The 144179-nt window shown below is 32.2% G+C and overlaps 1 pseudogene; it reads left to right on the top strand.

Moving 5' to 3' along the window:
- The first annotated feature begins 43703 nt into the window (after positions 1-43703).
- Positions 43704-102358, top strand: LOC113183421 (adiponectin receptor protein 1 pseudogene; annotated as a pseudogene).
- Positions 102359-144179: the final 41821 nt, after the last annotated feature.

Here is a 144179-nt window from a genome sequence, read left to right as displayed (position 1 = left end):
CTTCAGTAGTAGAGCTACATTTACAGTTTGGTAGAAAATTTTTACAGAGCTATTACACACACATGCAAATCACAAATATCTACAAAGGTGGCAAAATAATTCCATAAACAAAGGATTTTAAGAGAGGTCATCAAAAAACTGTATCTTTTCATTTTGAGTAATTATATATAACATGAATCAAGAGTGCTTTTTTTTAAGGTAATTATACATGATGGTCAAAAAAGTTGGTTAAGAGTAGGTAATAAAAGTAGTTTTATATCACCACTACTTTATCTAAGATGTTTCACTTATTTATGTCACTCTTAAAATATATTTACTGTGATATAATTGATATACAAGAACAGTACATATTTAATGAGTCCAATTTGATGGGTTTGGAAATATACTAACACCTATATCATGCCATCAACATGATCAAGGTTATGGATAAATCTAGCACCACAGAAAATTTCCTTGTACCTCCTCCCTCTTCACTTATCTAGTAAGGAAACTTTATACTGAGATAGGGAATAGAGCAAATAGCTAAAAGCTGAGCTCACGGAGAAGCTGTTACATCTTAACCACAGACATTGGTCTAGGCAGATCCCAGGTGGCCACACTCCCAAGCCTTCTCCAATGGGTCTCTCTAGCAGCATCAACAAAAAACCCGCCTGACTTAACTTTACCTTTTTGCTCATTAAGGTTGATTACCATATGCACTCATACACTTTATCTTCATAATTAAATGCTAATGAAGCTAAGCACAGTTCTTGAAGGAAGCTCCCAGCTCCAGAGAACTTCATTTATATTCAAATCCTACTTATGAATATTAATTCACTTGAATAATATTAGCCACAACCCACCAGTTTGTGAGGCAGCAACCCTTTGAACATGCCTTCACTCTGCCCTTGAGTTTGTACTGTATTGTAGTTTTTCAATAAATCTCTTCCTGTTACTGATATTCTAATAGACCTTCTTCTTCTTCCTATTATTATTATTATTATTATTTGCAATGTGGTCAATAATCTGGATAGAATCCTCTATCCAGAGTCCTCTTCTTTCTCTAGAAACCTAAACCAAAATCAGTAAAAATATTGCATCCCTCCTAATGCATTTTGAATGAGCCATGCCATTTGTTAAATATAGGCCCTTAGCTGTACAGCAAACCTCTAGACTTTATTCATGTAGCATAACTGAAACAACTCCGCACTTCCCCATTCCTATCCCCTAACACCCACTATTGTTTTCTCTGCTTCTGTGTTTTGGATTATTATAGATGTGACATGTAAAAAGAATCATGTAGTATTTGTTCTTCTGTCATCAAATTACTATAAAATTAGAAAGCAATGAAAGAAGGCAAATTGGAAAATGCAAAACACGAAAATCAAACATAGACCTAAACTAGTCAAAGAAGAAATAAAAAAAAAATCAGTACATATCTGTGACAAATGAACATACCAAAATTTATAGCATGAAGCAAAACAGTACCAACAGAAAAGATTATACTGATAAATATCTACATTTAAAAGAAGAAAAATCTCAAATCAACCTTTATTTATATCTTTCAAAATACAAAGCAGCAACTCTGAACAAACAGGAAGTGATGGGGTGGAAGGTCATTTGTCTTCCCATCCATGCTGGGTCTAAGTAGTTCAGCTTTTTCAAGAATCCTGCTAAATCAGTTTATCAAGAACCCCCCACCCTAGATATAAGACCACTAAAGCCTGCTTTCAGCAAGAATCATCTTAAGATAATGAACTAAGAGCTTTCTTAGGCTTGATGTCTCTTTTCAGTAATTTTCTACCCACCAACCTCTCTGGCTCTGCTTCTTCTTTAAGGATACCTGCCTGTCTTCACTGTATTCATAATTGAGCCTGATCTCTCTACTATTGTAATTGTCTTAACCCCAAAGGCTGTACTCCTGAATAAAGTCTTATGTTAGAGTTATAAATTTGTTCTTTATCATTGATTGTATACAAAGTAACATAAGGCATTACTTAGTTGATTATATAAGTTATATACAAGTTATTGTTCTCCGTATCAGTATATTCTAGACTTTTTAGTGTTTTTCAAAATATGTTTATAATTGGTAGTACAACAGCTGTTTATCTCTTTTGAGTAAGGTAGTCCATATGTATAGTCATAAGGAGGAAAATATGTTTCCAGATTTAACAGCTTTTGAGAAAAACATTTTTACAAGGAAAGAAACATATTTGTTACAGTACCTTATTTAAGTATAGCAAACAATTTTTTATACATTCCTCTTAAAATATAGTATAAGATATTTTAAAAATCATTTCACTCATCACTCTATGTATTGTGTTTTTATTATTATTTTTGTTACTAGAAGATAATGATTCAATTGGTCTAAGAAACAGTAGAATAAGTACTTCAGAACCTCTTCAGATAACAATTTTAACCATTAAATATCTTAAATTTTGAAATTGAGAATTCAAAAATTTAACAAAATGCAGTATCAGACATACCAGGACAGAGGTCCTAGGTTACATTAAATTCTGCAAACATGACCACATTATATTCGTATTATTCAAAATCACAAGGAAGTTCTAAAAATATTATTGCTATATAACTAGCATTTTAGCAGTCTTTACATTTGCTAATTAAATCCTTTCAGGATCTCAAAAATACTTAAAAAAAATTGACAATGTTAGAACTGAAAATTTTAAAAAACCTTTGAAAATATAGAAAACTTCCATGTTGCTACAAGCCTATTTAATTATAGTAAAAATTTAAAAATTTATTTTTGCTTTATTTATTATACTAGGTAATAAATGTATATGATATATTATAAAAGTCAATAAAGCATAAAGAATGTAATTATCTTTTATTCCTCTTCCTCTCCTTCCATTGACCAAGTCCCTCCTCCAGAGATGCCCACTGCTCTTAGGTTATTATGAACACTTTCAGATAGGCAGGCAGACACAATATGTAGATAAACAATATGTGGAATAACAATAGGTGAGCTTTGACAAATTAGGTAATCTTCCCATAACTTAGTCTCCAAAGTTACAAAGTAGGGGGAAGAATCTATAACTAAGAATATATTCTTTTTGAAAAATAAATGTTTTTTTTTTTGTCATTACACTGTACCTTGTTTTATTACCCATATTGTGTAACTTGAAAATAACCTTTATGTTTATGTTTCAGGTCTCCATATTATTAATAACTTCACTGTATTTCCTGGTATGGTCAAACTGTAAGTTATTTCACATACTTTTTTAAAGATATATAACTATTGATCAATTATATTGTATGAACCTCTGTTGTATTAATGATTGATACTGTTAACTATCTTTGAAATAGAAGATTTTCATATGTTAATATTTACATTATCTTTCCTTCCATAATTTTTTATATCTTCAAATTTAATTGATTAGGAGTTTCATTAATAAACAGAAAATGAAGTTTAAATGTTCATACACTCAATTTTTTTTCAGTTATTTATGTGTGCATTTAACAAGATTTATTCAACAGGCACTAGTCTAGTTGATAAAGCAATAGTAATAGACATAAATAACATATATAGTATTGCTGAGCTTGAATATTAGCAAGGGAATAAGACAATTATAAAAATAATTTTAAAGTAATACTTCAAGAGACATTCTTTGATTTTAAATTAAAAAAAAATAATAATAATACTTGGGAAATTAGAACTATACCAGAGCTTTCTTAATCTGACAAGAGCATATCTATGAAAACCTAAAGCAAACATCACTCTTAATGGACTATACTTAATAACTTTCCCTTGACATCAAAAAGAAATCTTCCCTTCTACTTCACCAATTTAATTCAATTGTACCAAAGGCTCTAGTAACTTCAAGATTAATCAATTCTCTGTGAATTATTAAGATTAGAATATTTGAAATAAAAGTCATTATAGGTGAATGGCTGTATATTTAGGAAATCACATGTATATTAATACTATGAAAATATATGTACAGAAAAAAAAGTGTTAATAAGTGATGTTAGTAATGTTAGAGACTACAAAAACTATCTTATTTCTATATATTATTGTTCTATTATATGCTGCTTCCCAAAACTTGGAGGCTTATAGCAATAACCATTTTCTTACATCTCAAGATATGAGTCAGGGATGCCTAGAACTTGTCCAGAAAATTCTTCTGTGCAGCATATAACACATAAGTCTCCATGTTATTTTGTTGGTAGATGGCTAAACTAGAATAGTTGATACCACTTCTTGGACATATCTTTTGGCTTGGCAGAAATGACTGGACAGCTGTGATCCAGATAGCCTACACATGACCTCTCCAATAAGGCATTCTCAGGGTGAGTCAGAAAACTTCCATGTCAACTCAGAATTCCCAGACATAGCTCTCAGGAAATGCAAATTGAATAGGCTAAGAAATTAGTTCAGAATAATTTCTGTTTGCAAAAATCATCCCACAATCCATCCAGATTCAGACATGACAATGAATGACCTCATCTCTCCATGAGTTACCTGCTACAGCTGTTATAAAAGAGAAGTTGAGTTGTGTGCTAAACACCATACACAAATTATTATATTCTGCAGAGGTCCAGCCCCGGCAGGGGAGAGTGGGGTTCCAGGGGTCCTGAAGGAGGAGTGGCGTTGGTGAAAGAAGAAGAGTTGGGACAACAGGTTGCAAGTTACGAGCAGCCTCCAGAAAAAAATATCTACTGCCCTTGGAGGGACCTTTATTTGTATACCTTTTTTTAACAAATGTTTTTTTCATGTAGTTAATGGATAGCTTCAAAGCCTGAAACTTTTTTGATTTACATAATTTTCAAGAGTTACAATCTTTTCTGACATACATTGATTACCTAAGATATTGAGTACATCGTTCAAAATATTTTTTCTATGACCTTAGTCAATCATGATTAAGCTTTTAGGTTTTTACCTCAATCACTAGTTACGAGGCAACTCAACTAGACTACATGACTCCTGACCTATTATTCACTTCTAAGTTTAAAGCATACCTATAATTATTTCATTAACCTTTAACTTTAAAGCATACTTATGATTATTGGTAAGCTTTCTTACTTCTAAACTAAAATCCCAGTAAAACATACTTAAAGTAGTGAAAGTCTATTATTTAAAAGCCTACTACTCTGAAAGTCCTCTAAAATATACCTATGTTATTTTTACATTATTCTATTTTTAATTTCCAAGGTAATTTTCTTTTTCCATATGACCTATTCAACTGCTTTCTTAAGGAACTTCCTTGATCCTTGGTCAAAGCACACCAATTCTTATGTCTTTGTAATCTTTAACTAAAGGGCAGGCTTTACACCTCAACCCATTTGTCATTTATATTAACTATGTGTTTTCCATTTTCATCATAAGTTTCTGTGTAAGGCAAAGGAGGATCTATTGGTTGGGAGATTGTATTTTTGTTAGCCTTTTGTCCTCAAATGGGATACTATAAGCTACATATGGTGGTACTTGTACTGTTGGCACAGCAATTGTTTCTCTGTAACTAGGCTGTTGTACAGGTTTTGGCTTTAGGATGGTGTTGGGGGGGGCTAGTGTAAATTGTTAATCATGGGATAAATATTTCTTGTTGTTCAGGCTTGAGGAATAACACCATTGTTTGTATCCTGAGAGATATTGAAATGCACCTCATGCTATGTCTCAATTGTATCCTTAGTCTCATTCTGGGAATGTTCCTGCAATCTCAGACAATACGTACTTTTATTATAGATTGACATATGCCCTGTTATCCATATCATGTGTATCATAAACAAAACACTTAACATTCCTTATGGTTCCGGTTTCCAGATGGTGCAGCCCTGCTACAGCATCCCCCATGCTGTGACCCTGTCAGACAGCAGGTGCAGGAACACCTTCATCAATATGCAATATACCTATATAGTGCATTTTATAGATGAAAAATCATGATACTTCATTAAAAGCAAAAGAATGTGAATAAGCCAATGCATGTCTAAAATACGTGTATTTGTATGTATTAATCTTCTACAAACCTAGAGAATGAATTTCACTACTAAAATAACAGCTCATAATGGTCATGTATAGTAAAATTCCAGTGTATTTAAAGTAAAATTAAGTAACAACATGCAAATGTAGATGAAAAAATAATCAAGTAATAAAATGTCATAAAATACAGCACTCATTTACTCTAATGGCCAGTGTGTGTAAATGTGTGTATGTGTGTGTGTGTGTGTGTGTGTGTGTGTGTGTGCCCGAACGCACATGCGTGCGTGTGCTTTTCAGTCTTTGTAACTGTATGTCATATTTACTTAATGCAAAGGATGGGAAAGAAATATGCAGTTTTCAACCAGGGAAAGTAATCAAGAAACATGACCATCAATAGTGTTCTAAAGACAAGCACCCTGTTTTGAATGTGATTTATATGTTTAGCTCCTGGCATGAAAATGAAAATCAGCAGTGGATTTGCAAAATCTGTTGAATTTTTCTTAGATCCACCACTATAAGAAACTGTTTAATAAAAACTTTATTCTCAAGAAGCCATAGGTCTGGCTTGTAATTTTATGCAACTTTTGTACCTGATAAACTAAGCATGAAGAAAAGGAAACAGAGAAGAAAGAAGGTTTAATTTACTGGGATGTATAACTCATGGTTAATAAATTGTATCAAGTAAGGAAACAGTAGCTTAAGGAGAACAGAGGCATAGGAGCATTACTTTTGCCCATTAAATGCAGTTAATTAGCATAACTCATCCTCCTGGGGCCAAGAAATAATGAGACTGTGAGAATCCTTGACTGTGAAAGCTGTTAAATCTGTTCAAAAAAAAAAAAAAAATCCCTTGCGGAAAAAAATCACTTGAAATACCATTTACAAATGATAAATATATCATTTATAATATATAAGAATTTATAGCTAAAAATTAAATAGTATATTTCTATAACAATATGATTTGTAATTTTGTATCCACAGATATATATATACATATACAAACATTCACTAATTATGCTATAATGTTACCTTTCAAAGTAGGTTGAAATTTTTAAGCATACAATGGACAGATTAAGAATGTTATTTGCAATTGGTACCCACAGTAAAAAAGAAAATTTCAAGACCTGTAACATTTCATAAGATGTAAGTATATTTTGCAGGTAAAAGTAGATAATAAAACAATTTTTTGAGGGCCCACCCTAAGTTGGCTTCCTCCAAAAATTATAAGACAGGTATACATGTGAATACTTACATTCAAAAGTTAAGAAACTAACCAAGGTCTTTACTGGTATATATCTGAAATATCGCTTTGATCTGCTCAAGATTGAAATCTGTTCTTTTCCTTTTACAACTACTCTTTTGGAACAAGAGGACAATTCTTAGATCTACATTACATAAATTAAATTTGAGTCTTGATTGTTGAGTACTGATCAACAATCATGTTTGGACATGACACATCTGTAATGGGTTTTCAGTATACAAGTAAAGATGTGTGTATTCAATATACAGGTAGGAAGTTTAGTTCAAGATAAAACATTCATTAGCATAGTGAGGCATTTAAAGCATGAAACTGGATAAAATCTCATAGGTTAACTCTAATCAATAAAATGCTAATGCATGGTATGTAGTAATTATTAATAAGCAGAGAATGATCAAGAGAAGTAAAGAAGAGACCAAGGTCAAGGGCACTTCAGGTATTATTATATGTAACAAGTAGGAAATCATAAATAATTCTCCACATAACTAATTTTTAAGGAAAGTTATATTCCTTATGAAATAGATTTATTTGAAATTCAAGATCCCAAAATTCTAGATGTCTTCTATATAAAGTCTCAATTAATGCTTTCAAATTGGGTTGTAGATTTCCAGGTGAATGTGCTGTATTTCTTTCAGTCTAATACTGTCCCACTTTGTCACAACAAAGTGCAAATAGAAAGCATCATTTGAATTCCCACTTTAATTAACCATAGCATGTGGTGACTAACGTACTTCTTCCCAAACTACATGGAGCCTTGAATCTTCTTGTTCTTCAGTGGACATTTATGTGTGCAGCTCACTTCACTACCCTTCCAACTCCTAATCCACTAACTTGCTTTTGGGAAACTGATCACTCTCTTGATTATACCAAGCTAGTACCCTTTCCAAATGTCTCAGACTGATAATTGTATTGCAAGCTTTTTTCATCTTCTCTGTCTCCAGTGTCACAGCAGAGGGCCTTTCTTTCCTTCCCTTCACCGAAAAAAAATCATTTCTGTTCAGGTATACTCTGCTATTCTTTATCTCACATCTGGAATCTTCATTGCTTTGTGAGAGTTTATTTTCTGCCTCTTTTTATTAGAAGAAATGTTGCTGGATGGTTGCAGGGAACCTGACCATGTTGTCCATTGTTTCTAGTCAGCTTGTGAGTATACTTAGCAAGCAATAGGCACTTAAATATTTTTGAATAAATGAATGAAAAATTAATCCTAATCTTGGGAATTATACCTCGGCAATTTTTTAAGAAAACTCATTTTAATCCTTTTAGTACTTTATTAATGCATTTTACAGTTATGCTGTCCTTATTCATGGTCTAATTTTCATGATAAGTAGTATAAATTTGTTGAGGTCTTACTGTGTTAGGCCTTTTAATTCTCATAGACAATGTATAGAATATATGAAGTCCATGCTCCCGCTTCACAGGAAGGAAATTGACATTAAGAGAAGCTGAGAAGCTTACTCGTGACCTTAAACAAAAATGACAAAGTTGGGATTTAAAGATTTTTTTTTTTCACATTAAATCTCAAGCTTTTTCTAACTTATTGAATTGTGTATCTTACAAGAATAAATGAGTACTGACTAAAAAAGAAGAAGAAAAGGAAAACAAAACAAACTCTTCAGACTATATATGTAAAAGCCAAGAGGAAAACAGTTACATTGTACAGGGAATGAGTAATGATTACATATTTAATTAAAAGTGAGGGACAGGCAAATTCATTTCCTATAAGAGATGAGGTTCTGAAATTCCTCATGGCAACAGATGGCAGATGATTATTTAAACATATATAAATATTTTAAATAACATATAACAGATGGATAATAAGTTATTCAAGGAGACCAGAGTGTCTTGAAAATATTGGCCTCAGTGGGAAAGGCTGAGATCAGGTAGTGCGGCCATACCTTCTTCTTTCATGCCCTTCATCAAGAATATTGGGCAAACTTTGCAATGTGGACAGTTGATGAGGAATTCTGATTTTCAGAACAGTGTGTTTTGCTCATACACTTAAATTATTCTATTCAAATCAGTGGGTGCTAGATCTTGCTTAATAATGTTTTATAATGTATTTATACATTGTTAGAACTGGAAGAGACTTTAGAAATGATAGAATCTAATTTTCACATCTTACAAATAAATAAATTAAAACTGAGATGATTAATGATCTATGATTTGGAAAGTCTTTTCACATCCATGGACTTATTATGTCCTTATAATAGCTGTGAGAAGTAGGAAATATGATTATTTTTATTTCCATTTTTACAGAGAAATCTGACAGCAAAAAGTCACATGACGTTTAAGCTGCCATCAGCAGAACTCTGCAGTAGAGGGACAAAATCGGAGGAGGAAGATGAAATGCTGAGACTTGGTATCTTCTTCTAAGAGACAGTCATAAGCCTTTTTCTATAATAAAAATAGAATTTCCTTAAATCTAGTTTATAAGAAACTTTACATAGTTTTCTGCTGGCATAGACCCTATAACCCAGTTTACTAAATAAGAAATATACATTCTATCAAAGGTATATAACAATGGAAATATCATTGACAATGAAGCCAAACTTCATAAGAAAATTAATTTGTGAAATTTTTATGAAGGATTAATTTCTAATAAAATAGGAATAAAAAGAAAAACTTCAACATGAAACTGTCTAATTATCAATTGCAAAAATCACAATGACCATAAGAATATAGTACAGATCAGAGACAAATCAATAGAGGCAATCAGGGTTATAAAACAAAAATATAAGAAAAGAACAATCATCAAAATTACAATACCTAGTGGTAAAGGAAGAGAGCTAGGGAGAAACATTACAAAGGTAGACTTTGATTCTACTGATGTTTTCAATTGGGGCAATTAATGTAGAACTTATTAAATGAAAATGACACTTTGAAGAAATGAGGAAAGCTAAGCTGAAGTAGATGGACATAGTAAAGGCCAGGAAAGTTTAGTAACATTTTATCATAAGCCTCAATTAAGTCAACAGAATGTTGCTTTTGTTTTTCTTTTTATGTTGTATATACAATGAATTTTCTTAGTGTGTTTTATTTTAAACTCAGACATGAAACAACATTATCATTTCTGTTTTCATTAGAAAAGTTGTGCTTCTGTAATAAAAATAAGTTACCGAATCCTAATATATTGTTTTAGTGTTTTAGAATTGTATATTTGTACAGTCAGATTTTATGGAAACAAGGACATCTTTGCTGTAATATGAATGCAATGAGTCAAACATTTCCTAAGGCAAAATAAATTGTTATGAGGCCCTTAAGATGTCAAACATCAGAAATACAAGATTTACTTTAGGTTCACTGTCTTGTATCATTCCATTTCTACATGTTTATGTATGCTAAGAAAGACTAGTAATTATGTGAAAATAATTAAAATGTCCTGAAATATCTTGTCACACTATCTTTCAAAATTTCTTTCTAGTCTTATCCCTTTTGGAAATTTAAGCATATTTCTAATAAATTAGAATTGTGGGTGCATTTAAAAGTAGAATAATATTAGAATCTAAATTTTTATATATCAAAACACCCTATGTCAACAAGTATATTTATTACCTATTAAATCCCCAGAAGCTTGCCAATAGTTATGAGACATTAAAAAACAAAACAAAACAAAACAAACAAAAAACAAGAGGCCAAAGATTCTGTGTCTTATTGAGATATTTTTTTCTCCAGTACACTTCCATGTAATTGATGCTGTTAGATTCCTCAAGGATGAAGTTATGTGAATGTAAAAACATACAATTTGCATTTTGTTCAAACTGTTCCCTACTGTATTCATTTTATGTGATCAAATTTGTATTTTCAATGTACATATTATAGGGCTGATTATATATATATATATATATATATATATATATATATCTCTATAAATGGTTCTAAATTTTAAAGAAGAGACAATGAACTTAAAGGTGAGCAATAAGTCAATAAGTGTGGGGTTATTGAGTACAGACAAATCACTCTAATAAGATGAGAGAAGAAAAAAAATATGGTAACCAGTCTGCTTTTCCAGAAGAAGGCAGGATTTGGGTAGTTTTGAAGGATGAATACTACATAGATACCAAGATAGAGGAATCACAGTGAGTTTATCATTAACATGGAAGACAGAGCAGAGTGGTAGAAAAATAAATTAATTATTTCTGCATTTCTTTCTTTTTAAAAAATAATTCAGTAGTAGGTGATGGACCTTTATTTATTTATATGTGGTGCTCAGGATTGAACTCAGTGCCTCACACATGCTAGGCAAGCACTCTACCACTGAGCCACAACCCCAGCTCTCTATATTTCTAATGTCCATCTGAAGTCTGTATACATTACGCTTCTGCCAAGTAAAATGCCCAAACAATATGAGTATCTCTGAAACAAGTTTTTTTTTCTTTTCAGATTTGCATTTTACTTCTTATAAGCAAACAGCTATGACAGGTGTATATCTATTCATCATCATTTAACTTCATAAATTATAAATGACCTGGGTAACTGAGATGTTTGATTAAAAATTAACTTACTTTATATTAGTTATACCTAGATATAATGCATATTTAAAATTGTGTATTAGGCTTATGAATAAATATATCTTCCTTAGCCTATGTTATAATTTTAGCCCATTTATCTTTGTGAAGTGCTTCTGAATGGATTCAAAATGTATTGCAACATTTTACATTTCATATAGTAATGTTTCACAGTTTGCTTCTAAATGTCACAATTGGGAAACACATACTACATGGCTCTTAACTATAAATTGAACTACAAGGAATATTGACTTCCAATGTTATGACTGCTATTAGAAAGCCATCAATGTTACTTACCCTTTTAGCAGATGCAAAAGTATGAATCTTTTCATATTTCCTCCTAAAGCCAAAAACGAATTCCAGGATATGCCTCAGAGAACAGGATTTGGTTGGATGTGTTTAGACAAATGAATAAGATTCTCCTAAGAGCAAGATTTTCTGTAAACGTTTATCAATTGCATGGATCACTTTACAGAAACCAAGTTCAGTCTTTGATGTATGTTCTTATTGAGACCTGATCCTGCAACAGTTGCACCTCATTTTCTGCTGTTTTTTTTAGCTCTGAAAACCTCAGGATTACTTTGCTACTCCTTCTGTGAGGGACTCCATAACAACCTTCTCCTGAGCTCTTTCACCTCTGGGGTATCACTAGAAGAGGGATATGAATATCTATCCTGTGAACACAGAATTTAAACACAACTCCTCTGTGAAGCTTGTAACAGTATAAGTTTCCACTGATATGTTTAAAAATTACAACACATTCAACACCTTAAAAGAATATTTACAATACTACAGTTTGAGAGTCCAAGTATAGATTAGCTGGGCCGTTTTCTTCCTAAAACCAGAAGAAAAACAACTCTACTGCTTCTAGTGCCTATTTCAAGGATAGCCTGGGTTGCTATGAAGTGGACCTGGAAGACATTATTTTATGTGAAATGAGCCAAGCATAGAAAGAGAGATACAACATGATCTCACATATATACAGAGTCTAGAAAAGTTGATCTCAAAGATGTTGAGAATAAAATATTATCACTAGATTCTGGAGAATGTAGTTATGAAGGGGCAAAGGAAAGAGGTTGGTCAATGGCTACTGTGTTACAGTTAGCTAAGAAAAAGTTTTAATGCTCTGACACAGTAAGGTGAATTCAGTTAACAATAATGGATTGTATATCTCAAACGATTTAAAATAGATGATTTTTAGTTTATTACCCTAAAGATATGATAAAATATTATGGTGATGGTGAAGCCAGAATTAGACAGGCAGTCATTATAGATAGGTAAATGGAGTCAGGTCAGATCAAGGAGGCCAATTTTGAGTGACTCTGGGAAGTTGGAGACTGTTCCCTGAGGGATTGAAATGTTAATTCCTTCAGAGCCCTTCCTCCACCATTATCAAGAACTTCCCCCCTGCTATAACCTGTTGTTAAGGTAACCTGTCCGGGAATTGCCCCCACCCCTATAGGGAGCTATAGAGTTTTTAATTACTGTGTCCTGGGTTGCACCATCCTGCCCTTCCCCCTTCAGCCCACCTGTTTTCCACCTTTGGGCCATCCCACAGAGCATTCCTGAGCATTTCAGGGCCTAGGCCTGTACTCAGGAAGGAGAGAGATAAGGGAAAGAGGTCAGGAAAACAAAGGAAGGCTAGGAAATATAAAAAAAAGGACAGAACACCTTGCTTCTTCTTCTTTTTTTTTTAAAGAAAGAGAGAGAGAATTTTTTAATATTTATTTTTTAGTTTTTTGGCGGACACAACATCTTTGTATGTGGTGCTGAGGATCCCTGGGCCACACGCATATCAGGGGAGCGCTACCGCTTGAGCCACATCCCCAGCCCACACCTTGCTTCTTGGGATACCAGGGTACTGGCTATGGCCCCCTTCTCCCTCCCAGGAGAAGTCTATGTTACCCCTTTTTAAATAAACCCTGCTTTATATGTTTGCCTTGGCATGCTTCTCTAATGTGAAACTTCAACATTTGAGGAAGCAGAACTCTTCACCATATCAAAGTCTGTGTTAGTTATCCTGCTTTGATCATGACCCAATGTATGCATGAATTAAACCATAAAAATGTGTCTCACAAATATATGCAAATATGGGGCTGGGGATGTGGCTCAGCGGTAGCGCGCTCGCCTGGCATGCGTGCGGCCCGGGTTAGATCCTCAGCACCACATACCAACAAAGATGTTGTGTCCGCCGAGAACTAAAAAATAAATATTAAAAAAAAAAATTCTCTCTCTCTCTCTCCCCTCTCTCACTCTCTCTTTAAAAAAAAAAACAAAAACAAATATATGCAAATATGCTCTACTAATCAAACCAATTAATTTATAAAAAGGCTCACCCAATTAAATCTCCTTTATTTTTAAACTCAGAATCAATTTATTAAGACCATCATTACATCTGCAAAATTCTTTTAATTTTGTTATGCAAGGTATCCTAGTCACAGCAAAGAAATACCAATATGTTCATTTGTCCTGCTCATACTAAAAGCCAGTGGTTTACACAAGCACTATGTCATGAGTAGTCATCTTAGAATTATTCTTACCACACCTCCCAAGCTATGTAAGATCCTGAAATAACACTGTGAAAAATGCCATTACTTCATAGTTATTGCTGTAATTACCTCTAAAATAGATTCAACATTTGAGTCACAGAAAGAATTAATGTCTTTGTCTATCACTGTATCTGTAGCAATGTTGAGCATATATTCATTGACATGGACTCTTTGTGAAAAATTAAATAAGAATCACATAATATGTTCAATAGAGTATTTTGACATTCTGTCTTATTCTAATGGTATATCTTTTATGATGTTTAATTTTAATTGCCTATACATTAGCTGTATTTTAATTCTGAACCATTCAATATTATCAAAACATAACTATTCCAACATAGAGTAGAAATGTTACCATTTTAATATCTAAATCTTTAACCAAACCCAAATATTAATCAGTTAACTGTTCTTCAATAGGTATTTATTGAATACTTTCTTTGTGCTTAGTTCTATAGCAGGACCCAATATTACCATAGAACTTGTCCTCAAGTTCTATTTTCTATAACTTTTCTTAGAGAAATAGGTCTATGATATATGAAGTAATAGCCAAGAATGAATCATAGCACACAGTGAATCCTAAGATATTTGATATTGACTAGCTATATGAGGTACAGGGTTTCAGGAGAAAGATATCAGTGGAGTTTAGAAGGTTTCAAAGGAAATCTTGTGCTTAGAGGAATCACAGAATAACTGGCAAGAGAAATATGCTGGAAATGCACCACTATTCAGAAATTTTTCCAGCACAACTGGGATCAGGGAAGCAGGAGTAAATTACTCTTGGTGAAGAAATCTAATACCAACTTTGTCTTTCAGAGTAAAGAGGAAGAGGAATTTGAGTCACAAATACCAAGTCTTCATTTTCTTCCCCAATTTATCTATGCCATGGCTTTGACTACATCTAGTATTCCAACAATGTTTAATTAAAAAAAAACACAACTTAGATTTATATCTGCTGAGCCTAAATCTGAGGATATAACCATTCACATTTACTGAGCCCATTCTTATTATATGCAGGTCATTGCTTTGACTGCAAAAGGATTATGTCACAAACAATCTTAAATACTTCAAAATGAGATCCATGATCTTCTCTTTAAAATCTGCTCCTTTTTCAGTCTTCTCATAACTTTCATGTGCCTCAAAGCTAGAATCACTCTTGACTCTTACTTCTCTCTCAAATCTGTTTATCTAAATAAACCAAGTACCTATGGTTTAGATGTGGTTTGTCCCCCAAAGTTTCATATGATAGAAATTTGGCCCCCATGTAATGGTGTGAGAAGTCATAGAACATTTAGGAGGGGAGCCTACAGGTTATTGGAATCTGTGCATTTGGAAAGGATTACTTCTTCTGCAAAACACAAGTTTATTACAAGAAGACTGACCTCCCTTTTCCACTCACTGACCTCTGGTTTCCTGTGCTGCCTTGTGATCTTGATCTCACTCTTCTCATGATGCCACACCTTCAAGGAGGCCCTTGACAGAGCCAATTCCACCGTCCTTGCACTTTCAGTCTTCAAAACTATTAAAAAAAAAAATTCTTGACTATATGTGTTACCCAGTCTCAAGTTGTTTTTTTTTTTTTCAGAGAATTTAATTTATTCAGCCATCATAAGTATTAAGCCTATGAGTATCTGCTTCATGCTTAATACTGCTGCAATGCTAGGGGCTAGGGATTGAGAGCAAAAGATGTTATGAAAGGTTTCCCTTCCCTCAGGGGCCTGAAATACAAGGAGAAAGCATTAAAGAAATATCCACAGTAAAAACAATGTTTCTAATTGCCATTAAATATTTTATAGAGGTAATATATGCTCTTAGCACTTTTAGGATCACGACATAATTATGATTCACTATGATTCTAAAGATAGTAGTGGGATTTTACTTAGTTTCAGAAGAATTGTGAAGACGTAAATGAAGAGCTACAGAGGAAATGCTATTCCATGTTGTCTTTATAGCAGTGAAATATGGACTAATATTTAAGTCCTTTCTTTTTCATATTCTAAAACTCACCTGCACTACTTCTCTTATCCAGGCAACATCACTCTCACTTGAACTACAACGGCTAATCTCATTTCAAATGCTCTCAATTTGTTCCACTTTTCTCAACACAGTAGCAAAGTGCAAATCCATTTCTCCCCAAGTGAGTAACTATCAATGTCTTACTATTAAATTTAAAACACAAATCCTTTATATTTTGCACAAGACTCTTTTGTATCCCTCTATACACAAGAACACACACACACACACACACACACACACACACACACACACATACACACACACCACTTACTAATTATATAGTGTGTATCTTACTAAGTTCTAAGCCAAGGGGTTCTAATTCAGTTCTCCAAAGGAACCAAACACCAAATCATTGTCATACACGGTTCATTTTCTCTGGGAAGATTCTCACACTCAACTTCTTTGTCTAACTTCATCATCCCTGTCTTGTATCTCTAAACCCAAATGTCCCATCTCAAAAGCCTCTCATAACTCCCTGCACGGTAAATTAAGGTGTTCCTTATATACTCTCACATTAACTTAGCTCCCTGTGTAGCATGAACCATTGATATAATGAAATATGATAACTTAATTTGTGCTATTTCTCTGCTTAACTTTTCTTTCAAATAGACTGGAAGCATTTGTAGGTACCTGTCCTGTTCACCCCATATCCTTAGTTTTTAATACAGCACTTGACCAAGGAACATATATTTAAGTTTAAAAATTGATTTTCACCACCAAGAGCAACTAAGTCTCATGGCAAGAAAAGTAGTAAAATATGTCCTTAAAAATAAATACATAAATAAATAAAATTAAAACTACAGTTTCCCCAAACTCACATTAAGACTATTATAATTTTAGGTTCTTTTTTTTAATATTTATTTTTTAGTTTTCGACAGACACAACATCTTTGTTCGTATGTGGTGCTGAGGATCAAACCCCGGCCGCGCGCATGCCAGGCAAGTGCGCTACCGCTTGAGCCACATCCCCGGCCCCATAATTTTAGGTTTTAACTCATGAAAAACTTTATCTGCATGATAAATATTTTAGGAAAAAAAATAAACATATTAAAACAGTATTCCTACTACTGATAAAATGAGCTTTTAGCAAAGTTATAAAGATATTTCCTAAATTTTCAAAAAAACTTCTTCCCAAAAAGTAACCAAAAAAAATCAAAGTTGTAAATCAATTTAATTAAATAATTACAAAACTCTTCTTAAAAACATGCTCTAAAATTGTTTATTGACTTGAGGTTTCATCATTTAAAAGGCATTAAAGAATAAAGCTGCATGAGACAAATTAGAATCAATGTTTTACATACACAGGGAAATAATTTGACTTTTACCATCAAGTGCATTTAAAGGAAAACACAATATAAAAGGAAAGGTAGATACTGTGATAAGAGGGAAGAAAGGAGAGCAAGCTTCAGTTAGAGAAAACCTCTTGGGATATAGACTACTATTTGTAAGAGAGTCTCTTATTTTTTTTAAGTCTTTTCATTATTTATATAAAATTATGGAAGGAAAAGCAAAATGTACATTTTAACTGATTATTGACAAATTCTCTTAAATAGCTTTCTGCTTTAATACGATTCCTTAAGAGCAAAGGAAAAATGCTTTAGTGTTTGAGATTAACTTCACTTCTGTTTCAGTTATTAAGTATTAGTGTTTTAGCCAGGTGTGGTAGCATATTTGTGTAATCCCAATATATCAGGAGGGTGATACAGGAGCATTACAAGTTCAAGGACAGCCTAAGCGAGTTAGCAGGAATCAGCAATTTAGTGAGACCCTGTCTCACAATATAAAATTAAACAATAAAAATTAAAACTAAGGATGCAGCTCCATGATAAAGTCCTACTACCAAAACAAAAAGTTTTTTTTTTTAATTCAGAAGTCTCTAATGCTTAAATCCATGCTTTTCCTGAATTGCTATAGATTACAAATATTGTCATATTATCATATATTTATTAACAAATAAATAAGGCTTTAATCCAACGAATCTGAGGTTCAAATGGGGTTTATAGAAAGAGCAAATATTTCTAAAATGCATCATAACAAATAAAAATCTCTAGTAGCTGGTATAAATTTTAGCACATCAAGCAACAAAAACTGTAGTTTCCTTAATAAGCCCATTTAAAATACAATTATGTTTGTAAGGGGGATTTTAAACACTTATAAGATGGTTGTCCCTCTTCCTAATGCTGAAATACTTAAAAAATAAGAAAAGACAAATACCTCAGAATGATACTAAATGGTTTCTGTTTGTTTGTTTTGATTTAAGATAAATGGTTTCAACTAAGAAAAGAAAATTACATAGCCAACTCTGGTCACTGTCTTTAACAACAACAACAACAAAAAAAGTTTCTTCATTTCTTTTAAAAGTTAGTATATATGAGAATCATTATTGAATTGAGCAAATAAATGGACACCTGAGAAAATTTTAAGACAGGCAGGACTAAGCTAAGGACTATAGTGACCCTCTCAGCGGGTTAGACTCTTAACAGTATTGGTAATGGCCTTATAATTTTTGAATCTCCTATTATGTCATACATTGCTTAATTAGTCAAACAAGTTCAATAACTGATGAACATCAGAGCACAAGAGTGTCATATGCAAATATCATCACCAAGGGACCAATTGATACCACTCTAAGAACACAGTAGTTAAATAAACAGATAAATATAGTGTCCCATTCCACCAGGAACCTTAATATGTCTTCAAGATTATTTGTAAAGGGTTTTGGGCTAGTCAGACTGAACCAATATACATATGCAAATATCTACAGCATACAAAAATTTTCAAGGTTTTTTAACCCAAAATTATCCAGGTATTTATTTTCCCTGTGTCTAAGTAAACTTACAACAGGAGAGAAAAGGCTGGCTTAATAAAATGAATGAAAGTGATAGGACCCTTCCTTTCAAATCAAGTGAAACTTGTTTTGAGAGCCATGCTGCCCCTGGGATCCCCATTTTAAGTTCTCTGGGTCTGGTTTTTGAGCAAGGGCTGGTCGTGGGGTTATGAGTGCCTGAGACTATAGCCATCACGTGCTTCCTCCTTCTCCAGGTCCATGGCCTCTGCTGCTTTCAGAAATGGCTTCGAGGTCCAGATGTAGCTCCAGGTGACAAGGTGCCCCATGCTGATTAGGCTGTCTGTGCTGCAAGGCAAAGAAACCATGCACTCAGGGGACTTTTGAGCTCACTCCAACAGGAACAACACTCCCTGGTCTCAGCCACCCATAAAACTGCCATTATCCACACACACCAAGGTAGACACCACTGTCTCCCAGCTCCTTGCCAATGAACTCCAGCCCAGAGAACCAGCCGGGACAAGAACCTCCTGCATCCACCCATCCTGCCCACCACTTGACAGCCTAGGCTTCTTCAACAAACAAAGCAAACAAACAAAAAACATGTTCTAAGAAAGACCAGAGACAAAAATACATAATTTTGAAACTTTCTTACCCCTTTAAGTGGAAGTAGCATATCTCTAGAGAGGTTTATGCGCCCAGCCACTATAGGGCTAGTATGATGAGGTTAGGGGTCCAGGAGGGGAAACAAAAAAATCTGACATGGCCAAAGATGGGCAGTGATAGGTACATGGATTTCCTGGATGATTTTGGCTTTGCAAATCACTTGAATGCTCAGAACTTGCAGAGGTGACCTGTCACCTCTTTTGTAAGAATGTAATACTTCTACTGTCCTGGAAAACACTGCAGAAGTTTTTCTTCCACAGTTGAATAAGTGTCCCCATTTGATGTTTCACCTCTCTACCCTTGGCTATAAGACCTATATTTAGAGATAAATTTCAGCATCACCTGACTCAGAGCATATATATGAATGAAATGAGATTCTTTGTGTGCTTGACCAAAGAGACCAAAATGTAAGAACAAATAAGCAAGAATTTATTGACTTTGGGAGTACTTTCTTGGGACATGAGATAAAACATCCATAGAAAGAACACAGTGGAAGAAATAGACTCTTAGAAAATGATGAGGGAAACAAAACAAATAGCTCAACCAATAAATGGACAAAAGAACTAAACAGAAATTTCTCATAAGAAGAAATACAAATGGCCAAAAAAATATGAAAAGTAAGTTTCAACATTTCTAGCAATCAGGGAAATGTGAATCAAAACTACATTGAAGTTTAATCTCACTCTACTTAGAATGGCAATCATCAAGAATGCAAATAACAATAAATCATGATAAGGATGTGAGGAAAAAAGGTACACCCATATATTTTTGGTGGGACTTCAAATTAGTAAAACCACTTTGGAGAACAGTATGGAGATTCCTCAAAAGCCAAGGCATGGAACCACCATATGATCCAGCTATCCCATCCTTTTGTATTTATCCTAAAGAATTAATATCTGCAGTGCGATTCACAAGAGAAAACTTATGGAAACTTGTCGCGACCCCTCACCGGCAAGGGAAACATGACACAGGATTCTTTTTTCAGCAGTTTACTCAGGACCTTTGAATCATGATGAGAAAACAGGAACAAGAGAAGAAAGCGCGCGCGCAAGCGGTTGGTCTGCCCTAGCTTAAGTACCCAGCCTTGCCAATGAACCAGCACCACGTGGAAGAGTCTAATAGGTGCAGCGCAGCGGAAGCAGGCCAGAGCCCAGCCCACAGCCTTACAAGGAGTTGTTTACTTCTAACTCCAACCGCTAAGTCATCAGAAGCAGGAAGCCAGCGCCATTTTCAGGGTGCTCCCAACAGAAACTGCCCAGGTGCATGTCAAAAAATGAACAGATAAAGAAATGTGGTATATATACACATTGGCGTTCTACCTAGTCATAAAGAATGAAATTATGTCCTTTGCTGGTAAATGGATAGAACTGGAGAACATGATGCCAAGTTAAATAAGCCAAGTTCAGAAGGACCTTTTTTTTTTTTTTTTTTCTGACATGCAGAAGCTAGAACAAAATAAGGGTGAAAAAGGGGAAAGTCCCATGAAAAGACAGGGAGATCAGTGAAATATAAAAAGAGGATTGAGGGGGAGGGAGAAGGGATAATAAAAGAGAGGAACTATAGAATGAAATTGACCAAAGTATGCACATACATAACTAAATGTACCACAGTAAATTTTACCTTTATGTGTATTTATAATGCACCAATTAAAATAAATAATTGGAAGGAAGATAAACAGAGTAAAAGAATTGGAACATGGGGAGGGTTGATAGAGGGGAAAAAGGAAGTACTGGGGACTAAAATGGAGCAAATTATATTCATATGCATATATGATTAGGTCAAAATAAATACTGCTATTATGTATGATTATAAGAACTAATAAAAATATTAATGTAATTAAATTATGGTTAAGGCTATATCAGATAGAAATGGTTGAGTTTCTCTAGCAGATGCTAGAGAAAAACTAAAATTTATGAAGGAAATAAGATGGCTAGAGTGAACATATTGTTGGAATGTATATTATTAAACATATACAGCCCATCATTGTTTTATGTTCCACTAAAAGGCACAGAGAACACATTATGTTATGGTTTGGATATGAACCCCCCTATCAAAAGCTCATGATTAGATTATAAACTGAATCCCGATTAGTGGATTGGTCCACTGGATAAGTTAGTAATTTGGTAGGATTAATGTTCTGGGTGGTAGGTGAAAAAAGTGGGTCATTGAAGTGTGCCCTTGGTGATTTTATTTTATCTCCCTCCAACTCCCCTTCCTGGCTACCATGAGGAATAAACCCAGTCTAATTCCATTTTAAGACTGGGAACCATCTCATCACAAAGTCATGAAAACTTAATTTCTGTTTTACTATAAATTACTACAATTTCTAAACTTGTTTGGGATTCCTGCCTAAGCCTTGAACTTGTTCATGTCTGGCTTTCCCTGACCAGGTAACATCCCTCTCTGAAACCTCAGTGGCACCTCATAAATTCTGATGTTGGGATCTGAATTTATTCCCTACCTTGGAATATCATGCCATGTGGTTCATTACCCTACTATCTGCCTTTGTATTATGTTTGTCAAAATCATGTTATCTGTAAGTTCTCAAGACATCCCCCTTTGCAACTTTTTCTGATGTAAATTGTTGTTCTTGGAGGGCTGGGGTGCTGTTCTCTGGCCCAGGATTTCAGGTGAGACAGTTGCTGGCCATCTTTTGTGTACACAAATACAAGCTTGCTTTAATTTGATTTAAAATTGTAATCGGTGGTTTTTTCTTTGTGTCGGGGTTCAACAATGAGATGAGAAAATTTCTTCTGCCATGTGCTCTACCTTACCTCAAGCCTAGAGCAATGGACTCATCCTCTGAAATCATGAGATCAAAATAAACTTTTTCTCCTCTAAGTTGTTCTGATCAGGTATTTCAGGCAAAGCAACAAAAAGTTAATTAACACACACTATTTGAAACAGACTTTCACAGGAATGTATTGAGAAGAGGGGCACTAGTTTCAGTAGGATATAGATTGATTTTTTCTTCTCCATATATCAAAGTTAAAAGCACAATAGGTGTTCCAAATCTAGGTTTATGAATATTTGTGAGGATGATGACCTGGCCCCAAGGTCACAAGGTGGCAGGTAACCACCAGTTGGCAGGAAGCTGAGATTACTATAAAGGCTCACAAAGTCAAAGGAGCAAGTCAAGAAGGATTGATACACAGAGAGTTGAGAGGGTGACTAAATAATGGTGTTAAGCTTGAGAAGAAAAAGTATCAGCTGATAATATGTGTGTTTCCTAATCCAAATGTGCTATCCATTCTTGGGAACCCATGACTTCAGAGGGAAATGTTTTCTGCTTGCTCTTAGACTCAGGTATCTGGATTCTCTGCAAATTTGGGGTGATAAACTTGGAGGGCAGGGAACGTATCTGGGGAGTAGAGAAAAACATGGTATTGTTCTAAATCATTGCAAACATCATGTCCTCTGGATTAATTAATATAAAGAAGTCCCATTAACTGAACACAACCCCTTAGCTCAGCACATTTGGTCAATTACTTCATTAATGAGACTATTATCAGCAAGCACATGGTTGAATTTCTTGCATTGCAAACGTTCAGACCATTGATGAATGATGCTACTAGGTAATGTAAAACATATCAGGAGCAGTGACAGCACTTGAAAATCATTCATTTTTTTTTACCCTAATTTTAAGAATAGAATTTTTTTAAATTTTTCCAAACTGAAAAACACATTCCCTGTTTTAAGATTTAACTTCTGAAAGAATGCACAAAATTCCTTTAAAAAATTCATGACATTTATCATCATCTGCCTTATCTGTTAAAAGAATAAATTTTACATTGAAACTTAACTTCTTGCAACATGCTACATCAATTTTGTTAAAAAAAATAAAAGATAGTAAAGAGAAAGTAGGAAGAAAAATCTGTTCAAAAACAGATAGTGTAGGCAAAATGATGTCCTCAATGTACAGTACACCAGAATTTTATAGTCTGTATTTTGTATAACTTTCTTAAAGTTTAAAATTTAGACAAGAATTCTAAGGGCTCCAAAAGCTACATTTTGCATGATTTATTTCAGCAGCATTCTGGAAAAGACAGAATATTTTCCTGTAAAGGGCCTCAAGAAATTTTTCAGAATGATGAACCTGTCCATTAAGATACTGCGTTTATTGATGCATGATCCTAGATTTGTACACTGTAAGAGTCACTTTCACTGCATTTAATTTGAAAAAAAGAAAAATACAACTCAAGATGTGGGAAACCAGAATGAGATGTTAACCATGACAAAAGGAATCTCACTCCACTGGAAATATATAAGGTAACACATTGTAATAGGAAGGGAACATTTGATCTGAAAAGCTCTAGATGAAACAAAATGGAGTTTGAACAAAATCTGTTGCATAGTTAATTTGTTCCTTAAGCAGCTACTTAGCAGCTTTGATTCTACTTTATATGTATACTACCATTGAGCTAATAGGACTAATAGGTAAACATTGCAGATAATCTCAAGATTTTTCTGTTACAATAAAATAAGTAAGAAATGGGTGCTAGAACCAATCCTGTTATTTTGAATTAGAATTAGAGATATTAGTATCAACTGGTATTCATTTTAATGCACATAGACATAGATGAGTAGATAGAAAGATATAAACATTTCAATAAATGTATATATATGGGCTAATTTACATGTAAATATTTTTTTGGTTGTCTCTACTAAGAAGTAGTAATACCCCAGTAACATAGACACATACCCAGACTTTCTTTCAACATACTATTATCCAATAAGACAAAAACACAGCTCTTTGAATAAGTAGTGCTACCAGAAGCAAAAATAAAAGATCAACCTAGGGTGTTTTGTAATGGGAATAAGCAAGCACAGTGCTGAGAAAAGAGGAAGGAAGAAATGAAGAAAGAAAAAAGAATAATTAACTTAAAAAAAAAAAAAACTATAATACCAGTAAGAACTATAAGGTGATTTCACTTTATAAAATACTATTTTTTTTAGCTTTTGAATATAAGAATGTTTTTTATACCTTCAATTTTGAAAGTGGAAGAGCTAAGGTTTAAGAGTTACAAATTGTGAAACCCATAAGTAAATACTAAATAACATTGTTTCTTCAAATTTCTTCCATTTATTTTGTCAGTGTGAAGTTTACATAGTAATACCAAGTACTAAAATGTCAGAAAAATTTTAAGTGGTACTTTTTAAATTCCCAAAGAAGACTTTTGGGAACTCAAATGTTTCTCTCTGTTTGAAAAATAAATATGCTTAATATAATTTACCTTAAGCACAATGATGGAGTTTACTTTCCTCTTTAAGTAATAAGTAGCTAGAGCAAAATGCTTAGGAATGTTAAAGTGGAAAGTTTACAAAGTGTGAAAAAAAATCAAGTGCATTTCTTTTGCATCGTAGAAATGAGTATTATATATTATACAGAAACTCTATAATGTATGTTGTTGTGTTTTATGTAAGGTAGAAATATTTCAATAGTTTGTCATTTGAAAATTGCATTGGCACTTTTTTTCACTTGAGGTTAATGATACACGACCAAGACATTTTCCTACTCATGTATTCCCAGAAATGCTCTAGTTAATGGTGCTTCACTAAATATCTCAACTTTTGTGTTCCTCTTTTAGTTTCCTACCTATTTCTCTGACCAGGAGCCACCGATTAGTTATCAGTCATCCTCTCTTTAATCTGAAAAACAATAAGCGAATACACAAAGAAATTGAAAATATGGAACAGAATGTTCCCCAGGATCAATTTTAGTGATCAGAATGATCACCCAGAAAAGATGATAATTCTAATTCCTTATTTCTATAATCCAGGTAGAACTTTGAATCTCATGGTAAAAACATATTCAACACATGTCTAAGTCATAAGGTAAATAACTTGTATAACAAACTCAAAAACATGTCAATTAAACTGAATTATAAAATTCCACAATAAAAAGAATTCTGACCCAATAAACATCTATTAAAAATAATGAAATTCAATAATGGCCAAGAAATTTTGGCATAGTGGAAAGCACATTGAAATTTTAATTAGGAGATGCTGAGAGCCAAGTAGGAATGAAGCATGGCATTTTTGGTTGAAAGGTGACCCCAACAAGCCATTGAGATGATAATGATTATGTTAAAATGTGCACTCAATTGGAGATTAGACCCCTGCTGTCAGCTTCTGCCTGGCACTTTGGAGCTCTTGCGGGATTCCTGGAGAGTTCCCATTGGTTGGGGAAGTGCAGTGCAGTAGGAGGGAATTCTGGAGGAGGTTGTTCCTTTTGGTGTAGTGTGTCAAAAATAAATAAATAAATAAATAAATAAATAAATGCCGCATGCATGGCATTTGCGGGAGTTTTGGAAATAAAGTTTGTTCCTGCTTGAGTGGCTCATGATTGATTTTGTGCCCAGCCAGACTGCGGCAAGGAGACCCTTGATGTAGTGTTTTGTTTTTCAGTGCTTCAAAATGAAGTCTTGATATCAAAAGACAGGATACTAAAATTCAGAACTTGAGGAAACAGCACATATTTGCAAAATTTTTTATAGTAGTTTATTAATAATCTACTTTAAAAAACTGAAGTAATTTCAAGGAAAATTTATTTCTACCTGTGGTGCTTGAATTTTCTGTATCCATTGTAAAGGTAAAATTTCTAAGCTGATTCTAAGCTGCAAGAGTCTGAGTTAAAGTGTAAAAGATTGGGCATTGTAAAGTTCCTAAATTGAAAGGCTTGGGCTAAAAATAATAATAATAGGCCAGGTATTGTTAAAATTCCTCTGCTATCCCCGGAACCTGTAATCTCTGTAGCTGTTAGAACAATACCTGAACTGCCCAGTAAATATTTCCATTGATTCCCTGGTTGTTTATTAGCTAAGGGCTCCAAATAGCTCAGTACGTAAGCATCTAGGCTCCAAAACCAATTACCCCTGCCCAGAATCATGTATGATTTGTTCTGATGTATGCAAAGCCCCCCGCCCTCTCCAAAAAGTGTACTTAAGCCCTGCTTGACCTCTGCTGGGGCTCTGGGCTGCTCTCCCTTCCTGAGTGAGCCTTGAGCCCCAGCATGCTGGTTCAATAAAACTTCCCCCTGCAATTGCATGAAGCTGGTCTCTTGTGTGGTCTCTCCCTCCGACGCTCTACCGGACCCTTACACATAAAGTAGGGTGATGTGTTTTAGAACTTATACATATATTTCTACCAATTCTAAGGATTTTCATAGTTTTTAAGCATACTATCATTAGGGCAACAACTGGCTCTAAAACACTCAAAATACTTCATGAAAGAAAACTCATATAAATAGAAAATATGCACAATAATAGACTGTTTATGGTAATGATATTCATTAATTGTATACTTAATTCTACATTTTAACATAAGATATCAAAATCATTTAATGTTTTGTGATTTTTCTTGCTCTAAACATTTATTTATTTATTTATTTGTTTATTTATTTATTTTTGATGCCAGTAATTGGATTCAGTAGCACTCAATCACTGAGTCACATCTGTAGCCCTATTTTATATTTTATTTAGAGACATGGTCTTACTGAGTTGCTTGGTACATTGCCTTTTCTGAGGTTGGCTTTGAACTTGCAATCCTTCTGTCTCAGCCTCCTGAGCTGCTGGGATTACAGGTGTGTGCCAAGCTTTTAATCTTGCTATCAAAAATATTTTCCATTAAAAGACATACTTGTATCTACTTTATATTCTTTGAGACACAGATGGAGGAGGATGAAAAAAAATGCTAAAAGTTAACTAATACTCAGGAAAAAAGAAAACTATAATAATTATATTCAGATATTCCTAGAGCAAGATATTCATAATGAAGAAAATCATTTTAATAATTCATTTCTAGTGTAGGAGAAAATATTTTCCATATCTACTTTAAAATTTATTAAAATAAAAAAATTGAAATCTGAAAATATAGTATCCCTTACAATAATTCAGTGTATGTTTTTACTGCTTATTTATTGACCTACAAAACAAGTATTTGAGAACACAAGTGAATTTAGAGTTGTAATAACATCAAAAGTAAAAATATAGAGGGGAAAAGCTATTCTTTTTGGAAAGAATCATGGAAAAAATGTATATATTCATAACCAATTAATTATTACATAAGAATCAACATCATCATGGTATCTCCAAACATTTTTAAGCTACTAAACAATTTATCATGGGATCTCTTTATCAGATATCCTCCTACTTTTCATAATAGTTTTAAGACATATCTCTAAGGTATAAATTGACCAAGAAAAATAAGTACAGTAAAATAATAATAGTTTACGATTTCTAATTTATTGATTGTGTAGGAAACTCATTTATATTTAAATTCTTTTTCTAAGAGTTAACTAATGATTGAATGCATGAGACTGTTGCATTACCTGATAAAATATATTACTCTTAGTAAATTTAGAATGTAGTCTGAAACAAATTTCTTTTATTATATAGTCTCAGCTGTATTGCATATAATATTAAATATTTCTTGAGAATATTTATGATAATTTCATTGTCATCATTGATTATCCTAATTCTGTTAGCCATTTGAACTTTGGTCCTAATCATAGATTAAAGTGAATTGTTTTTAATCAAAGTGATAGCCTCTCATTATTTTACTACTGAAATATTTCTTCTGTTTGACATAAACACTTTTAGTCAACTTTTATTCTTCTGTGTTCAAAAGACCTGACAAGAACAACATAGAGGAGAAAAGTTCATTTGGGGGCTCATGGTTTCAGAGGTCTCAGTGCATAGATTGCAGACCACATTCCTAGGAGCTTAAAGTGTGGAGGAACTTAGTGGTGGAGGGCTGTCTTGAAGGAAATCAGCTCAGGACTTTACCAAGAACCAGAGAGAGATAAAGCTCATCTCACAAAATATATACCAAAGGCATGCTCCCAAATGACCTTCCTAATCCAGTCACAATCTATCTGCTTATAGTCAGTAGTCACCACTCAGTTAATACCTCTCAGTGGATTAATTCACTGATTAGGTTAAGACTCTCACCTTGCGCCTCTGAACTTTCTTGCATTTTTTTCAAACAGAAACCTTTGTGGGACACCTTATATCTAAACCATAGTATAAGCCTTTTCTAAAATATTTCATCTAATAGTGTATGATTAAAATAGAACATGCTTTTTTTTTTTGGTACTGGGAATTGCACTCAGGGACACTCAACCACTGAGCCACATCCTCAAAACTATTTTGTATTTTACTTAGTTACTTAGTGCCTTGCTAAATTGCTGAGGCTGGCTTTAAACTCGTGATCATCATTGTCTCAGCCTCCCAAGCCATTGGGATTACAGGCGTGTGTCACTGCACCCAGCTAAAATAGAACATGCCCAAAATGTTTTATAGATTCTTGAATATGTCCTTCCCCTTATTTAAAGAAGAATTATGGAATTATGCAGTGACACATTGTTTCCCTCAAAATGATTCTTTGGTAATTTCTTGGTCTTTATTAACCCAGAAAATATTTTAACATGTTGTCACTGGTTTTCCATTGGCTGATGTCTAAAGACATCAATAGCTCTGCTAAAGAATTGGATGGGTTTTGTTGTGAATAGAATCTAATAATTATAGTTTTTTAAATTTCTGTTCACATGCTATTTTTAAAGAAATCTTCAAATGATGTATTCTGCTTTCAATTTTATGTTGCACATGGTTAAACATGAAATTTTCTTTTGTATATATTATGTTATATGATAAATAATAAATTTATTAATGAACTTCATGTTATGCACTTTAAAAGAAAATAGATTTTAAATATCAGTAATAATAATAATCATTAGAACAAAACATTAATACATAAATAGATCATTTGTCATTTAAATTATAAACTATACATTCTCTTGTGTTATGGGATAATCATAATCTATGATCTTATACAATAGTGAAAAAGAAAACTTAAAGTTTCTAAGAAGCAAAATAAAAAAAAATTGTGACATCACCTTTTGTATTAGAAAATATTTGCTTAAAATTTGTTCTATGAAACTTTGGAGTTTAGGGTTATGGAAATTCTTTTATTTTCTCTAATGTTTGTGTTGATATGTTGCACATTCACATTAAAGAAAGGTTTTACACTATAAATGCTGAAAATTTATTTGTTTCAAAGTATAAATAATGTATATTATATTTCTACAAAATTATATTATGATTCATATGTAAAAATGCTATGAAAATAAAATGTAAAACTGTTAAAAATAATGGAAAACATAATTAGTATGCATATGCTTGATTTTAAAGAAATTGTGTAGATATTTGATATTATTTTATAATTATGCATATTTTATATGTAAAGTATTTTATATGTAAACATGTAAAAGACAGTCTTTTGGAATTTTTTCTGGATCAATAAATTGAATTTAAATTTTATATCAGATATATACAGCAGGTACATAATTTAGTCAGCAGTAACCAATGAGTAACTATTTTATTCATTCTTAAGCTGGTAAAAGAGAAGAATGTTAAACTTGTTAAAATAGTGACATAAAATTTTTTGAAAAATTTAATTCATACAACTGAAAAAAATAAATTGTAAATAAGTAATCTTCAAATCCAAATGATAGTAGATTATTTTGTGGGAGAAATATAATATACCTATAAAATATTAATATATTCTGGAGAATTATACTTCTTAATTATTCAGAATTGATGGGAAACCAATTTCCTTAATTATGTATTCAATCAGAAATGAATAAACAAATTTATCTCAATGTTTACTTTTAAGTAATTTTATTGCTTATATAAGATCAAAATAATACTTATAACAAAACAAAATTTATCACACTATCAATACTCAATGAACACTTCCATCTAATTTATTTATATCACAACATTTTTATAATATAATTGATTTAATGTCCTCAATGACATTTGGTCATATTTGATATTTTGCCATTAAATGAATAAGGAGTCATTTTAAAAATGGCATACTCATACATGCATTTGATTTCATAGTTCTGATTACTTTCTCAATAGGGAATAATAGAAGTTCAATTGTTCCATTGAAGATAAGTGATATTTTTAAGTGTTTGAAACATAATTTTAAGTTTGCCTTTGAGGTTAGTTGTGCAAATAAATAATGTTAGTATTGAGTATAAAATAGTTTATGTTACCATTTATATTACCACCAAATGCTAAAGCTCTTAAATATGGGAAAATTATATGGATGAAAGTGTTATTTATGAGTTGTTTGTTATTGTAGATAATTCTGTGAAATTTGAGTACACTTATTTGTTTTAGTTTTTTTGGGAGATTCAACAAGTACCTAACATAATTTAAAATATCAATCAACAGTCAGGTGTGGTGGCACAGTCCTGCAATCCCAGCTGTGTTCTTAGCCTGCCTTAGCAATTTAGCGAGGCCATAAGCAATCTAGTGAGACCCAGTCTCAAAATAAAAATTAAAATGGTCTGGGAATAGCACTCAGTGGTTAAGCATCCTTGGGTTCACTGTGTGGTACAAATAAATAAAGAGATAAATAACTAAAAATATCAGTCAACATTTTGCCATATTTTACCGTGTTGATTTAATTTCAATATTGTGACTTTTATTTTTGCTATGCATATTTTAAGGAAATAGTCATTTTCTTTCTCATTTTGTATGCTTTAAATTTTCCAATCATCCCTTCTCCAAGATTCAGATATCCACTTAAAATTTATGCTAGTATGATTTTATTTACTATTTCATGTTGTCTCTTTAAATTAAATTTGATTTAATTATTGGAATATGTATTGGAAATTAATTTATTGATGAGTAATGAAATATGAGACAAAATCTTTATTTTTTTGCTGCAAAATTGACAATCATCTAGATAAAAAATCTATTCATCAACCCACTCCTATCTTATTTGCTTGTGGTATTTCCCTTACATGTTAAATATTTACACACATTAAGGTCTATTTATGATATGTCTAATTATGCATTTATGTCTATACCTCTAAGGCAGTATTTCAATTACCATGCATTACAAACTCACAAATATCAAATATGGAGAAGTACATCCATTTCATTAATTTCAAGACAACTTTCATTTATCCTTGCCTATTATTCTTCTTGGAGTGCTTCAGAATTTTTCTGTGAATGTTTTTTGTTACCCCTTAAATTGAGGTATACCCTATGTGTATATGTGTGTGTTTCCCACTTAAGTTATTGCTTTTGTAAACAAGCAGCATTTTTTGCATTTCACTGTAGTTTTAAATAGAGTTCTTAAGAATAGTTCATGATTGCATGTGCAAGGATTAATCTTCATTGTCAACTCGAATGAATTCAGAGATGCCCAGAAATTAAAACCAAGAACAGGGGCCTTTGCAGTGACTATATCTGATGGTGTGGTTCAGAGGCTTTAGATTTGATTTGTGAGAAGCAGTTGGGAAAGTGTCGATAAGTCGACTAGAGAAAGCCTACAATATAAGAAGCAGAGCTTAAGAGGTGATTTAAGTGAAGGCTCAAAAGATCAGCAGACTTCTAGAAATACAGACAGAAAAGGTTATGATCATAAGGTTTCAGATGGAATGAGGACTCTTCTGGGAATATGTGTGAAAGTCTGGCAAAAAGTTGCATTTTATCAATGCCCTGAGACTTTGTGGGAGGCTGAGTTTAAAGATGATAAACTAATTAAACTGGCAGATAAATTTTCAAGGCAGCACAACATTCTGGATGTGCATAGGGTATTGATGGCTCTTTGGGGCTAATGTTACAGTAAGAATTAGGAACAGAAAACTGAGTAGAAAGGTTTGAAAAACTCCTTTTTTTAACCAGAAAAGAAACATATTTTAGTGTTGTGGTCAAGAAGAAAGTAGAGATTAGAACCATTAAAAAGAAGCCAAGCCATTGGGCAATACAAAATTTGCTTTGATGGCATCTTAAGAATTGGCAAGACCTTACCCATTTTAAATGTCTCAAAGGAGTCACTGTTTAAGCCTTTCATTTGAGAAGAGTGCTGGGGGGTCAGGGCACTTAGGAAATTTCTTATAGGGATTTCTTTTGCTAAGTTCAGAGGGCATACCAGTTATGATTTTTGAAGGCTTCTAAAGAGCTTGCACCAGAAACAGTCCTTAGGACTGTCCAAGGGATGCAGCTTCAGAGAGCTTCCACTGATATTTCAAAAGAAAATCTGGGAGACTCTACAGAAGGGTCAGAGCCCCAGCATGCAGGTCTTGACAAGCTAAAGTATGAAGCTTTGAAAGTAAAGCCAGACATGCAATGGAGACCCCAGAATATTAGAGATGTCAGTAATTGGGAACATCTGCTGAAGGAATTTTCATGCAGTGAGCAGAGCCAGCCCTAGAGAGTGGCCATGTAAGTTGCATCCAACAAGGCTATAGGACCACAGCTGCCCAAGACACCCTTATGTTCCCCAGAAGTCTGCTAAAGAGCTACAGGATTTAATATTTGCTATGTTTAGTTTATTTTGGTCCCATATCTCCTTCTAGGCCCCCATTCCTCCCTTTGGGAAAGGAAATGTTTACTCTGTGCCTGTCTCATTATTGAAGCATGTAACTTGTTCTGATTTTTACTGTGGCTCACAGCTGAGTTTGCTTTGAGTATTAGAGACTTTGAACTTGAACTTTTAAGCAATGCTAGAATTGTTTAGGTTTGGGGGACTGTTGGAGAGGCACAAAATGTATTTTACAGTGTGTGATAGACATAAGCCTGTGGGGGTAAAGGGTGGAATGTTATGGATTGTCTCTTCATTGTTCTATAACAGCTCTTTTTCTAAAGTCTTGGTCATCAGATTATGATGCTATTGGGGAGTGATAAAACCTTTACAAAGTGGGACCCAGTGTAAGAAAGATAGGTCTTTATTATGTTACCATAAAATGACTACAATTTTTTTTCAAATATGCCAGTATATCTGATATAATGCCAAATTATAAGAAATATAAAGGAAAAAATTGTGCTACTTGCAAATTTTATAAGCCCAAATGAATGTTAAATTTTAATTTTCTTTTAAAATAGATAAAGATTTTGAATGTTGATATTCCACTTAGTGAATAGCTAATTTTTTTAATAGTTTATTAAAACAGTCTATGTAAAGAAAACTATTTCTGTTGTGTTACAGTCTAACTGAGCATACTGGATAAGCATTTAATGCTGTACAATAATCCCCCTTATCTGCTGCATATTCTAAGACACACACCTCTGAAGCCTCAGATTGTACCAAACCCAGTTTACACCATGTTTTCCCCATACATATATATATCTATGATGAAGGTTAATTATAAATTAAACAAACATAATTATTTATATTTATATAAATTAATTATATTTGAACTAATTAATTATATTTAAAACTAATGGATTATCTATTTTTGGAGTTTTTCATTTAATATTTTTAGATCACTATTGACTGCAGGTAACTGAAAGAGTGGAAAGTAAAACAGTGGATAGGAAGAAATCATGATATAGAGCATTGACAGCAGCATGTGTTTTGTGAATCTACATAATAGATATGCATAACCTATCATATCACTTAAATTTAGTTATGTTCTTTTTCACTTTCTCATTTTTCTATACATATGCACACATAGACACAGGTATATAAACTTCCTGTGACTTCTTCCTTTTTATCCCTCATACATACACTGTACATAAAGTATACATAGGTGACACATCTGTATGGGCAGGTTTATGTATGTGTATATTGCATGTAGATAGAAATATAATTCATCCATATTTTCAAAATATCTGTGGGTACTTACCATATTTTAATATATGCAATTTCAAAGTTAGTTTAAATATTTTAAAATATTTAAATATTTAAAACTTCTTTTGCAGAGGAACAGCATATTATCTAACAAAAATTACTAAATTACAGCAATGAAAAAATATTTCTAACACTGGAAAAAATATACTTTGCAAATCTCTATATATAGTCCATCTTTAAACAGTATCCAATATGAGTTTTTAGGTATTGCAGGGAATTTAGATTAGAGTTTATTACCTTTAATATCTATATAGACCAACCAATAATACAGATAAAGCTTGTGATATTCTACTTAAGACCTGTGATCAGTTAAACTAGGACCTGTGTTTCTGAGTGTGAAAGTAGCTCAATAAAACTAGGCAAGTATATTTCTTACCAAAGTTCTCATTGTTTAATGATAGATTATTATTATTTTTTCAATTAACACCATGGGCTGAGCAAATATTTGTGTCTTTTACTGTCAGTGATCTCTGGTTCTAGTTCAAATTATTTTATTTTGGAAATTATGAAGTGAAGCAGAGCTATGATCACAAAACTAATTTGTAACGGAGCTCAACTTGCACCTGAGACTCCAATTATGTTGTCCCATGTTTTCTTGTCTGCTAAAAAAGAATTGCTTATCATCACAAATTACACAACAAATTAAACTATGATGAAATATGTTTTAAGACTCTTGAACATAAATGCATACACCATATTAAGATTTTTTTTTCTTTGTTCTGAGTAGCTGATAATTCTGGAGGAAGACTTCTTTTTTAATGTAATCTCCTAAGCCTCTATTTTCTTTAAAAAATTAATTAAAAAATAAAAAGAAGTCCTTGTGTCAATATTAAAGCAAAAATTTCAATATTAAAGTTAATATGGAAACTATTTTTATTCAATAAAATTTTCAGTTTGCATGAAAATATAGAAACTTTATTATCATTGAACATCCTAGTGAAATTGTCATTTGTGACACAATTTTTCCAAACTTTTGTGCAATTAGCTTACTAGACAAATGTTGATTCCACATAGAGGAATTTTAAGAATAAGTGATTTGCAATATTATTTAAATTTCAAATTTTCCTACATAATCTCACACTAATTTTAAGGCTCTACTTTGCATTCAGAATTCATTTTCAATGTCCTCAAGTTTTAGTTTGTTTGTTTGTTTGTTTTACCAAACTTTCTATTTTCATTGTTTTTTGTCCCTAATTTTTCTAATCAACTCAATGGTACTTTCATTATGAGAAATACACTAAAAATGTAAATCTTTATTTATGTCAGTCTGGCCATCTACTCATTATACCATTTTATCAGTCTTTCCTCCCTCAATCTAATATATTTTCTAATCTTCAATAATTTTTCAAATATTGGTTTGGTTAAATAATTTTTCTGCTAAAAGTTACTTCAATAATACTCATTAGCTAGTTATTTGTCAGTTTTTATCCTAATATTCAATATTATTTAAATTCATCCCAGGTAAGCTGTAATATTAATTTAAAATACTTAGAAAAATATTTTCACTTTTAGTTCTCTTTTAGAGAATTAGATTGATCATCTCTAAATATTAAACTGAGTTATTCATTGTTTCCTAATATTATTTTCCAACCCAGTTAATCTTTTTTCACATATGGTAGGGTAAGTTGTTAAAATAATAATTTTATTTTGCTCTTCTTATAATTTCTTCTCATTAATTTTTGAATAAGAGGAAGTTTATTTTCCCAGAGGGAAAGTGGAAATTTTCATAGAACAAGTTTTCTCCACTTTATTTCAGGAAGACCAAATACCTTGAGGGACTAAAGGAAAAATAAATGGGTAGGAGAGACCCAAGAGGAAGCCCTGGAGTGAGGGGAGAGGGAGATTAGCAGATAACAAAAGCAGAGGAGAGCAGTACTGATGTGGCAGAAAGTAAGGACTGGACTTCAAGTACTCTCAAAGAGGAAATGACTGCTACCACAAGCAAGATTTTCATGGAAAATTTTTACATAGAAACAGTAATTTCCAGCATATTCAATTTGAATAAACAGCCACTTACTTTGAACATCTAATGTATAAATGTAACTGAAGATTATGAAAAATAATATTCCTACAAGAAAGCATCCAAGGGGGGGAAAAAAAAAACAGAAAGAAGGTGCAGCTTGGTAGAAGGGAAGGGAAATTAGCCAAGCATTAAACATTCCCAGTAAGTCCTTTCCCCAAAACATGGGCCCTGAAGGAAGGGGCGGGATACTGAATGATGGGTTCTGGACTTTGACCTTCCTCCCCTGCCCTTGCAAATTAGTCCTAAATGGAGCCACAGTAAATATGGAAACTGGGAAATAATGAATCCCAGGAAAAGAAAAGCAATGGGCAAGATTTGAGCCGGGTCTGGGCTCTTATCTCTCTAGGTAACAATGAGTTTCAACCTTTTTACAACTGCCCTCCTGAGTTAAAGTTTTAACCTGCACAACTAGCCCCTGACTGTCCAATTGGCAAGTCCAAAGTTTCCAATGATTAAACCATCCTCAATGTACCCTATAAAACTAAAATCCCCTCTGTAACCAAGGGCCATTTCGCATCCAGAAAATGAGCCCCTATGGAGCCCAGTCCACAAATGAATAAATGGCTTCTCTGAATCTGTTGAAATCTGCATCTGTCATTCAGCGCTTACAGTTACATCCCTAAAATCATACCTTCTGCAAAACTCAATTCAAATCACACATTCAATTCAAATGACACATTATGATAATGATTTGATACCACTGGTTATTGGTGATAAGTTCTGCTTCCTCACATGTTGAAGTATGAACATTAGAGAAACATTCCAAAGCAAGCATATGAAGCAGGGTTTATTTAAAAAGGGATAATATAGAGAATGGGGGCCATAGCTAGTATCCTGGTATCCCATGAAGTGGAGATGTTCTGCCATTTTTATATGTTCTAGGCTTTTTTTTTGTTCTCCAGCCCTCTTCCCCTTATCTTTCTCCTTCCTGAGTACAGGACTAGGCCTAGAAAATGCTAGGTGGGGTGGCCAAAAGGTGGGAAACAGGTGAGCTGAAGGGAGAAGGGCAGGATGGTGCAGCCAAGGACACGTTAACAACCTTACAGTTGCCTATAGGGAGGAAAATTCCTGGGACAGATTACTTTGGCACAGGTTGAAGCAGGGGCAGGTTCTTGATAAGGGTGGAGGAGGGGCTCTGAAGGAATTAACATTTCAATCCTTCAGGGGACAGTCTCCAACCTCCCAGACTCACTCAAAATTGGCCACCTTAATTCCACCTGACTTGATTTATCTATCTCTGCTGTCTGCGTAATTCTTTCTGCATTTTTTCCTGAAATATGTTTCGAATCTTTTCTTTTGTATAGATTTTGTGATTTTATTTGTGATTTGTCATTAATATCCCTCTTATCTTTTTATACACAAATTATTTTAATTTCTAGATTGTGTTATCATTTAGAATCACATGTACTTATGTCTTTTCTCCACTAAAGTATAATCTGTTCTAAAATGAAAGACTGCTTTATAACTCTTAAGGGCTTTCAAAATTTCTAGCACTGTGCCTTGTATCAAGAAAGAATTAAATTAATATCCATTTAATTTGGTTTATTCATTTTAAGTTTTGTTCCTTGTGTACATATTTTTCCTTATTCCTTCTTTGACATTTTTAATATATAGCTTTTAAATTCATGTTTATAAATTATTAGTTGAGCTTTATAAGAGCACATTCATTCTTCAAATAGGAATTATATTTTCAACCAGTCTATTCTGAAATAAATTGCAAGTAAAAAATTTGTTTTGTTTGCTAATTCCCTCAGTGTCTCAAGTACACTGGGAGTGTTTCCTCTTTTGCTGAGCAGTATTGCTAGCCTAGCCAACTTTGGGAGTCTCTGACTTTGACCATTTAGTTTGCTTTATTAGAAATGAGCTCCAGGTAAGTGTGAGAAGTGTTACAACCTAACATACAAATAAATCCTGTGGGACACAATTTATTATTTTACAGGGATGTTCTGCTCTACTTGCTTCCATTTCCTTGGTGTTCAATATTTTTGTTATGTTAAAACTGGAAATAATGAAACACTTAGTATAGAATAAAAACAATTTCGCCATTATGTCACAATGTAAACTCTATTATAGTTTTCCACGTTTGGACTTAGGAGCATGGTATTTTCTTCTGTTTGGACAGAATAATTTGCAGGTACAGCAAAAATAAAACTCCTGATGATAATGAAAATTTTGTTCAGTTCTACGTCATCCTATGCTCAGAGACAAGGCTCCTGGAAAATCTATAAAAGTTTGTCATTTGGCTGGTCAATCAATTTTATTTGAATTTGTTATGACCTTTGACTTGAGATAGGTCTTGCTTGTATAATCAGTGAAAGTAAAAAAATAAAATTAAACACTCAATTCTTTCTAACTATACTGACATAGAAGAGCCACTTTGAAAATTGCCTTAAATCAAGTTACAAAAATAAATTCTTACCATAGTATACATTTGATATTTCAAAAAAATATTTCATTAAGAGATTTTTTTTTAAGATCCAAATACACAACCCAGTTACAAATACAAATCAACTTCTATACCCTCAGTTGATTTCTGTGGCATAATGATTCCCTTTAATCCCTCCTTTTGATGTCCATTGGATCTCTGTCCCTAGGTTGAACATTACCCTAGACTCTGCAATAAATCAGGTACTCAGTTCAGTTACTGATGATTATTCTTCGGGCCTTACTCTGTATCACAGCAAATAGGGCTTTTCTCCTGCTTCTCCTGACACTTCTGTTTTTCCCTGCTATGTGTTCAGAAGTTCTTTCTGACTTCATATTCTACCTGTTCCTTTAGTAGTTCGTTTTGCTTTATTGTGTTTTTAATTTTCTCATAATCCCATACATTGACCATATTCATTGACATTCCCTCGTATTCACTGGTATTCCCTTCTCCCCAAACTGCTTATCCTGGAAACTTGGATCTCAGGCCAGTCACCCAATGTTCTCTGCTTCTTGTGTGCCTCCTTCATAATGATTCTTTCTTTTAAATAGTATCTCTTATTTTTAGTTATTAACATTGCCCTGCATTTCAGCTAAACTTTAGGAAGAACTTAAAAGAAATGAAATCTAAAAGAGACCCAACAAGTAAAAGCACAAAGATGAAAAAGTATGAGAGCTGACCAGATCCTGTAGACTATTTCCAGATACAGAGATTAGAGGTGGGGGTAGCAATTTCTCACACTGAAGCTATGGTGACCTGTAGGAACTGCTATTCCATGCACGGAATCTCTCCATGGCTTCCACATTGTGCACTTCTTCTTTTACATGAACAGAGACTCTGTGAGGCATAAATTCTATAGGGCCACCCTCTTTACTATGGTGTATTGAAAAAGTAAAATAAACCTGGTCATATGTGCAGCTCTCACATTTGACAGAAGCATGACACCAAGACTAGTATAATTACACATGAAACTCTCTGATCATTGTGTTTTTCAAATTGATGGTTTTTCCACAAGTGCCTTTATTATAAATGAAATTACCATTCTGGTATGAAAATCCAGAAATTTTTCTGTAACGGTATCCTTGTAGGTTTAGCCCAAGTGATTGTGCTATTATAAAATTTATCAAAAAATAGTTCGAAGAATACTCTGAAATTGAAGTACCCAACAGAGAATTGGCCATAGCTGGAATAAGTTCATAAACCAGAAGATATCAGTGCAAAGTGTCTTCATGATTTATTGAGGGCGCTACCAAGTCTACCTTTGTCTTCCAGCACTAAGATTGAATATTACTATCAGAGGCTAGCTTAGCAACCAAAGTATTGCTACTTCCTCAGGAGAGAGTCTCCCATCTGGTGTGACCTGTTATCCTATCTATCCATCCGAGTAACATGATATTATATACTTTACATATTCCCTAGTTATACATCTTGGTATGAAATTAAGTAAGATCAACTACAGGATGCAACAGAATTGACTGTAATAGATGGATAGAGTTGAAGAATGGTTTCTTTTGTAGTAAAAGTCTAGGAATGGGGAAAATAATGGTCCTATTTTATTTTATTGTGTTGAAGAGCATGTTTGGTACAAATGTAAATGATGGACTTTTAATACAACAGGTCTTTCTTATGTTCATGGACTCGAATCTCCTAAAATTGTATTGCAAGTTAGGATGCCCTGGACTATGGTCTTCCTTTTCCTTTGTTAAGGAGGAGTTGTTTTTTAAGGTAAAAATGGCAGGATGACAATATGAAGTAACTGATAAAGACAATAGTTAAAATTATGTAATATTAATATTCTACTTTTATTGGATTCAAGAAAAAATAAAACAAATTGAAACAGGGAACTGGCTGTTGTGTTGTGCCTCAAGTTCCAATTTCCCTTACCAGTTCCCTTTTTTCTCTATATTTCATTCTTCTCAGTTTCTTTATTGATTTTGTTCATGGTTCTTTATTATAAGTAGTTGAAAGAGTAAGGTGAAAAGTGTATACTTCCTCTTGTTCAGAACCAGAAATGCAACAATGATTTATGCAGGTATTTATGCTTTCTGAAATAGATCTCTGGCTCCTTGCTAAATGAAACCACCACACAGTTTTTGGTTCCCCTTTATTTCTTACAGCTCAAGGACTTGTCTCTAGACTTTAAGATGGGACAAATGTGGCCCTCAAGTCTTTGCTTTTTTCTCCTAATTTAAAACTGTTCTTTTTTGTGTGTTGATAATATAAGAAATAATTTTCTTATGTATTTCCTGTTTTTCTTTCTTGCTTTTATAGTAGAAAGGTAATTCCCTAATAATTCTTTATAGATAGAATCAGGAGAACTCTTAAACAGTCAATCTTTCTAGTCTCTCTCTCCTCTCTCTCTCTCTCTCTCTTTTATGGTTCTGGGGATTTAACCACTTAATTTTTTATGGTCTATGCAAGGCAAGCACTCTACCAACTGAGCTATATCCCCAGCCTTAAACAATGTCATTTTAATTACACATTATTTGCCCAATCACTCTCTTATAAATGCCAGCTTTTATTTTCATAGACCTCTACTTGGGTATGGGACTTTCTCTGATTCTATTATAGGAAGCATTAAGATGGGAGTTAAGAGGAGGTACAGATGTTTTCAGTCTGTACTTAAGCATTGCCAGTTGTTTGTGGGTGGCTTTTGGCAATCACAAAGTTACTATAACACATAAATTTCAACATATGCCAAGAGTTGTGCTTCTGAATGTACTTTCTTAACTTTATGATAGTTTTGAGTCAGCAAGATAGAAAACAATGACTTGCAAATCTCTATGTAGACTTTACTGCAAAGGGAACATTTTCCAGATGATAAACTTTTATAGTTCATGTTCATGGTGTATTTGTTTAAAAGAAAATAGTAAAATCTATAGAAAATTCCTTTTTCTCACTCTATTTTCTTTTATTCCAGGCTATGTAAAAACTAACAAAAACAGTCTGTCCTTCATGAAAACAGTTTCTTCCTGCTTTATTATTTATTTATTTTCTTTGTTGGGAAAATTTCAGAATATTTCTAGATTCTAAAATTACATGCTTTGATCTGGTGCTTTTTATAGTCCTATTTTTTGTAGTTGAATGGAAATAGTGATCTTTTTTTAGGTTAGAAAAATATAAATAAATTTTGTTGTGTTTATGAATACGATAGCATAGATAAGTATATATACTGGAATTTTTTTCACACTATATAACATACAAATTTTATTTAAAAAGATAATAAATTAGTTTTTATAATTTTATCAAATTTGAGACTGACTTTCCCAACTTTCCTAGCTGTAACAGAAATATTTTCTTGATGCAATGCCCTCCCTGGCATTGGCAAAGCAAAATACATGTGTGCTACATTCAATCATGTTTGAGTTCAAATTGGTGATGTTGCTTGCAGTATAGTAAAAAATATGGTATATATTTTTAAGTTAAGCAGATTAATTAAACAGTTTAATTCTTGGTTAGTAATATAGCTTATTAGTGAACCAGAATGTTAAGACACATAGAAATAGACTTTCCAACTTTCCTAGATTTAACAGAAATATTTTCTCCCTTGATGAAATTTGTTAGTGGCATAAAAGTTTGCTATTGTCTTTTGGCTACCCAACATAAGATTAAAATGTTCATAAGTAAAAACAAATGGCATTATGTAAAATATAGGTATAGATATATAGTTATAGATAGACATGAAATATCTATCTGTAGATAGTCACATAATTCATTATGAAAATAAATTGAGATATGTGCAAAGTATGGTACCTTAAGGCAGCTATTATAGTAAGCACATTGTAAATGCTTATACATAGTAGCTGATATATATATCATTTCATAAATGTGTGAAGATTTAAAATAAGTTTTTTAACGAATCAATATACTTAAAATTTTACACCTGTAATGGAGGAACTTTAGATAGGGCAAAGAGGAGGAAGGGGAAAGGTGGGGGCATGGAGGTAGGAACGGTGGTGGAATGAGATGGACATCATTACCCTGAGTACATGTATGAAGACCTGGATGGTGTGACTCTACTTTGTGTACAACCAGAGACTTGGAAAATTATTTTCTGTATGTGTAATATGAATTGAATTGCATTCTTTCATCATATATAATAAATTAGAATAATTTAAAAATTGTTTTACTCCTGTTGACCCTATACTGTCTTAATTATTGATAATTCTAAGTGTAATCAGACTTTTAATTCCATTGCTATGAATATCTGCCTTTTTTTTGTCTTCTTTTTTCATCTATTTCCAGTCATATTTACCCAGCAGTGGTGAGCTATAGAATACCCAACTCTTCATCTATTGACTTAGTCCTGCAAATATTTACTGAGCAAGATGATAAAGAATATATATTGAAACCCTGTTGAAAAGTTGGTAATTCAGGCTTCTTCTCTAATAATAAAATATGGTAGGGAAACTCATTTGTCTTAATTTTCTTCTTTATTAAGTAGTGAAATAGATGTTCTTTCCTACTTTGTATATATAAAAAACAGCTAAGAAATCAATTTACTCATTCAAGGTCACAAGACTTAACCGGATTAAAAGGCTCACCACTTATATGTAGAAGGAACATAATATTACATAGTAATCTATTACTTACCCATTCTCAAACAAAAATGTTTTAATTTTGTGACTTGGAAGCTCAAAGTCTTTTATATATATATATATATATATATATAGATAGATAGATAGATAGATATAGATATAGATATAGATATAGATATAGATAGATATGGTCAAGTGTGGATCTTTGCTTTACTCAGCAGCAAGATTCTGCTTCATAGCTTAAATAAACACTGCAGAGTCATTTCTCTCCCCCTCTTTATCACTTTAATTGCTGTATTTTTTCTCTATATGTTCTCTTCTAGTGCTCTAAAGGCTTGGTGTTTTCTATAGATAACAATTTAAAATCGAAATGTGCACAAGTGAAATAAATGGCACAGGAGGCTCATCCATTGTCCACAGGCAGCATGCAGCTGGTGTCCTGTCTCTGACTGTAAAGGTAACATGTCTAGGCAATAGCTGCCAAAGCAGCTTTAGGTGGTTAAATCTAAGTCTTTCTGCCTTTGTTGATTTTCTAACAACTTCTTATTGTCTCATTACCAGTTCTCTTTTATTTTCTGTAGCTCCACCCTGGCAGTGGCAAAGCAAAAGTGCTCATATAACATTCCTGTTGTTCAGGTGCCTTATCTTATGTTTACGTTTAAAGATGTTGATATGTTAATGAAGAAATACGAAATACCCAAAATGTGAGCCTGAAAATGTTAATGATTACACATGCCTTAGGATCTAAATTCAAATTCTTGGGTATTTTTAAACATACGAAATTTTATTGTTGTTGTCATTGTTATTTTCTAAGCAAATATTTTATTACAAATATCATCTTAGTCTGCACATTACTGTGAGTTTGTGAAGTGTAGGTAAACCCCTATAGGCTGTCTGGATGAAGACGGATTGTTAGAAACACTAAACTAAGGTTCAGATATATTAGTTCAGCAGGGGATCTATTCCAGCCCTGAAACATCATAATTCCAGATAAAGAAATGCAGATGAATCAGGACTGAGTATATTAATTTAAAGATAAAGAAGTACAAAATCACATTAACGTTAAAATGTATCTCTCACCCAATTCTTTCTTACTTTGTTTTGTCTTCTTGCCTGATTTCCATTGATAAATTGATTTATATTTATTTATATGTATCTCTCACTCAATTCTTTCTTACTTTGTTTTGTCTTCTTGCCTGATTTCCATTGATAAATTGATTTATATTTTTTTTTCCCTTCAATAGAGTTAGTTCAAGAAACTTGTAAAGGAGTAGTCAGTCTTCCTTACCAGTCTATTAAAAAAATTATATATATAATCGGACTCTCTGTTCATATGTGTACTCATAGAACCATTGTAGAACTGTGACGTTACAGACCCCCCAAAACTCTGTACCTTCAAATATCTAGTGAGTTGTCATTTCAAACTGATTCTTATGAACAACCAACTCATGATATTAAGTTTAAGGTTGATAACTTAGAAATCTGTAACAGGTTAATTTCTCACATATTAGTCATGATTATGATGGCTATTCTTTTTAGAGGCAGACAAATTCAACTGAGGGAAATGTGCTCAGAATATTAAAAATGGAATATATATATATATATATATATATATATATATATATATATATCTTATTGAAAAAATATAGATAGTTTAAAAACATGATGAGAATTCTGGATACATGACAAGGCACTTGTTAAACTACCAGCAGCAAAATTTTCCAAGCTTATTGATCTGGATCAGGCTGCCCGTTGATGGCTATAAGTAGAATGGAGGTCATTGCATATTCTGTCTATAGTGGCATGATTTCTGACTAAATTCAATTTAACAAAACTAGAATACAATATCTCTAAATATTATAAGATTTGAAAGATTTTGAGAAAATAGTATCAGAAGAAAAAATATTAAAATCTGGTACATAGAATGAATGTAGAATAGATGCCTAAGGATGCAAAGTGGAAATAGTGAAAATATATACATATACATATATTTATGTAAATATATAGATTCTTTATTCATTTTCCCTTTTACACCCAAACCAAATACTCAGATAATTTCAGAACATATTAAAAAAGCATTGATCTATTAATATTGTTGTGTCATTTCCAAATTTGCTTTATTTATTTGTTAAATCTATATTTTGTGGGATCAGTGAGAGTTTCAGTTTTGAGAATCTTATATTTCTTTAAGAATGAAAAGTTTTATTTCATTATGTCTTAGAATCTTTTCTTCTACTAGAACATATGTTGTTTAAAATATATTTTATGTCTTGTTCCTGCATTCAGAAATTCTGAAATAAGCTTTTCAACTTTCCTAGATTTAACAGAAATATTTTCTCCCTTGATAAAATTTGCTAGTGGAATTAAAGTTTGCTATTGTCTTTAGGCTATCCAACATAAGATCAAAATGTTCATAAGTAAAAACAAATAGTTTATATAAAATATAGGTATAGATATATAGTTATAGGTAGATATGAATTATATATCTGTAGATAACCACACAATTTATTATGAAAATGAATTGAGATAATGTACAAGTATGGTACCTTAAGACAGCTATTATAGTCAGCACATTGTAAATGCTTATACATAGTAGCTGATATTATGTACACCACTTCATAAATGTGTGAAGATTTAAAATAATTTTTTAGTGAAATAAAAAATTCTGAAATATTCTTGTTTTTCCTTTACATTATAAATTCAATTTTAAGTCTTTATTTCAGATCTTTTTTTTTTTTTTTTTTGTATCAGGCATTGAACCCAGGAGTGCTTTACCACTGACATCCTCATCCCTTTTTGTTTTTTATTTTGGGACAAGTTCTTATGAGGTGCTTGGGGCCTCACTAAATTGATGAGGCTGGCCTTAAACTTGCAATCCTCCTTCCTTAGCTTCCCAAGTCACTGGGATTACAGGCATGTGCCAACATATCCAACTGCCCTTTATTTCAGTGTTTACTATAACCAATGAAGCATAAAAACCAGAATTTATTTTTATACCTCCTTTTTATATTTTTGATCAACTCCAAAAAAATTAAAGGTTATCATTTAGACAAGGAATCAGATTTCACTGAAACAGTATCATATCCAAAATGATTGTTTAAAGGAAAATACAACACACACACATATGTGTAGGTAATATATGTGTATGAATATCTATCTATCTATCTCTCTCTATATATCTCTCTATATATATACACTTTATGTATTTCATATGTTTATGGAAATGATTCATATATTATACATATATACCCATGTAGAGTGTCAATTTAATAGCTCTTAGTACATTTACAAAGTTGTTCAGTAGTTGCAATTATTTTAGAATATTTTCCCAACTCCAAAATGTAATCAGGCATCTCATAGTTGAGTTGTAATGTTCTGATTCTATCCACTGTCTACAGACACAATTGATCCAATTTCTTACTGGGTACATTTATGTATTCTAGATGTTCATATAAATAGATTCATAAAATATGAGGGAAATCTTTATACTTGGTTACTTTTACCAATACTCCTATATAGATCTTATTCTCCTATAGAATTCAATACTTTCCCACTTTTGTGTCATTTTATTATATAAATATATAAATTATATTATATAATATATACAAATATATAATATGATATATAAATTATTTTATTTGAATATATAAAGGATATTTTGTATCCTTCAGTTACAATTCCAAAAATACATTGTTAAAATTTCTACTTTAAAGAATTTTATGTCTTCTAAAGAAGCTGAGAGAAGAAAGGAAAGCAAGCATATATTCAGTGTTTGTTATATTAATATTCTTCTTTACCATTTCTAATTCTCTGCATTTATCCTTATGGATTTGAGACCGTACCTGGTGCATTTCCTTGTTCAATGCAGCCTAATTCAAAAATTTTATGTTAGAAGAGTAACAGCAAAAATAGTCTTTTTAATGTTTGATTTTAATTAGCCAAAATCAGAAAGAAATATACATTTATACAGTCTTATATTCTCACCACTTTAATCTTTACCAATATTACTTTTATATTAATTTGAATGAAAGTCTTGGGATACCTGATTTCTACTTTTAAAACTTCTTTTAATAATTATTACAAAACTTAGATAGCAGTGAAACATGAATTTTAGAAATCTAGGATTATATTTTCTGTCCTTTAATTTTTTAAGACAATTTTTATTTGGAAGGCCTGTGTTTTCCTTTAGCTACTGCTTTCTGGACTTGGTTGTTTCTGATGGTAAATCAGCTGTTCAGTTTTATTGGAATTCGATTGTTTGTGTTTGATAAGTTTTTTTTTTGTTGTTGTTGTTGTTGTTTTTAGTGGTTTTAAAATGTCTTGTGTTTCAACATTTTTCTTATGTTTTCTAGGTGTGGATATCTTTTGGGGGAGGTCAGAGTAGGTACTGGGGACTGAACCCAGAGGTACTTTACCACTAAACCACTGCACCATCAATGTGGATATCTTTATACTTATCTTACTGGAACTTATTTAATTTCTTGAATATGTGTTTTCTGTTCCTTTATTTTTCTCCTCTCCTCAAATACTTATTATAAATATGCTGATATACTTAATGATGTCCTATAATTCTCTAAGAAAATTTTTATTATTTTTAACTTCCTTTTTTTTTTCTGTTATTCTGATTCTGTAATCTGTCTTCATCATTCTTTGAATTTTCTGACTAGTTCTTCTACCAGTTCAAAACTTTTGGAGTTCCTCTAGTAAATTTTTTTCAGCTACTGTATCTTCATCTTCCAGAATTCCACTTGTTTTTTATTGTTGGAATCATCACCAATTATTTTTTATTCTTTCTCTTTAACATTTTTCAGGCATTATCTGTAATGCTTTCACATATGATTCCATTGATTGTGGTATTCAAAAAACATTGTTAAGTAATAAAGAATTTTAACTTTTTTGGGGGGGTGGGGTGGGTACCCAGTGTTTAACTCAGGGGCACTGGACCACTGAGCCACATTCTCAGCCCTGTTTGTATTTTATTTACAGACAGGGTCTCACTGAGTTGCTTAGTGCCTCACTTTTGCTGAAGCTGTCTTTAAACTTGTGATCCTCCTGTCTCAGCCTCCCAAGACACTAGGATTACAGGCCTGCACTGCACCTCACAGTGTGGATGGCACATAGACCATGAGTTCTTTTTATTCATGAGCAACTTGGATCAGAACTGAGTATACTAATGAGTTTACTTAAGTGATGAGTTCCTAGATAGCTACTGGGTGGGAATGGGGCTCCTGTGCATGTAAATCATATGATATTAAGGGCTGAGATTTTGAATCAAGCTATGCTCTGAGGAAGGGAAGGAGATAGGAAATTCACTTCCAGTCATGTGATAAATAATCAATCATGCCTATATAATGAAAACCCAATTAAAAATTCTGGATATTGACACTCAATAACACTTTCTTATTGGTAAACACATTGATGTGCCCAAAAAATAATGCACCGTGGTTCCAAAAAGAGGGGGCAGAGAAGCCCTGTGTCTGAGATCCTCCTAGTTCTTGCCCTATGTGGCTCTTCATGTACCTGTTTCTGAGTTGTATTCTTTATAGTAAAAATGTAATCAATAGCATGGTGCTGGGGCTGGGGTTGTGGCTCAGCGGTAGAGTGCTCACCTAGCATGTGCGAGGTGCTGGGTTAGATCCTCAGCATCACATTAAAAATAAATAAATAAATAAATAAAGGTATTGTGTCCATCTACAACTCTCTCTCTCTCTCTCCCTCTCTCTCTCTCTCTCTCTCTCTCTCTCTCTCTATATATATATATATATATATATATATATATATATATATATATAATAGCATGGTGCTTCCTGAGGTCTGTTAGTTATTAAGTGATTGATTGAATCTTCCTAGGATATGGAAACCACAAACTTGTACCTGTTAGAAATGCAGATGACCTGATGATCCTAACTGCAACTGGTGTCCAAAATGAAGACAGTCTTGTTGAGGAATAAACTATTAAAATAGTGCTCACTATGCTAATCTTAGGTCATTAATACCAGACCTAAATTGCAGTATGCTACTTGAAACATTCTCATCTTTTCCTCCTCTGATGTTTCTTATTCAATGTTTTGTTTGTTGGTTGGTTTGCTTCACTGATAAAGGTATTTGGTAGAAAAGCAAAGAATTCATGAATAAAAATGAGCCCTCCACATAAAAATATTGTTGAGAAATAGAGAAAATATATTTTATGGGAAATGTGTCATGAGACAAAAACCAATAAATCTTGGGAAACTTAGGAAATTTATATAAGAATGGGAAGATGAGAAGATGTTATAAAAATGCCTGGGGTGTGAGTGTTTAAGAAGACAACCATTAAAATCATTGCTATTTTGGGGGGTTACAGATTTATCCTCTCCAAATTATCCCTGCCACAAAAATTTCAAAATATTTAGATCTTCTTTTTAATTTCTTTGAGAAACTGGTAAACAAGGCTAGGCTACTACCCAAATATAATTTAAGGTAATGAATTAAGATCTGTAAATTAACCAACATTTTTTTGTGGTTTTAAAATACACATGCTTTACCATTGCAGCCCTCATATATTTTGAACAGGTTGATCTAGATACCTGCTAAAAATTTTCTCTCAACTAGCTGACTATTCTTGTATATAAGTCATGAGATAAAAAGAATATATATCCTTTTCTACTTAAATTCAGCATCTCTCTAGTAAAAATACAATAAAAATTTATTTGATCTTCTAATTTTCACTCATTTGATAATGCACATAAAAATTTGAATTCTATACAGTCGTATGCCAAATTTTTGTTTTGTTTTTAATTTTCAATGGATAATTGAATGGTCCTTAAATCAAGAATATAAAGTCAATATATACAACTTAAATTTTTAAAAAAACAGTAAGCACTTATACTAATAGGAATAGGGTCTTCTGAGAAACTAAAGCAGTACAAAGACCCACCTGTAATCCTTGATTCTTGTGATCAACTCAGAAAGATATTGAACATGTCACTTAAAGTAACAAGCAAAAGTTTATTAAAGAGATAGGAAAGGGAAGAAGGGAACACTTTTGAGAGAGAGAGTACATCCTTTCAGAGAGGGAAGGAACCACAAGTCTCTTCTACACTTCAGTTTTATTGGGGATCCAATAGAAGTTTCCAGAATTCACCAAGTTCACTTTTTCACTTTTGATTGACAGCAAGATGACATCAGACTATCAATTCCCCACTGCCATGACAACTCTGGGTCACTTTGACCCATGCTGACCTAATCTAATTGGATTCTTAACCATAAATTCTTACCCATTTTATAGTTAAAAGGAATCGTCCTTATCTCCCTGAGTTTCTGTATCTGGTCTGTGAAAAGGTCTCAAAATCTCCTTCTTCAGGTTAACGTAGGTTTCTTTTATTGGCATTATTTTCGGCATGCATTTTTGCTACAGATAGCAGGTAGTTTGCTGAGGAATGTGTACACTTAAGCCAGATAGGGATGCAGGTAAACTCTTTCTTGAAAAGAGAAAGCATGTGGGGGTCATCACAGTGGGCTCATTTTAAAGAATTAATTATTTAACCTTGTGTTCCATCCACCCACATTTCTCTGTCCCCTCTCATCACCAAGTTATTTTATAATTAGTGTTTGGAAAGTTAATCTTAAAGCATGGCATGGTAATAGTGAAATGGGTATTGCACTATGATTCATGAGAAAAAAAACTCTAATCCTGGCTCTTTTTTCAGCATGATTTTAGGAAAGTTGCTTTCTTGTCTGAACCCCATTTTCCTCAATTCTTTAAATAGAGTTGGTAAGACTTGACGAACAAGAATATATTTAACTGGGACATTGAACAAGCATGACTCACAGAATATGATCAGAACAAAAATTTATTTTTTGTTTCTCACTTTTCTTTGAAAATATGTTCAAAAGAGGAACACTATTTACCTCTTCACATTGAAGCTGTGACACCCTAAGACTATTATAAGAAGAAAATTTCTTGCATCACATAGGCTCCAATACCTTGACTAGGGACATCTTCTTAAGAGGATGCCCATCCTTTTTCATTTAGACATGGAATTTCTCCCCTCAAATCCTTGAGAAGATCTTTTTTTCAGGTTTCAACTTTTTTTTTTACCACTTTCCTATATCCTCAAATACTTAACTATTGCTCAGAGTAATTTTTTTTTTTTTTTTTTTGGTGTATGGTGTACGTCGACCTTCAAACTGTTAACATTAATAGTAATAATGATTAATATTACTTCATACTACTTCATTTTAGAAACATTTTATCTTTTTTTCATTTCTGTTATATCATACAGCCATGTGTATTAAACTACTAAATAAAACAATTGAAAGAGAAATAATCATTTTTATAAACTTTATCTTTATAATATGAAAAAGAAAAGATAAAGGAAAAGAATTCTTTGTTTAAATTCTAAAATTAAACCAGGACACACAATAGCTAAGAATAAAAAAAAAAAAACTCTAATCAAAGAGAATATGAACATTCAAATACCTCACTCTACTAGAGCCCACAAAAACTGTTATTGTTGTTTTTTTTAATGGTAAATCTAATCAATAGTAAAATCTCAATATTCTTTTGATGATACCTTAAAATTTTCTATATTCTTAAAGCATATATTTATGCTTACATACAAGTGGAAAGATAGGTAGTATTCATTTTTTATAGTTTGTTTTTGCCATTTTAGAATTCCTAAGTTGAATACATAATTAAATAAAATTTATATAAGATGGGAAACTTATTTAAATTACTTTATTGAGCTCAGCATGTGGTATTCATTCTCTCTAAATTTAAATAAAGCCTCCATCTGTTCTTTTATTCAGGCATCTCTGATTAAATCTTCACACAAAATACAGATAAACACAATATATGCATGCAAGTTATAAAAGTTCCATTAAAAGTTCACTTTCTTATTCTAATGTGATTTTGAATTCAAGAGTTTTTTCACCATAGCAGAATGTGAATCTCTTTAATTTCATAGCAGACATTGATTCCAAGCATTATAGAATGCTAATCAACATTTGCAGGATTATTGTACACAACATATTGTTTTCAAAACTCATTATTTTTAAAAGTAGATGCCCATGAGAAATTAATTTTATTTGGTGTTTTGGTTTTGTGAGTTTTCCTTCTTTCTTCCTTTTTTTTTTTTTTGGTTTCTCATATATTCTGGATTTCAGGAGTGTAAATTTCATTCCAGTATTCACCACTTAAAACACTCTCAGGCTAAAAGAAGCCCCCCAAAATGCAGTGTCTATTTTTTTTTTAATTTTATTTTTTTTTTAAAGAGAGAGTGAGAGGGGGGGAGAGAGAGAGAGAGAGAGAGAGAGAGAGAGAGAGAGAGAGAGAGAGAATTTTTTTTAACATTTATTTTTTAGTTCTCGGCGGACACAACATCTTTGTTGGTATGTGGTGCTGAGGATCCAACCCGGGCCTCACGCATGCCAAGCGAGCGCGCTACGCTTGAGCCACATCCCCAGCCCCAGTGTCTATTTTTAAAAGTATATTTTTGAAAACACCTTGAGAAAGAATTACTGTCTAGGAAATTATCTTACTGATCTCAGTTGTCTTCATTTGGAAGTATTATTCTCAATGTTCAATTATTTTTAAACATCAGTAAATTTCTGAACATAATGTTTATAATGTTTTAAATCCTTACTTTATTTAAGTGGTACCTAACATATGTTTGATAAACTATGTTTTAATCTTACCAAACTATTCTGGGATTATGTTTTGTTCAAATTTATAAGGAATCAATGTTAACTTATTGAAAGTATATAACAAGCATAGATCTAATAATTTAAAAGTCCTTTTTTGTGATCAATGATTTTATTTTGGAGATTATGATGATTGGAATTCAAACTCAATCCTATTTAAATGCAAAGGCAATGTTTCTTCCTTTACTTCATAATAAGATCCACATGATGAGTATTATTCTGTTCTTTACAGGTTAAGTTTAAGTATCACACCAGATGTAATCACAAGTGGATGTTCTTGTAATATTATTCTTCTCTACAAGATTTTGCAAGTTTCTGCTGATATTTTTTATTCTATTTAAGAGTGAAAAAGAAGAGGCTGAAAGAAGAGGTACATCCTAGACTTCTGAGTATTTGCCTTAGTACTTCTCTTTGATTAGGGAAAAGGGGAATCTGGCAGTTGTGAAAATACCAATGAATTTTTCCCTTCATATCACACCACTTCACATTATTGGCAGAGAACTGAAGAATATTTAGAAGTATCTCTGCAAATGAGAGAATGATATCACATCATGGTAGTTTGGGTGTTGTCCCTAAGCTAAGTGACATGCTCTGCTAATTGAAGCATATAGGAGAATAGTCTTTTTAATTTTTTATTATTTCTATTTTTGGTAGGTAATGGAATGTAATAATATGCTACCACTGATTTCTTTTTTTCTTCTTTTTTAATCATTTGAAGAATTGTATATTGTTCAGCATTTTAAAAAGTGATCATAAGCCAGTTGTGGTGGCATAAGGCTGTTATCAGGGAGGCTAGAGACAGGAGGATTACATGTTGCAGGCCAGTTTCAGTCACTCAGTGAGTATCTAAGCCACTTAGCAAGACACACACACACCTATTCCCCCCCCCCTCTCTATATATATTTTTTCTTTTAAGGGTTGGGCATGTAACTGCCTGAGAAAGTCCCTAGGTTAAATCCTCAGTACCCTCTCCAACCCACTTTAAAAAAAAAAATGAAAAAGAATGAGTGGAGGACATGCTAAGTTTGCTGTTACTATACGTAAACAGAAATAATTTTGCTAGTAATATCAAAATGTATGTATAGAATAGGTTTTGTTTTTCAATATTTTTTAATTCTGAGACTACAGATTCAATCTGAAAGCAGAGCTATTTAACATAACACTACTAAGGAGAATTAAATATTATTCATTACTCATAAATACACCTTCCTTTTATGAGTTAAAATGACATCACTGTTTCTGATTCTTGCCTTCAACATCAAACTAATTTTTTTAAAAAAATGATTGTCAGTTTCTAAAATTAAATTTCAAACCAATTAGTAATGTATTTTTGAAGAAGGCAGTAACAATTTTTCTGATTTTTCACATTGTTGTGTATTAAAAAATCATAAAATGCCACTATAGGCAGAATAGAAGTCCTATAGTCATCTTGACTACCATTTTTGATCTCTAACATTAACTTGACTAATGTTTAATGAAATTTGGAATAACAGTTTATACAACAAACCATTTAATTATAAATAAGGCACTTAAAGAGAGTTCTTGTATCAGTCTTGTTAAATCCCTCTATTTGTGACTGAAGTTTTTCCTTTCTTGAACATGCATGAGGAATCAAGCACTCTTTCTGCTGTCCTTCACACCTCTTCTGGAACAGAGGCATCAGTGAAAAGCTGGAGGACATTTCTTGGAGGTGCTGCTGTCTGCCTCTCTGGTGTTCAAGTCTATGTTCCCTTCACATCTTTTCTTGTTCTCATCTTAAATGGTCTTCCAAAGCCTCTTTATCCCCATCATGACTGGTGTTAGTATATCTTTGAAGGGAAACAATGCCTTTCCAAGTACCATCAGATCATATCTGTTTTATAGAATGTATGGATGCTTTTCTGTATACATGTTTGATTTTGCTTTGGTACACACCAGATTTGCTATCAGGGTCTCCATAAGGGAAATAAATGAACAATACATAAACAAATATAACATAGATTAATATTTTGAGACATAACTACTGTATACTTTCTTTTTTCTTCTTTTGAAATGCCTATCTATAAGGTATCTCTTTGTGCCTTTATAAAAAAATCTCCATTTTTACAAACTGTATCAATTTCTTCAATATATCATGGGTTTATTCTTGACTTTCCTCTGAAAGACATTTGTGTCTGAGAATATTAGTCATTTAAAAAAAGTTCAAAGTTAAAAAAAATACACTGTTTTTCCCATTGTTCTGTTTTTTTTGTTTTATTTTTGTCTTATATTGTTTTATGTTTTAACTTTTTATTGTGAAAAAATGTAGATAACTAGTGACAATAGTGTAATTATCTCTCAGCTTCACAAGTGATTCTATTCACTTTCTTGAAATAATTTATTTTGTTTTATTTTTTGTTTTATTTTTCTTTTTTCCTGGAATATTATAAGGAGAACCCCAGTAACATCTTGTTTCACCCACAAACATTTTAGCAAGCATCTCTGACATGGATGCTTTTATTCTGAAGGTATTATGTAGCATGTGTATGCTACCATAACATTCCTTCTCACCTTACTAGAACCCTTCAAGCAAATGAATTTTGTGTGTAGAGAAAAGCTTATACACATTGTATAATACTTATCATGCAAGATTTGATTATTTAATGAAAAAACTTTTAGAGGATTAGATTGCTGTTTGTTGTTATGTTTCTATAATCTAATTGTAGCTGCCTTGCATTTTACTTAGGATGAATGAGTGTGGGGCCTTGGTACTTATAATAATTCAAGTTCAAAATACAGCCTGCTGATGTCTCAGTTTTTCTCAGCTCCTGAAATTATATGATTTCATAGAAAATATATTACCGTGATGCTTTGTAAAGCCCTTCTGAAGATTTACATCATAAAGTGATGAAGAAAAGAAATGGAGAGAGAGATGCTACTCCCCAAATCCATAATTTCAATGATAAGATCACCTAAAATGGCTGGTACTTTTACTATGGAAGATGCAGAATGGACCATCCTGATGATGAAAAGTGAGTACTAAGTCCTAAAAATTCTGCCATTCTCTATCATTCTTCACAGCCCTGTCAACATAGTGTTACTTATTAATGTAACTGAATACTTTACTAAAGAGTGAGGTAGAAACATAAGTGATTTTTAGGTTTTCTTTTTTAAAGAAATTGGCAATGTAAGCAGGCACTTTAATAACTTTGGGGGGCCTATTTATTTCCTCCTCTTACATAAAAAAATTTAGGGCATGTAGTCCGTGGATCTGAGATTCTCAAATTTTAGCATGTATTGGAATGACTTTTCAGGCTTATTTAAATCAGAGTTTTGGACCCAAGTAGTCCAGTTTATGACTGAATAGGTGTAAATGAGGCAGTGGGGAAGGTGAGAATGCACATTACTAGTACATATCCAGGCTGTGCTGAAAATGCTGTTTCAGGAAGCATACTTTGAGAACTACTACTCAGGACTTACCTGCAAACAAAACTTTCAGCTACAGTGAAAATATTGGCATTTATGTAACTAATCTTCATCAAGTTTTGAGACAAAGATTTATTTATTTTTTAAATTTATTACTCGGTAAGATTTTTTACATTATATAGTTTACTGTGGTTATATTAAAATATGTTTTTGCTTTGGGTATACACTAAAAACAAAGTTATAACAATGTATGTTATAAACAACATAAACTCAAATGATCTGAGTGACAGGGGGCACAAAGAGAGCATGAGAATGAGAATGAGGATATAAAGAAAAGAAAGTGTGGCTAAGGTTGAATTTCTGAAGTTGTGTCCACAGAGTTGCTGGGTAAAATTTTTATAAATTATTTGTAACTTTGAACTTATCTATTAAATATGTTTTAAAATAAAAGAAATGTGAGATCCAAGTCTTTAGTTAATTTTATTTTCTATCATTACTACAAAAAAAACCCCCCACAAACTTAGTAGCATAAAACAATACAGATGTAACATATAATTCTGTATGTCTGAAGTTTCTCCCAGTCTAACTCAAATTAAAGTGTCAGTGTTGCTTTATTGAGGACCTAGAGGAGAATCCATTCCCTTGCCTTTTTCTGATCCTGGACACCACCTGTATTCATTTTGAGGCTCTTGGTTTTTTTCTTCATCCTCAAAGCCAGCAATTGTGGATTAAGTGGACCTTTTCTTGTCACCTCCATTCTCCAAGTGATTATTTTGTATCTACCTAGATACTCCAAGGTAATCTCCCATGTCAAAATCAGTTGACTTGGAAATTAAATTCTTCCCGCAACTTTAATTACTGGTTGACATATAAAGTTGCAGGAACTAATGAATTTAACACATTCCAAATCTGTGTGGAACCATCATCTTTTTCACCTTCTAGTACTTCAAGATAAACACTTTTTTTCACATGTCTAACTTATTTAACCAAGCCCCAAGTTTCCAAAGGAATTATCTTATTATAACACAAACTCAAAGTCCAAAAATCTCATCTTAATCTCCTCACTTCTGAAGTCCTAAATTTCCCCATCTATACTGTCTAAATTAATATAGGCAAAGCTCTTTGTATAAGTTACCCAGAACAAAATCTTCCTCTCTCTGAGCACCTGTGAAACCAGAAAATGTTATTTGCTCAAAAAAGGCAGCGGTGGGGCAGGCAAAGATAACAATTCACATACTTCAGACCCAACTGAAGAAAATGAAAGGAATAAAAGGAATCACTGATACTAAGTGATTTTGATATTTAGCCAGGCAAAGAGTTGGGATTTCAAATCTAGGAGAAATACTACTCTACTTAATAGCCTTGATGGGTCCCCTACTGGTTCAGCTTTCTTTTTCCATGAAATGTAGCATTTGTTTATACATAATTAGTATTATTAGCTTCTAGCTTTATATTTTTGAAGGTCCCTGATCTCCTTCAGTTCACACACTATTCCTTTAGCTCTGCAGAGATGGCAGATATGTATGAGTTACATGCTTTATCTTTTCAAAGAATATTATGGGACTAAATAATATAAACATTTGATCTATGTAGATAATGACAAACCTTATAGAATCAATGCTCACTCTTTTCTCTATAACATATTTTCTTTTTTTTTACCATACGATTTATTTTTATTTTTTTAGTCATACATGACAGCAGAATGTATTTTGACATATAATACATACATGGAATATACATACATCAATCATAATGTCAATTCTCTTAACAGTAAACCTCCTAATTTTAGCATCTTTTGCAATCTGAATAATCTGAAAATTTCCCAAATCATCAAATACTGGTTCCTTTTTTGCTTATCAGTTTCATTATCAATTTATCTGTTTCCTCTTACTTTTTTACCATAAGCCACAAGAAGAAACTAAAGAACATTCAACAAAGTTTTTGGAAATCTCCTTAGCTAAGTATCTAAATTTCTCTTTAAAAAATCTTCCTACATAACTGCAGGAAACAACACTGACAAGTTTTCTTTTCTTTCTTTCTTTATTTATTTAAAAAATATTGTGATAAAATACTCCCAACACAAGGATTGCCTTTCCTCCTCCAGTTTACAATTTGATGTTCCTTCTAATGTGAACTGAAGTTCTCTAAACTAGCCACATCTATGTTAAAAATCTTGTATCCAGTTGGGCCTTGAATGACTAAAACTTCATGATTGTGAGGAGATGGAATGTTATAGATCAAGAGCCAAAGTTATCTTGGGCCATCTTTAGCACATTATAATAGCCATTTACTATTAACATCTGTATCTTACCTAACTTCCTCATGACCTCCAGATAAAACTCTTGGAATGTATGCCTAACTTTAGCAGACTCCCAGCCTTTACTAACATTAAACATTGAATGTGATAGCATCTGTATCCTATTGAAGAGATTTTCACATTTTACTGTAGCCTATCTACCTCATGCTCCTACCAATTGGTAATATATTAGTTTAAGTCTCTTTTTTTTGTTTTTGTTTTTTGACTATAAAAGTTTGTATAATCTCTCCTGCAGTAGAATATGACACTCAACGTAACTGAAATCTGCGTTCCTCAGTCACACATTTTTGACTCGAAATAAAAGATTCTCACTTTCCTTTAGAGTAGAGTTGTATATCAAGACTTTATTTCTGCGCCCTCTTGAGTAGCAGTTGCAGCAGCAGTAGGATATTTAGTGTCATTTTTCTAGTAACAGTCTGTTCACAGTAATATAGGTGCTTTCTGTACGGATTTAGATTGTTTTTGTCATGCTCCTCACTTTCTTCTATTTTGTCAATTATACAGATGTTTATGTCCATATTTTACGCTTACAATCTGTTCAAAGCATTCTAACCTGTTTTTATTATGCACCCAAAATTCTTCCTGTCTCCACTGCCATATTCTCAAAACACTCCCTCATTTTTATGTGTTCTTTACAGTAGCTCAACAATGCTAGTGCCAAAATCAGTGCTGTTTTTATTTTTGCTACAATATTACCACGATCTTAGTCCCTTAAAATTATATAAACTTATTATTCTATAATAATATAATATTTCCTCCATATGAGTCATTCTCATATGTCATCATCTCCTCTTCTATTTTCAAGGACTCTTGAAATAAATACCCAATCACATAATCCAAAATAATCTCTTCATTTTAACATCCTTGGATTAATAGGCTATATTTAATTTTCAATCTTATTTCTCTTTTTCCATGTAAAGTGAACTATTTTTAAGATCTGGGAAAATCTTTGAGGGGCCATAATTCTGCCTATAACAATGTTACAATTAAGCTCCATTTAATTTCTTTGTAGTACTGTATGTTTATATGTTCAAAACAGTAAATTAATAAGCCTTTGGAAATACAAAACTTAAAACTTAAACATGTATCTAAAAGACAAAGAATTTTAAAAAAACTGAACTTTTAAAACTCATTATTTATATGAAAAAAAATTTAAAACTGTTTCAACTTTTTTAGTACTTACTGAAAGTTTGTCAGTATGTATGCTCTCTCGCGCTCTTTTTTTTTCTCTCATATGCTCTAATGTCCCTCGAATCTCAGAATTGTTAATTATTCAAGTATCTTATAATAGGTTTCATTTTTGCACTAGGTTTTCTACAATTTACATAATGGGTGCTTAATACAGGATTTGTGATTGATAAGTAGCTACAACACTAATCATCAGCTCAAAAAGGAGATATTTAGAAAGTTATAATAATGCTATACCTAACTTTAATTAGTTTTCCAATTAAAAGTAAAAGTCATATTACTTTCCTCAGTGCAGCTTTCCAAGAACAATGAAAGATGCAACGAAATGAACATAATAACAGCAAACCCTCAGGGAATCAAAGCTTCTTCCTAAATATAAAACTAACATGGAGTAAAGTTTAATTTTTTTTCTGATGATCTGTCAAGTTCACAAAGAATAATTACAAAATGTGAGGTTGAATGAGAAAAAGATTTAATTGTTTCTTGCCCGAGAGTTTTTTTTTATTTTATAAATGGTAACATTTAAAACAGAAGAATACAAATAAAATCTTGAAGTTTTATAATGAAAGATTTATTCACATTCAGAAACCACACCTTGTAACATACTCAGTATGTTAGCTCAAGCAATCCTTTTTTTTTTTTTTTGCTAACTTCTGTGGCACTCAGTATGATTTTTATAAATTCTTGCCATTTGTCACCTTATAGGTGATACTTAGATATACCAGTTAGGAAAAGTATAAAAAATAAAGATCTGCAGTGTATCTAGTAAAATACATTGCTTCCTCTAGAAGCAGATTCAACTAATTCAATGACCTTGTAAAATGGTGTAGAATTTACACTTACTAGATCATATATTTCTTAAAAATATATTTATATTATACATGTAAAAGAGAAAATATGAAAAAATCAAAGACAATTTTTTTGTACTTTCCATGCACATTAATGCATATTTAATATGTAAATCTTTGTATAAAAATACATATATTTTATCTATATTTACTTATTGACATACAGCATGTATAAACATTTCTTGAAATATTTGCAAATATTTTACTGTAAGAGTAATTACATGACTTTGACACACATATTGTTTTAAGAGTTTTATCACATTCAAAACTTCTAATATTTGCTAGGCCATTATGACCTGTGAGATGTTTACTCAATTTCCCCAAACTTGGACTGATGAGGAGATCAGAAATAAGAAATATAAAAATAAAGACAAGGACTCAACTAATAGATAAATAGCAGGGCTTGGTGGTTCGTGAATCAGCCCTGGTGGAGTCTGATCTCTAACAAAGAGTGATGTTTCTGTGCTTTCTTTTATATTCATACACATCACAAGGAGTTATTGTGAGAGAAACTTCTACAAAATAAAGAAAAGTGAGGCAGTGGGAAACACAGTGTAATTGGGAGCTTATCAACTTGCGCAGTATTTCTTACCTCTCCATGCAGCTGGCACCTCAAGGCTTCTTGGGCCACTGACATCTCTTGCATCCCTTGGCAGCTGCCTTGGAATCTAGGGCTGTTTGAATCAATAAATTCTGTGGAAGACAGAATTCTCTCTGAGCAGAGTGTCAGCAAAAACTGAGCAGTGTCAAATCTGTGAGATAGCACTAAGAGTTCTCAGAAGGGCAATGCCCCTGCCGTGAGGTGGCTCATCAAACCTAAAATTCATTCATGGCTCCTGACACTAGGCCCTAGTATGTGCCAGGTCCTGGGTTTAACCCTGTCACAAAAACAAACAAATAAATAAATAAATAAGCAAGCTAAGAATTGTATAGGCTGATTCAGATTAATTATTTATCCTCAAATTGGATTTAATGACTATTACTTTATCTTTGATCAAAGTCACTGATTCATTGGATACCAGATAAAATTTGTCTAAATATTGACTCTTTCACAATAAATATATTTGCTTTTTTTTTTTTGCCTAAATTACACTATGTCTTTTTTATTATTTCACCACAGTACTCAAAATTTTGTACAATAAAGTAAAACACAATTTTATTAATTCTTTGATAAAACAACATGCTAATTTTGTTAACAACACAAAATAACAAAGAAAAGATACTTTACAAATGGAGTGGAGGGAAGTGGGGTGTGGGTGGGAGGTGCTGGGGACTGAATCAGAGCAGATTGGTTTCCATGTTCTTGTGATTCTGTCAAGGTGTACCCTAGTGTGGTAGCATAACTAAAAAGAGTAAAAAAAAAAAAAAAAGTGGATCTAGAATTGCTACAAGAATGATTAATTATAATTCTTCTTTTGATAATATCCAGAGATAGACTCAACTATTTCTCAGTCAGATGAATGATATCAATAGCAAAATAAATGATTGAGGATTCCTATATAAACAATGTTTCTCTTATTACATCTAGAAAAATGAAACTATGAATATTTTTTTATATTCTTTACTAGAGAAGGCAAATACTGTGTACATATAATGCCTCCAATTTTGTGATCTAAAATTCAAGATCTTAAAGAAATATTAACTTGTCATTTGAAACTGATTTCACAGACTTGATTTTTTCAGAAACTTGGAAAGTTATCTTAATGACAATAAATTTTGAATATCTTCTGAAATATGCACATGACAAATTTATATACAGAGTATTACTAAGTGTACTTTAAAAAAATTCTTTAAAAGTTAGCTCAATATTAGAAATATGTCAGCTTTATTTGTATGGTAGCACAAAATTATAAATTAATACACAATAATGGAAGAATTTCTCATATATTCTTATTGAATTCTAGAAAGAGGTATTTATGGAAAAGTTAGTTGAGATTCTGTTTTCTAAATTCTAAAAATGTATTTATTTGTGCCAATTATAATAAAATGAACTAGACAAACAAGTTCATACAGAATATACTACACATTACTTCTTTTCATTACATTAATATTTTAAAACTTAATTCTTCTATCTCATTTCCCAAGAAAATCTGATGGATTATTCTTTCTTCTGTCTTATATGAGTCATTTATAATTTTTTTCTCAATGTTTAAATTAGATATTATTATTCTGGCTATTGAGCTAAGGTAACTGCTATAAAATTTATCTTAGAACTTTAGTATATTAGGTTTTGATTGAGTCCAGTATTTCCCAATAAGTGAGAGAGTATCTTGGTATTATTTTAAGAGAAAATAAACCTAGCAAGTTTTGCTAAAGGACTTTTAAAAGTTCTTTCACAATATGAATTTGTTGTATTTGAGCTGTAAGGTTGTTCTTGTGAGTTGTAATTGACTTTTTTTTTTTTTTTTTTTTTTGGTGGTGCTAGGGATTAGAAGCCTGGGCCTTGGGCGTGAAAGCATTCTACCAACTGAGTTATATCTTCAGCCCTTCTCTTTATCTTTCTAAGTTCTCCTACTTCCCTTAGTTAAGTTTCCCTTCTGTGTGACTTTTTTGAAATCATCCTTCTTCTCTTAATCATTACAGGTATTGGTTTGACCTCCAATAAGAGCAGTTACCAAATGCTAACTTTTGATGGAATGCAAATGGCTGGATATCTGAAAATTTGAAAGTGAACGTTAATAAAAAGGAGTAAATACATAACCATGTCAACTATTCTCTCTGATATTGGACAGCCAAACAGATGAAGAGAAGGTTTCTGTCTGTCAAAGAGTGCTAGAAATAGAAAATGTAGTTAATTTTACTTTCATAGCATTGTCTCTTGATCAATCTCTTTGATTTTAAAAAATATTTTGAAAATTGAGTTTATGTTAGTGTTTCTTTCTACTGTTTGTATTTATATGGACATGAAATTGCTCTGGAGCAAATATTCATATACCGGGGGTTGTGATGTAACTTACAAGATAATTTACTTTGCTGTCCTATCCTTGGAGCTCAATGTGTAATGCATCTAAATCTGCATACTCCAGTGATCATGTATCTAACAGTGAGGATTGACAGATTTCTTACTGCAATACTGAAATTTTCAAAAAAAAGATATTATAGGTATATTGCTCTTTTTGCAGTTATTTCTGTTTTTCAACTTGAATAAATTTTGAAGATTGAACTATATAGTAAGTAAACTATGTAGATAAAGGAACTTACCAGTCTGACCATGCAAGGTATAGATTTTTTCATAAACATGGATATTTGTAAAGGAAATTTCTCATTAATATTAAGCACACTCTTAAGAGTGTGAGCATTCTACATTTCTTTTAGACTTCAATGTTTTCTGTGACTTTATGGAGATTACTTTGCAATATCTACAGGACGTTAGCAAGTACTTACTTCAATAATCATCATTTTGTATAAATGATTTTATTACATCTTTGTTTAAATAAAATTTTCCATTTACTAATGTGCCAGATACAGTTTAGGAAAACTAGATTTAAAGCATACAGTGAGGCACTAGAAGTCCAATGAGAATAATTTTTAGCTTAGGCTTTCAAAAGTATTTATATGTTTTTGCTGAAATTAAAAGCCTCTAAACATTACAACAATTGTCAGCCAATTGTTATGTTATTATATTATTGTGTATTTATTTTAGAATATAAATTTTATATTTTATTTAAGCTCTTGACTAAGAATGAGGATTTTTGCTTTAAACAGTATGTTCAATGTACTAATGTAAATTTGTTAACGTTTTTCTTCTGCCCTTTCTCCACAGAAATATCCCTGATAATATAAGAGAACTGAATATTAAAGGTCAACGAATACAAGTTGAAAATAGTGCATGAAAAGAAGAAAAAAGCATTCTTCTTGTGTAGTCAGTGAAACTTTAAAAAAGCAAAATGGTGATTGAATCAAATCCCAGGGACTCTCCTATAGGGTGGTTCATTATGCTAGGCACTGGGAGGCCTTACAGGAGTGGTGGAGAATGTCAGAATAGTGTCCCATTCACTGTCTGCTCAGGGATCCCTGTTGGAATTTGTTACCTTATAACAGGGGAAGCAAATGTCTTCTTTATCTTGATTTCAATAGGATATCATTGCAAATGGGTAAAGTCTATGGATGCTTTTTTATAGTAGTTGACACTTTCACAATAATAAATGATCAATTCTTGGAATGTATATTTAGATATTTTTTAACAGTTTTCAGCTATTGGAATGACAAGTTTTATGTGTATACCCTTATTATGCTTGAACACTACGTTTGCTTCAGGTTATGACTAAGTTATTTTCATATTACACATCAACATATAATACATCTTAATTTCATCTCTAAATAATGAATTGATATTTCATTGAATTTTCTATTTTAAATGCTGTCTGACATTATTCCTAAGACAATCTCAAGAGCATTACTCCTTTGCTGTTCCCTAATACCAATTTTGAAAAAACTACTCAAGTGTTTACACACAAATATTTGACAACTTCTGGTAATAGAAAATGTCACCACCTTGAGAAGGGTTTGTTAGGAAAATAGGCATTAAACTTGGAACCAATAAAATTTCAAGGGTTTACTCGTATCTTCACTTTAAAAAAAAATGCCATAAAAATCAACAATTTGATATTCAATTCGTTTTGCTTTTATTAGCATGAGAACACTTTTTAAAGTTTGGGTTTTTTTTTTTTTACTATTTTCTTCCTGAGTTATCTCATATATCTTTTTTTTTTTTAAAGAGAGAGTGAGAGAGGAGAGAAAGAGATAGAGAGAGAGAATTTTTAATATTTATTTTTTAGTTCTCGGCAGACACAACATCTTTGTTGGTATGTGGTGCTGAGGATCGAACCCGGGCGCACGCATGCCAGGCAAGTGCGCTACCACCTGAGCCACATCCCCAGCCCATCTCATATATCTTAATAAGTTAAAATTTATCTGCTTATTTCTGTGTAAGTTTACAGTAAAGCATAGTTATTTCTGTTAAACTGATACAGCTAAACTATCTGATCTTATGTATAGCTTTTTCTTTCTTTGAAATACATACTAAGTGTTTTAAATAGACAACTGATAAGGAAAATTACTTCTTTTCAAAACACCACTGATGTTTTAAAGTTACTTAAATGAAAATTATTATGCTGCAGAAATCTTAGTAAGTTATGTGGACACTGTTTCTCAGGATCACTTGTTTGTTGTTTTGACCCTTCTAGCAATTTTTCAAATGAGCACATTTCATGTCTGTTGTTATTTAGACCACAGATCTTATGACTTTGTCACAACTGACCTTCTGATAGATTTCTGTATTTTCTTGACATAAATATGCTGCATTCAGCTATTCTACATTTTCCCCATATCTTCCTTATAGCCATTCTTTTGGGACCAAGTTCCAGGATTTGGTGGGTATTGTAATGTGATCTTCTCAAGAAGCAGTCTTGCTTAAAGTAGTGGGTTTCATCTTCTTTCCTCATTTTTTTTTTTTATTCTTTCCAAATTCCTATGAGGTGTGGTTGTAAAAAAAAAAATTCCATAACTCAAGTACTGCAGTTCATAAAATTAGATTAGTGGAGCAGAATGTCAGACTTTTCTGTCAGATCTCACTGCATCTCCCAATTAATTCTGAATCAAGGTCATAACCCTGGTCTATCAGATCAGAATTTACTGGCTGAAGATTTAACTTTACAAACTATAGCAGTCTCTCCAAACTGACAATTATTTCCTGATAAAATCAGATGCCATTTATTTTAATTATGCTACATATAAAAATATATGTAACTAACTTTTCCAGTAAAAGGACCTATTTACTGTACATCTTTAGTGTCAATAACTAGCTATATAATTTTATTGATGATTCAGTTTGGGGGACCTGTTGAAAGTAAGATATGAAATATGATCATATTTTTATAGAATGCTGTTAGCAATAATTTAAATAAAAATCAAGTGACATGAAAAATAATGATTGAAATGATTTATCAACCATTATAGTGGTATACAGAAAACTGCACTTCCATAAAAATTTGTTAAAGATGCAATCAGTTTCTGGTTTTAAGTATGGCAATAGAGAGTAAGAATGATATGAAAAAAATGAGGAAATTGGAACATAATTATGTGCTAATGCTAAATATTTCTGATGTTCAGAGAATTTATACACCACAAATTGAAAGACCAACCTTTATTTTCAACAGTGTAGGGATGCAATAGAAAGAATCATCCCAAATGATAGCTCAAGCTGTAGTTCATTGTTTCATTTTAGGTGAACAAAACTACTGGATAAGCAAGGATTGTGAACATCATTTATATAATTTCTGCATTTTCATGTGTCCCTTTTTACTTCTCTTTCAACTTTTTTATTTATAAGGGATATAGGTGATAGATCTTTCCTTTAGATTTTTTTCTAAGTAATTTAATCTGAGTTTCAAATGTGAAATAAAATCCAAACCATTTTATCTATCCTCTACTGCATAATAAAATTTATATATCTTTTCTTAACAGTTCTAATTTATATAAGAGTTAACTGGGGAAACTTATTACAATGAGTGGGAGGATGGTTAAGAAGATGTGAAATGTACATTTTAATACGTGGTCACTCATCTGTTCTCAAAAAACATTTTGCCAATTTCCAGTGGAACATCTTTACTAAAATGTAGAATTTCTAAAGCTGAATTCATATTAAAATATTATTTTGTTGTGGTTAAGAATAATAAAAGCAGCTGGGTTAAGATTTTGGTCAAAATCTATTTTTAAGATTCTGAGTATAAGCATTATGGAATATTAGCTGTTTTATCCTGGATTTAACCTCTTGGTTCTGGTTTCCATATTTTCATAAGGAAGGTAATAGTACCTGAATTACAGTAGGTAAAATTGTTCTAATGAGTGAGTGAGTAGTATATGTGCATATTCCTTTAAATGAAACATGTAAGTAAAAAATATTCTTGTTTGTGTAAAAGAAGCATCAAATATAATTCATTTAAAGGACAATGAATACACACAAAAAGTTATAATTACTACTCTAGTCATTTTTTAGAAAAGTAAGTTTAATCTTTATAGCAGTTTTAGATTCATAACAAATTGAGGGGAAATTACAGACTTCTAGACATAACCCTACAAACACACAATCTCATAACTCTGATCATTCTGTGCTATAGTGGTATATTTCTTATAATTGATGAATGTACATTAACACATTGTTATGCAAATTTTGTAGTTTATCTATAGGTTTACTTTTGGTTTTTACATTCTACAAATTTCAATAAGTATATAATGACAAATATCAACCAGTATAATGGTACATAGAATAAGTTCACTACTATAAACATTTTCCGTATTTCACCTATTCATCACTCCCTTTCTAATAAACTCTGGCAATAACTGATTTTGTACTGTCTCCAGAGTATTGGCACTTCCAGAATGCCATATTGTTGGAATTCTACAGTATGCAGGTAGATACATCTTGTTTGATTTTAGATAAGCTTTCAAAAATGTTTTCTTTAATTAGTAATATGCTTAAATTTTTCTCTATTTTCATAGTTCATTTCTTTTTAGCACTAAACAATATTTTATTGTCAAAGTGTATCGTAATTCATTTATTCATTAACCTACTGAAGGACATACTGGTTTCTACCAAGTCTGGACAATTATCAATAATCCTGCCATAAACATCTTTGTGCTGATTTTTGTGTGGACATAAGTTTTCAATTTATTAGGGTAAAATCAGGTAGTGTGATTGCTGGATGATATGGATAGAGTATGATTATTTTTGTAGGCTTAATTTTATAAGTTATTTTGAACTGCTTAAATGTCTTTCAAGGTAGCTATACCATTGTACATTCATAGCTTCAATAAATGAGAGATTTCAGACATACCTTGAGAATTTTTGGTGTTTTAGAAACATATAATTGCTCATATTAGGTTCTAAAAAAATTAAATTTTGAGAGGAAGGGATAATTGAATAAGATGAAGTTTGAAAATATCTCATATACAAATTATTTATCCCCATTCATTCCAGGAAATTAAAGGACTTTATAAATTATTTTAAAAATATTATACGGAGATTGTGTTTCTATAAACATCATTTTCTGCTTTATTATAGTGCATGACCACAGCCATTTTCCTTTTGTTAAAACACATAACAAATTTTTTGACAACTTTGAAAGTAAACTTAAAGAATGAGAGTAGAATTTCACAGAGAGATAGGGAGGGAGGTAGGGAGGTAGGGAGGGAGGCAGGGAGGGGGGAGAGAGAGAGAGAGAGAGACAGAGAGAGAGGTATTAATGTAGGAAACCCTGAGTACAAACACTAGTCATAATGATAAAACCTAAACTTTATTTTTAACAGTGTAGGGATGCAATAGATAAAATCATCCCAAATGATAGCTCAAGCTGTAGTTCATTGTTTCACTTTAGGTGAACAAAACTACTGATTTGATATACCAACTCTTGGCTAAATAATGGCCATCTCAAATGTCTGGCACCTACACATCTCTTCTTCAGAATATGAAGAAAAATATAATAATGTTTTGATTTCTAAGAAAAAGTCCATTTTATTAGTCAACTTTTATTCACCACTACCAAAATACTCAAAAAGAGCTACATAAAGGAGAAATTTTATTTTGCCTCTGGTTCCAGAGGCTTAGTCTATGGTCAGCCAATTCCCTTGCTATAGGCCCACAGTGAGGCAGAACAATCATGGCAGAAGGGCATGGTGGAGGAGCACTGCTCTATTCACATTAGACAGGAAGCAGAGAGAGGGGAAGGTGTAGATAAACTCTTTCATGGCATGCTTCCTATAACCCACCTCTTTCAGTTACATTCCATCTGCCTACAGTGACCACCCAGTCAGTCCATTCAAACTAGGATGAACTGTGAGGTTATAGCTTTCATAATCTAATCATTTCACCTTTGAATATTTCTGCACCAATACGGGAGTTTGTGGGGTCATTTCCTATTTGAACTATAACATTCCACCCATGACCCCACAAAAATCATATCAATCTCACATTATAAAATGTGTTTAGTCTAATTGCAAGGAATCCATAGTCTTAACAATTCCTGCATTGCCCAAAATTCAATTCCAAAGTCTCCTCTGAGACCCAAAGCAAACTCTTGATTATGAGACCCTGCAAAATCAAAAGTTACATATATTTAGTACACAGTGGCACAGAGTAAGCATTCTCATTCCAAAAGGGAGGAACAGAGGAATAAGAAGAAGGAATGGGACCAAAACAGGACTGCAATCCAGTTTGGGTAACATGACCTATATAACTCCATGTATAGCATTAGAATATATGGTGGCAAATTTTTTTTTTCCCCCCAAAGAGCATCCTCAACCCACCCCTTTGTCCTTTCTAGTTTTAGCATACATAGCCTCTTTATAATCCTGGCTCTTTCTATAGTCATCAGCATATCTTTGCAAATAGTCCTTATTATTGTCATCTCTTAATTCTTGGGATCTCCATTTCAGCTTTGGCTTTACCTTCACAGCTTCAAGCATAAACCTCCCAGCTGCAGCCCTCAGTGATTCTGACCATGTATATTATGAATTAACATAGGTAATTTGGGGCAACACTTTATATCCAAACCATAATGCCAATTTCTATAAACTTTGAACCAATACTCTTTTTCATAAGTCCAGAGTTTAGCTGATTTCAAGTTCTCTGTGAGGTTATTGATTTTTATGTTATTACTCAGAATGGGTGCTCAGCTTCATAAGGGAGATATTCTTGGCAAAAGTAGAATGCAAACTTTTAAATCCAAATATAACTACTATTTGGACAAATCATCTATAGACATTTCTAATTTTATTTTGAGGATTCAAATCTTAAGCTAAATGTCATTGCCTGATAAATGGTATGATTTGGATTCCAAATGAACTGGGCTTCATAAGCCTAAGACTCTTTGATATTTTTTTTTAAAGAGAGAGAGAGAGAGAGAGAGAGAGAGAGAGAGAGAGAGAGAGAGAGAGAAAGAGAGAAAGAGAGAGAGAGAGAGAATTTTAATATTTATTTTTTAGTTATCAGCGGACACAACATCTTTATTTTGTATGTGGTGCTGAGGATCGAACCCGGGCGGCATGCATGCCAGGCGAGCGTGCTACCACTTGAGCCACATCCCCAGCCCTGACTCTTTATATTAATTTGTGTGACAGTGACATAAGTTGCTATGCATCAAAGAAATTAAAACAATTTATTTAAAGTGAAACTGACAGCTTGTACTTTAATTGAATAACTAATATATCACACTGTCTTAGAAAGAATTTGAAAATAGTTATTTGAAATATTTAATTGAAATGACAAGCCAAAAACAAATTTTGTTTTATGAATATAACTAATTTAATTTATTATTTGCAATTAAAAAACATTTCATTAACTGAAAAAAATTGGATTTTTAACTACATATATATATTAATATACATGTAATCAAGTAGTTTGGATTCTATGATTCAGCAGGTTTTGTCTACCTAAGCACAGTTCAAAGTTATCATATCATATATTAATAGAAAGTGGACACAATCTACATAGCAAATGAGTTATAGACAATGAAGCAGCTGATAGTATACATCATGTAACATTGATGATGTAGTAATGTTTTATTTAGTTTAAGTCTCTGATTGGTTGTTTATTCTTTTCAATTCTTATTTACATTTAGGTTTTAACTATTAAATATATAATAATTGAATATAAAAATTGAATATATTTATGAGACCTCATGTATTATTCCCACACATGTATAAACTGGGTAATGTTTCAATCAGGATAAACTTATCTTTGAACTATGTCCTCAAATACATGTCTTAATCATGAAAACTTTACTAAGTTGACATCTAAGAAAGAAATTAAAAGATGAAGGGATATTAAACACACATTAATTTTATTAGAGTTTGATAATATCATTTCAAAGGTATTAATGAAACTATGTCAGATTAATTCCAAGGGAGTACAGAGCAATGCTGTCATTTACTTTTCTAGGTGTTCATTCTAATTTTTATTACTGCATTTATGATAGTAAATTTTTACTATTATACTGGTTTCTATAACTTGAACTCATGAGAAAAGAAATAGTACTCCAATATTGAAGGTTTAATTTTGTCCTTGAAAGAATTATATTGTCAGCCTAGCGTTTTTCTTTGTCTTCTTGTTTCATGGACACCTAGTTCTAATTAACATTTGAAAATTATACTGATATCCATCAGCTTATGATTTTTTTATATATCTTTCTTGTATATTTACATTACACAGTCACACCTACATCATTATTTTGTACTAATGCTAAATGTGTATATTAATTTTAAATTGTCACATTTTGGAGATCCATTTTCTCAGCTCATAATTGCCTTTATAGAAACTTAATGTTATTTAGCAAATGTTCAAAATTATAAGTGTTTGCTTAAAATACTTACATCATTTTCTGATTTAAAGAAGTTTGTATGTACTTCTTTTTTTCTTTGTTTTTACTGAACTAGATATCACCTGATTTTTTTTTTGTATAATTTCAAAGTAATTACCTGTCCTGGAAATTATGTTTCAGCTAAGTAAAATAATATTAATAAAGTTTCAAGTTCACTTTTAATTTACCAGATAGCTTTTCTTTTTTCATTTGAAAATAAGAATTTGGGATATGGATATTGAAAAGAATAATAATAATAAAAATGAACTAATCTTGACTATTAATTCCTAGTGAGAGAAGAGGTTTTTACATATTTTAAATCATCTTTAAAATAATTCAATGAAGGGGATATTATTATTATTTCCATTTTACTGGGATTTTATGGATATTGGATTTGGAAATGGACTTGACTTTGCATATTTAAAATTAAGATACTTCAGTTCTTGCTCTACCACCTAGGTTCTGAAACTCAGATTTCATATTGTAAGCTCAGAATATTGATGACTGTTCCATAAAGTTATTGTGATGATAGAATAAGCTATTTTGTGACTGGCATAATATAAGCATTTAGTTAAAGGCAATTGGTATCATATGGCATAAATCTACCATGATATTGAGCCAATTTTCTTCTGTATAATTTAGACCCTGACCTAATTATTTATTTTCCCTTTCATTCAAACTCTTTTTATCCACATATTTTAAGGATACAAATGTATTTACATCTAATCTCTCATATAACAATACTGCATTCAGTGTCTCAGTATTACTGTTGAGTATTGAGGACAATCTTATTCCATTGTATTATACGTAATTTTGCCTTTGATATTTTATTACCTTTAGGATTTCTTATCTTTATTCCTTTTAGTCTGAATATTTAGAAGAATAGTCAGTGAAAGAATCACTCTTTATTTTTTGATGATGAACAACTGGTGGAATTTTAAAAAACTGGATACCAGTACATTTTAAAAATATTTTCTATTTTTTTCTCTGTGCACTCTTGTTTCTTTCTTTTTTTTTTTTTTTTTGTTTGTTTGTTTGTTTTGAGGCCAGAGTACTCAGGATTGAACTCAGGGGCATTCCACCACTGAGCTATACCCCCAGCCCTCTGAGTTGCTTAGTACTTCACTTTTTCTGAGGCTGGCATCGCTGGAGATCTTTCTGCTTCAGTCTCCCAAGCTTCTGGGATTTCAGGCGTGTGCTACCATGCTCACCTTCTCTGTGCACTCTTTATAAATCACATATTAGTTGTAAATTTGAACTTCTACTGTAATATTCAGTTTTTCATTTTTGTTTCCCCTCTCTCTCTTTTCCCCTCTAATTTCTGAATGATAGTCCCAACATCATTAGGTTACAGGGTTTTATAAAATGTCCTTTCATCTATGACTGTTTCATCTTCATTTACATTGAGATATTAGGATTCTACTGAGGTTTTATGTTTGTGTGTTTATGTGGAAGAGTCATTTTGTTAATGAAGATCTTTTGCCTACAATTGTTTATATCTGTAGGTTTGTATTTGTGAGTGTGTGTGTGTGTGTGTGTGAGAGAGAGAGAGAGAGAGAAAGAGAGAGAGAGAGAGAGAGAGAGAGAGAGAAAGACATGTTATTTTTTGTTTGCTTATTTTAATCACTTTAGCCCAGTTGGTTTCTCAGAAATGCATTGTAAAATATCTTACCTAAGAGTACATATCTGGCTACTCTGATATTGATAACTCTAAAGAAATAAGATGAGAAATACCCAGTTGAAGTTTGCTTCACTTTGCTTTTCAGGACAGTTTCTCACTCTCATTCAATTTCCACTGGTCTTCTTGAAACTACCATAACATTGACTCAATTTTTCCTGAGTGTTAGGAGCCACAGCAAAAATATTGATACAGGCACCTTTGGATTTAATGACTGCCAGCCAGCAATTCACATTCATATGGTAATTGGACTCATGCTGTTTAGCTGGGCCCATTTCAGGACTCAGGTTACTCATGTCACTCTTGTAATGGGAGAGTTCCCATTGGTTGGGAAGGATGGTAGGAGGGTGTTCCGGGGGAAGGGGAAGCCCCCCGGCTCAGGTAGAACACACACAAGTGGTGGACCCACTTGTTAGGGGACGCACACGGCCTCTCACTAAATAAAACTTTGTCTCAGTTTGACTGGCTTGTGTTTTTGTGCCCAACTGGGTTGCAAGATTGCAAACCGGCGTGCACTGACAACCCAGCAGGGAATCGCTCAGCAGGGGTGCGGCAGGCAGTGCTCGGCAGCAGGAGCGGGACTCAGCCGGCCCGGGGCCGGGCAGCCTGCAGCACCTGAGAATAACTACCATTTATTACTTTGTCAGGAAGGGATATTAAGATATCTATTTTGGTTTGGGGAATGTCCTTGGACAATAAGCCCTCCTTCAGTGGACTGCTAAGCACCAGCCATTAAGCCTGCCTCCCAGAGGGGCATCCTTGTCAGGAAACGTTACAATGGTGGTTTTTAAACCACAGCAACTTGCTGCTTCTGGCCACCATTCATTGTGGACATTTAACTCTTAGGTTTCTCTACAGTGTAAGTCATTTAACCCTTGTATATCTTCCGATGTTCAGAAAATGTTTTGACATTACTCATCTGATGCCTCTTTAGTGTTCTGTATAGGTATGAGATTATACATTTTTAAATGTTATTACTTTCATTTCAAATTCAAATACAGATCTTCATGTTTAATAATATCCTTCAACTGTTAACCTTTATCTTGGTCAAATCTCCTTTTATATTTCCACAAAAGGGTCATCAAAAACAATAGTTTCCTTTAAGCAAAATTTTATTTGACATAATTATACTTAGAAAACTGTCAACATTTTTCCTTTGGTTTCCATAACCTTATTGGGTAAGTTTCCCCAAACCCTTTCATATGTTTTAGACTTATTTATGTCTTTTCTCTGATTATATGTTTTTTTTTTTTTCTTTAGTGCTAGGGATAAAATCCAAGTCTGCATACATGCTAAGCTTGCACTTTACCACTGATCTGCATCCCCAACCCTCTGACTATATTTTAAATTTCTCGACAGGATGGAAGTGGAAAACTCAAGTATACTTGTAATTTCAATGCTTCTATATTATTTCTGCAAAGCTCTATGAGAATTTGGCCTTGGAATTCTTCAATATCAGCCTAATTCTCTAAGGGAAGAGAATTATTGCTTTATTTCCATTGTGCACTGGATGCTGTCAGATAAAGTTTAAAGATGCTCTTCATAATGATTCTTTCTATAGTTCTCTCATTTTTTGATCCCAAAAAAACTATATCTTATTTATAATATTGCCAATAGTGAGAAAACTTTTCATCATGAGAGCCAAATTTTAAAACTATCCAAAGCTAGAAAAGAAAATGCAGGTCACAACAACTTAACAAGCATCGCACAATAACTGGAAGATGCATAATGAAAAAAATCAAGAATTTGGATTCTTAGACAACTCTACATACTGCTTCATAAAAGGTAACATTTGTCTTAAAATTCATCCTCTTAATGTTTTCATTGTCTTTCAAATTGAGAAATCTGTGGGGAGTGCACAGAAAGCAAGGTAAACAAAATAAGAAACCTACTTATAAACTAGGATTACTTTATATTGCAACTTATACTTGTTTGATATTGTATAATAATTTTTGCATGAAGAGGTCTTTTACAAAGTTTTCAATTAATTTATTCACATATAAATTTATTCTGATGTTCAGTCAATGAAGGATGCTTCATCACAGATAAAAATGTAGTTAACATGTTATATATTTATACTTATATATATTAAGCTAAATAAAGTATTCTGTAAAATAATTTATTCCACAGAAAATATCTGATGTTTAATATGTGATATACCAATTGATAATCACAGGTTTACATTTTTTATGATATAAAACTATACCATAAAACCTCCTTTTGAACTCAGTTCATCATTTGCCTCAACTCTATAGGAAATCTATAAAAAAGGTTAAAATAATATTTGAGGCAGAAAAGGAAAAATAGTATGAGAAATATATCAAGAATTATGTTAGCTGTTCATTTGTAGGTCTGTAATTTCTTTACTACTTTTGTTATTTCTATTATTTAAGCTTTATTTTATTGCTTGGTACTTTTTTTCAAAAACAATTTTACATTAAGAAAGAGTCCTAGAGATAGTGATATGTCAGTAGAAGAAAGCACATTTCACAGCTAAATTTTATGTGCTGTACACTATTGTTTTACAAAAAGAAATTGAGATTTCTGAAAAAGTAGCTGTTCAAGGAGTAGAGCAAGAAAGAAAGCATGGAAGTGTTATGAATTTATATATTTATACGTGATATATATATAATATTTATTATATATATATTTAAGTGTTATATATTTTGAAAAAAAAGGAGCATGGCAAAGAAATCAACTTGAGGCTTGGGTTGTAGTTCAATGGTAGAATGCATGCTTAGCCTGATCATGATCTTGGGTTCAATCTCCAGTATCAATCTCAAGCTCAGAATGGATAAACTTTTAATAATTTGAGTAAAAAAGCAAATAACAATAAAATAAACAATAACTCAAAGAATAAAACACTTATCACACTTATCAACTTGATTCTTATATGAAGGAATACATGAATGAATAAGTAAAGGGGAAAAAAGAATATACAAATCTTCCTTACAGAAAAATCCCAAGTTATAAATATAGAGGTGATAAAGTAATTAAAAATTCCATTAAGATTCTCCATAATAATGGCTGCAGCAAGACTCATCCAAAGATGAATGTTTGAAGCAGTGGATGAAACTCTGGGGTCAGAATGTATGATTACATAGCTTGAAAATATCCCTCCACAAAAAACATTTATTAATTAGACTGATTAGTTTTCACATATGTACACAAATTCCTAGATGTTCCTTCTTCCAGGTGAGTTTGATTCATTCCCCAACTTCAGGTGTGTACTGGACCTACTGACTAACTGACAAAGTTTTAGAGCACAGAAAAAAATAAAGTGTTTTTACAATGGAGAAGCTTGAAGATATCACCTTAAATAAATGATCAAATTTAACAACACCAGTGATAAAACATGTTGGTATCAAGTACCGCAAACATGATGTGACAAGGGCAATTTTCCTCTATGATATTACTCTCCAAAACATGTAAGCCAATTTAATCATGACAAAGTACAATCAAGTCCAAATAAATTGAAGTACCTTGTACAAAAGACCTGGTCAGTACTCATTGACCATGTCAAGGTTGTGAAAAATAAGAAAAAAAAAACTAAGAATCTATCAGGATTGGTGAAGATTTATTACTAAATGCAACATATCTTAGACATCACCCTAGAATATAAAAATATGCCATTAGTAGAAAAACTCTACAAGATTCAATGAAATTTGTAGTTCAATAAACATTATTCTAGTCATACTAGTTTTTTTTATTTTTAATAAATTATGTAGACATTTAATATTAAGGGTTGTTGTGTGAAATGATATAGAAAATTGAGGGGTCATCTTTGAAAATTTGTGTAACTAAAATTATTTAAAAATTTAAAAAATGAAAAAAATAATCAAATTAAGAAAATAACAATGTTGATTTACTTTTTTTATGTGCAATTCAAAGAACTGAATAAACCTTTCCCCCCTTATTTTAAAAAATAAAACTCATCCACTACTCCAGGGAAAAAAACAGTGAAAATGTGAGAAATGTATGCTTTTCCATAAACTGTAAAAGTTAATGAAAATTTAGTACTAAGCAGTACTAAATAATGATGCAATGCTTTATATTAAGTGGCTGTGTACTTAGAATTTGTAGCAAATAAAAACATAAATTCATGTTTTCCATGTCAGTTAAAGAACTAACATTATTATGTGAGCATAGGCATCATATACACACATGTCTGCAAATATATACCTTGAGTATTAGAGAAAGTGATTTTACATCTTAATTTCAGAGCTAATTTATCTAATCAGATACTTACATCCTACTGTAAATTGTCTTTTATCTGGTGAGTTTATTTGCAAGTTGATGAAAAAAATACAGATATATCTCCTTCTACCCATTTATGTCATTTTAACACAATGACATTTTGTAGCTATAAACACACTTTTCATTTTTTTTGGCCATGTAATCAAATAAAATAAATATTTTAGACAAATTTGTATCTCTATCATCTCTTCTTTGGAAATAACATTATCCCAACCTGAAGGGGAGGCCTGCCATTTGTTTTATGATTGATATCTTTACAATACATGTATCATCGTTTGGTTTATGATTTGAAACTTGTTACTGGCAAAATACACTTTTGAGACAGAAAATCATTTCTATGTGACATGTGTCAGGATGTCCTTGAAGACAGAATGATGAGAAAGCCTCTTTACATACCTGTGATCTAAGTGGGAAAGAGGATTCCCTGGGCAATCATAACTTTTCATTTCCACCTTTCAATTGTATCTACTTCAAATTATTTTTCAGCTTCCACTGTATCTCTCTTACTTCCTTTCCCTAGAGTCCTATTGCCCATCCCTGTCCCTGAAATTCCTTTCTGAAGCCTATTTTAATTGGTCCCTTAACCCCAGAGATGCCACCCTTTCCTCACAATTGCCCACACAAAGTTGAGCTTTTAGAAACAGTAGCAAGTCCTTCATGTCCTACTCCTGATGACTTCCATCTTCTGAACTCCGACTTTTGACTCCATAAATCTTGTAGACTTGTTCTCATCAAGGTCACCAGTGACCTCTACTTGAGAAAGTTGCAGAGTCTCTAAATGTTTTCTTTCCCCTCTGTCTTTAATATTTGGCAATACTTTTATTTTTTCTGATCTTCTAAAAATCTCATGCAACTTTCTTTTCCTTGTTCTTCATAAATCATAAAACACAGTATTTTACATTTAATAAAGCCCTGCTTTGTCCTCTTTTTTTGTATAAATCCTCTCTCATTCTCTTAGATGCTAATAAATATTTCTTAAGATAATTCTAGCTTTTTAGTAATCATAGGAATGAAAACAAGGTAGACTTCAAAGGATCAGAGTGATGAAGAAAGTCAATAAAAGATACAAACTTGTGTGGTAAGTGCTCCCATATGCGTACTGGTCCAGAAGGAAGGATTTACTCAACCTGCATTCCAGATACCTCCTATAAGTGTGATATCTGAGCCAAATTTGAAGAGTGAAAGAATAGATGACAGAGATAGAATTAGAGTGATTGGATGCAAAAGGAAAGACCCATGTAAAGTCTGCCTGCACAACTGAATATACCTGAAGATATCAGGATATACTTTTGAACTATAGGGGGATTAAAATATCATTGGACTCATCTTTAAATGATATGAAAGAAAAAAGAGGTGAGAAAAATCTCAAATATAAAAATCCTTGAAAAGCCTTTTTTTTTTTTTTTTTTTTTTTTTTTTTTTTTACCCTGTACTAGGGATTGAACACAGGGGTGCTTTACCACTAAGGTACATCACCAGTCCTTTTTAATTTTTATTTTGAGACAAAGTCTAGCTAATTTGCCAAGGGTCTCACTAAATTGCTGATTCTGGTGTCATACATGCAATCCTCCTCCTCAACTCCTGGAGTCACTGGGATTACAAGCATGCACCACTGCACTTGGATCAAATGAAAAGATTCTATTATGCCACCCTAAAATGTTTGAATTTTACCCATCCTACATTATCTGGTCATGAATTACATTATCTTATTATCATAGAAGGCAATAGAGTTAGGCTAAATTTAGAAAGAAAAATTTGGAATATTGTTTTCTAAGCTGAAGAATGATAGTGCCAATGAACATGAAGTGAGGGGAATATATTAAAATTTTCCAAAATTTGCAACTGACAGAATACTTTTAGTGAGGGAATGTTCTAGAATAATTTCTAGATATTCAGTTTGGCAGGTAATAAGGAAGTGTTGTAATTCATGACCCTGCTAAAAACAGGGCACAGATTGTGGCAAGTGCATATGTGTTTCTCCTGTATTTTTCCCTCTAGGGAGGGGGAGAAAATAAGTACAGTTTGGTACTACCTTACTTTTTGTAAGATATTAATACAGAGATGTTCAGTATGCAACTGGGTTCACTATTTGGGGACTGAAAAGACCTATCTTGTCTGAGCTTCAGGTGTGAAAATCTACATTTTCTTCATCATGATAGTAGACAAAACCTTGAGAATTAATTTTCTTACCTTACAAAGTCCATGGAATGAAAGCAGAGAAGGACCAAGTGTGGATTCTGAGTAAACACCATCAATGTTCCAACAGACAGCAGGAAATAAATCAGAACAGTATGTAAAGAGACACAAGAAAACCAAGGAAAGAAGCCCTTTGAATTTGTAGCATGGGTGAGTTTTGAGTAGCACATTAGTTAACCCATTTCCGTGTGTGAAGATAGCAGCTAGAAAGTATGAATTGAAATTGGTAGATAACAATTAGCCATTAACTAGCTAGTGGTGATTTTTGGATAATATGAAAGCAATAGGTGCTGGATTGCTGTGGGTTGAGAAGTGAGTAAAAGGACCAAAATAGACATAGCTTAGAATTAGACATATACTGGGCCTTTTAAAAAAATTTGTGATATATATATATATATATATATATATATATATATATATATGTGTGTGTGTGTGTGTGTGTGTGTGTGTGTGTGTGTGTATTTGGATATGGTTTAAAACATAATGACATAAATATCTTAAAGAGACAGAGAGACAGTTGCAGTTAAAGAGGTTTATAGAAAGATAAAGATAGACATACTAGACTTCTACAGATATGCATGCAGAAATGCATTTATTAGTGTTTATTCATATTCGTGTGCATATGTATATACAAACATATACATATCCTATTCTCATCGCCCTTTTTTTCTTCACTAAAAGTAGACATTCTTTCCCCTAGCACATTTGGTATAATAATATATTCTAAAAATCACTCAGAATATTTTGATAGAGTTTGCACCTAATTAAATATTTAGCCTGCACAGAATACCATTTAATGGATATAACCAATGGAAATTGAATTATTTCTAGGCATGGCATCTCTCCCATCCTCATTTTCTATTACAAACAATAAAATGAGGAGTCCTCTCCTGCATATGTTGTTTCAATGGTTGAATGTATATCTTAAAGAGAATATCTAAAAATTGTACTGCCGGGTTAAATGTAAACGTGTTGGATTTCTACTGTTCTACTCCATGTGGTTTATAATACTTTGCACTTGATGTTTGCAAAAAAAAAAAAAAAAAAAAAAAAAGACTATTTCTCCAGAGATTCAACATATATTGTCAAGATTTTATTTTTTGTGGTTTTTATCTGCTATGAAAAATGGTATCTCAACATATTTTTCATTTGATATACGCCATGGTCTGATGTTTGTGCTTAGTTCCCAAACTCCAATTAATATACTAAAATCTTGACATTAAAGAAAGGGTTTTAAGAGTAGAGACATAGGGAGACTTTTATGAATGTGGCAAGTGCCCTTGTAAAAGAAGTCTCCAGGAGCTTGCTTATCCTTTCCCCATGTAGACATAGTAAGAAGTTGCCACCAATGAGAAAGCAGGCCCCGCCCCCCATACTGAAACTGCTCGTGCCTGGATCCTGAACTTCTCAGACTGTGAAACTAGGAAAAATGTTTCTTTTGTTCATGAGCTACCTAGTTTATAGTGTTATGTAGTAGCACCTCTTATGGACTAAGACAATATGTTATCTTTCATCATAATTGAAGTCAAACTCTATTTGTAGGATTAAATTTTATTTGTATTTTTCAGGTCTATTTGTTTTGAACATTGAATTTCTGGCAATTTCCATTAATGTACAAAGAATAAAATGACTCTTCCTTGAACCCGAAATGTAAGTCCCAAGTAGCTAATGTTTACTTTGTTTTCTGTTGTCTTTGGCTATGTATAAGATTTTGTAAAATATATTTAATGCCCTTTATCAGGATGAAGCAATTTCTTTTAATTGTGAAATATATATATGTGTGTGTGTGTAATTTTTTTTTATATTAATGGATATGGAATTTGAAAAGTTTCCCCCACAGTCCTTAAAGTAATTATGCTTTTTTTAAATGATAATCTGCTATTTTTCAAAATCAGTAAAAATGCAATATGATATATAGTGGTACAATAACTCATGATGTCTATACATAATTTATTTAACCAAAATTTTCCTTTTGAGGTAAATGTTCACAATATTTTGTCAAACTGCATATGTGAGGATTAAATATAACTCAATTTTTGTGCTTATTTTTATAAATATTTCTAGTTATTTTCATGAGCTAAATACTAGAGGTATATTTGATTAATCAAAGGAGGACCATAACTCCTCCATATTTGGAAACATATATGAAAAAAAAAATCATGTTTGTCATTATCAAAACAAAAAACAAACTAGCAAACAAACCACCAATAAATACACAATATCTTCACATATTACCCAATAATGCTTCCATAGTCATATTTCCATTTTTTTAGTATTATTAATTTTTAAGAAAAGTTTCAATTTACTTTAGAAAAGCTATAATTTTTTAATATTTAACTTGAAAACAAATTTAAGCTATAATGGTAGCTATTTTTCTTCATATTTTATTTGAAATTTTTAGGTTAATAATATAGTAAATAAATCACAAGTATTTTGTTTCCTTGTCAAAAAGTTATGACTCTTAGTTCTGTGTTCTTTCACATGGCATAGTTTAGATCTCTTAGTACAGTCATCTGTAATATGCTGTTTCCCTTATTTTGGTTACCTTCATTTAAATATTGCTCATGCTTTTTCTTGTCTGTTACTACCTATTGGATTGAAGTATAACTGGATTATATAATGAAACTCAATTGTTATGGAATATCATACTATTATTTATTCTAATTATATATCACAAGTTATATTAATTTTATTAAAATTTACATTATTATATTTAAATATTATCAACTTTGTACTTCTCTGTGTTATATTCATTTTATATCTTTGCCTCAGATTAAACTATAAATTTATGCATGTATTTATTTATTTTAATGCCATTTAAACTTTGCATCAAAATTATCTAAATAAAACATTCTATTAGTGAAAGTTACTCAAATTGGCTATTTAAAGAACATGTTTTATCAATAATGCCATTAGTAATACTATATTTTAGGTAGTTTTTACAATACTATAATATTTTTATGAGTATACCTTTCCTATTATGTTAACAGAAGATCATCAAGTGTGTGATTTCATAGGAGAAGGTGTTTTTTTTCTCTACTTTTAGTAAATGGTCAAAACAGGCTTCTGGCTTTCCTTTATTATTTTTCTACATGGTGCCTACCTACTCATTTTGGACTAACCATAGACTGTTATAATAAAGTAGAAACTGTCTATATGAATTTCAGCATTTTTTCTTGTTTATATCTTTTCAAGGACAGGTTAAACAAAATCTTTGAAACATGCACAAAATATGCAAGCTTGCTTATGATCTGACCATTTCCAAATAATTGACATAATTAATTCAGTTATTCATATTTTTATTTTTTAAATTTTTTCTCCCAGTGGTCACATTTACTTACAACCCTTTAAAACATTGGTCTTTTTAATTACTTATTTTGAATGGTCTCTAGTGAGTTCTGAGCAACTACTGCTAGACTACATACTGTCTTTAAATTTAAAAATAAATTATAAAAAGTATGTAGTAGAATCATTATTTAAGAATCAGATTGAAATCCCAATAGTATTTACTCTAATTATATTTCACAGTGCAGACATATTTAATAGTAATAAAGTCCAATAGACTCAGTTTTTGTCTTTCATGGATCATGCTTTGGTGTTGTACCTAAAGTCTAAATCTCTGCTGTGGTATCTTCTAGAAATTGTATAAGATTGTGTTATACCTTTAGGGCTGTGATTTCTTTTAATTTAATTTTTTAAGTGTCTAAGACATGTACCTAGATTTACATTGGTTGTGTGTATGGATATGTAGTTGCAGAAAACCCTACCCTTTCTACTGAGTTGCCTCTATTCCTTTGTCAAATATCAGCTAACTATATGTATGTGGATCTTTTTCTAGGCTTTCTGTTCTGCTTCACTGATCTATGTGTATGGCTTTTCACCAATTTCATTTTGCCTTGATTATGATCACTTAACAGCAAGTCTTGAAATAAAGTAATGTCAGTCCTCTTTGTTCTTTTTTCATATTGTATTACTGATTGTGTTTCCTTTGCTGTTCCATATAAATTAGAATTATTTTGTCAATATCCATAAAATTGCTGAAATTTTGTTTGAGATGGCTTTGAATCTATAGATCAAGTAAGGTATAATTGTCTTTCTATGCATGAATATGGAATATTTTTTATTTATTTAGATCTTTATTTTCTTTCAGCAGAGTTTTGTAGGCTTACATATATGTTGAGTACATTTTACTATATTTATACCTAAATATTTCAGGTTGGGGTGCTATTGTAAATGAAATTGTATTTTAATTTTCAAAATTCTTATTGTTTATTATTGGTATATAAAATAATTATGGATTTTTGTATATTTACCTTGGATCCTGAAAACTTACATAATTACACATAAGTTCCTTGTGTTTTCTTTTGTGAATTATTTCAAACTTTTTAAACAATAATCTTATTATCTGTAAACAAAGGCAGTTTTATTTCTTTATTCTCAATCTGCACAACAGGGCTGGGGATGCAACTCAGTGGTAGAGGACTTGAGAGCAAGTACTAAACCCTGGGATCAATCTCTTTTAACTGCAAAAAAAAAAATTAAAAATATGTACAATTTTTACTTCACTTTCTCTTGCATTTCCCTATATTGCACTGATAGTGTGGTATTCAATGGAAATAGTCAGAGGGAAGATCTTTGTTTTATTCCTGATCTTAAGGGGCAAGCTACAAGTTTCTTGCTTTTAAATTTGATGCTAATTGTAGGGGACTTTTTATAGATTTTATATAAGGTTAGTGGCGTTTAAGCATCAATTGCTTTACACATATTTGATAAAGGATTGTAAACTATTTTATGATGAGAATAGAATTTTTTGAACAGTGTCATCTTTTGATTATAATTAAGCAACAATATTACCATTGTTAATATATGACTCTATTTTGGTTCAAATTAAAATCTAACTCTATACTCTGCTTGCTCTAGGCATCATCTATACTTCTGTCTTACGGGTTACTGAAAATGCATTAATTATAGAGGAAACTGTAAATGTCATTCTTGGTGCTGTTTACATTCCTTTTACATTAGAAGAGGCAGTGAAAGCTGGGGACAATTAAACTCCTACAGAATCTGACAGAATGAGATGGCTAGAGAATGAATTCTAAAATGGTAGTTAATGAGCCACTATTTTTGCCTCCATGAAAAGACAGAAATGGAGGGTGCATTGAGAAGTCTGTTTTCCTTCAATAAAGGAGGTTTTTTTTTCTATGTGACAATATAAGAAATAAGAATATGTAAGATATATGCAGTCTTTAGACCTGGAAAGTTTTTTTGTTTTTTTTTTTATCAGTAATTGATTATCCACACTGAATAGTATTCAAATACTAACAAGTCACTTTGATCTTAAATTAAAATCCTCCTACATTAAATGTTCCCACTGTTTACAGTCCATAAAACTACATTACAAACAGTTCAAAGTCAAGGCTTATCAGTCATTTTCAAGATAATGTAATGATGTACTGATATTTTAGACAGAGATGCTCAATTTTTAAAGCTTCAAACAGAATTTCTGTGAAACAGTTTGTTACTGGTTTTGCTTGAATTTTCTGTGAAATCATGATTTTGCATAAGATTAGTCTTAGTGCTTTGTATTTGAGCTTTAATTTCAAGTTTTCTTGTGTTTTCAACAAATGTGATTCTATTTAAAATTTTTAAAATATAGGTCATCTTTCAATTCCATCAATCATTTAATTTTATAGTAGTGGAACTACATTTCTTTCCTTCCTCTAACCTTCAAAACAGATATATCATGGCATAAAACAAAATAAACCATCACCATTTGCCCAGGATTATTATAACTCAAAAAAAAGCCTCTCACAGATCCTACATCATATAATGGTCAACTGGGTTGAGGAACCTAAGAAAAGCTAAAGGCAGAATTTTAAATGATAACATCAAGTTTTGTGCCCTCCTGTTATATTAGTCAGCTTTTTCAGCACCATGACCAAAAGACTTGAGAAGAACAATTTTAGAAGAGAAAAAGTTTATTTGGTGCTCACCAGTTTCAGAAGTCTCAGTTCACAGAGGACACTCTGTGCCAGGATGTTGTAAGGCAGAACATCATGGTGGAAGAGTGTGGTGGAAGAAAGCAGATCAGGACATGGGCATCAGAAAACAGAGAGAGACACTGGCTGCCCCTGATAACCCACCTTCTCCAGTCACACCCTACCTGCCTACAGTTTAACCCAGCTAATCCCGATCATTTGATTAATGTACTGATTAGGTTAAGGCTCTCAAATCCAATCAGTTCACTTCTGAAATTTCTCTCATTATCTCACAAATGAGGTTTTTGGGGGACACCTGATATCTAAACCACAGCACTTGTATTCACTCATTTCTCTCTCTTTCCCATTTATTTATTCTCTTATTATACCTGAATTTATTGAAAGGGATACTTTTTTTTTTTTTTTTTTTTGTATCAAGGCTGATTTGTTTCCAGGGAAACAAAAATGTTTTATCTCCAGAGCACTCTCAAAATTTCCCGGGGGGAACTTGACTTGCTATCTTTAATAATATAACAGCCATTAAGCCAATTGCCCTGTCAGATATTGAATGAGGCTGATTGGCCTGACTTAAGTTCTTTGGCCATTCTGTGGTATGAAGTGAGCCTAGGTGATTCTTACTCAAAAGCCCTAAGAAGAATTGATAACACGGTGTAGACACAGTTCTTCAAAGAAAGGTAAGTCCGTCATTACCTCATAGTTATGTCCGTTTCTCTTGTGTAACAGCCTTTCTAAACTCATCTTTGATGACCTAAATATAAACATATTTTTCCGGGCATTATCTTTATATGACCATGTGTTTCAACACACACACATACACAAAACACACACACACACACACACATTAGGACATCTATTTTAAACAGGTTAGTGGTAAATACAAATCTGAAATTATATATATGTATATATATTATCTATGCATAGATTTATATATGTGTGTATATATATATGTATACACACACACACACACACACACATATATATATATATATATATATATATATATATATATACATACAAATTTTTTTTTCTTTGCAGCTGCTATTAAATTTGGAAACATAAAAGATATTAAAGAGGGCTGGGGTTGTGGTTCATTGGTTGAGCACCTGCCTTGCATGTGTGAGGCACTGGGTTCAATTCTCAGCATTGCATGTAGATAAATGAATAAAATAAATGTCCATCAACAACTAAAAAAAAAAAAAGAATTTAGAAATATATTAAAAATAAAATGATATTAAGAGTTTAGTACAGAATTGTTTAATGAAGGCTGTGATTTATCTTTTTTAATATATTTTTGGCCAGTTATCAATACCGAGACAGTCAATTGCTTATTTTTATGAAAATTTTGATTTAAGCATTTTTGTACTAATGCATTTTTATATGGATTACTTTTAATCAAATTCTACCAAAAGTAACTTCTAAAAATCAGCATAATACTTCAAATTATGCCTTTGTAAATGTTAATTTACTATTTATCTTTTCTAGATATTTTGATTGCTTCAATTTTCTCTTAGTGTTTCATTTTAATTATGTGTCACTGATAAATTTACATATGATGAGCACATTATTTACACATCTCCATTTATAAAAAGTAGTTCAGATCTTCATTAGTTTCCTAATTGTCCCATCCTGCCCTAATGTTCCTTCTAAGAAAATAAAAATCATAAACTTTGTGATTTCAAACAAAGCAAATTGATTATCTTACAGTTCTTGAAGTTAGAAATCTTAAGTAAATGTAAAATCAAGCAGCCACCACAGATATGTTCCCTTTAGTGACTCTAGGAGTCAATCTGTTCTAAAAGATTCCAGCTTCTAGAGGCTGCCAAAATTCTTAGTTTATAGTCACTTTACTCCTACTCCTACATGTACCATCATACTGTTGTGAAACTGACTCTCACAATGTGATTATGTCATGTCACCAGGAATTATCCAGTCTGAATCTTATCTGAAGATAGTAAACCTTAAAGGTGCTTGGACCTTTTTACCATTTAAGGCAAAATATTTACAGTTTCTGGGATTAGGACCTGAATATCTTTAGAGTTCATTAATCTGCCTAGCACACGAGCTATTCCAAATCAAGATGTCTTTGGCTGTCTTGTAGTTTTAAATGTAAATCCCATTTGCAAAGTATTTAATTTTATACTTGTTGAATTATACACATGACACCATAGCTTGTAAAACCAAAGCAAATTTCCCAAAACAAATTATATCTGACAAGTATTTATTAAGTGTTCACTGTTTACTATCCAAAGTGCTATGGCTTCTGCACCTGCCCTTAAATTGCTGATTTGATTTCCTAAGTGTTTTCTAAAACATTTGTCAGAACTCTTTGGCATGAAGTACATTAAAATGCGTAATGTTTATGCATTATGCCTTAAGTAATTGTGCTAACTCTAACCCTATGAATATATTTCTTATTAAGTTAGTTATATGTTTAGATTTCCATAGGTTCAAACTTAACCTTATGGACACAAAGATTCTGAGAATTAAAGAATGTTCCTCATTGCATATCTTGTGGTAAAATAGCTGTGGGAGAAAATAAACCCTCCTCACTGGAGCCCTTCATGTCACCAGAGGAGAATCAAATAGAAATGGATGCTCAGAGGTGAGGCTATAGATGCAAGAGATTTTCTTTGTGATGGAACATGAATTCCAGAGGGTTGAAAGGAAAAACTCTTAGAGGTAAAGTTTGCTTAAATAAAGAAAAAATAATTTATATTCCTTGGAAATCAGTGTGTGAAAAATTAAGGGCAAACTGCTGCGGTACTAGAATTTTTTGCAGTGATTGATAGAAATTATAGTAGAACAATGCGTTTAGTTGTTCACAAGCCTTTGCGGGCTGGGTGTGGACTATGTTGAGCATAGTAGCTTCCTGAGGAGATAAGTCTGGCACTGGGAATTCCCTGGGGTACTCCCCAGAGGGTTTGAGCTGCCTGATGCAGGTGAACTTCCCTTTCAAGTTCTGCCTAATATCCCACACAGCACCTGAGATGGGTATGACCTACCAAGATGTTAGTCAACCTGCTGACTACAAGACATCACAAAGCAAGACTCCACCCTTGAAGCTTTACTCCTGCCTTTGATGTACCCCCTTTAATAAACCACCAGAGCCATTTTGTCTTTGTCTGGTTCAAGAATCCATGTGAACTAGATCTATCAAGGGCTTTGCTTTTGTAAATATATTTCTGAGTATTATTTGTTAATTATTTGAATATTAAGTTTTAGGGTGGCTTGGACTCCTCTGGGCAGAAGAACTCCCCAGTGAGTTGCTGGCTGTCTTCCCCTGGAAATTTATTAAACTTGTGTACTGGCAAGTCAGATGTTTGAAATGGTCGGAAGTATAGGAGATGAGTTCTCCTCTTGATTGTAACTAAGAAAGGTAGAAAAACAAAACAAAACAAAACAAAAACACCAGAGGGCACTTGTCTTCAAGAAAGTGACTGACATCTGATCAATTGGAGAAGTATAGTACTTATTCTAAGTAAGTGAAGTCCCTCATTGACCAATGCTGAAGATTCAGTGTATCTGTGAGTCTAACTTTAATCAGGACAAACCTAAAGTGGTAATTTGTTAGTGTGTGTTAACATGCTGTTTATTAAAGAAAATTTTTTAAGGCTTTTAGATTAATAAAATACTTTTAGATTTCAAATAAAAATTAGTTTTTCTTTTCATTTTTAAATTATGATTATATCTAAGTCAGTTAACGATTTCTGTGATTTTAAACTTAAAATCACTAGGATAAAGCATATTGATTACAATGATTTAACTTACCAATTTTTTGATTGATTAAAAATGATTATGTGTTTTATTTTTTGATGAACTATAACTTAGGAAGTAAATAACAAAATACGTTTTGGAATACTTAGATATAAGTAGTCTACATTTAGAGATCTGTCAGGTAACATTTCTAAAATATTAAGTCCAAGGGTCAGATTTATTGAAATGTCAGAGTGATTTTTTTCTTTCTGTTTTTTTCCTTTGTTCTTTTTTAGTTATACATGATAGCAGAGTGTAATCCAGTGGTGTATTCATATATGTATATTAGAAAGGTTTATAAGAATCACTCCACTGTCTTTCCTATTTCTGTCCCTCTCCTTTTCCTTAACTTCTATTATTGGTTTATTCTTTCTCATAATAATAATAATAATAATAATAATAATAATAATATTTGATAATATACATTCTGAATGCATATAATAGAATTCTAAAACACTGGACTTACTATGGGCTAAGGAATCTTACAAAACTTTTATTTTTATTGCCTTATTACACACTCATAGTACCCCTGAAACAATGTTCTATCGTAATCTTCATATATAGAGGGTAAAATGAGCAATAACACTCTTAATCAAGTTGTTCAAGGTCACAGCCAGTGAGGGACAGAGGCAGCCTCTTATCTAGGAAATCTACTCAAGAGTGATAGCATAATCACTGCACTGCACTTCAAAATCCACAAACTTTTCATCTTTCATAGTAGACATAAAATATTCATTGGTAACTGCACTTATGTCCAGGCCAGGTGAAATCAATTACTCTCTCACTGTGCCTTTACTGCATATGATTATACTTTTATCAGAATGCTAGCAACATATTTTATTCTTGATCTGTTTTCCCCCTTATGCTGCAAACACAAAGACCAAATATGGTCCATCCCTATTCTCATATATTCTAGCTGCCAGTCACATAAAACTCCAAGAGTTTGTTCTTAGATTTGTTGATTTATTGACTGCTGGTATCAGTTTTTGTCAACTTGAGACCTTATTAGAGCTAAAGACAGTTTTTGACTATCCTAGTCTAAGTCCCACATGGAGGCTGAACTTATAAGACCAGGTTTGATAGTGTTAGGAGATTCTTCCCCACTGGTGGATAAAATACTCCCTTTAGCTCCCTGTGTATGTTGGGTTGGTTGTGAACAATTGCACTTTTTTTTTTTTTTTTGGAACTAAATTCACCCTGCTTTGCCTAACTTTAAGATGTGACTGCTTTTCAGTGTTCTGTTTATATTTTATTTCCTCAGAGGGTCTACATGTTTTTATGTTTCTTGCTTTTCTGTTGTTGGATGTTTTTGTTTATTTGGTTTTTTGTTTGTTTTGTTTTGTTGTTTTTATCAGTATGGAACAACACAGTACATTGAATTACTTGGGGGAGGATATGTAAGTGATTCTCTATGTGAGATGTACTTCATGGACTTGAGCTATGAAGTTCTCACCCAGGCTACTTAAACATTATGTAAATCCCTACATTGGAGCTTTTGTAGTCTTGTATGGATTTTCTTAAATTGTGATCCATAAAATGAAGAGAATCACAATAGCTAAGCAGTTCCTGCCACCATATTCAAATGTTTCTTTGATGTAGAAGTCCTGGGAATCAATGGAAGCCTCTAATTTACTTAGATTTTCATTAGGTTCTAAGGATTTAAGCTTCTGGAATTTCTATGGATAGTTTTGACATATCTTTGACAGTTAGAAACTAAAATGTGAGCATTTCCAGAGAATTTTTAGGAACTGTGCCTAAGAATTAATGCAAAAGAGATGCTATTTCTAAACATCTGCCTTTCAAAGTATAAACTACCTATTGTCTTATTTCTACAGTATGTAGATTTTTGCAGAGAGAAGGAAGCAATTATTTTTAACCACAATTTACAATTTATATCATAAGGTGCTCTCTCACACACACACACACACCACACACACACACATGCACACACACAGGCACATGCACACACATACATACACAGTCTGCTTTTTGAAACCTAGAAAATTAAAATGTCACTAAGGGACATTATTGAGAAAGAGTCATCATTCAAACAAAGGTTGCCATATTGGCCATAAGATCTGTGTTCTTCCTGTGTAACTTATTGGAGTTAACTTAAGAATTTCTACAAGTCATAAGACCAGTCAAAACCAAAGTAAGTACAGATACTATGAGAGGCTTTAAAATATTTTTAAATGCAATTGAACTGAATCATACAATTGCACATTCAAGTAGTTTAATGTCTCAATTACTGACATTTCACATGAGTATTTCATACATCATGCTCAGTCTCCACATTGACTTACCTCTTTTACAGTCTATATAGTTACTTTGTAGCCCAGAAGCTAATCAATAGGCTATCATACCTCAAAAAGTAACTTTATAAATTTCAAGATAATTTCATGATGTGTGGTATTGAGAGGCCCCTGCTGAGGGGTAATATTGTTTTTTTGTTTTTTTGGTTTTTTTTTTAGAGAGAGTGAGAGAGGAGAGAGAGAGAGAGAGAGAGAGAGAGAGAGAGAGAGAGAGAGAGATTTAATATTTATTTTTAGTTCTCGGCAGACACAACATCTTTGTTGGTATGTGGTGCTGAGGATCGAACCCTGGCCGCACGCATGCCAGGCGAGCGCGCTACCGCTTGAGCCACATCCCCAGCCCTGATGGGTAATATTGTGCTATGATGTATTTGTATTGTAGCTTAGATAATATTAATATTAATATTCTTAATGTGTCTTTTCATCTGTTCCCAAGTTGTGAATTTTGTTATCTGAGCAGGAAGAGTATGGACTGTTCTTTTTATGTTAGATTATGCTGGTGGTTGATTTACAGCATGCTCAGAATCCAAATAAAGGAAAAGATCAAAAAGGATTTTTATTAACCAATGGATCTACTTGTATTTCCTCATGTCAAAGACATCTTTTATCAGGAAACTTTCCACGGATTAGTTTGAAGTGTGTATCCCTAGAGTTCTCATCATTTCCACAAGCATTTCTGAGATTGGCAGAAGAATCATTATACTACCAGCATAATGGTTAATTTGAATTGCCAAGATATTTGAATTAAGAGATGTCAAAGATTAAGAGGCTTCTGAGTGTGTCAGTGAAGGTGTGTCTAGGATGATTGACATGTGGGATGGCAAACTGAAGTGAAGACCCTCCCTAAGCATGGAAAGCACTGTCTAATAGGATGGTGGGTTGGATGGAATAAAAGTTGGAAGAACAAGGAAGCAGCAGAAGATGCAAACTCAATTCATCTTGAATAGATTCTTGATTGCTCCTTCTATTGCCTGAGGATATCTGACTTGCACTCCTTCATTCTTCCAAAACAGACTCTGCCAGTGATTCTCCAGGGAGTTTCCAGAAGACTTTGGTCTCTAAAGGGTAGCACCATTGAACCCTCTTGTTCTGAAGCTTCATATTCTTGTTCTGCCAGCTCCAACCTGCAGATAACCATTGTGGACTCTCCAGCTTCTGGTTGTATAAGCTTATCTAATACATCCCTTTTTTTTATAATTATACTTCCTATTGATTCTGTTCCTCTATAGAACTCTGACTAATACAACTAGCCTTGGTGAAGAATAAAAAGATATTAAAAAATCTTTCCTGAATAGCACTTAGTGAAATGAATTTATCAAAAGTTACTTTCAACTAAGAATCAGATGCAACATTTTTTTTACATTTATTATAAAAACAGAAACAAAAGATGACAATGTGGATACTTCCTATTATTTATTCCATGTCTCATAATGAACTATCTTGAACTGCAACATTAGGAATCATCTGACTCTCAGTGAGAGCTATTATATATATCAATTTCACAATATCTTTGTGATTTACCTTTGTTCCTCCCATCTTCTTTGTCTTACTAGAAAATTAAGAGTCAAATTAAATATTAAATATGATAAAGATTTTGACTCCTACTAAAATTGTATTTTTACCTTTGATATTCTTTTTATTTCTAATTATGTTTTAATAGTCTAATTTAATAGTCTGTCATTTCTTTTAAACTGTTTTAAAACATTTCTTAAGACATGTAATATGAAAGAAATGAAAAAGGTAATGTCATGTATAAACCCTAAAATTTTAATGTGTCAGTGATGGGTAAAAACATTTACTATTATGGCAAATTAAGAGAGATAACTTTAGAGACACAAAACAATTGGAAAGATTTTTAAAATACTGCTTAATGAAACAGTCTTACTTTGTGTCATCAAAAGATTATTTTTAAAATGATGTATTGCCTACTATGTTATTTAATATATCTAAAGAGACTAATTTTATTTTTTTCCTCATTATTCCTGGATCCTATATGCATAAAGGTAAAAAGGAAATGGAATTGGCTAATATATCGAGTATCCCCAGGTTCTTGGTGACTTAAAACATATTAAATTAGTTTCACAATCCTCTGAAAATAGGTAAAGGCATCTCATGGCTATGTTAACTATTTCCAAAAACTATGAGGCTTTTCTTCTCTTAGTGCCTTTAAAAATATAGAACTGTATGATTTGAAGACTTTTAAATAGAAGAAATTCAATATACTATTAAATAAAATTATATACTATTCCCATTTATGGAATACATCACAGTTATCTGACAATGCAGGTGCAATAGTAATATAGCATAATCAGTTGTCTTGAATTTTGGAGACATGGATTTGTCAAAAGATTATTTCTTTTTCCTCAAACGTCTTCAGAAAAATTTTATATCAATATTTTAAATTAAATGTGTATAGCTGAAAGGAGAAAGACATTTACTAAGAGGAAATTTAACAGCCAAAGAGTGATATGAAATCCCTGATTATCATGGGGCTGAATTTCTAAGGTTACTGTGAAATTAGAATCAACACTATAATAAGAAAGCATTATGCAGTAATTACCCCATGGGAACACTCATTATTAAAAAAGGATTACTGTAAGCTTAACAGATATGTGCTAGTGATAAAACTAAGATGATCTGCTGAGTCATGGAAAAAGTAAAGATGATTATCATTATTGCAGAGCTAGTTCAATTTCTGTTTATATGCTCAAAAAATAGGCATATACATCCATGTTTAATGATGATTCTTAAGATGAAACAAAGTTTATTAAAATATTCATTTTGACAAGAATATTTATTAGAACTAAGATAATGTTGGTGACCCTTCTCTGTTTCTAAGGTTTTTCTTTTCTGGTAATTATTGGGATGTTTCTAATAATAACTTAGTTTCACTCTGAGAAATTTAGGGACATCAGATTCTTATAGAGGGATACCTTGTCGAAAGCAATAGAATGCTCTTAAATAAATAAACCAGCCACTTTGTCAAGTGAGGAATAAGATGATTTCTGGCTGCTGATAGACATTTTTTACTGCCTTTTCCACCAGAAAATTCTGCTAAGTGTAGATTAGGCAGTAGACATTTATAACCCTCAGAGCTGATCATCCTGTTCCATTCAAAGGAAGGATACTTACTATCAGAGTTATTTTAACTTTTTTAATTTTAAAGTTATTTTAAACTTTTGCACAATTTTTCCAGTTTTTAAGAAACTTGTGTAATTAATAATCATAGCATTCTATTCAACCTTATATAGATCCCTTTAAAAAGAAAACTACTATTTAAAAAAAATTCTTTAATATGGAATCTTAGATGAGCTTTAATTTTAATTTGAGTTAGAAATTAGATATTTGGGACAGTATAGTTTAAAGGCCCTAAATTCCACATGATGGGTCAGCCTCTTCTCATTAGACTGGTTCTTCCTTCAAGGTAGACATAACCCATGATCATGTAGACAAAGACCTGAAAGTTTCTCCAGAGTTGTTTTTCCCAACAACTGTGTTATTTGTTTCCTCAAATAACAAACATATTTGAAGAAAAATTATTCAATGATAATCAGATGACTTGATTAGAAAATTATTCAATCTTATTATATAACTAATGTACAGACAAGTATAAAAACTTACAGTTCATGTTTCACAAGAATGTTTCTCTGTAAAAAATAGATTTACCATCACTAGTTCTTTTAAAATTAATCATAGAAATTAACCCTGAGAATGTTCAATAATTATGTGCTTTACACTAACCTTTAGAGTTTATTTCCTGAGAAAACTGAACTATAAAATTTACCATAAAAAATATGATGAAGACATATAATTCTTGTAATTGATGTAACTGAATTACTGTACACCTGAGTCCTTCATTTTTCTTTGAACCTCTTTCACATTTTGCAAAATTGGGTTTGAAATCTATAGAACCTGAAATCTCCATGGAAATGGGAATAAAACATATTTCACACTTGCAAAATATTAACCATGGAATCTATACCCTGCATGTATCTAACATACTATCTTCAGAGGAAATATTGAACCATTCTAAGTTTCTTGTGTCCATTTATTCATTAACTAAATATTAATTTCCTCCTGAAAACTGCAATTGCTTTGAGAACTTAAATTTCTTCTTTTTACTTTTTTTCTTTGCTATACAGTTAGAATGTGATTTTTTTCACCTAGCACATATTCATGAATTATTTAAATTCAGCAATTTGAAACTACAAATGGATGGAATAACCAGATCATTATACTGTTACAATTAAGACTCTGATGTAGGCTCCCTATTTACCTCTCTTATTGTTTCTCTTGCTGAGAAAAAACTTTTTAGTTTAAGTAAGTCCCATGTGTTGATTCTTGTTATTAACTCTTGTGCTATGGGTGTCCTATTAAGGAATTTGGAGCCCGACCCCACAATAATAGATCGGAGCCAACATTTTCTTCTATCAGACACAGAGTCTCTGATTTGATATCAAGCTCCTTGATCCATTTTGAGTTAACTTTTGTGCATGGCGAGAGGAGGGGATTCAGTTTCATTTTGTTGCATATGGATTTCCAGTTTTCCCAACACCATTTGTTGAAGATGCTATCCTTCCTCCATTGCATGCTTTTAGCCCCTTTATCAAATATAAGATAGTTGTAACTTTGTGGATTAGTCTCTGTGTCCTCTATTCTGTACCATTGGTCCACCCGCCTGTTTTGGTACCAGTACCATGCTGTTTTTGTCACTATTGCTCTGTAATATAGTTTGAAATCTGGTATTGCTATACCACCTGATTCACACTTCCTGCTTAGAATTGCTTTTGCTATTCTGGGCCAGACTCTGGGTGACACAGCAGTGTCAGTTGTAAATGTAATCTCTGTTTCAGACACTTTCACAAATAAGAGATGTATGGGATTCATTCTTCAGCCATATTGAACTCAATCACTCATTAACTGTAAAGCATTCACTCTATCTTCTCTTCTATATCATAATTACCATAGCATTTTATTACTACTTTTAAGTATCGAGAAAAAATAACATTATATTTCTTTTTTTAGACTCTGACCTTATCTGTGTTTATAAACACTATGTAATTTGTATTATTTGTTAGCTGTATATGAAAATAAAAGGAATTTAAATTTTAAAGAATTGTATATTTAAGACCAAATTTTAACTATATTGTGAAAAATAAACTTAAGACAAAAGAGAATGAGTGCAGAAAATGTTTTATTTTTCTTCTTTTTATATTTGCTTTGGGAAAAATAAAAATAAAAATAATTTATATTTTATATAAATGTCATTAAACACATATGATATAGCCTGGCTGATACAGGGAAGGCATTTGGAATCAGATAGCCTCTTGTTATTTCCTGGTTCAGTAACTTATTAGCACAGTGACCTTGGGTAGCTATTAAATTACTTGTGCCTTGTTTTTATCATGCTAACAGTAGAAATGATGATGCTCTGAGGATTCATAGAGTTAGTATTTAAAATGTACAGCCTAGTTCTGAAGTTTAGCAGATAAAACAAAATTTGGTTAACAAGAGTTATTATTCTCTCCCTTTTTTCTCCCTCTCTGTGTGTTTCTGTCTGTCTCTCTCTGTCCCTTTAGTGTCTGTCATATTGTTGGTTTCACTTGAATTTCCTCTCTGAATTGAAGGTGAATATACTGTTTTCATTTCTCTAGATATTGGTTTTGTGGATGGCTCCTCTTTAGTTGTAAGGGACATAAACCAATCTATTTTCAGACAACTTCCAAAGTAAAACCATGGCCAAGTTAAATGGCTATAATATTAGCTCCTTAGGAACTTGATTGGAAGTCATTTCTATATTGTGTCTTATGTATGTGCACCTGCCTCAACTGGCAGCTTGAAATGATATCCCAGACAAGAGTTTAAATCCCCATATAATGTTGCCTTTATCCTGATATATAATGCCAGCCTGAATTAGCTTTCTATTGTTATCCTACTACATTTTCAATCATCATGAATAAGTACCACAAGTACTTTTGTATGGAGAACATATGACCAATATACTAAAAATTAAGTATTTGTAGATATGGTGACATTTGATATTAGTGTTGTAAAGATTTGGACATAGCCTTTCCTATATTGCCTATGGGGTATACTCATTCACTAAAATGGCTTTGGGAATAGATATTGAATGTCCAACTATCAGTAATATAACAGTTTCTCCATATATATGGTTCAATTTCTCCATATATCTGGTACAATTGCAGTGATTATCACAGTAAGAGATAGGATCTTGAAGACAAAATGTATTTACAATGTCTACATAGCTATAAAAATAATTGCAAACTAATATTCTTTGGGTCAAACAGGAACAGACTATAAATTCTTCCTGTTGAGACTGAGTCTTCCCAGCAACTATAAAGTGAGTCTGGTGGTTCAGTTCTTTAATAAAAAACTTGATGGGGAAAAGAATTCAATCAGAATTCAAAAGGCCTTACTTGAAAGTTATACAGATTTTTAAAAAATAAAATTAATTTAGTGATAAGTATAGCAACTTTAGTTCATATTACACAAGAATGTTTCCCCTAAAAGTTGTCAGGTACTCACTGGAATTCTGAGACATCTAGATATAAGAAACAATTTTACTATCAGTCTTTCTTTGGTGAATTTTTTTTATTGTCTTATTTTTGCCTTATGTACTAATCTTCACAAAGTTTTTCATTGTTTTGCCTAAGAGATCTACTGTTTTATGAAATGTATTAGTTGTAAAACATTCTCCTACTTTATCTATATTTAATGTGTAGCCAAATTTCATTTGAATTCAATTTCATTCAAATTCAAATTTCATTTGAATGGATAGACTCCCATGTGTTTATAGTGGATAAAGTTGTATATAAACTAGTTCAGTGGATACAAAAATCCATAAGTGAGCATTGTTTTGAATTAAAAAATAAAAGGTAGATATTGAGAGTGGGCCTTTCAATCAAAATTTAAAACAAATTCCATTCAGTATTTCTAGTCAAAAATTAAATTAAAAGGGGCTGGGGTTGTGGCTCAGCGGTAGAGCACTTGCCTAGCATGTGCAAGGCTCTGGGTTCAATATTCAGCACCACACAATAAATAAATAAATAATAGCAAATAAATACATAAATAAAATAAAGGTATAAAAATTAAATTGAGCAAATATTAATCCTAGCTATCTTTCAACTTTGGTCCCTTTCATTCTGCCCACATGCCTCAGTTTTTGCTCACTTTGGCAGCTATGCCAGTTACTTTTTATGCAAAACTTGGCCACATGTTGTCAGTTCCCTAAACTCATTCTGCTGTCCTCCCTTCCTAACCACCAGTCATCACTAATCTTTGCTCTAAAGCTATGATTACTCAAGGCCACACTGTAGTTTTTAAAGCAGTAATTATCAATCTAATGAATCCAATTGAGTCTAATGAATCTAATTTACTAATGGGTAAAGAACAGAAGAGACTTACAGGTTGTTTTTTAGATATTTCTTTGAGATAGCCACTCACAGTTTTCTTTGATGAATTTTGTTTAAGGAACCTTCTGGGAAGATACTTTATTACTGTCTCCTGTTACAGAAAATAAAATATCAAAACCTCATTTCCTAAAAAAGTTTAATTTGAATTCTGTCCATGTAAAACATATCATGTACAGTCTGTTCTTTAGGGTAATAACTATAACTAAAGATGATGATTTTGTAATGCTAGAAAGGGAGTAAATATAAACCCCGGGGGAGGGTGTATGTGACTGTTTTGACCCATTTGTGCTTATCTATTATCTCCATAGTAGAGAACAAGTTCTGTTTTCTTCTTAGGTTTCTAGACATACTGATGCACAGATTTCAATAATAGATGTTGAAAAACAGGCTACTTAGTGACATTTTATACAAGGAACACTGTGACCTTGTGTATGGCTTTACATTTTCATGTTCATATGTCCCTAAATAAATAAGTTCACAATGAATAATGTCAAATGCTCTAAGACTATTTTTGATAGAATATTATCAGACTTAATAGTATATTACAGAAAGGACAGCTTATCATATGACATGATGACTATAACTGAGTTTGACTACTTTCTACCTACAGTCTGTTTCCATAAAGCAATAAATGTAGTCTGTGCTTCAATTGCTGCTTTGTGTGTGTTCTTGACCTTTATGATCATTCTACATCCTGAATCCACTTAAAATAGAGTCAATAAGTGCCATACCTTTTCTTTTATACTGTGAGGTTGAAACAGAACATCAGATAATATAGAAGACACCTATGCTCCCCAAGGAAACAGATGAACCTTCTTGGCTTGGTTTGCCATTGGGTATTTAATTTTTGAAGTATTACAGTTGGAAATATAGTTGCCAAAAGAAAAAAACTAGCAAAGAATGCATGAATTTCCACGTTTACATTCTTATTGGGCCTATACATAGTTCTTTGATACAACTCCAAGAAATACATTGCATTTTATTATTTTATTATCTGCTCCTAATGGCTTAATAAAAAACTTAATTTACCATCCCTTCAATTTCTCTTTTGAATTATGGAGTTAATGGTTTATTCTGCAAAATTACTCTTAGCAAAAAAAAAAAAAAAGTTAAACTGATTTTTTCTACTTCATACATACATTTAATATTCATATTTTTAAATTATAATTAAATTACTATGATGGGCTGGGGATATAGCTCAGTTGGTAGAGTGCTTGCCTCCCATGAACAAGGCCTTAGGTTCAGTCCTCTAACACTATACACACACACAAAAAAAAAAAAAAAAAAATTACTATGGATCTTGATATGCCAGAAAGTCTTTTAATCAGAAAAAAAAAATGTGTTCATGGTGACTTAGTATTTAAAAAAAATAAATCCTCCTATATGCAAGAGAAAATATCAGTTTCCTAAGTTGTTAAAGGTCTTTTCCAAGGTCACATAACTGGAAAAGAGATGTGGGATTGAAATTAAGTTATAAGTATATAAGTATACTAGAAAGAACATCAGTTCTTTCTAGTATACTTGCAACTTTAGAGGAACATCACAATTGGATTTTACATGAAGAAACTTACATCTCTAAAAAGGAGAGGAGTAAGTACAATTAATATGGGAAAAGTTTTCATTAAAAAACATGATTTTTTTTACTGTTTCTTGGATAAATAATGAACAAAACATATAATAAAAAAGTAAAAATGAGGTATGGGTACTGACACTTCCCCTGCAGGCCCACCATGCCATGGAGAAGATGGAGGAGTTCATATATAAGGTCTGGGAGGGGCATTGGAGGGTCATCCCATGTGATGTACTTCCTGACTGGCTGAAGGACAATGACTATCTGCTACATGGCCACAGACCACCTATGCCCTCCTTTTGTGCTTGCTTCAAGAGCATCTTCCGCATCCACACAGAAACTGGCAACATCTGGACCCATCTGCTTGGTTTCTTTTTGGGAATCTTGACCATGCTTAGACCAAATATGTACTTCATGCCCCTCTTCAGGAGAAAGTGGTTTTTGGCATGTTCTTTTTGGGTGCAGTGCTCTACCTCAGCTTCCCCTGGCTCTTCCACACCGTTTATCGTCATTCAGAGAAAGTCTCCCAGACTTTTTCCAAACTGGACTATTCAGAGATTGCTCTACTGATTATGGGGAGCTTTGTCCCCTGGCTCTATTACTCCTTCTACTGCTCCCCACAGCCTCGGCTCATCTACCTCTCCATCGTCCGTGTCCTGGGCATCTCTGCCATCATTGTGGCACAGTGGGACTGGTTTGCCACTCCTAAGCACCAGCAAACAAGAGCAGGAGTGTTCCTAGGACTTGGCTTGAGTGGTGTTGTGCCCAGCATGCACTTTACTATTGCTGAGTGCTTTGTCAAGGCCACCACAGTGGGCCAGATGGGCTGGTTCTTCCTCATGGCTGTGATGGACATCACCGGAGCTGGCCTTTATGGTGCTCAGATTCCTGAGTGCTTCTTTCTGGGAAAGTTTGACCCATGGTTCCAGTCCCATCAGAATTTCCACATCCTGGTGGTGGCTGCAGCCTTTGTCCACTTCTAGGGGTTCTCCAACCTTCAGGAATTCCTTTATGGCCTAGAAGGTGGCTGTACTGATGACTTCCTTCTCTGAGCCTTCCCACCTTGAGGTGGAGGAGGAACTTCCCAAGTGCTTTTAAAAATAACTTCTTTGCTGAAGTGAGAGAAAGAGTCTGAATTGTCTGTTTCTAAAAGAAACTTCTTAGAGAATTCAGTACCAGTTAAGCTTCAGCTCACTTTCACAGCCACTGGGCAATAAACTTTCCATTCCCATTCCCCTAGCTGGGGAGGGTGTGGATGGTCAACATAGTCATCCCCCTCCTCAACAGTCACCCTCCTCAGCAAGACAACCACCATTCCTTCACAGACACAGTACTTTGAAGCTCATTTTGAGATCTTACCTGCTCCTTCAACCATTTTAGGAAAAAAATATGGATTGGGACTCTTCAGAAATTGTTTTCTTTTTTTGTTTTTCCTGAAAGAAAATATTCCTCTCTTATCCCTGTCCTTACTTTGTAACCTGGCTCATAACAGGCCATCCATTTTTGTAGCACACTGGTCCCATCTTTCTAGGGCCTAGATCTGCTTACGTAGCAGGAAGAATAAGACACCAGCTTTTACATAGCCCGACTAATCATGGAAGTGTGTCCAGGCTTCAAATAACTTGAGTTTTAATTTTTTTTTCTTGGCAGAGTAATGTAAAATTAAACTGGGGAAAGATATTTAATATTTAATACTAAGCTTTAAAAAGAAACCTGGTATCATTGCTATGTATCTTGATGCAAAGATTATGATGATAATAAAAGAAAGTACAGCAAAAAAAGATGTAAATTGTATACATATATGTGGAGTATGGTATTGATAGGATATGTAAGGAGTAAAGCTGCATGGTGTAGTTGGAACCTAGCATGGAGGAAGCCCACGATTGCTATGAGTTCAGGGAATTTTGCGTGGACTGCATTATAAACGGTCTTAAGTTCTGCAGTGAATAAAATTGCATTATAACATGGAAAGTGGGAAAAAATAAGTTTTAATCATCTAAGAGACATAATCAAACCCATGCAGGGAAAGCCACCAGTGGTAATGTGAAGACTATTGTTGCCAGGTAAGAAATTGGAGCAAGGAGAGTAGCTACATATCAGAATAACTTCAGAAAGGAAGAATAATTGCTCTAGGAAATTAGAATGGAAGAGAGTAGATTATTTCAAAAAATGGCACTGTGAATTGAGCAAGTTACTATATTAATACACCAAACTTTGGGAGAGATGATTGGAACATGTACCACATGAGGATTTAGCTGTGGACTTCAGAGTTATCCCTGATAACAGTTCTATGAAATCATAAAATTAAGAGTAGAAATGAGTTCAAATGAATTCATTAAATGGATATCTATGGCACAATATGTGAATGCATACTATTATGAAATATAGAAAATGAGCAAAAGCAAGTATAAATTTAAAACTAATAATTAGTAGCCTTAAATAGAGTTGACAGTATATTTCTATAAATTTCAAGAGTGGATCACTAAAAACAAAGAATAAGCAGACAAAGAAAAATACATAGAGAAAATTTTTAAATAAGTTCATTGAGAAACAAAGTGCTTAATTAAAATGCTGAATACTAGAAAAGAGGTAGATAAAGCCTCTATTATTGTTGAGAACCTAATTTTCTGGGAAATCAAGATAAGGAAACCTCTGAGGACATAAAAGAAACATAGATAAAACTAAAAATTTTTTAAATAAAATCTACAAATGGAAAGTAGATATTACATATATAATTAGAGTTCCAGAAAACAATGATTATAAGGAAGAATTATAGTGAAAAATATGACATATTCAAATATCCCTGACCTGAAAAAGTTGTTAGTTCCTCATTTAAATAATGAGATCTTATTGAGATCTTATCAAATGCCCAAAAAACCCTAAATAGTTAGCAGTAAGATTTCCAAAATATAAAAAAATCCCTAAAATAATTAAGAGAATTAATTTACCTTCAACACAGTAAGAAAAATAGTGCCATCATAAAATTATATTATCAATCAGATCAATTTGGAAGTAAAATGAAATGATAGTCAGATGCAGAACTAACTTCATTTAGTTCTCATATAGCTTTAGCTTTTATAAAGACAAAAATAAAACAGAGAATTTTCTGTTTGAAAACAAATAAATTGAGAAGAACAAGATATTGACAGAGCAGTACAATAAATAAGGAGAATAACAGGACATAAATAAGTTGGGCAGCATGCATAAACATAAATGATATGCATGCCAAATAAGCTTCAAATTCCCACTTCTATTGATGTGTTTTTTTTTTTTTTTTCAGTACGTGGTCAAATTAAAACAGGAAGTAAGTTCAGCAGTTCCATGATGGGAAAGTTAATATCATTATGGAAACTGTATAATTAGGAAATTGGACATCCTCAATTGTGGGAAGGAGATAATAGAAATTATAATTTTTCCCAGTTATTAGAAATACTGGGAAAAAATAAGAATATTAACAATGACATACCTAAAGATGCCAAATGTGTACCAAAGCTTTGAAAGAAAAAGCCCTTTCTGAAATAGTATTAAATGTGTTGCTTAGAGAGCAGAGCAGACTATTTTCTAAATGTGTGTCAATTTCTTGGGATATATAGTTGATATGAACTATAATCATTTCCCCATGAGTATCAGTTTTCTCCTGACATCGACAAATAAATGTTTCTTTTTGGGGAGATACTATGAATTGAACTCAGGACACTCGACCACTGAGCCAAATTCCCAGCCCTATTTTGTATTTTATTTAGAGACAGGGTCTCACTGAGTTGCTTAGCACCTGTCCTTTGCTGAGGCTGCCTTTGAACTCATGATCCTTCTGCCTCAGCCACCAGAGCCCTTGGTATTACAGGCTGCACCACCACACTGGGATCAATGTTTCTTTTTGTGAAAATTAAAAATTCTAAACCAAATCACATTGCTTCTCAATGTTTAAATCTGTGCTAAATTCTAGCTTCCAATTTTCACAAATAAGTTGCTGGAATCCATTTGCACTGTAAAACTAGAATCCAATTAAGATAGCTGACTTATCACAGCTCCACTGACATGATACAGCTAGCTCAAAACTGACCATATAGTTGTATTTATGGAATAGAAATGCATAAGTAATACAAATAAGCACTTTTATTTATCTTTTCTTGAAAAGCCTATTAAACAAGATTAGGATAACATGGCAACAATTTTAAGTGATAACTCTTGAGTAATAACAAGACTGTTAAACTAATTGCCATTTAAAATACACACTTAAATAAAAGTACCCTTCTTTTCAACACCATTCATATGTTTTTCTCATGAAAATATTCACACAAAAAAATCTTCAGTCAGAATATTACTTAGCAGATTCTCTTCAAATGTACTTTGGTATTGGAGAAGCCAAGATGAAGAGAGAATGTTTAACAGGTACAAAAGAGCAGTTAGACAGGAAAAGTATCTTCTAATGTTTTATAGCACAATAGGATACTTATTGTTCATAAAAATTAATAGAATATTTCAAAATAGCTGGTAGAGAGTATTTTGAATATTCCCAACCCCCCAAAATCATGTGTATCTGTGGTAATAGTAGTATTCAAAACCTTGATCGAATAATTATACATTGCATATATGTATTGAACCTGACATAACTTTTCTATGTTCACATATAAATACATGACCAGTGAACCTCCACATCATGTACAACCAGAAGAATGGGATCCTAATTAGGATAAGTTTTACTCCATGTATGTATGATATGTTAAAATACACTCTATCATCATGTATATCTAAAAAATTAAAATTTAAAAATAAATATTGTTGTGTACAGCAAAAATACATACTTAAATATATTTAAAAGATCTGAAGAAATGCTATTTTTCATATGAACAAAAAAAAATTATACCAAAGTAATCTTTCTAAAGAGAACCTAGTTTTATCTAACATGAAAATCATGTTCTTTAGTTTTTCTTGTTTGCTCATGAATTAAATATTGTAAAATAAGTTAGAACTACATTTTAGATACTTCTGACTGGTTTCAAATATGATACATTATTTTTAACCTGTTTCCATTTTTTCATTTCTTATTGTTACATATTAGTTTTTACGTAACATTAGGATTAATTTGACATAAATATAACTACAAGAAATGTAGAAATGTCTGTTTTAGTTATATTTAGCCTGACATAAATTTTATAGGGACATATTCTTTCCTAAATACCCTTGTTTATTGCATCTACCTTTATCATATTCAGGTGATGGTAGGAAAGGGACCATCTACCTTGCAAATCACAGAGCTGTGGAAAGTGGTAAAGATTTAAAAAATATTTCATTTTTAATTAAGAGAAGTTTAAAATTTTATATAAATATTTTTCATAATTGCTGTAATATATTTTTCTCATTCAAATTTTCTGGATTCTTTTTTATTATACTGAATAGGAAAAACAGACATTATTCAATTTTTTAAAGATGTTTTCTTTGCATTTCAATATTTAACCACAATAAATGGACAATTTGAGTATAATCAGGCAGTCAAAAATAGAGCAGTAGAAATTTGGCTTTTTATTGTGCTAGATAATGCTAATTCTTCTTAGTGAAGTCACTTTGTCCTATTTTAAATTATTATATTTCTCTGTAGCCTTCCCAATGATCTGGCTAATTTCAAGAAGCATTCTTTTCTGTTCATTTCATCATCTGCATCAGCATTTAGACCATGTAAGTTTTATAGAAAATTTCCTAGGAAACTGGTTAAATTTTGGTCATTTTTAAAATATTTTTGAAATATTTTTAAACCTATAAGACAGTACTTCAAATTGTTCCACATTATATATTTTAACTTATTTAAAGCACAATTTTATTAATATTACTTTAATATGTTGCATTTTACTCACATTTTGGGTCTGAAATTCAAAGGAAAATGGTCAAATGGAATGAATTCAGTGGAAAAAAAAAGAATAATTCCAAGTCTCTGTGGAGACTCCTGTGTTCAAAGAATTTAATGTGATTGCTGAGTGGAAATCAGAGAACCATATCTGGGTCTCTTCAGGAGTAGAATCAGCCAGAGGAAATTTTCTTATTTTTCACTTGTAAAATGGTTCAGTAATTGTTTCTAAGCTTGTGGTTTTAATACACTGAGGGTAATAAAATTATGCTGCATTTGATGACAGGAACAGAATAAAAAGTTTAAAGAGAAAAACCTACATCCTTAAATGTGAGCTTTCCTTTTAAAATTATTTAATATGAAAAAAAAACTATATTTAGAAACAAAAATGTAAGTGGGTCAAGTACTTTGTCCAAAGTTCAAACAATTCATGAGCATGAGGACCAGAATTCAAGTCCTATGTATAGGGTTTCTAAATAACGGGGCTATGTTTCTTCTTCAGTGTTTCAAATGCCTATCATGTGTTGAAATAACCAATTCAGATTAACACAAACATCTCAATGCATATATATGCCATTTAAGTGGTTCTGTATATTTTTGTTCAACATCAAATTCCACAAGGAAACAAGAAATAAGGAATTTTGGTGGTCACAGTAACTCATTTTAAGTAGATGGAAAATTATTTTAAATGAATAAACAGATGAATTCATCAACAATAGTGTCTATATTTGAATATTCTTTCTTGGGGTAATTCATTATTATATACAAGAATCACAGGGGCTTGTGTTTTAGCTCAGTGATAGAGTTCTTGCCTAGCACATGTGAGGATTGGACCTCAGCACTACATAAAAAAAATAAATAAAGTAAAGGTATTGTGTCCATCTACAACTAAAAACAATTTTTAAAAAATCAAAAAGTGTCATTTGTGTGAGTTTTTAATGTTTCTTTGTTAAAAAAAGATAAATATTACAAAGTCAAATAATAAATCCAGATAATAATAAATTAAAAAAAAAGTAACACTCAGTTTCTAGTATTTTGTAAGCTGGTCAAATGCTTTAAGATTTCCCTAAACTCATAAGTGCTTGCAAATCAATTCTACTTAATAATTGAAATCATGGACATAAATGAGCTCATTTGGTTGTTTATATTGTTAAGTATCATATCAAAATTAAGTAGAAAGTAATTATGTGATCACTTACGAAGTAAATAAAAATCAAGTGAAGTACTTAAACATTGAAGTATATAAAACAATTCTACATTACTCTTTTCTTAAATATTTATGCTTTCAGTTAAGATTTATATATCCAATGGTATGTTTTTCACAGAGCTGAAAACCTATGTGTGAGTAGGGTTATAGAATAGTATAGTCCATTTTGTTCAAACATTAGATATACTAATTATTTTCAAGGGTGACTCTAGAATAATTTTTACCTTTTGTAACTGCAGCATACCTTTCAAGTTATTTAAGAATTGAATTTCTTTATGTGCTCCTAAATTTTAAATCTTTTACTGAGCCTGAATTTTCACTGAGCATTCACCAAAGAAGTGTCATACTCTAATATTATTCTGGTTCAAATATAACTGCAAGTGAAGATTTTTGGAAAATAAAGTTACAGAAATAAAAGGTATTATGTGTTTTTATTTTAAGTGGAAAATGCATAGTTGTGGTGGACATCTTTGAGGAATCCAATGTTTCTTTTGTTAATATAACAGGATCTAATTCAGCTGACAGATTAAAGTTTTCATTTGTACAAAAGCAAAAGTGTTTAATTATTTGGAGGATATTTTGTAGTTTATGAGGTCACTGTCCTTGAGAAGTCCCTTTTCAGATCAATATTTTTGAGAGAGTCAGAGCTTGGTAGGACATATAAGAGAAAAAGATCAGGGGCTGGGGTTGTGGCTCAGCGGTAGAGCGCTGGGGAGGCCCTGGGTTCGATCCTCAGAACCACATAAGAATACATAAAAAAATAAAGGTGCAATGCCTTCGTGTAAAACTACAACTAAAAAATAAATATTTTTTAAAAAAAGAGAGAAAAAGATCATAATCAATGACTGAACCTAGAAAGTATTGTGTGTCTTCCACAAAAAATATCAATTTTATAATTTCAGTAATATCAAAGAAACCTTAATTAAAATAAGCACCAAAACCAAAATTTCTTCCTCAACTATGACAATTAAATGTATTATTTTTTCCTATTTTCATTCTTGGATATTTTAAAAAATTGTATGGTAGGAAATTATCATTTTAAAAACTTTCACAATCTTTCCTTACCAGAATATTTAATATATTTTCTCATTGTTAAAATATATGATTTCAAACTCTTTCATGAGATTTTTAAAGCAAAATTACTTGCTGCCCAGTTAAACATTATGTAGCATGAACATAAAAAAATCAGAATTTCTCCAGCAGAATCTTATTAATAAACTGAAAATAGTTCCCAATATAGAGCTTGGTCTGATATTGCAGATAAATTTAATAAGTTGGATAATTATTAAAATTGATCTCCTTAAAGTGATCTCAAAGTGACTATAAGTTTTGATATTTTAAGTAGATTATTTTTTCTATGAAAAAATGTCACAACTAATGTCAGCTAAAAAATAGCTTTAGACTATAAAAATATTAAGTGGAAAAAATGCTTTAGATGTTTTGTCACAAATAGTTATCTACAATAATTGTTGAGAAAAAGGCAATCTAAAATTTTCTTCATTTGAAATAATAAATTAAGTAAATTTTTAAGAAATAATTGGTACAAAATTTTCCAGGAAACCAAAAATATTTTTTTTTCTTTTTTAAGTTTTTTGTTATTGGTTTAGACAAATGTATCTTCTTCTGATAATTTCACCATTTTAGTTGACTGAGGACATTTTAGTTGTTTTATGAGTTAAAATTACTTTTTAGTTATGCAGTTTGTAAACCTCAAAGAGAAGTTTCATTAGGAGGTAATGAAATGAAAGTTGTTTTGAAAGAATTGCTTGTCATTCATCATTGCAGAAGAACTCGAGTAAGAAATTAAAGAACATTTTATGTAAGCATCCAAATAATGAGGAAAAAATTAAACATTCTCAAAACATATTTGAGAAAGGAAAAATCATTTTTAAAGTTAGGTATTCACTTCTTACCTGTCATTGTATGGTCTGATTTCTTTCTCTCTTTTCTGTTCAAGCATGAAAATTCAAGTAGGTAGACTTTGTAAGAATGATGGAAAGTTTTCATTTTCAACAGTTTTCTACTGAGTTGTTTTTTCATCCATATTGCAACGTTTTATGGGTCCCTGATCCAGCCAATGGCTGTCAAAATGATTGATGAGGCTGATGCTTAAGACTGTTTAGGATCTTGATTTCTTTGGTATTTGGACAAAAGGGCAATGGAAAGTTGTGTGAAAATTATTGGTCAATATCCTGATGGATAAAGAAGCACATATTAGAAAACAAGTACTTTTTAGCAGAAAATCATTGCTTCTGAACTGATATCATGACTTTTTTTTGTAAGTTAGATTTAAATAATTTTCACATCCTCAATCCATAGGTAAATAAAGATCATATAATCAAAGTGCTTAGCCTGGCCCAGTGTTTAAAAGCTACACCAAGTAGGATCTCCATAACTGACTGAAAACTAGGTTAAACTAAATGTAAATCTTAGTTACTCCTACAAGTATATCAGTTATATTTATGTTTTAATTTCTCTTTCATTTTTATGGGTCAGACAGATGATGAATAAAGACCTTTCTCTGACATCCAAATTACTCTTAATTTTTCCTCTTTAATTAATGTATCTGCTCTGGTTTTTGTGGGAATTTCAGGGCATTATATTATCAGAAAGACAGTAGGAATTTAAAAATCAAATGTTAGATTTCTCTTCTCCCTGTTCTTTCTTTACAGCTCAATAGGTGGTAAGTTTGATGAAAAATACAAATGGTTAGAATAAAACAGTTATTAGTCATTGTACATTGTCAAAACTACTATAATCCTTAAAATATTAGCTGTCCTATGAATTATATAAATTTTTAATTATTTAATCTGTGTACACTAACAAGTCAGAGGATCAAAGAAAGAAGTAAAAACCTTTTTAAAAGAGTCAAAAATAATAAAAGCATATTCTTTCAGAGCCCATAAGTAAATACATATTCTTCTTATCAATTTTTAAAAATCAGTCATAATACATTTGTCAGTCTTTTTGTTTTACCTACTACTATCAGATTCAAGCTGTATTCCTATAACTATTTTTTAATTTTAATTTCTTTTTTTGTTGTTAATAGAGATTGAACCCAGACACTTAACCAGTGAGCCATATCCTTTATTTCAAGACAGGGTCTCATGAAGTTGTTTCAGGCCTTGCTAAATTACTGAGAGCGGCTTTGAACTTTCCATTCTTCTACATCAGCCTCCCAAGCTGTTGGGATATAGATGTGCACCATCCCACCTGGCTTTTAGTTGATTTTTTTTTTTTTATTGTGAGTTCCTGAAGAAAGAGGATCTACCTTGTCCCACACCCAAAATATATCCCAAAGCCTTAAAGGCAAGTAAAGCTGAAGAATATTGGGTAGTAGATTTAAAAAATAAAACTTAAAAGACAGATTTGTGCTCTTTAATAGCTTCTAAAACAGCAACATGTGTGTTAATTGGGTTTTTACTCACATAACAAAGTATCTGACAATAGCAACTTTAAAGGAGGGAAAGTTTATTTTGACTCAGGATTTGGTGGTTAGTTAATGGTGAGCTGATTTCATCACTCTGGGCCAAAATTAAGGCAGAAGATCATTGTAAAAAAATAAAGTAGAGGAACACTGTTCAATGTATGGCAGCCAAAAATGAGGGAGGGGGAGAGAGAAAAACAGATATTGAGGCATCAAAACACAAAGTGTAAAATCCTAACCATGTGCTCAGTGACCTACTTCTCCAAGTCAAAATCTATTTATAGTTATCACCTCCTTGGTCCATTCAAATTACAATGCATTGATTAGGTTAGTGGTCTCATAATCTAACCTTTTTGCCTCTGAATATTCCTGAATTAGTATAGTATCTTTGGGGAGAGCAGCTCCTGTTACAATCATAACTTTCTATTACTGGTCACCAAAAGTTCATATCCCTTTCACAATGCAAAATATATTTAGTCATTCTCCAGTAGTTCCAATAGTCTTAAGAGTTCCAGCATTGCCAAAAAGTTTAAGTCAAATGTCTCCCCTAAGTATAAAGTCAAACTCTATTTTGAGCCTTTGTAAAGGTCAAAAGCAAATTACATATATTCTATGCATAAAGAAAATAGTCCCATCCCAGAAGGGAGAAAAGTGAAAATAGAAAGAAAGGATGGGTCCAAAGGAAGACCAAAACAGATTTGTGCAAATTTCAAGTCCCATAGCTCCTTGCTTGGCACCTGGGGAACATGGTGGGGAGGTGGGATCTCCAAAGGTCTTGGTTGGCCCCACCACCTTGACATTGCTGGTTGCAGTCCATGCGAGCTCTCTTTTGTCCTGTCTCTGTCTGCAGCCAGCAGCTTTTCTTGACAGGTAGTCCATATCACTGGCATCTCTTGGTCCAGAGAGTTCTCCATTTCAACTTTGGTCTCACTTTCAACACTTCATTCATTAACCTTTTAGGAGAAGCCTGCAGGGATTCTGATTCTACTTCACTTTCTATGCTCTCCCAGGATTTCCTTTGACATCTTGTTGTGAACTTTCATGACCTCTTAACCCTAGCACCCCACCTTCCTAAAGAATCAGCACAATGTGAATGATGTAAGATCTGCTGTCAGCTTCAGAAGTAGTTGCTCCTCCCCCAATATACATAGATGCCATGGCCTCTGAGTGCCTAGGGGGCTGAACATTGTGAAATAACTTCCTAGGCCCCCTCTGTGGGTAGCATGTTCTCTCAATCTCTTAAAGAAATTATTACTTTTACACCCTTGAGCCTGAAATGGTTATGGTGTTACTAATTCTTGTGATACCTTCAAGTCATCTTTTCTATTGTCTCTAAGTGAAGTACTTTACGTTTCTTTAGTGTCTATTATTTCTTCAAAAACCTTACCTTCCTGGGCCTCAGTGTTATTCACAAATTTAGAGCCAAATTGCAAGTTTCAAAAATCCCTGTGTTCTGCTACTGCTTCAGATTCTCACTGTAAACTTGGCTAAAATCAATAGCAATATTGATGCCATTGCCTAAATTCTGGGCTGCTTTGAAATTTCTTCTGACAGATTAATTGTCCATCATTTTTAAATTTAGACTCATATAAAGTCTCAGGACATGGGGAAATTTTCGACAAACTCTTTGCCAGAATTTAGAATGAATTGCCCCTAGTGTAATTTCCTAGAGTTCCCATTTCCCTCTGAAACTATAAGTACAGTCTTTATTATTCACATTCCTATCAGAATTCTACCATTCTGAGTTCCCACCAGAACTGCCCATTAAGTTCTCCTTTCAGTATTATCATATACTTTTCATTTACAAATATTGCCAAATCTCTCTCACAAACCAATTCTGAAGACTTATAAACCACGTTGTAAGATTAATCAGCAATGACCCCACTTCTTGGTAACAATTTTGGTGTTGCTTAGGTTTTTGTTGCTGTAACCAAAATTCCTGACAGTAACAACTTAGAAGAAAAAAAGTTTATTTTGAGTTTACAGTTTCAGAGTTTCAGTCAATGGTCAGCCAGCTCCGTTTCTCTGGGCCCAAGGTGAGGCAGAAGATTATGGCCAAGGAGTGAGGTATCAGAAAGCCTCTCACTACGTGACAGCCAGGAATTAGAAACAGATTGAGGCACTAGGGGCAAAATATAAATCCCAAAGTCATGCTTCCTCTTACCTCCTCCAGTTATGCCTTACCTATTTATAATTACCACTCATATGTCAGAACATTCCTGAATTAACACAAGAGCTCCAAGGGGGAACCTCATTTCCAAATCATAATAGCATATATTTTTCTAAACCTTTCCTCTATGAATGAAGTTAAAATAAGGTACATCAAAAATGAAGTCTATATTACATAATTCTTATATTTGGCATTTCTAATAGTTCTTGGTTTTTCTATGTATCAGTGAAAATAAGTATTTTCTACTTTTACTAACACAATGTACACTTGTATGAAACCTACCATTTTATGACATACAGCATTTTTTTTACATATCTAATTTCCAGGATTTGAAACTTTTGTCCTGTTGTGAGGGTTTCAGATAATTATTGAGTGCGGGGTCCTGTCAACCTCCCTAAACAAGTATATCCCCAGACCATGAAGGAGTATATGGCCTTCTTCCAAGATTTCATATTGGCTAATGGTTGCTGTGGTTCTTTAAAAAGTTTTCATCAAATACCATGTAAGATTTAGGCAAAGCTTAAAAACTTCTGAGGGAAACGGGACAGTAAGTATATGAGTATATCCCAACTGATGAATATGTGGATAAATAGCAAAAAGGAAGTTATGTGACAGTAAAAAGTCAGGCCAATTTTTCACCTGGGTGATTCCTCTAACAAATTCTAAATATTAGATTGTTTGGAATATGCAGTTCATCTCAAAGCACTTTAATGAGAAAATTTCTTTACGTAAATGAATTTCAGTAGTATACATAGAATAGAACACAAATCTGATAATTGTAAGAAAAGTTGATTAAAATCAGTGAATACTAATTCTCATATTTATTTACTAACTTGCTTAATTTAAAAATACTTTATCAACATATAATTACTTAAACATGTGCAGGAGGCCACAATTTGATGAAAGTTTGGTGGACACATACATTTCCAACTGATTACAGATTCTGTTTCTGTGTGTGTGTCCCCATGAAAGAATTATAGAATTTCAGGGACCTAAAACAACCATGTGTGGTATGGAAGGTAACTGAAATAAATTCAATAATTATTTGTTTCTACTTTGCTGGTTATTTGTTTTCCTTTGTTTACCTTAGGTGATATGACTTTTCTTAGTAAATCAATGGGGCTTAAATATTTTTACAGTTGCCTCTCAGAAACTTAGAAGATAAGTTTTCTTTAAAAAAAAATTCAAAATCTGAAGCAAAACACAAATAAATGTAATTTTTAAAATATATTTTTTCATCAATATTACCATCAACAAATTAGTCACTGTAGCCTGCATTTGATGTACAGCATATATATTTTAATTATGAGGTTTTTAGATGATAAGCTAAGTAATAGATTTTCTAAAAGCATAAGAAACCAAAGGCCACTGATATTCAGTGATATTTTTTATCATTTTATTTTGATTAATGCTAAAAATTCAGAAAAACAATGACTTGAAATTTAATAATTATTTGGCACACATTAGACACTTTAAAATGCCTTTAGATACTAAAATTATAATATTTCTTTTTTAGTAGTGAAAATATACCCAGAAATGAAATCAACATTTCAATAGATGTAACCGTAGTATGGGAAGAAATCTTAATACAATAAGGAAACTTTTAATTTCTCTTTATACAAAATTAAATATTTTAGATAGGGCAAGAAAAAGATTTTGTCTCCTCTAAATTTAGAAAATAGCATAAGTATAGTTCCAAAACTGGGATTCTTTTCTTTATCTCAATGGTATCTTCCTTTATACATCTTTTTATCTATTGCTATTTTGACTACCTTCTTTTAGGTCATCTTCCACGCATATTTGGATATTTTCCTCAATTGCCAATGGCAAAAAACCATCAATAGCTTTTTATTTTTCATTATTTCAGCATGCAAAGTTGATTATTCCCAAATATGCATGGAATTTATCCATGCATCCTTTCAATCTATATATCTAATGACTATGATTTGCCAGAAATTATTCTGTGTTCTGGATACATTGAGTGAAAGTAAAACCTGTTCTCTATAAAAAGGTCAATGACAGAAATGAGTGCTGTGAATATAAATCAAGAATTATAATTCAGTGATGTTAAGAGATAGCTATGGGGAATCATGGTATTACACAGTCATATTCACATTATTCATATTTCTTGGTAAAACTTCCGGTACTATTCTTTGTTTCAAGAAAACAGGTAGTTTTTTTTTTCTCTATAAGATGAATTTCCTAAAACCTCAAAATAAATGAAATTAAAATACACTTTACTTTCCGTTAGGAATAATGTCACAATCCAGGAATTATTTAGGAATAATAAGATTTTGACAAGGTGATGGATATGATCAACAGCAAGTCAGAAAGCAAATTTATGTCATTAAAACTCCTAATCTGATAAAGAAATATTACAGTCCAACCGAAAATATTATATAGGAAATGGGCTTTGACAATCATCATTTATACTACAGTCTACTTTCAATTCTTTAGTGCTTAGTCATATGCAGACAATAAAAAATATTTATAGAGATCCCAAAATGCATTGAAACACACTGATTGAACAATTACTAGTAAAATTTACATAAATGCATACATTTATAAAACATTGTCAAATATACTGTTGAGTTTCATATTTTCTCTTTGGCATAGTTGTACTAATCTATTTTTATATTACAGAAGTGCAAACTAAAATTTAGAAAAATTATGTAAATTGTCATGAGTAGTTTGTTGGAGATATGAATTTTGAATATAGTTCTTATAATTCTAAATACCATATAACTTCAAGATTAGTAAAGTCACATGCATGATTTTTTTTTCTCATAGACATCTACAAAAAAAGTAAATAAAATAAAATAAAATTTACTTAGCATGTATTACCTTTATTAGGAAAAAAAAAGGACAAATTAGCTGGGCATAGTGGTGTAAACCTATAATCTTATAAGTTCTAGAGGTTGAGGCAGGAGGATTGATAGTTCAAAGCCAGCCTCAGCAATTTAGAGAGGCCCTAAGCAACTTAGGAAGACCCTGTGTTTAAATAAAATATAAAAGGGCTGGTGATGTAGCCTTAGTGGTTAAGTACCCCTAGATTCAATCCCCAATACAAAAAAAAAGACAAATTAATATTTCATGGATTCAGCATGTCAATTACCTTATTTATAAGAAAACATATGTTTCATTAAAACATATGAATCATGATTTAAACATGTACATATTAGTTTATTTAAATTAGTCATGATTCCAAAAAGATATGGCTACATGCAACATGAATTACTGTGTGTAAATCACATCCAAAGGTGTTTTCAATTCAAGCAATTTGAGGGAAAATCTTATGTTTTTGTAAAATTACAGAAAATACTAGAGAAAGCATTTCTAGGATTTAATAAGTTATCTTTTGTATAGTAAAAGACACCAGAACACAGCAGTTAAATAACCTTACAATGGGGAAAATCCCAAATATAAAGTGAAACTGCTATGGGGCTGGGGGCGTCGTTTAGCTATATAAACACATGCACCGTAGCAGGTCAAGAACAAGTTAATTTTAATATGCCTTAATAACTCTGATTGATCTTATAGAGCTTGTGTAGGCTATACATCAGGAATTTAAGATCTAGTTTAAAACAAAGTTTATAATCCTCACTTAATGAATTTTTGTTACCTCAGGCAATACAGTGTGTGAAAATGATCAAAATGTGCCCTGTCTCTATTATCAATAAACCCTCTCTCCAAAATGAGGTACCAAGGACTCCTTGGCAGGCTTCTCAGGCTTGTCAGTGCTGTATCTATAGAATTCCAAATAAGCCATCTATTATTTTTCTATATGCAAGGTTCATTAGGCATTTCATCACTATCTTATTAGCATTAAAGTCAGCTAAACAATAAAAATCAAAGGTCACCTTTTCATATTATGTAGTTTGTTCAAAACACACATCAAAGTCTTAACATAAATTTAGTCACATACAGAAAAGACTGGAAAACATACATATGTGTAAGGTAACTACAATATCATGCAGTGACAGATTTTAAAGAGGAGGTTGATTCAGTTGCTAAAGTCAGGCAAAATAAGGAAAAATCCATTTTAGAGGTATTACCTAAAGCCATTAATGCTTTCCCTATTGCTAAATAAATAAATATGTGTAAAATACATAAATAATTATTGTATCTAGAATTAAAATGAAAGAATGAACTAAATTATTACTCAGAATTACACTGCAATTCCCTTTAGGATCTCAGGAATCACCCATATCTGGATATATTCATAAACAATTTTATGGAAATTTTTGAAGTAATTTAGAAATTTTAAAAAGTTTAAATGTTTTTATGAAAGTATAAGATAGCATTTTTATTTTGCATTTTTAATACAAGAAAGTGTAGTTTTTTGATTTAATGAGAGCTCTTATCGTGCTGTATTGTATGATTCAAATAGCAAAGTTTATGTAGAATTTATTTCTTATATATAATATTTTGTGAAATTATTACATTTTGGTAAATTTCTGTATTTAGTGAAACTAAATGTATACATATGCAAATATACATATATATGCATTCTTTATTAATGTGGTAATTATAATATCTATTTTTATGAAAATTATACCTAAATTAAATTATCACCTTTGTAGACAAGCAAGGTCCATTGTTCAATCAACTATTTTATTTTACTGTAATTAAAATTTGGTCAGCCCAGGCTAACATAACAAATTACCACAGACTGGATTTTAGACAACAGGAGTTTACTTCTCACAGTTCTGGACTCTGAAAAGCCACACACAGAGTGCTAGAATCCTCAAGTAGGCTTCTATAGCACTTTCAGGTAGACAGAAAGATCACATGTCTTCCTTTTCCTCTAATGGTACAAATCCCACCACAGGGTTCCACACGCATGCTCTAATGCAATTATTAGCATAATTCCCTATCAAAGGCCTCAATTCCAAATAAGAGCACATTGGGCTTTAATAATTATTACATTTATTATATGGTATACATATGGGTGTTTGGGGTTTTTGTTTTGTTTTCATTTGAAGTACTTGGAATTGAGTTTAGGGTTAGGTAAACACTCTTCCACTGAGCTACATCCCTAACCCTTAGAAAATCTCAAGTGTTATTATTGATGGCAAAATTAATTGAGCATAGTAGTGTGAAGCAACATAAATTTATCTGATTGATAGCATGACCTCTATCGCTGCCAACTGAAAATTTTTTCCAGGACTGGGTTCCTTCTTTCTAATTTTCCTTCCTCATTCTCCTTCCATTTTCTATAAGTCTTGCAACCTGCTATTTCTGGAAAGACTTTTACCTTACCTATGATCACAGTTTAATAAAGTAAAAATAAAAAGTATGCAATTTACATTTATGTTTTTCCAATTACTAGCATAGAATAAAACCCACCATTTAAACTATACTGAGAAAAATATAATAGAAGTTTTAATTTCTTTAACAATTGCAAATAATGTTCAGATGTAATTATATAAAACCAGAAATTGTATTTCAAGTAAAATTATTTTTCAGATTGTGTGTACAAAATGCATAAGTAATATCCTAACACTTATCAGAATATTTGTCCATTCTTATTTTCTAGTTATTCCTTTATTTTTTAAAAAACACCAATAAAACTAGTAATAATCTAAAAAAATATATATAATTAAAATTATGGTAGCATGTAAGATTAGTGCCCTCATTTTCCATTGTTTCACCCAGTATACCTACCGTCCTGAAGAGGTTATAAAACTAAAACTTACATATTTCAGATTTTATTGGCAAATTGTTTTCTTTCAATCAAATAAAGGTAGACACACATATGAGTTACTGATGGTCTAATCTTGTACTTAGTTGCTTTTTGTCAAAAACCACAATGTAGATATAGGATCTTATTAACATCTCAGGGGCTCTTACCTAATAGGAGAGGTGAGGACCAAGAGGAAATGGCCATGGGCTATTGGAAGTTTATTCCTCTCCTGAATATTGTTAAAAGTGACTGTTCCCCCATCAAGACACGAGAGTTATTGGAAATCTTTTTGAGAGCCTACACTGTTCAACAGTTAACTTGAAACATTATGTTATTAAATCATACTCTGTAAATATATCAAGAAACACCTTTTTTCAACTAAATCCTAAATACACTAACTCATAAGCAATAATGCAATGCTTATACTATCATAGGAAAATGTAGGTTTAAGTATATAAAATAGACTAAGTAGTATTCATTTCTTTTCACTCTTATAGCCCTACCCTATGGTAACAGATAATTTATAAAAGAGACTATTAACCGTAATAAACTTTAAAAATACATTTTAATTAGTATTTTGAAAATAAATTTTTATTTAGAATTCACTGAATAGCTACTCAAACATTCTGAAAATATACCTGCTTAATGGTTACTTTTTTCAATTGGGATAATTTTTAAAAAATTATAATATCTTTTATTGATATTAAAATTTAAATAATTTTTCAGGTGTCATTCCAGTCAAAGACAAATTTGCTCTATTGATACTTTACAAATGAAAGATTACTTTGAATCCCAGTGAAAACCTTTGTGTGCTTAGGTGAAAACCAAAAATAAAAATACCGTTACTCTCTATATTCAAATGACAAATTGGCATATAACAGATAACTTTAAATTTATTCCTGAGTTTGTATCATTTACTCATTCCCCAAGTGACTCAATATTCTATTCTATTAATAGATAGAAATCAAGGTATGTAGAAGCCTATCCTTCTAGAGCATGTTAACAAGTATTTATGGTGTTTCCCATAATAGGTCCAGGTGTGAATGTCTTGTGTGTTGAGATTTACCATTCCTCAACACTAAGAATGCAGGTTCTTAAACTGAAATTTTGTGGAATCTTTTTTTACAAACACTCCTTTTAAAAAGAGGGCAGTACAATATATGTATGTGTAATATGGCCTAATGATGTTCAAGAAGAAATTCCTTTTGTAATAAAATTGAATCTGATATTCTCCTACTCCTTGTTCTTTGGCCCTCATCAACTTGCTCCTCACCAGCCTACAATGGTATACAATGAAGTGATCTATCTCGAGCTGCTTTAAATAGTGTGGCTTTTTCCTTCATTGAAGGCAATAAAACATGCCACTGAACATTGATCTGACTTGCCCAAAGAACAATGAAATCACTGGGGCTAAATCCATATATAACCAGACTATAATAGCATTTTCACTCTTTAGTTTATGTTTTAGTAAATAAACCAAATTTTGGCAACTTCAGAAAACATTATGCTAATATACTTTTCACACAATTTCATATACGCCAAATATTTAATTTGTACTTTTTAAAGAGATACGCAGAAAATAATTGTAAAGGCTGGTTTGTCTCTAGGTGAGTGCTTGTCTTCTAAATACCAGAACCCAGTGATATTTTTGTGGTTCTTTCCTCTCTGGGATAATGTAATTCTAAATTCTGAATTATAAGACAAATAATTGTGATGCTAAATTTCACTTTTTTTTAGATCAAAAGCCACTTTCTATATTAATGGTATATTAAGTATTCCAGATGGAATTCAATCATCAAAGCATGCAGTCAACATACTTGCAGAAATCCCACTATTTTCCTTTTAAATCCCTGCTTGAAATGTCAGTTCTTCTAATCTTTCCACAACTAATCCTAATGACTCATTACTGGTATTATATTTAGCAAACCATCTTAGTTCTCTTAGAACGTACTCTTCCAAGGGTAGTAACATGTCTGAGGGTAATTTCACAGGGTTTATGATGCAAAAGCTTGTGTCCCTCCAAAATATATACATTGAAACCCAATTTCCCCATGTGATGGCATCAGGATTTGGGGCCTTTGGTGGGTAATTAGAAACAGATGAGTCATGAAGGCATAGCCTCTTGAATGAAATTAGTGGCCTTATAGGATAAAAAAGAGAGATTCCTCTGCCATGTGACAATACAATTAGAACTTGGCAGTATACCACCTGATAGAGGACACTCACTAAAACCCAACCAGGTTAGCACCCTGATCTAGGATTCACAGAATCCAAAACTGTGGAAAATAAGTATGTTGTTTATAAACCACTTATATATAATTTGTAATATAATTTGTCATAGAAGCTTGAACTGATAAAGACTCAAGAAATAAATGTCATCATTCAGAAATAAAAGTGGTGATAATGTAAAGAAAATGGTTGCTCTTTTAATCTCACTTAGATCAGCATAGTAGGATAATGGAGAAGTTGGAAGTTATGAATTTCTTGGTTGATATATATATTTAATGTACTTAGTGAACTTCTCAATGTTTTCATTGGGAAGAAAAACGTAGGGGAGAAGAAAAAGGATGAATGTTTTGGAAAATAATGAAGAGCTTTAGAAGTGAAGATAAGTGCTTATATTCTAAAATGTGACAAAAAATTCCAGATAAATTCCTATGAAGACATTGATATGCTGAAAATCTTATAAATCTTAATGGAAGGCAGGCGATCCTCAGGGTTATACAAAAGGACATGTAAGAGGAAAGGAGGGGTAAGACAAGATAATACAAATCGAAGAAATGATTTACAGTAGAAGGGGTAGAGAGAGAAAAGGGGAGGGGAGGGGAGGGGAGGGGGGATAGTAGAGAATAGGACAGACAGCAGAATGCATCAGACACTAGAAAGGCAATTTGTCAATCAATGGAAGGGTAACTGATGTGATACAGCAATCTGTATACGGGGTAAAATTGGGAGTTCATAACCCACTTGAATCAAACTGTGAAATATGATGTATTAAGAACTATGTAATGTTTTGAACGACCAACAATAAAAAAAAAAAAAAGAAATAAACAAAACAGTTTAAAAGTTGAAGGGAAGCACATGAAAGCATTACATTGCAAACTTCTTGTATGTTAAGTTGTATGGTATAAATAGAAGATATAAGTTTAAGATTCACTTTGTAGCATATTCTCTCCCCAACAAAAAGAGGTATAATTTTTATATATATATATATATATATATATATATATATATATATATATATATATATTAAACAAAATAGAACTTAAAAAGATAGTAAAAAAGAGTGAAAAATAAGATAATAATAACAAGTTATAGCTAAGAAAAATAGAAAATAAGCAGCAAGATGGAATTAGAGAATTGCTTTGTAAATGCTATTGTTTTTTTTGTCTCAAATTTGGATTTCCATTAGTTTACTTATACTTGTTAACAATATTCTGTAGAAAAATCTAGCATTTAAAAAGTTTTTAAAAAATCTTATTTTATTTACATGGATACTATCAATTTTACATACTTAAAATAACATTTCTAGAATTTATGCCACATATACACACTTGAACGTGTGTGTGTGTGTGTGTGTGTGTGTGTATGTACTAAATATCCAAATATCCAAAACTCCGGCTAGAGAATAAATGTAAACAAAGGTAAATATTCCATTTTTTGTGGCACACTCAGTTTCTGACAAAAAGGTTGAGTCTCTATTTGAGTTAGTATTTAAAATCTTATTTCAATCATTCTTACAGCTTTTAAAATATTAAATTATATATAAATTTTCTAATTGTGTATCATTTAAATAGGTGATTTTGACTCATTAAAAGAAAAAATAGAGAACATATTGAGGTAATGATTTTATAACTGCAGTTTCAATTTTTAAGCCTAGATTTTGCAAAAACTTTCAGTACTTGAATTTGAAAGTAGTCTTTGACTTCAAGAATTTATTCTTTGCACATTTGAGAATCGTAGTAAACATCTACTATCTTTGAGCTCCTCCTTTTGGTGTCTTTCTTAGTGGTTCATTCTCGACAATATATCCTTCCTTGATTGGTCAGACTTTAGGCATATAACGAATACTCATTTTTTCCCTTTAGCACATATTTTTTGGGAAACTTTTATTTATTGATTTTAATTTTGCCTAATCTTATAAAATATATGAATCACTTTTAAAAGCAATAAAATTAATGTTAATTAACCTATTTGGCATTTTTTTCATGTGGTAGAAAAATAAAAAAATGAAAGAGGGTTCCTAGATGGGATTGGACAATGACAAGGGATTTTCTCTGCTCTGCCTTTGTATATCCTATTCTTTTGCATCTCTGTTAGGGTCTGGGTACAATGTCCAGTTCTATTTGCTTTCATGACAACACAAGTGTTTTTATTGAATTGACACTACTTTAATCTAATTGATTCTCCAGATAAAAAAAATCAGTGCATTATGACTCAGAGAATAACTAGGTTATTCTGTCTCTGCCACTTGTAAATCATGTGAGAATACATTTAAAGGATCTTTATGAAATAAAGGTATTAGCAGCTAAGGCGCTTCTTGAATAATGATGTTCATGGAGCTTTAAGAGGGATATGCACTTGCTTGTAACTCTCCAGGAGATTTTGAGGAATGACAGAACCTTGTATGGACTTCCTGTGAACAGTTGGATTTGAAAAGCATTTCCTGTGTGGTCTCAAAGATTGTGAGGAATGGCTGTGGCTGTGGCTCAGTGGTAGAGTGCTCATCTCTCATGTGTGAGGCCCTGGGTTTCACCTACAACTAAAAGAAAAAAAAAAAGATTGTGAGGAAATTCAGCACAATGGGTGTCCAGCTTCAGAGATCACACATGCTATTTGAAAGCTTCAAAATATGGAAAAATTTATGATCCATACAGTAATTCCCACTTACCTATGGGAAGTATTTTCCAAGACACGCTATGTATGTACAAAACCATGGATAGGGTAGTGTCTAATAGGCTATCTAGGTTTGTTTAATTATATTTTTTAATGTTTACACATTGATGAAATTCTCTAATGAACATTTTACAGGGAATATTGCTGTATTTCATTGATGCATGAATGTAAAACATGTCTAAATGTAAATTAAATTTTAATTTAAAATTTAAGCATAGTAAATCACTAACAACTAATCATAAAAAGAATAATTATAAAAATATATTACACAATTATAATAATATGATAATATACTATATTAATAGTATAAAATAGTTTATTTCTGGAATTTTTCCATTTAATATTTACAGGATACAGTTGACTGCATGTAACTGAAACCGTTAGGAGTGAGTTCACAGATTAGGAGAGACTACAGTATTTAGTTTGTACATAGAGCACTGGAATCCCTTCTTAAGTTCTCTCATTCATTCAAATAACTGTATGTAAAAGTAGATTAGAACTTACTGGCATTCTTACTGACAATAGGAGAGAAAATTTAATTCATGCATGGAGAAAGTGGAATCTATTCTTGTTTCTGATACTCGCTCTTGACTGCAGTTGTATTATTCAAGGTGTGTTAGAAGGGTACTAAACTAAACATCAAGGAGACTTTTCCCATTTAGCAGTAGAAAGATTGCCTAAAATGCATAGGTAGGGCTAGGGTGTGGCTCAGTGGTAGAGTGTTAACCTAGCATGTGTGGGACCCTGGATTCAATCCTCAGCACCACATAAAAATAAATAAATAAAATAAAGGTATTGTGTCCAACTACAATTAAAAATAAATACTATACATATATGTATATATATATATATATATATATATATATATATATATATAGAGAGAGAGAGAGAGAGAGAGAGAGAGAGAGAGAGAGATAAAAATGCATAGGTAGTGGATTGGAAAAATGCAGGTGGATATATAAACATTTAAAAAAATCAGAATTGCCAGAAAGATTCAGTGTCTCCATAGCATCATTAAATCAAGACTTTATAAATGAACTTTGAAAGAAATTTAGAAAATAGGTAAAAGTTTATAGGAACCAAATGAATTCTGGATCAATAATAAACAGTCTAAAATGGTAGGAAAAAATAGAAGGTATACCAGTATTGTAGTGGAAGGAAATTAGGGGGAGGGAAGAGGGGAAAGAAAGGGATGTACTGGGTATTAAAATTGACCAAATTATATTATTATATTTGTGTATTATGAACATGTAGCAAAGAATCCCAGTGTTATGTCTAATTATAAAGTTCCAATGGAAAAAAAATTAAATGGTAGGAAAGCTTTGCAATATATCTTCTTGTCCTTTTCCCATCTCCTCCCCAGATAATTGTTGGTTTTAAAGGTGTCAGCTTGTAATTCTCAATGGAGTGATTCTTTTCCATGGTTTGAGAGAAGGAACAGACCTATTTTCAGACAATGTTTACAACATGTTATCTTTGTTCAACTAAAAAATTACTTGGGCAAAAAGCAATAAAAACGAGTTGTTAAAATTCAGGAGCAATCTATTTTCCACAATGCAATTTCCCTTCTACACATATTAAAATATTAATTTTCTTTTCTTCAGAATAATTAAACCAATTTTTAAAAATATAGACACAAATTTTAAAGCATCAAAATATATTTAGTGCTAGAGTGAATAAAAATGTATTTCATTCACTCAATCTAAATTGTTCAGACATTATTGAAAATACATTTATTGCATAGATGAAGCCAAGAATCCACAACAGTGTATTGAGTTCAAAGAGCTGAATACACAGAAGAAAATAATACAATTGTTATATATGTGCATATATTCTCACATTGTGACATTTTGAGAGATTTAATTTTACAATTTGAAATTTGAATTTGTGCTGTAAACAAATTACATCTTTATTTTCTATAGGACCTGAAAGAAAAGATATTTACCTATTTATCTTTGCCTGATTTATGAGAATTGTATGAGTTAATTTGTTCATATTCCTGGGAGCCTTATTATTTTGAACAGTAAGGCAAATAAGTGGAATTGATATTAATCAAATTAGCATTTCTACTCTGCAAATAGTTTTAGACAAAACCTAACATAAACTTGTCACTTTCATGCATTATTCAAACAACTGCCAAATAAAATTGCAAAAATATTCCTATGAATTAGGTGCATATTCAACTTGCTGGAGGAATATCCCAAAAATACCCACACGTAGCATCAGGTTTTCTATTTTTCTCCAGGATACATTAGCATTAAAATTCACATTGGTGTTAAAACTCAAATATACTTAAGACTGATTTTAAAAGAAACTGAATTGTGGAAATAAATGGTTTAGAAAATGAATTCTGTTTAACTCTGTCCTGAATATTAAATGGGAAAATTTAACACTCTAAAACACTCTTATTCAAATGTATATTTTCCATTCCCTGGTTTTGTATAAATAATTCTAAATAATAAGAATATATGCTGTTTTAACTATGAAGTAATATTTTCCATGTTAAAAACATAAGAAAGCTAAATGTATTGAGCTCTCTTCTTGAGCCAGAGAATAATTATAATGATGACATTAACTAGTACAGAGTACTTACCCATTGCTAAGTTCTTCAAATAAATAAACCTTGGTTATTTGTTATGGAAAAAAATCTTTCAAATTGGGAAACATTAATACCACTTTATCAAAGAGAGGCTTGTTAATAATTATTAGGATTGATGTTTTTACTGAGTAATCTGGCTGTGGAGTCCATGTTCTTATTCACTCCACAACATTTGCTCCTCAGATTTTCCGATCAGATTTTGAATATGTGCCATGTAATTCTCCCACTAACATTATATAAGGTTAATATACACCAATATAATGTTATTCACAAAAGAAGATGGGGCTGAGTGTATATATATATATATATATATATATATATATATATATATATAAATTTTGACTTTGATATTAATAACAATACAGAACAATTTTTCTTTCAAGATACTTAATTTGAATCATTTTAATTTTAGAATAGTCCAAAAAGAAATATGTGTTGTATGTGTTTATAATATATAAGAAATATTTAGTCATAATTTAAATTTTTCAAATAATAGATTTGCAAATGCTTATAGATGTGACTGTTTTGGTTTTGAGCATTTAGGAAATTCCAATTTTAGGTCTAGGCTTCAATAGCATGAAAGTTTATATGATTGACATTTATTTAGAGTAAAAATGTGCAAAATGTAATTTGCTTTGTTTACTTTCCAGTGTATATTGCATGTGGGCATATAATTATATGCAAGCAATTGTGGGTATATGTGTTTGCATACATATGTGTAAGAATATATACATATTTCCCACCCCCAGGGCTTTAGGAGATGAGAGCAATTAAAAAGAAACAGAATTTTAGTATTCCAATCTTCTAATACTTTTCTCTCTACTGTGGTTAATACAAAGAAGTCATGTAAATTTCAATGAGGACTAAACTTACAAGGTTCAATGAGGCTTAAATTTACGAGAATAAGAGCACAAGTTATAGGTTAAAATACCATGAATAAGATGTACTTTTAAAAAGAAAGAGAAAAGAAAGTAATTATATATAATAGATATTAAGCAAAACAAAATTGCCTTAGAGCACCAATATAGCAATTGGGTTTGTAGAAGATTCATGGGGTGCCCTGTGAGAGAACAGCTGGACTCATTCTCATTCTTTCTGAAGTTAGCTTCCAGGCAAGTGCCATATGGATTGCATATTAGATAAGGTTTCATATGGAACACTTCCAGATGTCATTGCCCTGAGAATTTATGAGTCTTTACTATAGCAGTCTGTAGATAAAATTCTCTATGGAGCTAGAGAATAATGTTAGAGAATTTTTGTTTGTTTGTTTTTGGTGTTTTTGTATAAACTAAAATGTAATAGAAATGTATTGATGTTGGAAGACCAGTTTTAGTAGTTTGTTTTTATTAAATATATTTAAGTGGGTTCAATCAGCCTATTTTGGGAGTTTTGTAAGCATTTAATATTATCCATTTAGAATTTGAAAATAAAATATTCTAGATTAGCAACATCAGTTAATAAAGAAATACATTTATTGCTTGGAAACTGACAGTTCCAAAAGGCATTGATTGTGGCATAAAGTACTATAGCCATCAACATTTGTTCAGGACCTGATGCAGAGATCAATATGTTCCTTGCCTGGGGAAGTCCATATCTTTCCTTCCATTTAGATGAACATTCTCCAGATTGCTGATGGGATTAAAAGATAAGCAAGGTCCTTTAGAAACTTTATTTTATAAAATTGTATAGAAAGAAAAATTTTCCTTCAAAGAATTTTTATTGATGAAGTTATTGTTTGTTTTTTCAGTTCTTGTTATTATAGTTTTGGTGTTGTATCCTTTGAAACTTCCAGCTGAGCACAGTAATGGGCATGTGCTGGCAGGTTTAAAGTATAGCACTGGTATAATAGGGTGCTTTTAAAAATACCAATAAATATTAGAGATTGCCTCAATGCAGTTATAAAGGTATACAAAGACCTGTAAGAGAAGCAATTTTTGGAAGACTTAAAAAAATTTATAGATTATGAGATTGTGTATATTTACTGATAGAAAACTTTCTTTCATGACCATTAATAAGATTAGCTCTACATGACAATTCAAAATAATTTTTGACTATTAATAATTGATCAGATAAAGTAGTTCCTTGTTTATCTTAACTACAACCTAAACCTCAAATGGTTCTTTTTTTAAGATGTTAATGGACCTTTATTTTATTTATGTATTTATCTATTTCTTTATTTATATGTGGTGCTGAGAATGGAATCCAGTGTCTCACACTTGCTAGGCAAGCACTTTAACATTGAGCCACAAACCCATCCCCCTCAAATGGTTGTTCATCAGTTAAAAATCTTCTCATGAAACAGACATAATTTTTTTAAAGAGAGAGAGAGAGAGAGAAAGAGAATTTTTTAATATTTATTTTTTTAGTTTTCTATGGACACATCATCTTTATTTTATGTGGTGCTCAGGATCAAAAACAGCGCCCCTTGCATGCCAGGAGAGCTCGCTACTGCTTGAGCCACATCCCCATCCCCAAACAGACATATTTTTTATCTCCAAGTAAAATACAATTTCAAAGCTTTGTGTGAGTGAAAGCAGTATTCTCTATGTGATGTGACGTTACAGATTAGTGAGTTTATTTTCCCTCCCATTTAAGTGGATATTAGTAACAGAATGCAGGAAACAATAACTCATGAAACCCCTTCCCTATCTTTTCTGTTTTATAGTACATTATTTCTTGTTATAATATTCTTTGTTAAACTCGTGAAATCTAGATTGTCATAATATAAAAATAAATATTAATAAGATAAGGTTATAAGGTGAGGCAGCTGCCACCAAAAGGAGGCAGATTTTAAAAGGCTGCTGGACCAGGCTTTATTGAGATTTCACTCCTGGGCAAGACCCTCAGACCAACAGAGAGTTCTGAGGAAAAGGACACTGAGGTTGGACTGTACTGGCTTAGGGCAGGAAGGGAGGGCTTGGGAAAGAAAAAGCAGTCCCTTGTCTTACTGGGGTTGGTGGGAGGAGGGGGTGGAGCTGGCTAAGATCCAGGATAGGACTGGAGACTCCGCTGATTGACAGGTGGTTCTGTCAGTGCCTGATTAGTATTTCTCTCTCCCACCAGGGTTGCTTGGTGCTTTGCTTCTCAGCCACTTCCATCAGCCTAACAAAGATGTTATTATAAATAACAAAATAAATTTCTAGAAGAAACATTGCTTAACTAAATGGGTAACATGAAAAAGTGAGTTGAAAATTTTTGTGGTAGCAAATGATAGTCTCACTAAAAACAAACAACTTTCCACATTGTAGAAATTTATGTTAAATGACAATAGATTCCTTAATATGTATTATACCTTAGGTGTACATTAATAATACTATAATCCCTGAGACAGGGACATCAGTGTCAGTAAAGACACGGAATCCTGCCCAGATCCATTCTGCCAAACACTTTCTGAGAAAAACCTTTGGCACCAGTGAAAATCCAGTGCAGTTGAGGAAAGAGAAAAGAAAAAACTCTTCTCCACTTGGACAGAGCAGGAAAGTGCTTGCTCTATAACTAGAGCTGGGAAGCAGCAAGAACTATGATAATACCTGATAAAAATAAAGTTACTGTCTCTGCCAGAAACTGAATCAGAATACTAGAACACTACTCATAGTTACCCCAAAGCAAACAAATATGGAGTCATAGCACAAAGAAATATACTAAAAGTGACAATAGAACAAAAGTGAATCAAGTATCATAATTCAAAGAGACAATCAAGGTTATCCATTTCATAGAAAAGATGCTAATTTACCAAGGGAATTGACTTGCTCCAATGGAAAATAGACTTGCCATTCTTAAACTAATCTGTGTTCAAAATATGATTATTATTTGTATTTCTAGAAATATCAAAGACAATATAAACTAATGTTTCATAATAATGAAAAACACAATATGAGATACCTTGGAAACAGATTAGGGTTTCACATTCAATTTTTAATATTTGAAAATTTCAGAGATATAATTATGCTTGAAGTATTAAACTAAGAATAGGATGAGGTTATAGTGCACTTATCAATTCTCATCACTCTTTTATCCAATGTAAATATATCTTTGTCAAATTATACTTGTTCAATCTCATTATTTTGCAATTTTAAACTCATAAAAACAACCTTACAATCATAAAAACTCTTTTTAGGTAAAAATGTAAGTCCCAATTTTTATTTAATATGTAAAATAACTAGAAATAAAATTAACAACTTATCAATAGTCTTCATGAGAGTGAAAGTTTTAATTGTCTTTATGCTTTTTCTTGTTACATTTAAGTATTATGTTTCTTCATATAATTTCTTCCTAAATTTTATTTCTTAGTTTATAAATATAATATCTATATTTCCAGTTTCATATTTTGATATCACCACTTCATGATGATATTTATCAATCTTCATCCTCAAATGACATTTTAAAATATTAACTGAATAACATAAAGGGCATTCATTGATGTAGTTCCTGTTTGAGCAATGGGAGTGAGAACAAAATCTCTTTCAAATTAAGATAGAACCATTTATGATTTTGCTTTGTTATACAGATAGGTTCTTAGGGTACATAGTGCTCCTTAAAATATTCATATTACTCAAGTACTACAACTCACATTTTGCAGGAGGAAGGGATGAAGAAAGGAAAGAGAAGAAGACAAAGAAAAAAGGGAATTATCAACTAGAAAGGAAGAGAAAAAGGAAAGATTTCTATAGAAGGAGAAATTTTTTTCAGGATTATATTATTTTAAACCTCCTTTAACATGAAGCTTTGTTTGTTTAATTAAGATAAGTGAGTAATAAAATTTAGCAAATTTTTCCATTAGAAATTTAAATTACCTTATACCATACAAATGTTGCAATAAATTGTGCTTTATATGAGGGGGTTAACAAAACGATGAGGAAAAGTAACTCAAGTATTTTAGGATTGTCTTTAACAATTCAATATTGAAAAAGAAAGGAGAGAATATTTTTAAATACTTAAACCTTCAGTAAGTACGAATTGAATTATTTCTTCTGATAATACAAGGAGATCAACATTAGGGATTTTTTGTCTATCTTACCCATTCATAGGGAATTGAGATCTTACCAATGATAAAAGTATATAATGTGTGAACTGTATTTATGTATGTATGAGGATCTGATGTATCACATACTCAATGGTTGAGGGAGAAGAAAGTAATTGTATGAGTCATGATCTTGAATAACATTTTGTCTTCAGTGACTTTAAAATTCAGAGCTGAAACCAAAAAATATAGAACTCACATAAATATAGGTAAAGTGATTGTTAATTATCTGATTCAATAAACTGATCAGAATGACAAACTGTTCAAAATAACATTTTGGTCGAAAGTGAATATTTCCAAGCACAGGTGTATTAGCAATGAAATACCTGAGGCTGAGTACTGCATAAAGAAAAGAAATGAGTTTTGGAATTTCAAGGACATGTTCCTCCATTAACTTGGTTTTTGTGTTTGCCCCAAAGTGGAAGATATCACAATGGCAGGAGCAAGAGAACACATGGCAAGATAGGAAGCTGCACAGAGCAAGTAGGTAGGATCCCATATGCTTTTTGATAGCTGTAGTGAAAGCCAACCAGGATCCTCTGAAAACGATGTCAAATCCTTACAAGTGCAGCAACCTCTAATGATCTAATACCCTCCCACCATGTTCCTCTTCTTTGAAGTTCCACCACCTAAAACTTTACCACAACCGTCATCAAGCTTATCATACATGATCTCTGAGGGACATACCACATCAAAAAAATTACAAGAAGTTTTTAATTGTTCATAATATTTTTACCACAGGGATGAATTAGGAAACTTTATTCAATTTTGATTGTTTTACTCCATTTCATCAGAATTTAGTGTTTATATTTTATCTCGTAGTTTCGGGGGGGACATTCTGTGGGTTGGTTTAAGCTTCTTACATGCTTCTTAGTCTTTGTTTTAATTCTAAAAACACGTTTGAATTGATACTATAAGCATCATTAGTGAAATATAAATTTTATTTTAAAAATAAAAGTTCTCAATGAAATTAATATCATTCCTTAAGTAGCTTTGAATAATTTCAAGGGTCCTCATTTTCATTTAAATATTTTAAGAGTAATTTTTAAACAATCGTTGGCAATTGATTTCTTTCTGACCATTATCTAAGAGGCATAAGAAAATATAAAATATAAAATTTTGAAAACAAGTAGAGCAAGCATAATTGAAGGAAAATTGAATAGAATAGTCAGTAAAGGAGACAAAACATGTAAATATTGCAAAACCATTCTTGAGTGAGAAAAAAATAATGATATATAAAAAAATATCTGTCTGAAAATGTACTTGCAATTTTAATATTTTGAATCTGAATTGGCTGACATAACTAAATATAACTATCTTTTCTGTTCATCTGAAAATGTCAGCATCTTTTCAATTTCCATACAAAAAAAAGAGAATATAATGACCATAGATTAAAGGGGTTACTAGCACCTGTATATAGCCTCCAACAATAGATAAGTTGTTTTGACATATGACTAAAAGGAAAAAAATCTGTGTATCTGAATATGATGAATATCATAACTTTAAAAAGTCATAATCTAGCCAGTTGTGGCAGTACATGCCTGTAATCCCAGCAGCTATGGAGGCTGAGGCAGGAGGATCACAATTTCAAAGGCAACCTCAGCAACAGCAAGGAGCTAAGGAACTCAATGAGAACCTGCCTCTAAATAAAAATTCAAAAAATAGCTGGGGATGTGGCTCAGTGGTTCAATGCCCCTGAGTTCAATCCCCAGTACCCCCCAAAAATCATAATCTGATGGAATTATTTAATTAAAATTAATTTCTTGAAAATCCATGTCATCTTTGAACATCAGTAAGTAATCTCACCTTGTTTCTTAAATTAATTTTTAAATCAATATGTAAAAATTATACATATTTATGGGATAATTTGTTATATTTTAATAATGTATATACTGTATAGTAGTGAATTCAGAGTAAGCTTGTATATCTTCTCAAACTCATCACATCTTTGTGGTTAAATCATTTTATCCCACTTGAAAATATTTAGTACTTTGTCATTATGTAGAGTAACCACACTGTATAATAGGACACCAGAAATTATCATTTCTGTCACTTTATAAACTATTTTTTTCTGATAGTTGCTGCAGTATGAGAATTTCCCATTGTTTGTGCTTATCTATTTTATTCTCTTTAATTAGTTAAAGAATATTCTCAAACTAAAAGATATAATAACATTTACAAAGATTGTTCCTTTTGAAAAAATTATTATAAATTTATCTCTTTTACAGAAAACTCATTGACCTAACACAATGTGTGATTTACTAATGTTTCAGAAGTGATGTATTAATGCTACCAAGGTGATTTATTAATTCTACAGAGGACATTAGGAACACATGTCCTTCCTTTAAATATTAGTATCATTATGAGAAATATCCATTAACTTTTGATTCATATAATAAATATTAATCAGTGATACTTAAATGTTCTCATAAAAAATTACTTATAATTCACCTGATATGAACTTCCCAAATTCTTGAAATTATGACCTACTGTTTTATAACACATCCGATTCAACCTCAATTGGATGAATTAATGAAAAATACTTTGTCCACACAGGCTACATAGCTAAACAATAGTAAAGTTTTTGTTTGTGCATGTGTGGTCTTTTCCACTGACATCAATGAGTCAAACTGAGAAACATGGCTGCTCATTCTTCAGTAATTTCTAATTGCTATAAGAAATCTTAACAGGAATAAGAATGTTCTTGGTCAATGCGTCTGTGGAGAGTGTTCCCCTAGGACAAATAGGGCATACTTATTTACTTCATAAGAGGCTAGCTCGCTTCCCTTTTCCTTCAGACTTTTCCTATGTTATGTACTAATTTATTTCTTGTGATTAAAACACAAACACATACTAACATAAACATAACACTAGACCTACACTCTTGAGTTTGAAAGGTGAAGTGCACTATTTTCAGGGGCTTCCAACTATGCCAACAATGATGAGGGAGGAGAATCTGAGGCACCTACACTGACTCTCTCTCACTCCACTTGCTCTGTGTCCTTTACTGTCCAACATAAGGATGGTATTAAAGCAGTGTCAAAGGATTTGACATAGAAGAGCCACACTGTCATTTGAAGACCAATCTTTCATCTGTTGGCTTTGACTAAGTCTATTTCTGATCATTAATACTATTTCTTAAATGCATAAGAGATTTAAGGTTACCCTTTGTTTTTTGCTAGTACTGCTAATTCATACAGACCTGAGATTATTATATCATTCACTATAGATTCTAAATTTTACTACAAAAGTTAAATTTTGTTAATATAAGGACATTTGTATAATTGTGATGCTAACCATTATTAGCTTCTTTGTATATTAGATATATTCATGCTCTTCAAGTATACAAGTTTTTTAAAACGTAAACCTTGTGAGAGCACATCACCAAGTTGGTGTTCTTCAAACTAAAATTGTCTGCAGCAATAATTCCCTTGTGATTGATATAGAAATAACAAATTTGGCTTGTATTTTTATGTCATTTAATGTTTTATAACTGGATAAAGGTAACCGGTTGTCAATAAGTTATATATACAATTTTGTGTTATTCTTTACCCTGGGAGGGACTTCTAAATGTATTTTTGAAAGGCAAAAGGAGAACCTGATTTATTAAAGATTGACAATGTGAAACATGAAAACAAATTCTGACATCTTTTCCACAAAAGAAAATTTAAGAGCTCTCTTAGCCTTTCTGTTTAATTACATTTTTGGATATTATGTTGTATTGTTAACTGATATTTATACAGACTAAGAAATAATACATAAAAACTATGTGGAGTGATATTTTTTTAAAGGGCAAAGATCAGATTAAGAAATAAAACATTTTTTTTAAGATTTTTCAGTAGACCAGCCTCAATGAGTTAACACTTTGCCTCTTTCCCTTCTCCATATTAGGATGGCTCTGCAGTAGACTAGAATTAAGCTTATTTAAAGTTGTGTTCAAAGATTTTTGTTGTTGTTGTTGTAAAGATTACCATAACCCTAGAGTAAACAAAGAATATAATACAAAACTTAAATAAAGGATAAGATAAATTGCAACAAGTATTTAAATGTTTCAAAATTTTTAAAAGAAAGTAAAAGATGTAAAGGATCTCTGTCATCTGTGATTGAATTGATAAATTTATGAGATTTGTGGAGGAAGCAACATAGATACCAAAGACATCCCTGTTACTATAGAAATTATGTTTCATTAGAACAACATGAGTTAATTTGAAACAATAAGCCATCATCCATAGAAGATAGGATAAAAGGCTGACTTCCAGTATTAATACTGACCCCAGTTAAATGGAAAAGATAACTGTATAATTATAGACATTAAAGTTAGAACCTAGGAGTCCTACTTCAAGGCTGGTGAAGATAACCTGCTGAATGTCTACAACTATAGAAACTTGTTTTAGGCAGCTATTTTGCTACTGGACTAAAAAATCTGACCAGAACAATTGTAATGGAGAAAAAAAGTTTATTTGAGGGTCTTAGTTTCAGAATTTCAGAGGTCTTAGAAGGCTGGCTTCATTCCTCAGAGCTCCAGGTGAGATAGAACAACATGGAGGAAGAATGTGGCAAAAGGAAGTGGCTTATGTGGTGATCAGGAAGCAAAGAGAGAATTCACTCTCCAGATACAAAATATACACCCCATAGCCACTTCTTCTAGTCACACCCCACCAGTCTCCAGTTACCTCTCTATTAATTCCATCAGGGATCAATTCACTGATAAGTTTAAGGCTGAAGCCCAATCATTTCTCCTCGAAATCTTCTTGCATTGTCTCACGAGCTTTTGGGAAACATCTAAACCATAACAAAAACTCTAGATCAATTTCTAGGAAAATATATACTGGCCATATCTCCACTTTATCATAACACAGGGTAAAAGGACTCCTTGTCAGACTCCTCCTTTGGAGTTAAGAATTCATCACTTCCAGCCTGGCAACTTGGTTTTAATTAAGACCTGGAAAGAATACGAGCTTCAACCAAGCTGAAAAAGACCATGTCAAGCCCTTATAACAACTGAAGCATCTGTTTAGAAAGCAGAATGAAATTAAACTCTTATAGTTGGGTAAAAGATACTCCAACAGCAAAACCTGATTAGGAAAAAAAAAAAAAGTGGATTACATTGCAACACCCAGACTCTACAAAGCTAAATTTTAAAAGACTAAAATGATCCATACAACCTTATTCAAGGGGATAAATTGTATATTTACTATAAATATTACCAAATCTGAATCTCCTCTAACTCTCAAGTTTGATGCATGTCTGATTTTTCCTAGTGGAAATTCTCAGAACCAGGGAGAGTTATCAAGTGCAGAAATCTTTATGTGCCTGAAACTACACCCTCATAGGGCTTCTTCCAACACAGTGGTGGGGAGTAATACTTCAGCCACTATGTCTATTTTTTTTTCCCTGATTGGAGGATCAAATCCTTGTGATAGTTGTGTTGTAGTCTTCTGGACCACCCAATAGCAAGGGTGGAGTTCCAGTTTCTTATAATGATGCTGTTAAAGTTGTGATATTGGAAGTAAAAGGCTCTTGAGATAGAAATTTAATATGCTAAGACAAATGCCTGGATAAATGGATTAAAAATTCTATTAATGCATTCAATAAAATCAATTGTTATGCTTGTGAAACAGGAAGGTCAGAGGCTTAAATCCTTCAATTCTTGTTTCTGTCTGGATTCAGACTCTATAGGCATGAGCTATATGATGTCCCTTTTCCAGGAATATACCACTTGGAGAAATGAGTCTTGCTTGACCCTATCATTGCTGTTCTTGGCAATTAATGGTCCTGGACAAAAGCCCTCAAAGATTATCCAACCTCTTTCTCTTGGAACCAATTATACTTTAGGCCTCTCCAGATGTGTATGTGTGTGGTGGGAGAAGCAATTGATTTTCCTGGGAAATATATCAGGATGCAATAAAAGCTGGTCCTCTGAGATGTCTAATCACATGGCATTTGTTTTAGCCCAAACCAATGTCTGGTGATTTTATAGAGGGCCATTACTTGAGACCTTACCAATTGATATCGACCCTGTACTTTTGTTCAATTGGCTATTCCTTTCACCCTGACATTTATTCAGTCAGATGAGTATCAGTCCCTGGAAAGTAAAAGGAATCTTTTTTTCCCAACAGAATTTTTTGACCCCCATGTTTATATAGATTCAACTGGAGTCCCTTAAGGAATTCCCAACGAATTCAAAGCCAGAAATCAGATCATAGTAGGTTTTGAGTCAACTCTCTTTTGGTGGTCTACAGTAACAAAAATATAGATTGGATTAACTACATTCATTATAATCAACAAAGGTTTTTCAATTTTCTAGAGAAGTTTTCAAGGGAATTACAGAACAATTATGTTACTAGTAAAATGACATGGGAAAATAGAATGGTTCTAGATATAATCTAACCAAAAAGGAGGGATATATATAATGACAGGAGCACAATGTGACAATTCAGTTCAAATAAAACAGCCCCAAGTGAAATAATTACAAAGGCTTTACAAGGCTTCATTACACTGACCAATGAATTCACAGAAAATTCAGAAAATAATGATACTTTCATGAACCTAATGGAACAGTGGTATGATAAATGGAAAGGATGGATGACATCTATTAGTACTTCATTGATTATTGTACTGGGAGTTATAACTACAGTTATGTATTGCATAATTTTATGTATAAGAAGGAGGAGGTCAAAGACGGAATAGAAAGTTAGAGGTCTTATTCAATGATTGATGAAAATAGCTCTCACCAAACAATCCCCCATCTCATATCAAAATAATCTTCTTGTGTTAGATATATTTAAGCATGAGAGTCAAATGATGTCATCCAGGTTTGAATAAAAGAATATAAATTGATGCTAAAAGAGGAGGAATTGTATGTTAATGTTGTCTTTATGGTTAAAGTTAAACCAATACTATTAACAGAAATGTTTTTGCTGTCATCTAAACCATGTGGTTAAAATGTTGCCATTTTGAGCCTCCCAACATATCTCCCTTTGTCTTCTGTCTTCCAATCATAATGGAAGGTGATCAGTCATAACTATAGTCCTTCTCCTTACCCTCCCCAATTTTAAATTAGTAAATTTTAACACTGAACTCCTTTCATCAGCCACTTAGTGAGGCCCTAAGCAACTTAGCAAGACACTGTCTCAAAGCAACAAATAAAAAGGGCTGGGGATGTGGTTCACGGATAAAGCACCCCAGGGTTTAATCCTCAGTACCAAAATAAAGTAAAATGTAGTCAGAACAGATGAACAAACCTGATAGAATTAAGGCTTGCTTGGCTGATATAATAATGAGAAATAATATTTAATGAGCAAATCTCCCTGCTTTGTATTTGGTTTATTCACATCTGTCAAAACAAAAGATTTTTAGACAGAAATGTACTGAATGCATTCATAAGAAACAGTGAACACTAAAATGAGATAAATGATTACAGGAGCCACCTAGAAGCTGTTTCTAATTCTAGTTATGTATAACTCAATTTTTTTTTCTGTGACAAAAATTACATTGCATGTCACTGGAAGTTTTTTCAAATTCCATTGTTGATAATGGCAATAATTTCTGGGTGATCATGAAAAAAAAGAAGAAATGCTAAAGCAATGATTAAGCAAATATTCATTTATCTTTATCTAGATTTTGTAAATGCTTTTTACGTTGTCTTATCATAGTTAATTAGTACATTGAGACAAGAGAAACATGTCTCTATTTTTGCATTTTTATGATTTTTTTTGTGCTGTTGGGAATCAACCCAGGACCTCTACTATGGAGCCATATTCTTAAAATACCCCCATTGCGCTTCACATGTAAACATCAAATTATATATTGTTTTCTGTTTCACAGTAGGATGATGGTAATCCACAAACAGGAAGGAGGTAAAAGACGGAACAGAAAGTTAGTGGTCAAAAGATACAAAGTTTCTCCTAGAGAGCAGGAATCAGTTTGGTTATCTATTGCATACCATGCTGAATATTGGAAATCATAATGTATTGTATATTCTAATATAATAGAATAAATTTCAAATATACCAACAAAAAATGTCAAGTCAATGAGGTGATGATTTAATGACTCCATGGTCTTTAGATGGCATACATATATCAAAACATCACATTATACATCATAAGTATAATGAAAGATAATTAATAATTATGTGATATATAGTAAGTGTAATATAATTATTATTTTTCATTTAAAACATACACATTTTTAGAAGAACTTCTTAAGCTTAGTGTGGTAGCACAGGCCTGTAATCCCAGTGACTTAGTAGGCTCAGGCAGGAGGATTGCAAATATGAGGCCAGCATCAGAAATTTAGCAAAACCTTGCCTCAAAATAAAAATAAAACAAAAAGCTTTGTGGTAAAGATCTCTTGGGTTCAATCGGCAGTATCACTCCACAAATATAAATAAATAAAAAGAAATGAGAAAATTTTTATTAATTTAATAAATGAGATTTTAGTGTTTTAGAAAAGTTAAGAGTTAATTTCTCTTAATCAATACATTATCTGATTGCACACATATTCCTGCATTCTTAGGAGAATACATTCCAAGTTAATTTTCTTTTATAGTTTTCTCACTATTGCCTTATCCTTAGTAACATTAGTTTCTTCAGAATTTCATAATCTTTTTTGTGGTGATAACTTACACTTTATTTTTCTTTAGTAAACCATTCCTGAGGTCTCAGTCAAGATTTATTATCCCTCTGAACTGAACTGCTTTCTAAACCATTAATTTGAAATCCTCTATCTGATAACAAACACTTATCTCCACTAAATATATTCGCTCATTCACTTCAGACTTAAATTCCTCCATTTTTTTTTTTTTTTTTTTAGATTATCATTTGCTTCTTGACTTTACTTTTCTAATAAAATTCATCATCATGCCTGACCATTTCAGGTCACACTTATCTTCAATTCCCTTCTTTTTCCTGTTCTCTTTTGCTTTCAGTTAAACACACTCCCAAACAATTTCTCTAATCAAAAGCTTCTCCCCTTTCCTGAGTTTTGATAGGGGAAATCCTATAACTCTGCCAGATGGGACAGATTTATGGTTTCCAATTTCAGTTGGGTTCTCAGAATTGTTTGGCTAGTCTATTACTTGCCGACTCCAATGACTCTTGACTTGAGATCCTCAACCTAGAAAATGGTGTGCACAAGCTCTCCCCTTCACAGTGTGTGCACTTATTTCCTGTGTCTCATAGGAGCTTGTCACACGTACAAAAGTATAAATTTATAAACTGCAATCCCCCAGCTAAGTTACCAGGGTTCTACTTTATTTCAGTTTGCACTTGCCCACAGCTGCTTCGCTAGTTGCTTACAGAAGCTTCTACACAGGCACTTGCCATCCTGGTACCACCAGGGAAGCTGTCTGAGGACATCTTTTTCTTTTAGGGCCAGAATGATGCAGAGTTCTCTACAATACAAGGCTTCTTGATATTCTGTTACCTCTTACAGTTACCAGAACACCATGTCTAGAAACTCATATAGGCTTCTTTAGAGGTCCTGAGGGCTTGAAACACTCAGTCATTAATCTTAGCAGTTCAAATTTTAAAACATAATGATACAAAGAAAACAATATTGCATACGTGGTATATGTGAAGGGAGCCTGAGTGGCAAACCACTCCTTTTGTGCTGGGTGTGTGATCGGCAAACCCGCTTACCCCATAGGAAACAGCCCTGGGCATGAGGTTATGTGTTGTAGTCCCAGCATTTGCTCCGCAGCCTACTCCTCAATTAGTCAATACAAGGACAGTTAGCAAGGTATTGGATTGGTGGCTGCCTATAATCTGTTTAGCTACTTCCTGAATATATATACATGGTCACTACACAATAAAATCAGACCTGCTTCCAGCTTGGTCTCCGGAGGTCTTGATTAGTGACTCCACAGCCACACTCTCCTCTACCCTGTTCCATGGACCTCCTCTCTGGATGAGAGAGAGAACCCATGCATGCGCCCATGGAAAGCATACCATTTTTTTTTTTTTTAAAAAAGCATACTATTTTAATTGTGTTCTGAAATATGTGAAGATAAAGGAAGAGTTACATCATATAAAAATTTCAATTAATATGGTTGAATTAACAACACAGGCACTATCAGCTTATCTATAAACTTAAAGTACCATTTCCTCTGGTAACTACTAAAATATCAATGGTAGTTACCAAAATGGCATACAAAGTTGTTTAAGTAATTTATTTCCCTGCCAGAGAGGCTGTCTGTCCAAATGTAACCTTGACTAAGTAATTGATATGAACTATCAAATTTAAAAGTCACAAGTTTATTTTGAAAGCAGTAAGATATACAAATTCTTTAGATGAGAATGATCTATATCTTTGTGTGTGTGTGTGTGTGTGTATACATCAGGGATTGAACCTGGGATGCTTAACCATTTAGTCACATCTCCAACCATTATTTATTTATTTATTTATTTTTAAATTATAAAACAAAGTTTCACTAAGTTGCTTAAAGCCTCACTAAGTTGCTGAGGCTGGTTTTGAACTTGGACCCTCCTGCCTCAGCCTTTGGAGTCGCTGGGATTATAGGTGTGCACCACACCCTGCTGAGCTATACATTTTTAAACTTATGAAAGAACATGATTTCCATAATAGTAACATTTGTAGTTATCAACTGAGGTGACTTTTTACTTCAGGAAACTTATGACAACATCTGGAAACATTTTTGGTTGTTAAAACTGGGGCTGTAGTGCTATTGTGATTCAGTGGGCAAAGTCCAGACAGACTGTACAACATCCTACATAGTGTGAACCACATAGAATAATCTGGCTCCAAATGGCAATGGCGAGAAACTCAGCATTGACACACTAACATGCACACACATATATTTGTGTCCAAGTTAGTACATAGACACAAATATATTTCTGTCCAAGTTAGTAAATAATAGCAAATGTCAAAATATAACAATAGAAATTCTGTATTTATAACAATTTATTCATTCACTTAATTTTCTGAATTTGTATGCTAAATCCAATATCTTAAAATAGAGAGAATTAATTATTTTTAAATCTGTGAGGAATTAAAAAATATATTTCTTAGAAAAATATATTTGTTAGAAAATATATTTGTTAGAAAAATTCTGCCATGTAGGCACTCATTTTTGGTTCAGACAAGACAGTATTAATCATGTAACAGCATGCTTTGTGTGTGTGTGTGTGTGTGTGTGTGTGTGTGTGTAAATCTATGTTAAAATTTTTTAAAATTAAATGTCAAATTCAGCTTAGCACTAGAAACATGGTCATATTTACTTGAAGAGTGGCTGTCAGCTTGTCTCTTTTCCTGTCAAATTGCCAACCACTGCATTATGATTACTTTAGGTCATAGAATAACAGAGTTCCATATCAAAAGTAGTTCAATAAAAATGGAGAAATTTGTGACAATCTACTAATTGGGAGATTGTGTATGCTTTTAATTATTTAGTGATATCAGAGTAACTTTCCATGCAGATAAATCAATGAATTAGAAATTTTATTCTTATTTCTTAATAAAAAGAGTTGAAATCCATGAAATAATTTATATTTCAAACTTGTACTTTAGTTGTACTGAAAGTTTTTATTCAATCATTTTCTAAATCAAATTCTCTGTATATATTTTGAAATGTTATCATTAATAATACATTTTGATAAATTTTCATCTGTATTTTCTATATGAAACTGTGTGGATCTTTGAATTTATGCATGCATGCATGCATGCGTGCATATATCTATCCATGTTTCTATATCTTTATCTACCAATCCATCATTTTTATTTCTTTTCTACCTATTTCTCTCTCTCTCTCTCTCTCTCTCTCTCTCTCTCTCTCTCTCTCTCTCTCTCTCTCTTCATCCATCCATGTAGTTCTAGCCAGATAAGAATGGTAATTAGAATTATCAGGCTTCATTTTCAGATGATAAGAATGCTTCAGGATTCATTCACTAAAGGCAGAATCTACAGAAGTGTTGAGGGCATCCAGTGGTGTCAGCAGCTGTTTTCAATAGGTGACCAGCTGCTCCAACTATTTCCAGTATGACATTGTAACCTGATTGCTCCTGGCA

Source organism: Urocitellus parryii, chromosome 10 (assembly GCF_045843805.1).
Source record: "Urocitellus parryii isolate mUroPar1 chromosome 10, mUroPar1.hap1, whole genome shotgun sequence".
Classification (NCBI taxonomy): domain Eukaryota; kingdom Metazoa; phylum Chordata; class Mammalia; order Rodentia; family Sciuridae; genus Urocitellus; species Urocitellus parryii.
Note: the sequence above shows the minus strand (reverse complement) of the source record. Positions and strands in the feature narration are given on the sequence as shown.